The sequence below is a fragment of the Culicoides brevitarsis genome, chromosome 3, assembly GCF_036172545.1.
Source record: "Culicoides brevitarsis isolate CSIRO-B50_1 chromosome 3, AGI_CSIRO_Cbre_v1, whole genome shotgun sequence".
Lineage (NCBI taxonomy): Eukaryota > Metazoa > Arthropoda > Insecta > Diptera > Ceratopogonidae > Culicoides > Culicoides brevitarsis.
Window position 1 is genome coordinate 13,215,673 of NC_087087.1, and position 144,179 is coordinate 13,359,851.

At 26.6% G+C, this 144,179-nt stretch overlaps 4 protein-coding genes across 7 annotated transcripts in view; 2 read left to right on the plus strand and 2 right to left on the minus strand.

Annotated features, from left to right (window-relative positions):
* The first annotated feature begins 1,456 nt into the window (after nucleotides 1–1,456).
* Nucleotides 1,457–76,392, plus strand: LOC134833893 (mushroom body large-type Kenyon cell-specific protein 1). Of its 4 annotated transcripts, none has more exons than XM_063848381.1 (8): nucleotides 1,457–1,585; nucleotides 28,779–29,189; nucleotides 60,062–60,190; nucleotides 60,933–61,124; nucleotides 61,186–61,415; nucleotides 61,475–61,697; nucleotides 61,977–62,277; nucleotides 73,806–76,392. In XM_063848381.1, exons 3-8 carry the CDS (start codon nucleotides 60,088–60,090, stop codon nucleotides 76,252–76,254), a joined length of 3,498 nt encoding a protein of 1,165 aa, XP_063704451.1. In that variant the 5' UTR covers nucleotides 1,457–1,585; nucleotides 28,779–29,189; nucleotides 60,062–60,087; the 3' UTR covers nucleotides 76,255–76,392. The 4 variants fall into 4 exon arrangements, with proteins under 4 accessions (XP_063704451.1, XP_063704447.1, XP_063704448.1 ...); XM_063848378.1 differs by lacking the exons at nucleotides 1,457–1,585; nucleotides 28,779–29,189 and adding exons at nucleotides 45,312–45,633; nucleotides 48,819–49,039; XM_063848380.1 differs by lacking the exons at nucleotides 1,457–1,585; nucleotides 28,779–29,189 and adding exons at nucleotides 45,312–45,586; nucleotides 48,819–49,039.
* An 11,591-nt stretch (nucleotides 76,393–87,983) lies between these two features.
* LOC134834757 (E3 ubiquitin-protein ligase HERC2) lies at nucleotides 87,984–89,437 on the minus strand. Its single transcript, XM_063849523.1, has 2 exons — nucleotides 89,144–89,437; nucleotides 87,984–89,087 (listed from the first exon to the last, which is right to left on the minus strand). Exons 1-2 carry the CDS (start codon nucleotides 89,262–89,264, stop codon nucleotides 87,994–87,996), a joined length of 1,215 nt encoding a protein of 404 aa, XP_063705593.1. The 5' UTR covers nucleotides 89,265–89,437; the 3' UTR covers nucleotides 87,984–87,993.
* Nucleotides 89,438–109,318: 19,881 nt separating this feature from the next.
* Nucleotides 109,319–111,576, minus strand: LOC134835218 (carboxypeptidase B1-like). Its single transcript, XM_063850088.1, has 3 exons — nucleotides 110,951–111,576; nucleotides 110,820–110,893; nucleotides 109,319–109,536 (listed from the first exon to the last, which is right to left on the minus strand). The coding sequence occupies exons 1-3, from the start codon at nucleotides 111,574–111,576 to the stop codon at nucleotides 109,319–109,321; spliced, it is 918 nt and encodes a 305-aa protein (XP_063706158.1).
* An 18,546-nt stretch (nucleotides 111,577–130,122) lies between these two features.
* The window catches only part of LOC134835219 (F-actin-monooxygenase Mical), a gene marked incomplete at its 3' end in the record, with an annotated part of 29,081 nt that continues 15,024 nt past the window's right edge, over nucleotides 130,123–144,179 (plus strand). The window contains exons 1-8 of the mRNA XM_063850089.1: nucleotides 130,123–131,868; nucleotides 133,423–133,517; nucleotides 133,578–134,014; nucleotides 134,114–134,362; nucleotides 134,568–135,523; nucleotides 136,531–136,691; nucleotides 136,751–136,869; nucleotides 143,456–143,617. Coding sequence (XP_063706159.1) covers nucleotides 130,142–131,868; nucleotides 133,423–133,517; nucleotides 133,578–134,014; nucleotides 134,114–134,362; nucleotides 134,568–135,523; nucleotides 136,531–136,691; nucleotides 136,751–136,869; nucleotides 143,456–143,617 — 3,906 coding nt within the window. The remainder of the gene's footprint in view (nucleotides 131,869–133,422; nucleotides 133,518–133,577; nucleotides 134,015–134,113; nucleotides 134,363–134,567; nucleotides 135,524–136,530; nucleotides 136,692–136,750; nucleotides 136,870–143,455; nucleotides 143,618–144,179) is intronic.

The following is a 144,179-nucleotide window of genomic DNA, read 5'->3' on the forward strand; positions in this document are numbered from 1 at the left end:
TTATCATTTTTTTCATTATTTAATAAAATTATTATTATTTTTAAAAAATGATAAATAGATAAAGATAAAATTTTATTTTTTTATGATTATTTATTAATTTTAATTAATATTAATTTGTTAATTTTAAGACATATAAATAATATTAATATTTAATTTATTAATTTTTATATTTAAAAAATAAATTATAATTTATTTTAGTAACTTTTCATCAATTATAAATTTATATTAATTTAATTATAAAATATTTATTAAAAATATTATTTAATTTATTTTGAAAAAAAAAACGAAAAAATATAAATTCATTTAAATTAAAATAATTAAAAAATAAATATTATAAATAAAAATTAAAAAAAATATATAAAATTAATAATTTTTAATGAATGTTTATAATAAAAATAATTTTTGGAAAAAATGTAAAAAAAAATGATAATTATTATTATTAAATTGTTAAATTAAATTATTAACTGTTGTTAAATTGTTAAATTATTAAATTGATAATTTATATTATTATTATAGGAAGAAAACATTCGGAAAAAATATTTTTATAATTTGTAATTTTTTTTTCTAAAAAATACATTATTATTTTTTTTTTAATATTTTTGGCAATTATAAATAAAAAAAAATAATAAAAAATAGTAAACTAAAATAAAAAAAACAAAATAGCATAAGGAAACTATACAAAAAATAATAAACATACACAAGAAATAAGGAGTAAGAAAAAAAATTTGTTATGATGGAAAAATGAGGGGAGTTGTAGGGGGGAAATACAACCACACACAAGTCCATGAAATGCATCACAAACACAAACACGCACACACACACATGACATTTAACAGCGAGAATGAAAAAAAATTGCATTGGATAATGATGAAGGTTATAATACATCGCTTTATATTATATGCACTTTTCCATACAGCGTTAGTAGTAACTGAGTCGCTCTAAAATTGACAAGAACTCTATCATAAAAACATTTAAAACAACAATTTTTTTACATTATTATTATTATTATTTGTACATACACAACGGAAAAAGCGTTCGCGTATAGAACTAGCTCGTAAATTTCCTTTTAATTTTTGCATTTTTTTTATTTATTTATTATTTTATTGTAATAATACCTAATATAATAGTGCAATTGTGTATCATATATACATCATATTTATTTATCTCTCTTGATGTTATTAAACATACAATCATTTATACATTTATCTCTCTTTAGCACACACATGTGTGACGCGTAGTTGTGTGTCGTGATGTATATATTTTACACGCAAACTTTATTATGAATGATTAATCATGAAAGGAGATTAATTTCTTTTGTGATGAGTAAATATTTTTTTTTTGTATTATTATTAAAAATGCATTAAATTGTGAATTTTTTTAGATTAAAATTTTGACTCAAAAAAAAAACAAAAAATTAAAATTAAAACAAAAAAAATAATAGTGGAAAAATAAAATTTTTAATGATAATTAAAAAAAAAAAATAAAGTGAGTGAAGGAAAACGGAAAAATTAATCATCTAAATGAGATAGAATGTCAGAATAAAAAGCAAAAAAAAACCAGAGAGCTGTTATAAGCTATTGTCAAGGTAATTTTGACTCATCTCGTTGTTTGTTATATTTTTATAAATAATTATTTTTTAATTTTCATGAATCATGCGTTCGTGATTCTTTCAGTATCTTTTGTTATTCAATTTAAATAAAACGTTAGAATTTTTAACGTTGTTTTATCATGTTTGGAGGATTTTTGAGTGTTTTGTATAGAAAATTGTTTCTAAAAGTCCACCTTGTAACTTTCAAAAGCCAAGAATGTTAAATTTTTAGTTTTCGTTGAGGTTTTGATTAATAAATTTAGTAGTAAATGATCCTTTTTTGGTCTATTTGGTATAAATTTGGCGCCAAAATTATATTTTTGAGGTGTAAATTGACAAATTTATGATAAAAAATGTTATATTTTAATTAAAAAAAATATAAAAATTTCATAAATTTATCATTGAACTGGGAAAAATTATGAAAAATCGTCCAAAAAATAATAGTTTTCAGTAAAAAACGATCTAAAAATTTTAAAAATTATAATAATAAGATAAAATATAATATATCTTATAAAATTCATTAAAATTTTTTTAATAAAAAATAAAATTAGAATTTTAATAAACTGTAAATGAAGTTATACATTAATATTCATATTTCAAATCTAATTTGATGAAAAATTAATAAAAATTTTCTAATTTTCATCAAAATTTTGCAAAAAATGATCATTCTTCATCAAAAAATTAGAAAAAGTTATGTTAAAATCTACTTAAAATAATATTTTTATACTAATAAATTAATCGTTTCTCGAAATCAAACTTTTCTTTTCGAAAATTTAATATTTTTGTTATACGAATTTGAACAAAATTAAGAAATTTTTCTTAAAAAAGTAACAAGAAAAAATTAATTTAAAATATTAAAAACTAATTTTGGATAAAATATATAAAATTTTTATCAACTTTTATTTTTTAATTTAAATTTATTAATTAATTTTTTATTAATTATTATTAATTATTAATAAATTAATTTTAAATAAAAATTAATAAATTAAATAAATTTTAAATTAATTTTAATATTTTATTTTTTTTTGAAAATTTTAAAATTGAATAAAAATCACAAAAAATATTAAAAATATTTTTAAAAAATTATAAATTAATAGAAATTATTAAATTAAATAATATTAATAAATAAAAAAAATAATAAATAAAAATTAAAATCTTTTTATACAAAAAATAAAAAAAAATTTTTTTGACAAAAATTTCTCCAATAATTCCTCAAATAACGCAAAACTCAATCCAATTTCCTCATAAATGTATAAAAATTTCATCATTATATTAAACAATATTCGTAAAAAAAAATTATATGTTTTGAAATTCGCTTCCTGGTAATTTAACTCATAATACTCATGAAATATTTTTGTCGTCAAATAAATATCTAAACACTCGCAAATTGTGCACAAACGACTCTAACTGCATTATTAGTGCACTCGGTCCGTCCTCCATACGTCAAAAAATATATTTTTTTTTTGCTTTTTCTCCAAATAATGAAAGAAATATTACAAAGAAACTTGACTCAACTATTATTATTTCGTCATATTATTTGGTCACATTGCACTGCACACACATGAAAGTTTTAAAAATACAGCCGCCGTACACTTTTTGTCATTCAAATGCATTTAATATTATTGATTACTTTAAAATTAACCATCCGTACATGATATTATAGGCAAAGAAAGCATTTCCAGCCTATATTTTTCCACATATCATTGACATCCATCTACTACCTCGGTATTAGGCACATCCACAAAACTCTAGAAAAAAATTTTTTTTTCGTCGTCACAAAAGACGCAACTTTTGGACTTACCTAACGACATTTTTCGAAATTGCATGGTCCGTACACACACTCGCACAGACTTTTGTTTATATAATATTTCAAGTGGAAAAAATTAGTTTTTGCACATTTTCGTTTCGACAAACTTATCGTCATCATCATCATCATCAGTGTCGACGAAGTTTTTTTTTTGAATGCCTATCAAATATTGAATGTTCTCTTATCGTCACTTGATAAAAATGATGATAAAATTTATGGCTGAAGAAAGAACCGGATTCGGCACGGTGCGAAATAGATCAACCTCTCTGTGTGGCCAAATATATCAACAACGACACGACGACGACGACTCGATGTTTATCAACGCGACATTTGCATTAATGTTGATGATGCACGTTTAGACACACACATGGACAATGTTGCGAACATAGCGCGGCTGTCAGCACATAATAAATATGTTTGTTGCCACAAAAATTCTGATAAAACAAAATATTAGACGACAGTTTTTGCTGTGGGAAATGTGAAATTTTATTTGGCGAGTATAATTTATGGGAGTTTTTTGACTTAACGGTTTGTAGGAAATTTTTAAAAAGTATGAAAAGTAATTTTTTATTTTTTTTGTGAAAATTAATAAATTTTAGTTAGTTCATTTAAATTTAATTCAAAAAAAAAAATTTAAAAAAATATTTTAAAAAAAATATATTAAAAAAAAAATTTAAAAAAAAAATTAAAAAAAAATAATAAAAAATAATTAAATATTAAATTTTATTAAAATTGTATTAAATTTTTGTTTAGTCAAAAATTAATTTAAATTTTTTGACGCATTTTTTTTCATATAATTTTTTGATTATTTTGATTCATTTTTAACTTTTTTATAAAAAAAAATATTTTTTAAAAATTTTTGACATCTGTCAATCTTTTTCTGTCAAAATTTAAAAAAATGTCAAAATTTTTGTAGATTTTAAGCTAAATTTGTATTATTTTAATTCAAATTCTTCTCAATTCTCAAATTTATAAAATTCTCGTATTTTTTTTTCAATCTTAAAAGTTGAAATTTAACTAAAAATATTTAGAACTCTAATCTGTCAAACTTTTATTTTCATTAATGTCAAATATGTTTAAAAAAATTAATTAATAATTAATATATAATAAAAAATAATTAATTTAAAAAAATTATTTTAAATTAAATTAAAATAATTATTAATTAATTAAAAATTTAAAAGCATTTTTGAGTAGTAGTTTTGAAAATTGAGAATATAGAATTTTCATTAAAAATTCGAAATTTATCCGTATAAAATTATTTTGATTTTTTTTTTTTAATTACAAATTCAAATTTGAATGTCAAATTTTGGTTTGTCAAATTAGAAAATTTTGACAGATTAAAAATTTTGAATTTTTGATTTCAAGTACGTTAAATCATTTTAAAGAATTTTTAAACTTTCACTTAGAAAGTTAAAATTTAAAAAATTTGCAACGGAAATTTTAAAAATTAAAATTGCCAATCATTAGATTAAAATTATTTTTTTTTTTACCTTTTTTATTTTTTCGTTTAAAGTTTTATTTATGTCGAAAATTAAAAATTTTTGTACAAATCAAAATTTGTAAATTTTGTTGTCAATAAATTTCCGTCTAAATAGTTGAACAGATGTCAAAAATTTTGAAAAATTGTACCATCCTGAAGAACAGACGCAAACATCTAAGCCGATTGTTAAGATCAATTAAATAATAATTAATAATAAAAAAAAAAAAAAAAAAAAAAAAAAAACGTTAAATCATTTTAAACAGCTTTAGAGGAAGTAGAAAAGGCTTAAATTAAACTTTCACTTAGAAAGTTAGGAATATAATAAAAAGTTTGACATCTGTCAAAGTGACAGCTATCATTTTATTGATAAAAACTAACTTTTCAATATTAAGGTTGATTTAAAGTGAGCAAAGTTAAAATTTGGCCTAAAATATTTAGTTAAAAAATTAAAATTTGGCCTAAAATATTTTGTTAAAAAATTAAAAGTTGGGCTTAAAAATGATTCCATTTAACCAAAAGTTACTAAAAATTCCCTTGAAATTTTATTTTCCCAACATTTTGACTTTTACCATAATATTTACAGTTAAAACCGTTCTACAAATTAATTTAAATCTATAAGGAAGCAAAACAACTCCTGAGAAAAATTATTCAACACGATGCACTTTTGTTCAAAGATTAAGGAAAAAATTTGCATCAAAATGTAATAAAATATATTTTTAATAATAATCTGTCTATACCTCCGTCATGTACGTACGTCAGCTGCATCTATAGAAAATGCACAAAAATCAAGCGTAATTTAATTATTGCATTTAAATACACACTGCGACGTCGTCGTTTTCCTGTGTATGTCAAATACGTGTTTCATTTTACCAAACTAGACCTATATTATTTTTATCTAGTAAGTTGGCAGGCAAGTTTATTCTGTGCATTGCATTGATACACGAATGACCGAGGCACAAAATATGGCCAGGTTTTTTTTTCGCATGTATGTTCGTTGCCGCTGTATGCATGCACCGGATCACCTTGAATTTGAGCGAGGTTGAGAACGTGCATTGTAGATGCATTGTTTAAATGCATTTTTCGTGGATATTGTACATCATAGCGGTACAGAGGCAGGTAATGAAACACGAAAAAAAAAATTTAACTAGTTTTTAAGCTGCTGCTGCTGCTGTTGTTGCCATTGCATTGCTGTGTAGTTGCAAAATGCAATTTATATTATTTTTTTTATTATTATTAAAGGTCTTATAGCAATAATTTTTTGTGTTGCTTCATGTAAGCCGCGTAACGACCATTCAATACTGTTATCAACAAAAATGCATCAAAAGTTGTGTTGTTTAATCATTTGCATGTCGACTTATAACTTTATTCAATTTTTCGTGTTTAAATTTTTTATCTTAAATTTTTTACCGCATTTCAACAAAAAAAATGTGGTAATAAATTTCAATGAATAACCAACACTTTATCATTGTAAATAAGGCAGCAAGATTAATTTTCGGTTGTTTTTTTATTTAAGAAGCTGCGCGAAAACGAGAGAATATCATTGAAGAAAACAATGAACTATGATGGCCTTTTGTATAGTTTTTTGTACCGTTTCCACTTTTTTTTAAAATAATAATAATGATAGTATTAAAATAATAATCGCGCAATAACAATGCAACTTCATACTAATAAAAGGCTAAAAATGTCAATTCACAGTTAGAATTTAGAAGTAAATTTTATAGTTTTTTACTCTCGCCGGTTTTTTAGAAAAGAGAGATAGATGAATTTTAATCCCATTTTTGTTTAACAGTTTTTATTTAGTGAAAAATTGTGCAGGTGCAAGATAACTACTAAGCAAAAAATAACTATTTGCTGTTATGTAATTTGTAAAATTCTATTTCTCTGAGGAATTGCATAAATTATGCTGGTTTTTTTTCAAGTGTTTTCGGAGCTGTCTCTATATAATAATAGGATGTTAAAGGTTGAATTGCACGAGCAATTTCTTCCTGTTGCGTACGTTTTGCGCATTACGGAATATATAAAATGGGGGTTTGAAGGGATTTGAGTCTGTCCGTTTAACTTTAGCATAAAATATATTGAAATTTTTGATGCAATTTGACTCCAGCCTCGTTAATTCTCGCTAACGTTTGCACATAACAGAATTTTATAATAAAATTATTTCGAAAATGCAATGACTTAATGCATCTGCGGTTTAGACTGTTTTCGGTATTTTACATATAGCTGAAGAAGAATTATTCTTTAAGCACATGGCAGCTTCGTCACGTTACTTCGGCTTTATTCCTTTAGATTTTTCGATAACTTTCATGTGTATGGGTTTTTTGTACTCGTCAGTTGGAAAATTTCCTTCTTGATTTCTATTTGATCTATCGTAACTGAATCCAAATTATATCATATGTCTTATATTGGAGAACTTTCTTTGTTGCTTACTTTCTATCATTGTATTTAAATACGTCTGGTTCAGAAATTGATGATATTATATTCAGGAAGGCTTCTCAAGAAGCAGTTCAGAAAAATCATAAAATACCAGAATCTACGGCAAAATACGAGTTTCTCCTTAGAGGACATTTCTTATGATTTTTTGGTTACCCATCCATGAATCTAGAGATGGTTTTGTTCTAAAAATAGTTTTAATTTAATCATTAATTATTGCAAAGTAAAACTTACCTGAAAAAGTATGATATTTTTTTGCAGTATTTTGTGTCATAGTTTTTCGTTTCCAATAATTAGAATTGGTTATAAGTTGATTTCTGCAAAAAAAAAAAAATAAATTAAGAGCAAAAACTTTAACCAAAGTACAAAATATAGATACAAAAAAGTAGGTACTTACCGCTTCTTATAAAGCCAGGTTAATTATTATCCTTTAAAAACTTATCACTGAGTCAGTAAAATTTTCTTGAATTTCATGATTTGACTCTAAATTTTATTTGACTAACAATTGACTTTTAATTTAAAAACTTATAATTTAGAGATATTTATTTAAAAAATTTCAATTCTACTCAACAAGGGCTCTTAGAAACCTATGAAGGGTAGAGAGGGGGGGGCAAATCTATCATTTTTGTCAATTTTTAACACTGTTTAATAATTTTTAGTACAATTTTACTTAGAAATACGCTCACATCACCCATGTATGTTAACTCAACTCATTAACTTGAAAAATTTTCATAGGAAAAATGCGAAGGTATTCACAAAAAAAGAGTTATTTTAGACATTTTTTGTTCAATGGCAGCAACAACACTTATTACAAATGATAATAACACAAAAAAAAAAGATAATTTTATCTCTTTTTTAAAAACGTGTCGTACATTGTATGCCACTTCAAAATAGACACGTAAATTAAAAATATAATATGCACTTTTTTACACGAATTGCATTCTTCGAACACAAAAAATTCTTCACTTAACTCGAGGTACCTACAAAAAAAAATATTATTATAAAAAACCAGTTAAAAGCTGAACCATGGCATAATAATTTTTTTGTGATCATCAGATTAAAAATTTCTAAAAATTAAGATCTTACCCAAAATGAACTGCAACACTCCCTAATTCGGATAAATTTTTCATCTATTCAGTTCATGTAACTTTGACGTAATTTTTTCCTGCATCTTTTATAAAAATTTTCAAGGTACTACTCTTGACTTGCATTTCATCATGTATTTCGTGTGTGTATGTGTGTATTTGGTAGATATTTACAATGCAATGCACACAAAACTGCAATTGCACATTTTTTGCAGCCTTCTTCTTAAAAATGAATAAATATATAATTGTATTTGGCGTCGTTCGGTGTACTCGTAGCGTCGTCATCGTTGGTTCGACTCGAAAAAAAAAGTAGTTTGACTACTTCTAGCAAAATCTAGCAAAAAAAAACTGTTTTTTCGTCTTTCTGACTTTATAATATTATTTGTTGATGATAGATAAATGGAATGGATGAATAGATGACTGATGTGCGTTTCTGTGTCGATGCAAGTATAATTTTTTTTTATTCCATTAATAATATTAATCATGTGTGTTGTTGTTGCTGTTGGAAGAACTACATGCACTACATTGATACATGATATAATGATAATAAAATAATAATAGCTAATTATGGTGCACCGGAGTTGTTGTACACATTCGGATATCATTTACGCGTGGTGCTCTGTGTGCTTCTTTCGGCCATGTCTTCGATGTTGCGGTGTTGTTACACTTACAGCGCGCGTCGACAAAATAAAAAAAAAGATGAAAAATGCAATTATATCGATAGTACATCGCGTTTATAAGTATCTACAAAAAAAAAATAAAATAATAATAATAGGCAAGCGTTGCTGTTCCTGTTTCCATGCATCGCGTTGTCGACTTCCATTGGGCATAAAACGGCCATTTTGTTGTTTATTTTAAAAAATTCTATTATTTTTTATCGCATTTTAGAAGAATTTAGGAGGATTTTGGTATTGGGGTCGATTTGGCGTCGTTTGATGAATTTTTAAATTTTAAGTAGAAAAGTTATAACAGTTTTCAAGGAAGTTGGTTAAATTCTAAAAATTGATAAAAATGTAATAATTTTAAAATTTCTAAAAAATTTTAAAAAATTATTAAAATAAAAATTTTTTTCTTCAAATTTTAATTAATAAAAAAAATCTGAAATTGAGAAAATTTTTTAAAAAATTATCAAAAGAATAATTAAAAAATATATCGAAAAATTAAAAAAAAATCTAAAAATTTAAAAATTCGTAAAAAAGTTAGTTCAAAAAGTTCAAAATATTGTTACACTTACAGCGAAGAAAAACTTTTTTGAGAACATATAAAGGATTTATTTCAGAATAATTATTAGTACTTGATAATAAAGGAAAAAAAATTAAAAAATAAAAGTTATAACAGTTTTCAAGGAAGCTGATTAGGTTCTAAAAATTGATAAAAATATTAAAAAATAATTTTAAAAAATTTTAAAAAATTTTAAAAAATTCTAAAAAATTTCTAAAAAATTTTAAAAAATTATTAAAATAAAAAATTTTTTTTCTTCAAATTTTAATTAATAAAAAAATCCAAAATTGAGAAAATTTTTTAAAAATGATCAAAAGAACTTTTTTGAATTTTAAATTATTATTTTCCATTATATTTTTAATTATTATCAAAAAATTAAAAAAAAAAATGATAAAAAAAATACTAATTGAGTAATACAGAAAATTTTAAAAATGAAAAAAAAAATTTTAAATTTTAAAAATTTAATATAATTTAGGAAAGTCAAGAAAAAATAACTCAGAAACGACTCAGAAAGTTAAAAAAAATTATCGAAAGATATTGAAAAATTTTGAAATATTTTAAAAAAAATATAAATTATTTTTAAAAAAATATATAATTTTATTCCTTTTCCTTTAAAAAAAAAAATTAATTTTTTAATTTAATTTTTCTTTATTTCATAAAATATTATAAAGTTTCTTTGAAAAATTTAAAAAAATATATTCTTAACTTTAATATAAAAAATAAATGAAAAAGAATAAAAATTTTTTAAAAAAATATTTTTTATATTTTTTATTTAAATGCGATTTAATTACCTTATTTACGATAAAATCCAATATTTTGCATATTTTTTATCGATTTTTCTTCGACATGCAATCCTACACCCTCTCCAATCCATTCATCCAGCATCAGGACAACAACAAAAAAATTAAGATGTAATTCAAGTCTGTTCTGCATCACTTTCCTCACACAAAAAAAAAACAAAAAAAAAATGTGTGCAAAACAACTTTTTTTCTTCTCTCGCTCCTTCTCCGCATTAATAATATACAGAAACTGAATATTTTTCAATCATTCCCTTTTTTATGCTATTTGTCTGCGCGTATCTAGCAAGTGCAGCAACTAACAAAGAATAATAAAATTCAACATGAATATTGATGATCAATCGTGTGGATGAATCGATAGACAGATAGATGTCAGATTGAATAAAAGAAAAACCACCTGTGTAACTAAATAAATTGATAGATGCACGAATTGCATCTTTAACGGTTTTTTCTCTCGGTTTTTTTCTCTCTCTCATTTTTATGACTGGTATTGAATTTTATGGCGGTTCGTATGGCAAAAAAAAAATGATTCGCAGTTATAATTTTGATTATGCAGCCTATTTTAGCATGGTAAATAGAAAGATGTCTGTCTACCGAAAAAAAAACAAAAATGAGAGAGACGAGAATGAAAATTTATGATCAAAGTACTTTATTTCATGGTAGCTTTCACAAAATTTGAGATTCTTGTCGCTTTGATTGCATTTGTTGCGAGACACTGTCTCTGTTTGAAATATTTCCACTTGTCTCCTGAAGGACCAACAATTTTTTACATTTTTTTCGGCTGTGAAGTTTATTTGACTGAAAAAATTGTTTGGCATTTTTAGGGGATAAAAGTGCATTTTTGATTTATTTTAAAAATTATTTTAAATCAAATATGAGTAATATAATTTTGAATGAAGAAAATTATTAATTTATTTTTTTTAATTAATTATTTTATATTAATAAATTGAAAAATAATTAATTATTAATTTGAATTAATTTTTTATTTTAATTTTTTTTAATTTAATTAATTAATTTATTTTTTTTTTAATTAATTAATTTTAATTGCTTATATTTAAAATTTTTAGCATTTCTCTTTATATTTTTTTTAAATAAATTTTTAAATTAAAACATTAATTTTATTTTTAAATATTTAAATTTTTTATCAAGTGAAAATTTTTATTTTTGTTTTTTTAATTTAAATTAATTTTAATTTTTAAAAAATTATTTAATTAATTATTTATTATAAATTAATTTTTATCAATTTTATTTTATTTTTTTTATTAATTAATTTAAATTAAAAAAAATTATTTTTTTTTATCAAATAAAAAATCTTTAAATTTTAATTTAATCTAAATTGATTTTCATTTTTTTTATTTTTAAATTATTTAAATAATTAATTAAATTATTTTATTAAACAAAAAACGATCAAAAGAGCCAAATTTCGACATAATTTCCATAAAATCACATAAAAGAAAAATTTCCAGCCATTTAAATGCACTTCAAAGACACCAACAGCATAATGTACGAAATGCACAAAAAACAGTCGAGAACCAGAAGAACAAGGAGAAAAAATTATCAAAATATAAAAATGATACCCAAGTGGAAAATTATGTACGTTCCGTAAAAAAAAAATTAAAAAAATTAAAATGCATAAAAAAGTGCCTCGACACTGCATTTTATGCTTTTTCACAAAAAAAAAAACTTTTAACAACGAAACACAAAAAATGCATTTTAAATAGATCCAGGGACCACTTTAAAAAAAATGTCAAAAAAAATCTTTTGATCTCGTGTTTGATGATAATTTCATGACTTTTTACCTTTAATTAAGGAGAAAAACGCGGCGATGACTAATTGCGCCCTTATCACATCACGCCAAGGTTTTCTTGCAAAAAAAAAATTTTCCCAGAAAATATTTTTTTGCTGACTCGCAATTCTTAAAACAAAAAAAAAATCAATCATTAGCAATTTTTTTCAACTGCGCCAATAAATTATTCACAACCAAAAAATTAACAATGTGCAGTTTTTTTTTTTAATTTTTATTGCTCCGTCATCATCACTGGCTGAAAAATTTTGCACGCAAAGTGAATGGCGACAGAGGATGATGACACAAAAAAAAGTTGGTTTTTTCGCGGAATATTTTGACAGCGTATGGAAATATTTATTGCGAGAATTAAGAAGAAGCGAAAAAAATGACGTGTCACTGCACGAGATACTGCTAAAAAGTTGATTAGGCATGAGGTTTTTAGAACGGAAATCCAATAATCAAGCGCTGCTTTTTTTACGGGTAACGACAGAATCTAGCGGATATGATAAAAATTCATGCGACAGGATATTTTGAGTGAGTCAGAATTTTTTCATATTTAAAATGTTGAGAAATTGCATGACTTGAAATTGATCAATACAATTATTTTTATTAATTTTTTTTTTTAATCAAAATGAAGTTTACAATGAAGTAAATTTAGCTCCTTCGAATCATTAATTCAGTAATTATTCAAAAAAATTAATTTTTCTTAACAAAAATTTAACTTTTGACTTTCCTATAACCTGATATTCTGAAAATGTCAAAAAATATTTGATAAATTTCGAAATTTATTAAAAATTTTCCATTTATAAAATTAAAATTAAAAAGATTAAATTATTTAATTAAAATTAAATTAAAAAATTAAAATTAATAAAATCAAAAATTTTAAGTAAGATTTTTTTAAATTAAATAAAAAAAAATTTTAAAATAACTTAAATTAGGTATATTTTAATTTTAAATTTTTTAATATTTTCTTTTTAAAATTTTAATTTATTTAATTTAATTCTATTCTATTTTATCTTATTTTATTTTTATTTAAAAAAAATTTTAAAGCTTTAATTAAATTATTTAAATAAAAGTTAAAATATTTAAAATGATTAAACTAATAAATTTTTGAATAACTTAAATAAATAGGTATATTTTTTAAATTAATTTTAATATATTTTTTATTTTAATTTATTTAATTTAATTCTATTTTATTTTATTTTATTTTTATTTAAAAATAAAATTGTAAGTTTAGTTTTTATTTATTTTTTTTATTAAATTTTTTTTTCGAAATATCGAATAATCATCAAAATTTATGATTTTTCTATAATTTTATTTAAGAGATTAGTAAAAATTAAATATTTGATGAGAAACCATGATTTTCCTTTCGATTTTACTCAATTGACAAAATTACTTAAAAAATTGAAAAAAAATTGTAATTTTGGGATAACAAAACTTATTTTCCAAACAAGAATACTTTTCATACAATATTTTTTTTTAAATCGAGAAAAAATTTAAAATATAAATTTTAATTGTAAAAATTGTCTCAGAGACCAAATTAACCTCAAAAGACAATTTTAACAAAAATTTAGTAAACATAGATTTGAATTAACCCCTTTTGCAATCCATGAACCGTGTAACAGGCAGCAAAAGAGGCGAAAAACGGATTTTTTTCTATTTCACGGAATCGAAGGAAGGAGTAAAATTAAAAATATATTTACATACACAAACTCACACAACGTCTCTTTCATCGGCACTCACATGCCTGGGCAGCACATTTTTTCTGCTCTGTACTTTTTTTCCTCTGCCATGCTGTCGTAAACTACGTGTTTATAACTTTTGTACAACCTCTTTTGTATGCATTAATTGGATATTCTATCACCACCAAAGTCTCTTTTCTCTGTCCGATTTTTTTTTTATTTCGTTCACTATTTCTTCTTCATCGTGTTGACGACGACGACGACGAAGCTTCGTACAGATCGCATAACGGGGTAGAGTGTGAGTCGGATCGGAGATTTTTCCAAAGCAACCAGTCATTTTTTTTTGTTGTTGTTATTATTTGTTTGCTCCGATGCGATCCTAGAAAATAGACAAGTCTCTACGGGAGGAAAATAAGAACAAAAAAAAAATGTACATACTAAGTAAGCACGAAAAAAAAGTGGGCAATGTACAACATTATCATCGCCGTGGATACACGACGCAATGAGGATGCCGACATCGACTCAACGATACAACAAAATGTTGTTTGCTTACACTTTTGTACCATCTGACTATTCTCCAAGCTATTGTAGAGAAATTTTTTCAATTTTTTTCCACACTAGTACCTTTTACACTTCCTTCTCATACCGCCGCTCCTCAAGTCACTGCATTTTTTTTTCGCCTCTATATTTTTTTCTATATTTTGAGGAATATTCTAGAGTACTGAACGGAGTTTACGTGTGGAATGATTCTGCACCTGGCTTTAACACACACCTACAAACACTAAGGATGATGTTTTTTAATTTACTTTTTTTTTTCGTATTTCCCTTTCTCATGTACACGAGAGATATTTTTACAACAACTCCTGTTCTGCTTTTATAACGTAAATTTTTTTAAATTATCCCATGGCAATAACTATGGAGCTTGGCATCGTTGGTGCGCCCAATCTGTCGTACCTGCATGGAAAATTTGCAGACAATTTTTTGTCAGTTACGTGCTTTTTTTTACATCTTTTTAATGTAAAGTCTCGTAGATGCGAAAAAAAATGTATAGAGACATTGCAAAATGATAAGCACGTAAAAGTTTGATTTTGGGATTGATTTTTTTTCCGTTCGAATTTTATGGAATATGGTTTGAGTTTGATTTCCTCATTTATTAAATTTTGCTGCTTATGGATTGATTAATGGAGTTTTTTTTGTAAATTTATGAGATACTGATTAATATCAGAGATAATTAGTGGTCAAGTTTGGGTCAAGTAGTTTGGAAGTAGATTCATTGTTGCTTTGTAAATTATGACTAGAACGTTAAAACATATTCGTTGTTGTATACTGAGCAAAAGCGGATCCAGAGGGCTATCAGCGGACCACAAAGGGGAGTGCAAATCTATATCAAATCACTTTTTTTTAATTTTGTGTCATTTTTGTGATTTTTAGTGCTTTTTAAGCTTCATAGGGGGATGCTGAGTAGTTCTGTTTGCTCCAAAATGTCACTTATCCTGTTGTTTCTGTTTCTTTGAGTCAAAATTCGTAATGCTCTGTTCTGTATTTTTCAAAAATTTTCATTAAAAAGTCTCCATTTGGCTTGTTGATTTGCTGCCTTTTAAATCTCAAACATCGTGAAGTGATGTTTTACTTTTTTTGATATTTTTTGGCTTTATAGACTTAGTTTAATCTAATTGAATGGTTTCTTGTTATTTCGATGTTTGACTCCTTTAATGTTGACTTTTCTCAGTAAATTTTAGTTTGAGATTCTTTTTGGCCAGAATATAACAAGAATTCATCTTAGGCAGCAATTGAGGATTTTTTTTATTTAACTTTTTCGATGGATCCATCTTTTACATATGATGTCGACCATCAGCTTTCATCGTTCAGTTGCATATTTTTTTTTGTCATTCAGTGCAATGAAAAACTAAAGTTCACATAAGTTTTCAAGTCCACTAAAAATTCTTTTGTGTTAGTCGAAGGTTTTTTTTTCATAAATGGGTTGGATGTGCTCCTGCAGCCAGTGCTCCATCTCCTGCACTTCGACGTCAAATGGATCTTTTGTGCACCTACTGAAGCCTTCCTTAGTCCCTTATTCTGCTTTCAAATCATCGAGACTATCGAAGAACTCGATGACCCTTTTAGGGCTACATTCAGTGATTTGATTAGGCCTCAAGAAGCCTTCAGTCGAAAGTGTTACTTCTCGCTTCGTTTTTTTGTATTACTTTAGTTCTTTGTAAAAAAAAAACTTGTCAGATAATTTGGCAATCTAAAATCGCTTTTTCTTCGGAGTTCGTAAGGTTGTGATTCTCCCACAATTGTCAATCTTTCTGTCAAGTATTTCGGAAGATTATTTAAATCTTCTTTTGGAGTTCTCTGTAAAGAAAAAGACTTATACTTACTTTACTTAAAGCCTGGTTCAAATATTCGAGGCTATCCTAAGTTCCCAATGAGGTCCACAAATTGTCGCTATTTGGTTCGATGATATTCTAAGTCCTTCAGATCCTTCAGTTCGTTGTCCTAATTTTATTCTAATTTTAGTCTCAAAGTGTTTCATAGCAAAGTTTTTGAGTCACTTGCATCGACATAATTGATGACTTTTAGAAATCCTTAAAAAAATAGTAAAAAAAAGTTTTTAAATAAAATTTCTTACCTGATGTCTTCTCCATTCATCGCTCAAAACTTTTCCTCGTAGATCCTTCAATCCCCTATTTTTATCTCAAACAATTACCTATCATTTTTTTTCGATACATCTTCCGTATATCCTTATCATTATAATTTTGTTATTCCCTTGCCATCGAACGGGCGTTAGTTGCATATATTCTTTACATCAAAAAGTCTTTTAAAAAAATTGATTGAAATTCACTTGCATATGACGAGCAAGAGAGAGAGAGAGTGACGAGGATAAATAGAGGAAGATGATATTAAAAAGCACCTAAATACACACTCACTCACGTATTGATGATGCGGATGACGCCAACGAGTAACGATGGAGCTCATAAAAGGAGCTTTAATATTAATGTTTTGCCTCCATTCCTCCGTTATTTTTTTTTCGTAATAATCTTCTATTTTTTATTTATAAGTTTTTGCCGTCAAGCAAGGCGCTATTGATGAAAAAAAGCTCCAATTTATTTTTTTTTGCTTCTTCTTGTTGTTGTTTATGTACTTGTCCTCTAGCTGCTCTCTGTTGCGCTTCGTATGTGCGTGCATGCACTTTTTTTTTTAATAAATAATGTAAAAAGAAGCCAAAGTGCTTGCCAAGTAAATTGATGAGTAGGGTGAAGCTGTAATGAAAAAAAAAACAAAAAAATTAATTAACAATTAAAATAAAAATTTTAAAGATAAACGATTTTTTAAATTTATTAATATTAAAGAAAAAATTAAAATTTACTTTAAAAAAAATAAACTAAAAATTTTACTTACAATTATAATTTTTTTTAAATTTTATCATTTTTTAATTAAAAAATTTTTTAATAAAATTAAAATTAAATTTTTAAAATATTTAATATATTTAATAAAATAAATTAAAATTGAATAATAAATTGAAATTGAAAAAATTAAAAAAAAAGAAAAAATATTAATTAATTTATTTAAATCTTAAATATTAATATTAATTTATTTTATAAATTTAATATTAAAAAAAAAATAATTTAATAAAGTAAAAAAAAAATAAAATTTAATTTAAATTATAAATTTATAATTATTTTTAGAAATAAACACATTTCAAAATAAATTTTTTTATTTATATAAATTTTTAATTATTTTTTTCAATGTCTTATCATTTTTTCTAATCTTCCAACTTTATGATAAAATTTTAATTTTTAAATTAATTTAAAAAAATTCAAAATTGAAACTAAAAAAAACTAATTTAAAATTAATTAATTAATTTAAATTTTTTAATAAAATAATTTAAAATAATAAAATACAAAAAATATACATTAGAAAATTAAATTTTAATAATTTTTAAAAATCAATTTTTCAATATATCTAAATTTTTAACTAATTTTTTAATTTTTTAACCATATTAACTCTAAAATTAAAAAAAAATAAGGAAAATTTAGTAATAAAAAATTACTTACCAAAAAAAAATAGTCACCCTGTTAAATGCATCCAATAACCTATTTTATAATAATAATGTGAAGCACAGAAAAAAAATGTATTGAAAAAATGTCTGTATTTTAATGAAGGATGCAGGCAACTATTTTATATTTTTTTTCTCCAAACTTCGCTGTCTATATCCTCGATGTGCAGGCTGAACGGCTGAATGTTATAAGCAATCTTCAATGATGTTGTAAAGTGTTTTTTAAATTAAATTTTTTTATCGTTTAAAACACTGCCCTAGCATTTTTTGCGCCTCACACAATTTCTCAAACCATCCTCCATATTCCTTGATGATAAACTTATTTTTTTCCGCTCTTTTTTTTTTTTTTGCTCCGTGTCTTTTACTTGCCATGTGCCTTGCTAGGTTTCAACATGTAGTTAAGTCATAGAAAAAGTACTTGCCAATAGCAGTCAATAATAAATCCATGTTCTTGTTAATCGAATTTTGTATTTTTTTTAATTTACTTTTTTTTTTGTTCCAATTTTGCATCCTTTTACAATTTTTTTTGAATCGAAAAAAAAAGTTGAAAAAAATAAATCGAAGAGATTCCTCCGTTGAGTGAACTTGCATAGTGGCAATAATAATAATAATAATATGCAACAAGTATCTTGATAAGAAACATATATTCCAATGTTTATTTTCATTCCGTTTTTCATATGCATTACTGACACTATTTATATATAAATATATATCGCGACTCTCTATATTTATATGAGAAATGCCGGTGATGTGATTTTATGAATGAACAATAATATACAACAACAACAACAACTAACATGTACTACTCTTCTCTCTCTCGCTATGTGATATTCACTTTTGCTTTGACTGGCTTACTTATGTATTAGAATTGCGATGTTATATAATGAAATATCGTATAGTAAAATATTAACAATGAAAAACCTATTTACCTACAAGTCGTCGCTGCCTTTGCATGCGTTCGAGTGTAATGATGCTTTATCAGCTGTTTTAGAGAGCAAATAAGCATCCGTCTATTGTTCGAATTGCACACCAAACGCGTTGTTGTCTGTTTTATTTATTATTACTATTATTGCCGTCTTTTTTTTTTGCACAAAGTTTATGTACCTTATGGTGCAGTTTATGTTGCCTATTGTAACTAGTACCATAAAGTCAAGAGCATCGTGATTTACTTGTGTTCGAGTTATGTTTGATCAACAGATGAACTTGTGGTCTAACGTGTTTAGTTGTTGTTGTTATTAGTATCGTTGACGATTTGTTTAGCTTTGGTTGTGGCGAAAAGACTTTACATGTGTTTGCAATAAGTCAATAGTTGCTTTTTAATCTTCCTGATTTTGGAATTAAGTCAGTTTGGATCGTAGGATTTCTTTTGAATTTCTTAAAAGATTTTTCTAATTGCTATTCTAAGTAGGTTAGAGCTTAAAATGGCTCGTTCGAATTCTTTCAAGGAGTTTGTTTGTACCCTATGGGCGAAAAACGGGTCAGATTGATCCCTTAATGGATCAAAAATTCCCTTAAGGGATCAATTTGACTCCTGAGGGGTCAACCTGATCCCTTAAGAGATCAATCTGACCCGTTTTTCGCCCATATGGCAATAAACGTTAACTTTGGAACCAAATACGGAACAGACAAGCCCACGGTTGACACTTCGGGAGGTCAAATGGACCCCTTATGTGAATTTTTCTGATCTCTTAGACTTTTAGGAACAAATTGATCCATTAAGAGATCAGAAAGCTCACTTAAGGGGTCAATTTGACCTCCTGAGGGCTCAATTACCAAACGAGAAACTTGAACGATCCCTCAGGAGGTCAAACTGACCCCTTAAGTAAAATTTTCTGATCTCTTAGGTTTTAAGAAACAGGCTTATTCTTTAAGGGATCAGAAAATTCACTAAAGGGGTCAGTTGGACCTCCCGAGAAGTCAACCATTGAACTAATAAAAACGGATCAAATCGATCACTTCAATGGATTCTCTAGAGGTCAAACTGACCCTTTAAATGAATTTGCTAATCCCTTTGGCTTATAGAACTTCAGCAAATTCATTCAAGGGATCAGTTTAACCTCAGGAGAATCCATCGAAGTGATCGATTTGATCCGTTTTTTGTTTTTAAATCAAGAGTAGATCTTAGATGTAAACCTATCAAGTTAAGTAGGCGTAATAAGAATCGATTCAGTTCGTAAAAGGTTTTAAAATTTTTAAAAGCCAATTTTAAGCATGATTGAAGTCAGAAAAACTATTCATAGTTTTAGGTTTTGAACTAACAAATTTCGTAACCTTGTCTTTTAGCAAGTTAAAACTTTTTTCAACATTGATATCCGATGACCAGAACTTCCTTTTAATAAATTTTTAAGTTTGAGAAAAAAAAATATTAAAATACTTACCAAAAGTCAATTTGAACGAAGACAAATCCTGAAATGAATTTTATTGAAAAATAAATTTAAAAAATAAATAAATGAATTACTTACCTTAATTTTAAACTTTCTACACTTTAATATACTTTTTATTTTAAACTCTATTAAAAAATATTTAAACAAAAAAATCACTTAGCAACAAAGAAATCCTCCAAAGAATGATCTCGTCTTCTCAAAACCAAGAACGACATCTCATGCATTTTTCATAATGCACGAAAAATGTGTTCTGACTCACGATGACTCTTGAAAAAAAAAATTATTCAGTCAAAAAATAAACAAACTAGAACAAAACATGCATTACAAATATCCCTTTTGCACAAAAAAAAAATGCAACAGACTACGCCCCGATTCAAACGATATTTTTTTTTACTTTGCAAAACTGCAAAATAAAAATTCAGATAACACCTTTTTGTTGTTTGTCCCAAATACATTTTTGTGAGTTAAAATCGAAACAATGCAAAAAAAAATATAAATTATTCACATATATGACATGATTCAAGTACACAAAGACCTTGTCCAGTCCACGACAAAATTGAACAGAATCTTTAAATATTTGTATATTGCATTTTTTTTTCTCGCGATCTGTATTATTCGCGCAATTTTATTATTATTATTTTTTTTTGTGAGCAAGATTGACATGCACTTAAAATTTTAAATTTTTGTACGTGCTGATATCATTTTAGCTCGTATTTGTCGTGTAATTAAAGTTAATTTTTTTGTCATCGTTTCTGAACTGATTAGTTGTATTTTTACGACAAATATTTTGTTTTTTAAGTATTTATCGCTGCTGCTGCTGTTTAAATGTTTTTTCCATTGAAACAGTTCTAAGTATTATTAGAAAAATAAAAAATAACAATCTGAAAGAGTTCATGATGACACATTTAGTTGATTTTTATGGCACGAGTTACTTGTAACGTACGTGAATTTTTAATCGTTTTTGTAATTAGTTGTCGGAAATTCGTTGTAAAATATGACAAAACTTTCAAAATGGTCTCCTCCTACAAAAAAAAAAAAAAACAACAACTATTATATCTAACAACTGCTGTTCCAATAAATATGGCACACGTGAAACTTCACTTCCTTCAAAATAAATAAATAAAAAAAAACTAGATATTAATGGTGCTGTGAAATCTATAACTTTAAAAAAAGAATTAATTTAATTTATAATTGTTTATTATTAAAATTTAAAAAAAAATAAAAAAATATATTTAATTTTTTTTTCTCCTTTTTAATTTTTTATTAAAATTTTATTTATAAATTTTCTAATATTAAATAGATATTTTTAAAAATTAATCTTTAAAAAAATTAATTATTTCAAAATTAATTTTTAAAAAATAAATAGATAAAATTAAATATAAAAGACAAAAAAAATAAATATAATTATATTTTTAATTTATGTTTATATTAAATAATTAAATAAAATTAATTATTTTTTTTAAATTTATTTATTTTTATCAAAATTAAAATAAATACATGAATTTTAATTAGATTGAATAATAAAATAAAATTTAACAGAATAATTAATTTAATTTAATTTAATTGTTTTTTATTAAAATTTATTGAAAATAAAAATATATTTAAATTATTTTTTTATCTTTTTAATTTTATTTAAATTTATTTTTTTATTTAAATTTTATATACTTTTTATAATATTTAAATTATTATTTTTAAATAAATATTTTTAAAAATTAATCTTTAAAAAAAATTTTCAAAATTAATAAATTTTTTAAATAAATTTTCAAAATAAAAAAGAAATAATTTTATTTTTAAAAAATTTTTAATATTAAATTAAAATTAAATTAATTATTTTTAAATTTAATTTTTTTACTTATATTTAAATTAATTAAAATTATTTAAATTAATAATTTTAATTTAATTTAATTTAATTAATTTTAAAATTAATGAAAAAAAATGAAATTTAAATAATTTAATAATTTTAATAAAATAAAAAAAATTTATCTATATTTTTATAATATTTAAATCTTTTACAACTTTTTAATCTATTTTTTTTTTAAATTTGATAATATGAGCTTAATATTTAGTTAAAAAATTTTTAAAATTATAAAGTTTTTAAGAAATAAAAAATTTGATATAATTTTTTACTTACTGAACCTCCTCGAATTTTTGACCATAATGTTGCATTTTTTAATCAATATTAACCTTAACTTGCTAATAAATTTGTTACAAGTTTTGAATCATTCGATACTTTATATAATGCCATAAATAATAAGATACGTTTAGTTTTTTTTACTACTTCATTATACTTTTAAAAATACTTTTTTTTCGTGGCTGTTGCTAGAACACACAGAATCGATTTGCCTGCCATTCTAATAATAATATGTAGTAATAATAAAAACAATAATAATAATCGTGACCTTGATATTTTTATTTATTTATAATGCATGCACATTATTTTGCAGCAGCAGCTAAGTTTCATTGATATGCATTTTATATGTTGTTGCGCTGCTGATTTTTTGTTTTCGTACATATTTTATTTATTTATTTATAAGATTTCACTTAATAAGTGATTTCCTAGCTCAGTTTTTGCTGCTCATTATAATAATGTAATGCAAAGTAATTGAATTGTGTTTTTGTATTTTGTCTGCATTGACATTGTCCTGATTTTCATTTAAATGCTGCTTTAAAAAAAAACACTCAGTGTGCTTGAAATACTTGAGAATTTAATTTGTTTTTGATTGTTTTAGGATAAAAAAAAATCACGTCAAAATGTAGCTTGACAACACTCGTAAAACAAAAAAAAAAGTATTTCAAGGCAGCGTAGCGAGTTCAAAGATTTCTTTTTGTTTGTACTTTTGACTTTCTTTGTGATCTCACGCATTGCAACTTTTTACTCGTAATCGATCAAAGTACATTTCATGGCGTCATATTTCTATCAAGCTCAAATCGCTCGATAAACAGTTTTGTTTGAACGAACATTAAAAAAAAATTATAATTGTGGGAACATTTACTCCCATTCATGAATTTTTCCTTTCATATCAAGTTTTTTAAAATATATTTTACGAGAATTCGATGCAATTTAAATTTTTACGGGGTAATTTTTAGTTAATCAAAAGTAGTTCTTGAAACTCATGAAATTCTGACAAAACAAAGTTCAAGTGATAAAAAAAACAGTTTAAAACACGTTTAACGCAGTGTTTTGGTAGAAAACTTTCCATTCATGAGTGTTTTTTTTTTAAGTCGAAACAAAAAATACTGTTGCATGCTTTCAAAAAGTTTCCTAATAAATAAAAACCTCGTTACGCAATTTGAATCTTTCTCTGTGTTGGCATGCATGCGCCTGCAGTTGTTGAGAAGGAAAAAGAACTATGCAAATAAAATTTTATTTATTCTAATGAAACTAACGCAACAAATGTTCCTATCGAATTATTTACGTCAGATTCCAAACTTTGGTGCCCAGTGGTTGAAAAGTGTTTGAAATTTACTTGTGGATGAAATAAAACTTTAATCAAACCTTTTTATTTCAAAATTTAAACCTAAATGACTTAAACTTATACTAAAGCAAAAAAAAAAATTAAAAAGATTTACAATTTAACCGATTTCAGACCAGGGTCAGACGTATAAAAATTTTTGAATGATCTTCAACCAAAGTAAAAATAAATGAGTCAAAAAAGTCCAAAACAAACTCATAGCATTGAGGAATGGATAGATACAAAAATGAAGCTGCTTCCTAATTTCGAACTTATATTATGACATTGTATAAATTCAAGGACAAGCAAATTCAGAAGCAGAAACCATCCGTAGAATTTGAAGTTAAGTATAACGACGATAGTTTGGATTTTGTGTAAACCAGCTAAATCAAACAGAACTAGTTCAAAATTAAATCTGAGGTGCCCTACTGAAAAACATATTTTTCGCGGAAAACAAAAATTTCGTCGAATATTTTCAACTCATAAACCTCGGCGTAAAAATCAGTCTTGATTCTTTGGAGAACAATATTTAACTAACAGGATGTCGTATAACGTGAAAATTTTCATTAGAAACCATTAACATTGAGTGTCTTAATAAGACTTTTAGAATCGAACCAACATACATTGATGATATATGATTGGGTCTTTTTAATTTTTTTTAGCCTGAAAAGCGGGTAAGATTGATCATTTGAAGGAATCGTAGTAGTCCTTAAAGAGTTAGATAAACTTCTCATGAAAATTTTCTGATCACTTTATTTAACTTCTTAAAAAAATATATCAGTCAAAATGTCCGACAAAAACAAAATAATTCAATTAATGGAGTTCTTAGCCATTTTGGGAATATAAAGATTTTCTATCATACAGCGAAAGATTTGAAGGTCTTTGGTTATTATCATGGAAGTAGTTCTTTGTGAGCTCCCAGAACCGTGTAACTTCGGAGACAATTTAGATGCGTCGTTGCGTGATCGATTTATTGTCAGGTTAGCCATCAGTCTGAAGATTAAGGCACCTATTACAAAGTTAAATCAATTCCTTTACAAGGGTTCAAATTGACCTCTTACTTAGGTTAGGTTTGAGAATGCATTATCGCGGTCCGAAGACCAATAGTGATCGGAGCTCTTACTTAATGGAATAGATAGATCCCATGAGAATTTATATCATTTCCTTAAAGGTATAGAAAAATTTATTTAATAAATCAGTCTTTCGCATATTTGTGTCCTTTAGGTCCTAATGACCCTTATCTGAAAGTGATAATACCATACTGGTTGAATTTTAATACTATCTTAATTGAATTCCCATCTAAATTTCACCCCTTTTCTCACTACCATGCACCATTCAAATATTTATTTATTTATTTTTTTTCTGAAGAAAGAATCTATACTTTTCCATATCATCTCAAAAGCATGTAGAGCACACTATATGTGTGCCATTCCAGGCTCTTCTCATATTTGTCCTATATTATATACGATACTTTTATATATATTTTATATAATAAGTTTAAAAAGAGAACCAAACATTCAGTCGTCGGCATTATTATTATATAAATAGTTTTGTCTGAGTGCTGCCTGTTGCTGATGATAATCATGGAAGATGATGCCACGCAAACTTTCTACCTTTGTATGTGGCAAACGGAAGAAATAATTGGGCACCCTCATGAAAAACTATGTACTTTATATTTATAAGTAGGAGAAGAAGAAGAAAAAAAAAGTAAACTAGAGAAAGAGAAAATTTTGCAAAATATTCAACAGGTTATAAAGTGTCTGTTTATTGTTGTTGTTGTTTTTGCTCGTAGTATTATAATCGTAGAATATATTTGTTCTATGTTTATTTTATTTATGACTTTGTATCTTTCTCTCTGCTTTTGCTGCGACGTTCACCAGCATGCCGGCTTTCTGGAACTCTATGGCTTTGAATAAATATCGCATACAAATACTTTTCTCGATGATTATTTGAACAAAATACTCCATGTCGATTGTGCAAACGAGAGACTCGAAGATGTGACGACGATAAAAGTTTCTCGAGTAGTAGAAAAAGTTTTTCCTATTTGTTACAATTTATATAACAAGGTGATATGGATTTTGTGTCATATGTGGTTTCTTATGGATTTTTTTTATTTGCAGTCTGCCGATAGAGAGAGAGAAAAGGAGTTAAGTGCAGCTTATCCTATTTTCATTGTTAACCATATGTTGCATGAAAAACAGCCTGTTGCATCTCTTCTTCGCCACACGCAATCAATTATCACTCAATCTGCCCAATCTGCGAACCACAAACTTTTTTTTTTCAATCAAAATCTCCACTCATGTCGCACCGCTAAGTCCTTTAATCTCGATCATTCATGTAAAACACGTTTTTTACATCTGGTTTTACACCGAAAAAAACCGCCAAACATGCATCAACCGCGGTTTGGTCACGATACGCGATAATAAAATGATTTCCCCGAAACACAGACATGCCGCACGAAAAAAAAAGTTTGCATATCCGCTGCTGACTATCACATCCCAAAACAATTCGTTATCACATCGCACAAAAAAAACTGGCAATAAATTGGCTGAAAAACACGCACGATGATGATTTAGGGAAATGGAAAGGATGCACTTATCCTGCAGCATCAAGTAGATTGCATTTCATACATGGCGATTTTTTTCCTACCGCATTTCGAAGAAAAAATGCGGTAATGAACTCGATTGGTGGTCCGTGAGTCATTTTTTCTCCAAAATTTTAATAGTTCTTACTGATTTGAGGAAACTTAAGGATTTTAAGGCATAGAGAATTGTGAAAAACTCATGAGGAGTAAGAAAATGTGAAAAGAGGAGTAAAAATTGAGAATTATGAGAATTTCAATGGAATAAGGTGATGAGGAGTACTAAATTGAGAAATGAGGAGTTAGAAAATGTGACCTGAGGAGTAAAAAATGTGAAATTTGAGTATTTCAATGGATTAATTTGACGAGGAGTACTAAATTGTAAAATGAGGAGTACAAAAATGTGAAAAAAATACAAAAATATGAACTGAGGAGTAAGAAAATGTGAAGTGAGGAGTAAGAAAATGTGAAGTGAGGAGTACAAAATTGTGATATTTGAGCATTTTTATTGGATAAGTTGATGAGGAGTACTAAATTGAGAAAAGAGGAGTACAAAATTGTGAAATGCGGTATAGTTAGTCATTTTTTGGACGAAAACTTTTCATATTTTTTCGATTTTTAGTTGCTCACCAACATCATCATCAACATCGTGTTAAATTGCATTCACATTTCCGTTTATAGAACACGCCAAAAAAAAATTTTTCCATCATATCGCCGAAAAAACAAGAAATGAAACCGATGGACAAAAAAGTGCACAATCAACTTAAAAACAGATGCCTGTCAGTCATCCAAAAATCGGTTTATGGTTATCACAGCCAACTTTTTTTTCGGAAAGGAAACAAGCAGCGGCAAAAAACGTCGAACGAGTGGATGTCATTTGATTTTGTGGTCAAAAAATGCAATGTTGGTGCAATAAACAAATACATGCGGATTTCGAGAGGTATTTGAGAACGAAAGTGACAAGTGAGTGATAGATATTGGCGAGGCGCGAATGATAAATGATCCGCTTGTGTCGTTCGTGTGAAATGTAATATTTGGCAAACCAGTAAAAAAATCGCATGTGAATGTAATGAATGATAACAATTAAAACGTCGAGTCATAAATTTCTCGAGTGTCATTTAAATGGAAGTCTTTGTTCTATTGAGACGTGTTCTTGAGTCGAGTCAGAAAAACGTCCTTTGTTTCCAATTTTGGTTTCCTATCGACTTTTGATTCGTTTTTTTTTTTGTTTGTCACATGCAGCGGACAATGCATCGTTAAGAGAATTAGAATTAGTTTCACTTACACTCTTTGTTTATATTGCGAGTTGTGATTATTGTGTGCGCGTGTATGGGGCAGATATTGAAAACAAAGATATGAGGAAGGAGTTTTTTTATAATTTAGGCGTATTTTTAGATTTTTTTAATAACTATTTTTTAATTAGAGTTATTTATTTATTTTATTTAAAATTAATTAATTTAATTTTTTCAGGTATTCTTTAAATTTTTATTAAAAAAAAAAATAAATAAAATAAACTTTTTAATTATAAAAAAAAAATTAAATAAAATATTTTCTTTTATAAAGATTTAAAAAAAATCTTAAAGGTTTTTAAAAAATTTAATCTAATTTCTTAATTTTATTTAAGGCGAATTTAATATATTTAATAAATAATCAATTAATTATTGATATATTTAGATTTCGACACTTAAAATAAAAAAAAAAAAATAAAAAAAATTACTGACCTATTTGAGATTATCATTCACTTTAGAATTTTCTATTTTTAACATGATTATTTTAAATAAATTAAAAAATTAATTATTTAATTAATTAATTATTTAATTTTTTTTTAATTTAAAAATTTTAATAATTTTTATTTAATTTTTTTTTATTTATTTTTTAAATTTTTTTTTTAAATTTAATTAATTTAATTTATTTTTTAATTTAATTATTAAATAATCTTAAAAATTATTCAAAAAAATTAAAAAATATAAATAAATAATTAAAAATTATTAAAAATATTAAAAGCTAATTTAAAAATATAAATTTTAATATTTTCTACCAGATTTAATTTTTACAAATTTTCCAAAATTTTATTGAAAAAAATTAATTTTATCATTTTTGTACTCCTCATTTGAATTTTATACCTAAAGGACAGACAGACAGACAAACAATAATAGTATTTTTTAAATTTTCTTCAAAATGCACCAAAAATGACTCATACAAAAATTTTGTACAAATGCATTTATTTATCGTTAAATTTTTATTTGTGTATGCGATTTTTTGCATTTGTTTTTGTCGAAACGGAACTATTGAAGGTCACTGAATTTATATTTTGTTTTCTTCGCTTCATTCGAGCGTAGCTACTAAATTTATTATTTTTATTTTTCGTATTCTTCATAAATAATTAAAATTAAATTTAAATAATTTTTTTTCTTTTTATTTTCAGAAAAAAAATAATTCATCGCCAGTCGTCTCCACTTGCCTTTCAGTGACCATAAATCATCATCGTCTTATCGCCATCGCACACATATTGATGTTGCCACTAACCACAAAATTTATTGCATGATGTTCTCCGAGAAGAAAACGAAGAACGAGCAACAACAAAAACTCTTCTCCCCATAAAAAGATTCCCACAAATATATTGCATTGTTATGTCTTTCATGCGTCTTTCGAGCGAAAGAAAAAAAAACACACAAAAAATGTCGATGACAAAAATGCATCAGCAGATCACACAGTACGATAGTCCCATCTCCGCTGGTGCAGTTTAGAGAATAGGTTAGTGTTGTTCGTCGCTATCTCGTGTTGTCGTGCATGTATAAAGAAAAAAAAAATATTCGATGGAATAATGCGCTATAAGGTTATTATAACAATTTTATAAATTATTATTATAATTTTTTTCTCTCTCTTCGCCAAACAAATAACAAGCGCTGTGTATTTCTAAACGGCGACTTGGAAAAAAAAATGCACATGCGAAGAATAGCCAACTGTAGAGTCGCTGTACGTTTGGTTGAAGACACGCCGTTCGTGTACCTACCGTTAAAAAAAAGTACAAGTAGCTACTGTTGTGCACTTTATTCCAAAAAAGGCGTCTTTATGTCGCTTTTAAAATCAATGGATGCTAGAAATGTCGTGCTCGGTACGTCATAGAAAAATTTGTGTGTAAATTTTTTTGTTCTATATTTTAAAATTTTTCTCTCCAACGTTCGAGTGTGTGTGTTTATATTGTGCGGAGTGGTATGATGAGAGAGGCTAGAGAGTTGTCCAGTCAATATAAAGTCCCTTAAATATTTTCTTTTAGTTTTAAATTGTATTTTATTTTTTTAATTAATTAATTTAATTTAATATTAATAAAATTTATTTTTTTTAAATTATTTAATTATTAATTTTTTATTTCATTTAATTAAATTAATTATTTTTTTAAAATAATTTCTTAAAGAAAAAAATATTTAATTGAAAAAATAATAAAAAATTAATAAAAATAATTAAAAAAAAATAATTTCTTACTGATAATTGTTTAAGAATTAAGATAATTCTTCTAAAAAATAATTAAAAATAAAAGTTATGAAAATTTGTCATACAAAAAAAAAATTAAAAATCAAAAAAAAAAATTATTTTGAATAATTTCTTAAAGAAAATTTAGAATTTGGTTATATTAAAAAAATCTGTAGAGTTAATGATATTAATTTTAAAAAAATAAAGAAAACAATAAAATCCATTCAATTTGTATCACAATAATTGCTTTAATTTTTTTTTTAATTATTGAAATTTTGAATTTTAACAAATTTTATTTTTTTTTCAATTCTTTTTGAAAAAGGATAAAATATAAAAAAATTATAATATGAAATTAAAAAAAATATTTTGAAATTATTTAATTTAATTTAATTAAATATAAAATTAAAAAATACTTTAAAAATTTTATTTTTTTTTAATTTAAAATAACATTTTAAAAAAATAAAAAAAAAATGAAAAATTTTAAAAAACTAATAATAATTTTTTTTAAAAAAATTTTATATTTTAAATTTAATTTTAAAAAAAAATTTTTTTTTTGCATCAAATTTAAGCAATTTTTTTAAATGTTTAATTTTTATATTTAAAATTTTTTTGTTAAATTGTAAAAAAATATTTTATTTTCTATTTTGATTTATTTAACTTTTTTTTATTTCATATTTAATTTATTTAAAAAACAAAATAATTTTTATCGCAATTTTAATTAAATTTTATTAATTTAATTAAATTTTATTAATTTAAAAAAAAAATAATTAATAATATATAAAAAAAAATGAAAATTTTGAAAAAATAAAAATATAATTTTTTTAATAAAGTTTGAAAAATTATCATAAAAAATGTTATTAAAAGAAAATATTTTTTAAGTTTAAAATGGAAAGTCAAAATTAAAAATTAAACCAAAAAATTAAATTTTCAATCAAAATATTTGATTTTTAATTTTTTTTTCATGACAAATTTTCATAACTTTTATTTTTAATTATTTTTTAAAATATTTTTTGATTTATCTTAATTCTTAAACAATTATCAGTTTTCAAAGAATTTTGTAAAAATAAAAAAAAAATTTAAAACAAAATTCAAGACAAAAAAGCCCTCCGGACCCATTAAAAATTTTTTTGTCATCATCATCATCGTCGATGTCGTCGTCCGTACGTATTTTGTACACAAAAGACCTCCCGTACACTCAACACGTTAAAATAATATTAAAAAAGGCAACGAAAAAAAAAACCTACACCAATGTGTATAATATTGATAGGAGAAAATTTTTTCGGGCCCAATATATGACGACGATGCGATGGGGAGAACTTGCACTACAGAATTTTTTCGCTCTCTGTGTGTGGAGGTGGCGGCGACAACAACGATACTACAACAAGTACGACGACGACGCTACTCCGACGACATTCTGTACATCATTGAAATTTTCGTGTGTAAAATAATGTAATTCAAGTTGTTATTACTACAACTACACACACGACGACGACGACGAGCGGGCATGGAACCAAACATATGCATCGCCACTGCCGGTAGTGTCGTCTTATATTAGCCAGAAAGAGTTCGATATATTTTTGCGTTGCACATGCACCGCGCTACACTCGAAAAATGTGCTGAAAACAACTAACAAAATGTGCATTCAACAGTACTTTGCGTTAACTGCACACACAGAGACAGGGATGGTGATTTTTTTAAGTAATTTTTTTTATTATATATTTTGAAAAAAAAAAAAAATAACTAGAAAAAAACGGAAAAAAAATTTTGTACAAGTTATATACACACAAATAGAACATAGAATAGATAGATTGGAACATATAAAAAAATACATTATACACGATTATAGTCAACATATAGCTAGAAATTGCATAGAGGGCTTTATAATATGGAAAAAAAATTATATATATATTTATACATACACGACAACACGCGTTCTGTACCCAACATAGTGTGAAGATAGCGAAGAAAAATTTTGGTCTAGTGCATTCTACGTTTTAGTGAACAAGTCATTTATAGTTTTTAGAACGTACCTTCAAGTCAAGTAGTAGTGCAGTAACTAAACTAAAAAAAAATAAAAAAAATTATTGAAAGTGCAATCAAGACAGTGAAAAAAAAAATTTTTTTAAAAAAATTAAAAAATGTGATTTTCGAAAAATTCCTAAAAATAAAAAAAAAATAAATAATTAAAAAAAATTAAAAAAATGGAGACAAGAAAAAAAAATAAATAAATAGTAGTGCACAGTGTTAAAAACTATACATTCGCAAATGTTTGTTCAATTACTTGTTGCGTCACAGTCACTTGTGACGTTGTCAGTGCTTTATTATTATTATCACTATTATTATTATAATTTATTGGAAATTATTTCGAATTTTGTATTTTTGAAAAACTTCACCAACAATATCAACAATAACAACAACTCACCATCATCATCACCGAAAGCAGAAAAAGAAATATCAACAGTGAATTGCATCGACGACGACTTTACTACGAAAAAAATTAATAATAACAATAAAGATAACAATTGTAATTTGATTAGTGCAGAACTAGAAAAACAACTATTATTATTATTATTGTTACAACTGTCGGGCAACAAAAAATTCAATTTAGTGCAGTGTAATTTAAGAGAAAAATGGCCGATTGTTCATACGCTCGTTGCATACAGGAACGTCGATTTATAAAACGTGAACTACAAAAATGGACTAAAAATATGGTGTATATTGTAGGTGAGTGGCTCCTCATAATTTTTTATTATTATTTTTTTTTCTTCTTCTACGTGGAACGAGTCTACGGGTCCGAAACACGAAAATCCTTTTTATTTATTTTTTTCGCGTTTTTTTTTAAGTTTTATTATGCCTCGAACAACACACCCAAATGGATGCATCCACAAATATCACCCTGAAAGTACATAACAAACAAAGTACATAACAAGGCGCAACAGTTCGTCGTTTTCCTTGAGACGATGTACCTACCACAGCACAGCTATACAACTACATGCACACAATTTTTCGTATTACAATAATAGTGCATAATATCATAAATATATATCAGTGCCATGCCGAGTAAATACTGCACATTATCAGAGAGAAAAAGAGAGTATCACAATTGAGTTGGGACACTGTGTTCTTTTTTTTTTTTGTCATCCGTAGGAAAAAGTGCGCAATATGATCGCACATCAATTTTATGTGTCGTGCATGAAATCTTGATATATACTTTTCAGTGTGCCATACGACAAAATGTGCATCCTCAGCTGTAAAAAGAAATGTTATTACTTCGAAAAAAAACGGATCGTAAAAGGGTGAGGATGAGAAAAGTGGGATGTTTTTTAAGAGATTAGAAAAAACAACTGGAAGGAAGTTGATAAAGGGTTTTTCATAAGAAGATACGAAGTCCTTGAAGGAGTTCTGAAAAAAAATCTGTTTCATTGAAGGATTTGAGTTCACATCACCCGATATCAGCATTTCATTGAAAAATAAATGGCATGAGATATTTTGATGGTTTTGTGTTATTTAAGTCGTATTTAAGCCTAAGGTAGTCTAAAAAACCTAAATTTAAAATTCTAGAACGAACCAAAGTGTTTTCATGCATTTTTAGTGAGATTGGGTATGTCAAAGAGGTACTTAAATATACCCAAATGCACTGAAAAATGTCTAAAATCTGTTTGGTTCGTTGTAGAATTATAAATTTAGGTTTTTTGGACTACTTTAGGCCTAACTAACACAAAACCATCAAAAAATATAATGTCATTTTATTTTTCGATGAAATGCTGATATCGGGTGATAAGAGTCGTTTAAATGATTTTTGAGAATTATAACTAGATTTAAGATTTTTTTTGAAAATTATTATTGGACATAAATTCCATTAAATCTGGAAATTTTTCAAAACTTTCTGAGCGCTATGGGCAAAAAACGGATCAAATTGATCCCTTAAAGGATCAAAAAATTCCCTTAAGGATTCAATCTGACCCGTTTTTCGCTCATAGGGAGATTAATTTTAATTAAACTTAAAGTTTATTTCAGAGTAATAGCTAAAAGAAGTTGACTCATTTTAGATCTAAAAAAATAAAAATAAATGATTTCATGGAATTTTTGTTTGATAATAATTTAAAAATAAAACTTCAAGATACATTCTTGTTTGGTTCTTGAAAACCTTTCAAGCAAACTTAAACTCTTCAAAGAAAAGACTCAAGTATTTTTTTCAGAACTCAGGATTTTCAGAAAAATTACGAAAATATCCTCTTGATAATTTTACTCTTGAGAATACAAAAATCTTATTATCATCAACAGACTTTTATCAAAGTTTTCCAAATTCGTTTCCTAATTTAAATTTTATCTTCATAATTCAGACATGGAAAAAGTTTATTTTTTCTCGGGAACCAAACTCATTTCCCAAAATTATATTTACCCCAAGATAATGAAAAATAATCCTAAATTAAGTCAATTTTATACATTTTTTAAGTAATTCTACAAACTTTAGTTTTTGAAATATAAAATTTCCCCATTTTTCTCTTAAAAATTCAATATTTCTTTATGATTTTTGAAAATTTCCCGAAAACGAGGTTCCCAGGCTCTCGCACTTTTTCCAGGACCGTCACAATTCCTTCCATGCTATTTAGTTAACTCTTTCTGTTTCATCGAATCCAAAAATCGTATTTAACATCATCTTTAATCATGGAAGCCTGAATTAGCAACCTTGGGCTGAGAAGACCTTCCTTCTGAATTATCCTTGACTGGTTTCAAAACTGTAAAAAACCCTATGGGCGAAAAACGGGTCAGATTAATTCCTTAAAGGATCAGGTTGACCCCTTAGGAGTCAAATTGATCCCTTAAGGGAATTTTTTGATCCATTAAAGGCTAAATTTGTTCCCTTAAGGGTTTAATAGGACCCCTTAAGGGATTAACCTGATCCCCTTTCGAATAGGTCATCTACAGACCTAAAAAATTGGATCTTTCAAAAAATCCCCTTAAGGGATCAATCTGACCCCTATTACGCCCATAGGGAAGGTTCATAGGGAATTCTAATAAAGCTTTTATAACTATTTTAAAATTTTTCAATAAGACTTATAAAAAACTTCATAGAACTTTAAAATGTTATAAAAACAAGATTAAAAACTTTTGAAAATATTTTGAGAGTCAGTTTTTATTTTTACAATTTTTTATCAATTTTTCATGGAACTGATTTGAAGTTTTTCAAAACAATTATCCTTAAACTCAACTCTTTTATTTTTTACCGCATTTCGAAGAAAAAATGTGGTAATAAAGTCGAGGTAAAATTTTTTGAAAATTCTTTAAGACTCTTTGGAAGTGTTGAGTGAATAATGAGGTTATCTACATTGATTTAAAAAAAAAGTTAAGACCTACTATCAGAAATTACTAAGAAAGGTTAAAATTTCACAGTATGAAGTACAATAGGCCTTCCTTTAAACCTAACCCTTCCTTTAAACTGCTCATAAAGCATTTTTTACTCCCAAACTCTTTCCTACTTTACCCCCATCTTAACTTTTCCCTTTTCATCTAAATTTTTAAATGCTGAGCCATTAGCATTACTGACCACACATCTCCCAGAATTCCCTTTTAATCTATTTTTAAAACCTAAATCTTTCATAAATGCTAAAAAACTTGATTATTTATTTAATAGCAACTGACACATCACATCATACTAACAAAATTACGTGAAATACACTTCCTCATCGCATCTCGTCGTCATCATCATCTGGAAACACTTGTTGCTTCTCAGAACCAATTCAACGTTATATTTATTTCACCACAAACTAACATACATTGAAATACAGAGTAGGCGAGAGAGCAAAAGCAACAAGCAGCAGCAACAAAGTTTTTAAGCATTATAAATGTTCAAATTTTTAAAAGACAATATGGGCACACAAATAATAAACACATCACTTAACTAAAATGCAATAAAACACAAAATAAAATGAAATGCATAAATGTCGAAAAATTTTTCGTGCACAGTAGTACTTTTTAAAAGCATTTACCAAAAACATTTAAACTACAAAACTTTATTTTTCAAGTAAAACTTTTTTCGAGTACACAAGTCGAGTAGGCATCGATACCGAGTATGAGGGCGTCGTTGTCACCTCCTCATTCCCTCATTTTTCCTTTTTGCAGAAAAACTCGAACAACAAATATTTGTAAAATAAAATGAAATAATAAATACACAATTATTTGCTTAGTTTGCCGCCTTATATGAGAGAGAAAGAGACATGTTATCGTCTCCTGTTGCTGCTGCTGTTACTTTGCTGCTGTCAATGATACTCAGGGATGGATTTAAATTTTTCGGAAAATTTTTAAAAGTCGGAAATTCATAAATTTTTAGCTTGGTTTGGATTAATTGAATAAAATTCAAAGCTTAAATGTTCAGGGTTGCCAATAATTTGAAAAATTAATTTTCTATATTTGAGCGATTTATTGATTGTTTTTAATGAAAAATATTTAGTTTGTGAGTAATGATTTCTCAAATATATTATTTTGTAAGAAAAATCGTTTTTTCAAATCGCATCAATATTGGAAAATTTAAATTTTGTGAATTTTGTTGGATTTTTGGCAACCCTGTTTTGAAGCATTAACCTTAAGTTTGGAAAAGATAAAAAATTATTTTTTGAGATTAATATTCTCATAATTTTTAAAGTTAATTGCTTGGTTTGAAATTAACTAGAAAAAGGTTAAAAACTTATAAACAGAGTTGCCAAAAATCATATTTTTTCAATATCCTCCAATATTTAAGCGATTTTTTGATTGTTTTTGATTCAAAATAACATATTCGAGTATAAAATTCTCAAATAAGTTATTTTGTATCAAAAACAATCATAACATCGCTTCAATATTGGAGATATTGAAAAATTTTTACGATTTTTGGCAACCCTGATTTATTGATTTTTTTTTTAGACAAATTTTCATTTTTTGATACAAAAATTAAGATTTTAACTTGGTTTGGATAATTTTTAAATACCAAATATGTAAACAGGGTTGCTTTCGTCGTCTTCATCTTTCAATATTTAAGTAATTTTTTGATTAAAAAAATTTTTTAGAGTTAATATCTAAAAACTTTAACTTTAAATCAAAATTTATCAAGTTTTTAATAGTTTTCAACTAAATTAATATAAAAATTACAGAGTTGCCAAATATCTTAAAAATCTTTTCTATACTCACCAATATTTTTCCAATATTTTCTCTTTGATTCAAAATAAGAGGGTTAATAATTCAAAATTTTAATTTTACTTCAAAATCAATCATAACCCGCTTCAACTTTGGAAAATTGGATAAATTTTGCGATTTTTGGCAACCCTGAGTCTTAATTACTTTTTAAGACAAATTTAGATTTTTTTGAGACTTTATATCCCCAAAATATCTCAAATTAGTTAAATTTATTACTTTGTTTGGATTAATTGATTTAAGTTTTGAATCTTCAATTCAATTAACAAATACAAGATTTAAAATTTGTAAACAGGGTTGCCAAATTTGTAATTTTTTTTTCTATATCCTTCAATATTTAAGCGATTTTTTGATTAAAAAAAAATATTTTAACTTTAAATCAAAAAATCTCTTAAAAATTGAAGGATATAGAAATTAATTTTCAAATTATTGGCAACCCTGACCTGAAATTTCAACCCCGTAACTCCGCAACTGGCAATACCAAAAAATAATAACAATAAAAGGCACAAATAATATTATTATGATTGTTTGACTGTTTTAAAACATTAAATTTTGTGTGTGTTTGTGCATTCATGTTTTTGAATATTATTACTTTATATTTATACCATCATCTCATCATCGTCATCATCCTTGTTGCAGACAAAGTTTTCCATACTTTTCTCATATTATCAACTACACGCCGTCGTGCCATGTGTGTGTTCGTGTCTTTGTGCCAGCCAGAGCAAAACTTTTCGAACAGTGCACAAAAATATTTTGCTGTCTAAAGTTTTTCGTATATTTTCCTCCCACTTTCTATGCACATTTTCGGGGAGAAACTTGCTGCTGAAGAAGCAACAAGTGCCTTTATACATAAATTTTGTATGCATAAAACGCACGTTGTTGCTCCAGCTCATTGTGTTTGTTTGCAAAAATTTAGTTTCGAATGAAAATTTTCATCCTCATTTCGTTAGGATGTCTCGAGTTTTCTTCTCATTTTTTCGTACGAAATTTGGGACTCCCTTCGTGAACGCGTATCTATGACTGCAAAAACAACAAAAAAAAATTTAAGTGAGAAACAAAACTATTTTAACTGTGTTTTGTTCTCGCTCAACTCGACTCGAACGCCAGAAATGTGGCGATGTGCAGCAATTTCATATTGTTATTATTATAGTAGTTTATGGTGTAAATGATGGTGTTATAATAATAATAATACAAAACTTTTTAGTTTATATACTTAAAACTCTTTCAACTCTTTTAGTTGTAGTAATAGACGAGTGTATTTTGTGGCGTTGCAGCAAAAAAAAAAAAAAGTGCAAGAGAGAAACACTTTTGTTATAATTGGCTGGATTGAACGACGACGACGACGACAGACGAGACGCGGTTTGCAAATGATACAATCAACTTGCTGTTTTGTTTAATTGCGCTTCGGGGATCTCTAAATTGAGTGAGAATTTAACAATTTTGTGGAAAATTTGTGTAAACAATCGCGGCGGATGCACGCTTTTCAATTGTCAATAAGGGGAAGTCGATTTAGGAGTTTCTTGTTTAAAAGACTTGTTGCGCGTTGTTTCTGGGGGGAAAATTGAAATTTGTCATAGATTATTGTATTAGAGGAAAACTTAAGTCATTTAGAGGTTTTAAGTAAAAGAATTCAGTCAGATTTTGAATTGAAATTTCTTAACTTTGAAAATTTGAGAAATTTGAAATTTTTTGAACAAATTTAACATTTGACCTCATTTGAACTTCAAAATCAATTTTTGTTGTGATTTTAAAAATTAGATTTTCATTCGAGATTTAATTATTTCGAGGTTTTGAGCTTATCAGAAGACAATTTCTTGAAAACTCAATTTTGGAGTATTTTGGAATATTAAAATTTTAACGCTTTACTTAAGCTTACGTAAAAATTTGACTTAAGTCAAATGATGGACTAAAGTTACAATTTTTTTAATTAAAAAATTATTGAAAAACCAAAAATTGATTGACTTTTTTTTAAACTGAAGCTCAAGTCAAAATTTTAAGAAGTTTTTATCTTAAGTTTAAGTTTACTCTTAAGTTTAAGTCATAAATTTTTACAGTCCCAAACCATTTAAAAAATTATCAAAATATAGCAGGGCTGCAAAACTTATAAGGCTTAAACTTAAGCTTCTACAGGGTTGCCAAATTTGTAAGAAAAAAATTTTTCAATGAATTTTTGATTGATTTTGATGCAAAATAAAATTTATAAGGTTGAATAACCTAAAATCTTAATATAACTTCAAATCCACTAAAAATCTCTTAAAAATTCAAGGATATAGAAATGATTTTTATGATTATTGGCAACCCTGAGCTTTTAAAATTAATGCTTAATTTTAAAGAATATTTTGACTTAATAGGCTTTTAGTCTTTGACTTAAGCTTAAGTTTCAGAATAAGCTGGATTAAGTCAAAAATTTTTGAATTTTTAACGAAAATTAAATAATTAAATAAAATAAATAATTAAATTTAATAAAAAAAATTAAATTAATTAAAATAATTAATTTTATTAAATTAAATTTAATAAAATAATTAAATTTTTTAAAAATTAATAAAATAATTGGGCTTAAGTCAAGCTTGAAAAGACTTATACTTTAGCTTAATTTGACTTAAAAAGTTTTCAGCTGTGAAAAAGAGTTTTTGGTATAGTTTAAAAAAATTTTAAAGAATTAAGCTTAAAGATCAGATGAGTTAAGAATCGTTAATTCTTTAAGAAGCAAATTAAAGAATATTAAATAAAATTCTTTTCAGAATTAAATTAGGTCTAAATTTATAGATTTGGTTGGTTCTTGCAAATTATATACAAGATATTTTGAGTTAAATATTTAAGAACTTAGGCTTAAGTAAAAAAATTTTCAATTTGCTTGAAAAAAAATTAATTGATTAATTAAAAAAATAATAATTTTAATTTAATTTAATTTTAAATAATTTTTTGAAACCAATTTAAATAATTTTTTCTTCTAAAGTTTAATTTTAGAAACAAATAAAAAATTTTAATGAAAAAAAAATCAAATGCTTAATATATTCTTATATTAAGTAAAAATTTCTTCAATTTGACTAAAAAAAACATTAATTGATTAATTTTCAAAAAAATAATTAGGTAATTAAAAAAAAAATTTAATTTAATTTTAAATAATTTTTTTAAATTAATTTAAATAATTATTTTTCTTCTAAAATTTGATTAAAAATCTTTAAAAAAGTCAAAAGTTAATTAATTTTTTCTTAAAATTGAAGTCAAAAAATTTTTTTTTTAATTTTAATTAAAAAAAAATCAAATGCTCAATACATTTTAAATATTTTACCATCAAATCCCTTAAATAACGATCAAAATCTAAAACTCCACAAAATTTTGTAATAAAATTCTTTAAAAAATTCCTCGACTCATACACATGCATTTTCTACATCTCCTTCAACAGAAAATTTTCCTCATCCTTCAATTTTTTCCAATTTTCCATGAAAAAAAGTGCACATGCTAGACATAAACTGAACAATAAACTCAATAAACATTGTAAGACGGCATATTTCGACGTACGAACCTGTTGCCAAAAATATTTTCACATAAATTTCGTCTGTATGGTATTTCCGGATAGCTAAAATTTTGTATAGATAATCTCCATCCATGCACGTCTCTCCATTGCTTTATAAGCTTAGTTAGGTGCCGTTTCTCTTTCCACACCCGAACAAAAAAAAAGAGAAGAAAATTGGTGTGTCTGGAACCTTGCTATTTATTGTCTGCGCTGCTGCTGTTTCTGTGGTTTTAACATCGTTCAACGACGAAAAAAAAGTGTAATGAAATCCCGAAATTTTTTTTTCTTACCTTTTTTCTGTACATTTTTTTTCGGGGGGTATTAACATTTATTACATCCTACAACGCGGTACCGTCACAGAGAATTTGTTTAATTTACGCCAGACAATTTATGTTGATTTCAGTGTCAGTCACTTTATGTCCTGCTTCTCGTTTTAACTCGATTTTTTTTTGCTGCATTGTTGTCTCTCAATCAAGTCTCCCACTCCCTGTTTATTTTCTTTTTTTTATGAAAAATAATTTTTTTTGATGTCCCGTCAACTCAATTTATAATTGCCGCCTCCTCCTTGCGATATATGTTCAATCATTTTTTGGGGTAACGACATTTTATACGGAGTCGTGCGCCTACAGATGAGAATGAATGAATGAGTAATTTGGGTATCAACAGATTTTTAATAGACGACGACGTAATTGTCTACGATACACGTAAATTTTTCGGTTGTAAAAAGGGATGAAATGAAAGGTGATCGAACTCTGTGAACGTTTTTTGTCGTAATAAATATTTTTTTCGTGACAGAAGGAGATTTTTTTTAGTAAAAATTAAATAAAAATACAGATTTTTACCTCCTTCCTAAGGGAAAAATATTGCAATGGAAAAGTTTTGGGAATAAAAAATTATTTTTGAGCGTGTTTTTAGTTTTTTCTACTTTTTTTCAATAGATAAAAATATTTAAAAAAAAAAATATAAATTTGTTAAAAAATTAAAAAAAAAAATAAATTTTAATGAACTTTTTATAGAATAAAATTTCAATAAAAAAATTAAATTACATTAAAAAAATTAAATTTAATTTAAAAAAAATGTTTTCTTCTAAATTTTATATTAAATTTAATTTTTTAAAAATAAAAAATTTAAATTTTTTATTTAAATTATGAACTTGTGTTAAATAAATTAAATTTTTTTAAAATAAATTTTAATTTTAAATTTTTTTAAATTTTTTGGTTAAATTTAAAAAAATTATTATAATTATTTAGTTTTTTAACTCAAATAAATAAAAAAAATTTTTTTTAATAATTTAAAAAATTTTTAAAAATTAAAATTAATTTTTTTATCTTTTTTTAATTTAATTATTAAATTTTATTTAATTAAACTTAATTAATTTCATTTAATAAAATAAAAAATAAACGAAAAATTATTTAAAAAAAAATTAAAATTAATTTAGGTTAATAATTATTTTTTTTCAGAAGTTATGAACTTTCATTTAAAAAATAATTTATGTTAAATTATTAGAATTAAAATTTTAATTTAATACGAATTTTAATAGAATATTTAGAATTAAATTTAAATTATTTGGTTAATTTTTAAATACGAATTTTAACCCAGAAATTTAAATTATTTGGTTAATTTTATTTTTTTAAATATAATTTATTTTTTTTTAATTTAATTTTTGATAAATAATTTAAAATTATTTTTTTTAAATTACAAACTAATTCTTAAAAATTATTGAATTTTTAAAAATATTTCATATTCAATTTTTGTTAAAAAAGAAATTATTTTTAAATTTCTTTTTAAATAAATTAATAATTTTTTATTGAAATGTTTAATTTTAATTTAATTTAATTTAATTTAATAAAAATTAATTTAAATTAATTTAATTTAATTAAAAAATTTAATTAAAAATTTAATTAATTTTAATATTTAATTAAAAATTTAATTTTAATAATTAATTTATATTTTTAATTTATTTAAATAATTACTTTGATTCAATTGTTTTTTTTAATAAAAAAAAATATTTTAACAGACAGACTCATAAAAATCGAAAAATTCATTAAAACTCTCTAAAAAAATTGTAAAAAAGCCCAAAATGAACATTTCTCACACCGAAACTTTCTTGTCTGTTGAGGCATTTTTTTTTTGTTCTCCACTCATTTCATCTCCTGCTCTACACAAACACGCCGCACATATAAATTATCTTCTTGTGTGTGTCGGAAAATGTTAAAGGATATAGGAAGAGAGAGATGTTGACACACAAAAAAAAACGAAAAAAAAGAGGAAGAAATGACAGAATTTTTTTGTGTGTATGTGCCATGCCATGCCATTTTCTTGTTGTTGTTGTCCCATTTGGTACAAACACAAAATATATGACATCTCACTAAATGAACGTTTGCCATGGCTTTGCATGCAGCATGTGACGAAAAAAAATTACAACAACAAAAAAATGGAATAAAAATCAAATGAAATGGGATAAAGCATAATATAATATAAAAATAGGTGGAACGACGACTTTTGTATGGAAACTCTACGTGTCTGTACAAAATTACAACTTTTTTTTATATATAAAATTTTTTTTAGTGAAAGACAAAAAATTGCTGAAAATTCTACTATGTGCTCAGCAAATTTTAACGTAGACCGGATTAAAACTCATTCCTTGCATTTATTTTTTTTTTCGTTCGGTCTTTGTGTGGCTTTCGTGGCTTTTATATTCTCTTGAATCACACACCGGACGTTATTTGAAAAAAAATTCCTTGGTCTGGAAAAATATTTTTTTTTGTTTGAAATAAAATTCTAGATTTGATTTTTTTGCATTTAGAAAAAAATCTAGATTTGAATTGTTTTAGTTTGTTTTTGGAAAAAAAAATCTAGATTTATTTTTTAAAATTATTTTTAATTAATTTAATTTAAATTTCAAAAATAATTAAATTAATTTAAGTTTTTTATTTATGAAAAAAATTAATTTATTTAAATTTTTGAATTAATTAAAAATAATAAAAAAAATAAAATAAAAAAATATAAATAAAAAAATAAATCAAGATATTGTTTCAAAATAAAAAAATTTCATCTATTTTTAATCTATTTAGATTAATTTTTTTTGTTTTGAAACAAAATCTTGATTTATTTTATTTATTGATATTTTTTTATTTGAATTTTTTATTAATTCAAAAATTTAAATAAATTAATTTAATTTTTTTTATCCATAAAAAATCTAAGAAAATTAATTTTTCTTAAATTTTAAAACAAAATTTAGATTTAAATTTTTAAATTAAAAAAAAATAGATTAAATTTTTTATTATTTTAAAAAATCTATTTTTTTAAAATTTATTAATATAAATAAAAAGTTTATTTTTTTTAATTTAAATTTATTTAAAAAATATTTTTTTATTATTTAAATTTAATATTATACATAAATTTAATTTATTTTTTTTTTTAATTTTAATTTATTAAAAAAATTATTTTTTTATTATTTAAATTAAAAATCTAGATTTATTTTATTTAACTAGATTTATTTTTTTTTTAATTTAAAGCAAAATCCAAACTTTATAATAAATCATTTCTCATCAATTCTCAAAAATATTTGCATATCTCAATTTCTTACACGAAAAGAAAAAAAAACTAAAGTAATAAATAATAAATATACAAAAATTGCATCGTAATGCAATGAAGAAAAATGATCTATGCAGCCAAAGTATACCCCATCTGCAATATATACACGACGAATATATTCCTTGAAGAAACATTAATCAACTTCAAGAACGGCTGCATTTTTAATCATTTTTGCATAAATACTACGTACAGCCCTACAGACCTACGTGCCCTGTACGAGTGTACGAGTATTTTGTAGTAAAGCTTCTGTTCTTGCATGCAAAAATATCGGCGCGTAGTCAAAAAAAAAATATAAAAAAATTGTACGTCTTCTTCTCACAACTACAAGGAAAATTTTTTGGAGGAAATTTTTTTTTTGTCTTTGTGTACGAGGCTGTACGTGTATCTATAGACGTATGGTATGGGCTGTACGTGTATGTAGTGCATATATGCAATTTCCCCCTTTACCTCACACCACAAAAACTTTGGATCATGTGATACTTGTACAAACCCATAGACAAACAAACTTTTCGATGACTTGCCGAATATAATTTTAACCTTAGAATTTTTTTTTAAATTTTTTTTTTATTTAATTTTTAAAAATTTTAATAAATTTTAATTTTTTTTAAATGAAATTTTTTAAGATTAATTTTTAAAAATTAATTAAAAATTGTAGTTTTGGTCAAAAATCCAAAAATATGGTAAGAAGTTGCACATTTGTGCATCTACAAGTAACGCTGAAGACGATTTCAGGGGAAATTCGAAAAAGAAGGAAAATTGCATGTGTCGCTATCCTTGTCGTGTTCGTAGTAATTGCACAGTGTGTACTATTTGCATCGGCAAAAAACGAGTTGTCGCATGCGCTTCTCCTTTTCCCGCACACACAGACATGCAGAGTAATTGCAGTGGGGCGCGCGATGCAATTGTAGTTGTGCAATTTTTGTGTACGACTCGCCGTAGAAAAATTCGTACGACAAAAGAAAACTGCCTTTTTACAGAATTTTTTTTCCCAATATATATTTTTAAATATTTGCACTCACAAACACATCCACGTGTGTGTGTGTGTGCGAACAGTGGTTGTTGTTCTAAAGTAGTGTACGTGTGTGTTTGTGTGCAACAACAACAACAACTACCAGGCTAAAGACAACTCTCAGTTGAGCACCAATGTGATTTCATTTTCAGTCGCATACACGCACTGCATCGATATGCAACACGGGACAGCAATTTCGGACGTGGCCGACTCACGCCGACTAGCGCCCGAATTAGGCCGAAAAATAATAAAATCTTAAATAATATAAATATAAAATTAATTTCATCAAATATACACAAAAAAAATATATATTATATATATAAATACATATATATAAAAAAAATCTATATATAATAATAAATAAAAAGTAGACCATACTTAATAAACGTATATGACAACAAAAAAATTAGTGTGTAGAATATTAAGCCAATAAAAAAAGTATAAGCACACAGCTTGCTTAATTCGCATCATAGTAACATCACTTCCTCTACAAATTTTTTGACCGATCAACGTTCAGTGGTAATAATTAAAAAAAAATTAAATACAAAAAAAGTGAATTAAAAAAGTGACCCTTGTTTAAAAAAAAAAAAATTTTAAATAAAAAAAAAAATTTTTTTTTCATCTTCCATTTTTTTCCATATTGTTGCAATTTTACATGTAAAAAAAATGTTATCACTCCTTATTATATATATGGTAAAATTTTTATATATATAATAAAAAAAAAATAGAAAAAATGAAGCAACCCCATTTTATGTACATTTTTTCATTTATTTATTACAAAAGAAGATGAAGAGAAGCAAAAAAAAAATATAAAAAAGGAATATTTTTAAATATAGAAATAATAAAAAAAAAATTGAAGGAGAAAATTTTTTTATTCATTTATTATTCTTTAAAAAGTTTGTGTTAATGAAACAAAGTGCATCGAGAAAATTACCGTCGTTGTTCGGCATTTCTGTTAAAAATATAAAAAGAAATTAATAATTAAAAAAAATATTTAAAAATAATTATTGTGAAAAAATATATAGAATTTAAAAAAATATATATAAAAAATAAAAAAAAAAACAAAAAATAATAATAAATTATTTTTCAAGTGCATATATGATTCATTGCGGTGTTTAATAAATAAAATAAAATAATTTCGTGTTTGTGTGTGAGAGTTATTTTGCATTTTATTTAAATTATCCTTCAAAAAAATTATTTCCTATATAAATTTTATTTTTATTTTAAATAAATAAAACTAAATGTTTAAATTTTATTTAAAAATAATTTTTTAAAATTAATTTTAAAAGTAATTAAAATATAAAAGAAAAATAATTTTAAATAAAAATTAAATAATTAATACAAAAATATTTATTTTATTTAAAAAAAAAATAAAAATTAAATTTTTAATAAAAATTTAAATATTAAATAAAAAAAAAATTAAGTGATAAAAATTAAATAAAATATTCATTTACAACAAAAAAAAATATTAAATTAAAGACTTGAACAAATAATATAAAACGTACAATACAATTTATAATTAGAATCAATATTCGTTTGAAACTTCCATATGGTATCGTTTCAATTTTTCCAACAATTGTACCGTTTGTTCTTTTGTACTAAAAAAATGCATAATAATAAAATATTTTTTCCGATGAATCATTCCACTCAAAGTCATTTTTATACCTTAATTTATATTGAATTAGGTAATTTTGTGAATTTTTCGTGTTACAAGTCAAAAAGTGAATATTAAGTATTTAACGAGTTCACAAGTTATATAAAAAAATAATCAATATTCAAGAAAATTAATTCCAAGATGAAAATGATGACTTCCTGTATTATTTTACTCAAGAATATTCACCTTTAATCTTTCAATTGATTATTTTTCGTGTTTTTTCTAGTTGTGTTTTTACAAAAAAAAAAAACATAATCAAATATTAATTACACTATTATTATTTATTACTGAATAAAATGCATCGTTCTAATGAATGCACGTCATAAATCAAGGTTATTTTGTACAAAAAAATAAAATTATTCTTAAAAAAAATAAAATATTAGGCTGACCCGTCAAGTTTTGCATAGAATTTAATTTTTTTTAAAATTTATTTAAAAAATTCAATGCTAATCACTCATCCTTATCACACAAAACAAATACAAAAAAAAAACAATTTTAAATGATTGCAATAAATTTTATAATAAAATGCAATCTAAATGCACAAAATATTAAAACAAGCGAAAAAAAAACGCGGGCGGTGTATGTTCAATATTATAAATGCAACAACATGCAATTTATTTAAGCGCGGCTCAAAATGATAAAGATTAAATAAATATTCTTATCTCTTGCTCGTACGTTTCTGTATAGACACCCGTACATGTATTTATTCAGAATAATATTGCATGGATTAATTTTGTTCCGCATTCATAAAATTGTATTTTTTGTCAGCATATTTACGATTTAAATTTATTATTATTTTTTTTTTTTCATTGAGAATTGATAGATGATTAAAGGAAATTTTTTCCTCATTGCCTGAATTCATCAAAAAAATTTTTTTAAGAATTTATCGTTGTTTTGATATAAAATGTAGGTCCAGACGTCTGTGTGATAAATATTTTTAACGTCATTCATACAAAAAAAAATTACCAAAAATTTTATTTGATTAACGAATTTCTGAGTCACGAACATGTGTTTGGTTTGGGGAATCGAAAGTCGGTTATCTCTCCAAGTGTAAAGTACGCAAAATGTGACGAAACTTGAGAACAATCAAATGTAAACAGGATATATATGAGTCAATAAGGTTTATTGTAACCAGACGTAAATTATATTTTTTTTTTGATAATTTTTAATAAGAACTTAAGTTACTTGAGCGCATTTTAGAATTGTTGTTCAGATTTTTTTTAAATTTACCTAATTTTTTTTTTGAAAAATTAAAATTTTCTAAGATTTTTGAGAAAAATTAATTATAGAAATTAACTAAATTAAATTAACAATAATTACGAATTTAATTAATTATTTTAATTATTTAATTAATGTAAAAATTAATTTAATTTAATTAAATTTATAAACTAAAAATAAATTAAATAAAATCTTTACAAAAAAATTTAATAATTAATAAAAATTTTTAAAACTTAATTAAAACTAAGAGCTTTAAATTTTAATTAGTTTTTAAATTTTTATTTAAATTATGAAAAAATATTTAGATGTCAAAATTTTTGACAGTTACAAAAATGACAGATGTCAAAATTTTCACTAAAATCATATTTTTTTTATATTTAAACTTATAATGAGTCAAAAATTACATTTTGAGCCATTATGAATTTTTAAAATATTAAAAAATTTGATTTACAGTTAAAAAATTGACATCTGTCATGTTCTTGTCAAAAATTTGACATCCAAGTTTTTTTTTTGTTAAAATTTTATTTTTTTTTTTAATTATTTAATTTTTAATTAAAATTACTTATAATTATTAAAATAAACCTGAAAATATTCAAAAATTGACATTTAAAAAAATATTGACATCTGTCAATTTTTTAACTGTCAAAATTATTACATGTAATATTTTTTTTTCACAAAATTCTGAGAAACGTAAAAAAAATTACCAAGATAAAAATTAATCACGTCTCGTCGAATTTCGTCCTATGAAAACCACACCGCCAAATGAATCATAAGTGCTTGAAATTTCGTAAAGTGAACATTAAAATATTAAAAAAATTATTTGAATCAACAGCCACAACATCATCACCATTCATCGTTGGATATAACATTACCACACAATTAAAAGAGAAAAAAAATATTAAAAAAATAAATAAACAAAAAATTAATGTGATTGATAAAAAAAAATATATTTTAATAAAAATACACAAATAAAAAATAAATATTAAAAAATATCAAACAACATAAAATTGAAAACGGACACCTATGACTTCATGGATGTTTTTGATCGTGAACGTACGTATTTTATTCATTAAAAAAATTTTATATGTAGATTAAGTGCATAACACAAGGTGCATATATTAAAAAAAAAACTCGCGTTCCTTTTCTTTATTTTTTTTATATTTTTTTTTTAGAAAAATAATTTTTCCACATATGAAAACATTTTATACGCGTTTTTTTTTTGTATTACAACCTCATTATAATGATGATGATTATTTACAAAACAACATAAAAAATGTATGATTTGTTTGTGCTCCGCACTCATTTTTTGCGCTGCATCAACAAAAATAAAAAAAATATTTTTTTTAAAGTTCACAAGTGCTTTTTGCATGGAAATCCTTATTTAACATTTTTTTTTAGTTGTGCATACATGTGGATGTGATGTGATCCCAAATCATTCGTGTACTCATTACGAGTAGCAATAATTTTTTTTTAATACAAAAAAATAAAAAAAAAATATTTTATGTGAGAACGATTAATTTTTTGCGTGTTAAAGGACTTTTTTAGTGCAGAAAAAAAAAGTTTGGAGTACTTTCGATTTTTTTTAATTTTTTTTATACAAGGCGTCTCCATTAAAAATTAAATAAATAAAAAAATTAAAAAAAAATATTAAAAAAAAAATTTAAAGTTACGTAAATAAAAGTGCATCCAAAATGCGCCACTTGTTGCATCAAGTCGTTGCAAGACCAACTTTTAAGTATAACACGAAAAATAAAACTGCACAAGATCGGTCTAATTGACACTAATTTTTACTAATTGTTTTTTATCCAATTAGGATAATAATATTGTTCTATATTTATAAATTTTTTTCTCCTCCATTTTATTATTGTTATTATCATTTTTCGAAAATTTACACTAAATAAAGTACACTTGTTTCATTTGCATTTTATACATTTTTTAACACAAACGAGCGGAGCATCGTGCATACACCGGCTCGACTGTAAATTAAATTTGTTTCATTCAATTTACATTTTGAAAATATTTGTGCATGGACGCTACGCTTTTGTATGCGCAGTACGAAAAGTTTCGCCTTCATCGTTATTCAGTATCAAAATTTAACACAATATTCATAATTGTCTTACGTCAAAAATGCAAAAAAAAAAAATAAAAACTATCAAACTTATGAAAATTGTTTCACATTTTTGTTGTTGGACTCATTTAATTTTATTTCATTAATTTTTGTGCATTATGTTTAACGGATGATTGAAGTCCTTTGATTTTTTTGAGCAGGAAATTTGTTGTTAATTTTTTTGACAAGTAATTTGATGGTATTTTAATTAATTGACCTGCTTCTATAAAATTTTTAAAAAATTTTATTTTTTATTAATTTTATTAAAATATTTAAAAATTATTTTTTTATTGATTTAAAAAAAAATAATTTAAAAAGATAAAGAATTATAACTGAATAAAATTCAAATAAAGCAATAGTTTTTAAGAAATTTTGATATTTTACTTTTAGAAAAAAAAATTATTTTTAAATAAAATTAATTTAAAATATAAAAAAAATAATTAAATTAATTAATTAATTAAATAAATAAAATAATTAATTAAATTTAAATTAAATAAAAATTATTTAAATAAAATTAAAAAATATTAATAAAAATTTAAGAAATATTTTTTAATTTTATTTAATTAATTTTTTAGTAGTTTAAATTTAATTAAATAATTTTTATTTATTTTTTTTAATTTAATTTAATTATTATTTTTATTTTAAATTAATTTTATTTAAAAAGAAATTTTGTTTGTATTCTTAAAATAAAATTTTGAAATTTCGCAAAAATTATTGCTTGGTTTGAATTAATTAGAAAATAGATTTTATGCCGTCCTCAAGCTCCAAAATTGAGTCCTTGCCCAAAGCTCAACTCACAAAAATTACTTATTACTCTTTGGCTTCTTGCCAGTTACTCGCTCAATTAAAAACTTTTCCAAAAACTCAACTTTTCCCTTTGTCGAAATATATTTCCATGCCAAATATTCGTCACCTAATCCCCTAATCCACTGAAAAGTACCGAAAAATTTTCACGTACCATAAAGTTTCGTCAAACGTCACACACTCCGAACAATGCACAAATGTTAACTTTTTGTACACGATAACGATGATTGCTAACAATTAAAATCATTCAAAATCGTTTTGATGCTCCGTCTAGTGCATCTCACAACGAATTACGTGCCACAACGAATATATGCAAAAATGCAACAAGTTGTCGTTCTTTCATGCCTTTACTTCTAAACTAATAATAATAAGAGCTATATAATGTTTTGTTGCACATCGTATTGTATCATCTCTCTCGCTCGTTCTGCATTACGGACGGGACGGAGGTATAATTGTCGAGCATAAATGCGAACGAGAGTGTGTGTGCCGAGATAAAATAAGAGTGGAAAGTAACGCAGTAAGGTGCTATATGTCTACTTTATTATTAACAATTTTGCAGCAGCATCTAGCTACTTACGACAGACAATGAATGTCGAGACAAGTGTGAAGTTAGTTTTTGTTGTTGTTGTTGTTATTATTGCCATTATGAGCTTTACTTACACCGTTGCTCTTCTTCGTCGTCGTCGTCGTTTGTTATTGTAAGTAATGTATATATGTTGTAATTGACACTCTCTCCCTTTCTGTTTCTGTGTTTCTTCACAATTTATAAATTTACTTTGATGATATAATGAGTTGGTATGAATTAATAAATAATTTTTCTTGCAAATTTTTGTGCTCTGGAGTTTGATGATTCGTTAAATTTACTTCTTATTGAATTGAAATTTATTTTTTGATGCCTCAAATCAATTTGAGGAGGTCCTAAGTTCACACCTTTGAGTTCTTAGTTGATCCTTTGAAGACTTAAGTTTTGCCTTCAGGTTTCAAAAGTATCATGTGAAGTGTTCAGGTTATCCCTTGAGGTCTCAAATCTATTATTTGGGGTCTCAAAAAATTTTTAACGTCTTACTATTCTCTTTTAAACCTTTAAATTTAATCCTTGAGGCTCTTAATCTAAACCTCGAGAAATAGATTCAAAATTTCAAGAGAAAAATTTGAAATGATAGCTTTTAGACCTCAAAGTAAAGATTTCAGACCTCAAGGAATAGATTTAAGACCTCAGAGAAAGATTCTAAAGTACAAGAGATGAATTTAAGAAGTCATTCTGTGGAATGAAGAATTTCCTTAGCTGAGGTCTTAGATGCATCTCTTGAACTTTAAAACTAATTCTTAAGTTTTGATGAGGTCTTAAATCTATTCCTAGAGTTCTCAAATATTTTTCTTGAGGTCCCAAAACTTTCTTAAGTCTTAAATTTTCCTCTTGAATTCTCAAATCTATTCCTTGAGGTCCGTACTTTAGACCTCGACAAACAGATTTGAAAGTTTAAGAGAAAAACTTAGGATACCTAAAGATAGTTTTGAGACCCCAAAGTATAGCTTTGAGACCCCAAAGTATAGCTTTGAGACCCCAAAGTATAGCTTTGAGACCCCAAAGTATAGATTTCTGAGCTCAAAGAATAGATTTGACAACTCAAGATTTGAGAACTCAAGAGAAAGTTCAAGAAATAATTTAAAAACCCTCTCTTGAACTTCAAAAGCTGTAATTGAGTTCTGAATCTATTCCATGAGGTCTCAAATGTGTCCTTAGAGGTCTTAAGCCTTTCACTTAACCTTATTTAGTTACAAAAATTTTAAAGTCTAAGTTCAACCCTTTTTCAGTTCCCAAGCCATCCATATGCATTCACACCTTGAAAATTTCACCCCAAAAAAAAACTCGTCAGACAGACGTGTAAACACAAGACCAGACAACCCTGAAACCGTTTCAGCACAATAACCAGAAACAACAACAACGACACATCATTAACTGGTTCAACGTACATTGTCAAGTATTTCCTTGAATTTTTGTCTGATTACATTTTACTGCTGCTGCTGCTACTCTTACTTGCATATTATTATTACGCATCACTTCAACTACTACTACTGCAATGTACATGACCTATACCTACAATACTCGCGGCATGCACGGAAACGTATCCCAAAAATATTTTAACAAAATTTATTCGGTCATTGCTTTTTCGCTACCAACTCGTGTGGTGTGTGTTTATGTGCATATAATTCGGCAACTTTTACTTTCGTTCTACTGTCGTGCGTGTTCCTGTTCGCGTACACTACACATTTTTGTATTTCCCCGAAAAAAATAAATATAAACATTTGTGTATGCATTTTTTTTGGCTGTACGTCGAAATGTTCTTTTTTTTCGCATGAATCACATGCATGCATGAGTAAACACACACAGAAAAGAAACTTTTTTTTGTGTGTTTTCTTTCAATGTTATTTTATTTTATTTCACATTATTAACCAAATAAACACACAGAAGGAGGGCTCGGTGCATTGAACGCGATATTGGGAGAGGTCATGGTTGTTCAGCGTCTACGAAAAATTGCGTACGATGATCCAAAAATAAATGTATCATTTTTGTGTGAGTCGCATACAAACAAAAAGCCAGACGTCGTCGGGTCTGAATATAAAGCATGAACAAACGTAGAATTATTTTTTTTTTGGTCGTACGTACACTTGAGTAATCATCATCGACGGATGGATGTCTTGTCTGCTGTCGAAAATTAGGTCAACTTTGTAATTGACTGACTCATGAGCGGCGTTGTTGATGTTTCTTCCTTTGTGCAAATTGGTATCTTGGCAATTTGAGAATATCTGAAATTAAAAAAGTTAAAATTAATATTGAATTAAATTAAATAAATATTTAATAATAATTATTTTTTAAAATTAAATTTATAATAATTAAGAATTAATGATTAAGAATTTATTGATTTACATTGAATTTTATTAATAAATATAATTTGAATCAAAAGTTTAATAAATAATTTTTTTTATATACATTTCAAAATTTTAAAAAGAATTTAATTTTATAATTTTGCAAATTTATTTAATTTAAATAAAATAATAATATCATTTATTAAATTAAAATTTTAAAAAAAAAATAAATAAAAATAAAAAAAAAAAATATGAAAATTTAATAAATTAAATTAATTTAATTAAATTTAAATTATTAATTAATTTAAAAATTATTAAATTATTTAATTTATTAATAATTAAAAATAATTTTAATAAATAAAAATTTAATATAAATAATTTTTTATTTGAATGAAAAATAATTTTTAGTAGTAAATTATATCTCATTTTATTTTATTTATTTTTTTTAATAAATTTTGCAAAAATATATTAAGCTTAATTAAATATTAAATTTATAAAATAAAAAAAAAATAAATAAAATATTTATTAAAATTCCATAAAGTAAATTATTAAAATTCAATTAAATTTCAGCTCAAAAAAAATAGAATAAAATTTATTATAAATAGAAAAATTTATTTAAGGTTAAAAACTTGAAAATTCTACAATCAAACAAAATTCTTTTCAATTGTTTGAAAATGTGTTTCGTTCTAATGAACAAGAAAAAAATAAATAGAATGCGCGAGTCCTTGAATCTCTTGCACATATTTTTTTATTACTCATAAATGCTTTGTTTGAGTCTCGTCGATTGTTATACGAAATGTTTATACAAGTTTTATTTCACAAACATTTTCGTGCCTGTTCTTGCTCGCTCGCTCAGGTATCGAACATGTGAGTTATAATAATCACAATATTTATGTTATTGATTCCGTTCCAATAAAAAAAAACCGAGATATTTTTTAAACAATTACACATATTTTTTTAAGCCAATGCTTACTTTATAGACTAAAACACAAAAATATTTAAAAAATGATAAAATGCAACAACAAAAAAAAAGAAACATTTTGCACCAATGACTGACTTGATTATTGTACTTATTTTTTGTGTTCTATAACGATGCATGGCAGCTAGTCGTCCATGAGGTTCCGTACATTCATACATTTTTTATGATATTTATATTTGTTCATTAATGCACATCAACAAAACGACAATGACAGTCAATGTGGATATTTTTCGATGCATGTTTTGGACTGAAGGGAATTTATAAATAAAATTTTGTTTTTGAGTAAAATTAGGTCTATCCGAGATCTAAAGGTGACTTTTGGAATTAAAGTAATACAAAAAATCTAAATACTGAAATTTTGATGAAAGTTCAATAAATCAATGAGCTGTCTGGTATACGTTTTTTTTTCAAAAGTTAAGTTCACAAAAAAAATTTTAAAATTTTAAAGTACATTTTTTTTGAAGATTTATCTCTCATTGATTCGGTATAAATTTAAATTTTTTCAAATCAAAAAAAAAAATTTTAATTTTTCGTTTTTTTTGAATTTATTATATTTAAAGTTTCCTGTATTTAAAAAATTTTTTCGAACATCTAATCTTAAAATTATTTTTTTTTATTTTTAATTAAACTTTCATTTAAATAAATTAATTAAATAATGATTAATTGATTAATTTTTAAAATAAATTTTTAATAATTAAAAATTAAATAATTAATGAATAAATAAATAATTTTAATTTTTATTAAAAATATGATTTAACTTTTTTAAATAAAATAATACAAAAAAAAATTACTTGCGAAACTTAAATTAACAAAATCGATAATTTAATGACTTTAATTAAAATTAAAATATCAAATAAAAATCCAATAAATAAAAAATAATAAAAAAAAATTATGGAAGTTAAAAAAATTAAAAATAATTAATTATTTAAAAAAAAATAAAAGTAATTAATTATTTTTATTAAATTTATTTTTTTAAAATAATAATTAATTTATTTTTTTTAGTTTTAATTATTTTTAATTTATTTATTTATTATTAATTTATTTTTTTCATATTATTAAAATCGTAAATTCATTACGAAAAATTTTTATGCAAAAATAATTTTTCAAAATGCGCTCTTGTCAATTTATTTCTAAATCCATAAAATTTTAAATAAACATTTTTTTGTCATCAAATAAATATAACAGCAATTTGTATTCAGTTATAAAATAATGACAAAAAATGACCAAATGCATTTCATTGTGTGCGAATAAAATAGAAATGAGGCAAATAATTATTTAGAGTTCTGTCTATTTTTTTTCTGCCTATCAAAATAGAAAAAACGAGTGCATGAAAAATAAACAGACAATAATAACAGACTTGTCTACTAATACTAACAAAATAATCAAATAAAATATTTATGGTTCAACTCGAAGTTAGAGCTCGACTAGAATCATCAAAAAAAAAGGAAAAAGACAATCTCTCTTACTAATTAATAACGAAATTAATTATATTATGATGTTTCCTTTGTCGAACTCAAACAAAAAAAAAAGTACAATAAATGAGGACAAAAAGTTTTTTCAGCTCGTTGTCCATATAGACGATGACTATCGAAAGAAAAAATTTGTAGTTGAAAAAAAAATATGACAGAACCTATGTGTGTGTGTGTGTGCGAAGAAAAATAGCGAACATAAAGTAAAGTCATAGAGGAAAAAAATTGTATAAAACGTATTTAAGCCGGGTCCTGGAATGGGTGCCGTACAAATTGTTTGCATCTGTGTAGACGATGTATGTAGGTTTTCTGATGTTGGAAAAAAAATGTTGGAAAAAATTGTACCGGGCAAATGTGTTAGAGTTCTATGTGTGCGGGTACGTAAAGGAAATGGGTGAAAAATTTTTTTCGTTGCATTTTTACTACCCAATCAAACAAGGCGGTGGCGGCGATGCGAGGCGATGGTATGGTGGCAAAAAAGAGGAGACACACAGCGACGCGTTGTATTAGAAAAAAATGCATAGACACAGGGCACGAGAGAGAGAGATATTGCATTATGAAAAGAAATAATGTTTTTCTGGAGTGTGAGGAAGGACATGAAAGGGTGGCAGTTGAATTTTTTTTCCCATTTAATGGCTTATACATAAATACTCGGAGCTACGACGCTATGTCATGTCATGCGAAGAGGTTGGGTGCATTTTTAAAACGAGGAAAACCAAAAGTAAAACTATACCATTTGCAATTGGGAGAGAGTGTAATAAAATAATAATAAAAAGACGAAAAAAAATGTATTTTTTCCTCCGCACGTTGGGATAGACATACGCCGTTCCTTTGCATTATACATGATGTTATTGTGAGTAGGTGGTATGGTATGGTGTAAATGATAAGGTTAGAGGCGTTCTATCATGACGAAAAAAAATGCATTTAGTCTCTTGCCTACAGAAACTCTTATACATAAAATGCCATCATCTACAGAAAGAAAAAAAAAACGCAAAAAAAAAAGAAGATACTACTAACGAAATTGGGTTGAGGCAGGCAATGGACGTGCTTGCATGGGTGTCTGTCTGTGTGTGTGTTTGTACCTTTTCACACACACACACGAATATAATTTTTTCGCCAGGCACTTTAACATTTTGCCTACTTGGCCCACTAATCGATAATGTTGCATTTTTTACTTATTTTTTTCTTCCTACGGATGCTTGCTACAAACTTTTTTTTTCTCGCGAGATTTTTTTCTTCAATTCTTTCTTCGACGTAGTTGAAATTCGTCGTCTTCTTTTTCTTGGATGTCCGGTGTATTTCCTCACCCTATACCCGTAAATATTGCAACGCTTTATTGCTGTTATTATATTATATTTTTTATATATTTTTTTCATGTTTTATGATGATCGGTGAAAAAAATTTTGGACTTGCGTAGAGAAGAGAGGAACAGAAGGTGTTGCATTTTTGTTCATTTGATTAAAAAAAAATGTAGGAAATTAATAACTAGACGTCTCCATTGTTTCTAATCAGCATAGAAATATGTGACATCCTTTCTGAATAAAAACATGACAATTCCTGCCTGAAAATGCCGATAAGCTAAAAAGAAATTGGTTATATACGAAACATATGGAAATGCATTGGCACATGTACAACATTGTTTTAAATGTTTTGCTTACGAAATTCATTCATATTCTTGGGAAAGATATGAAAAATATTTACTGTGAGAATTGAAGTTTAAGCAATTCGTGAATTTAGGCGAAGAATTTGTTTCTTCAATAAAAATAAAAAAAAAAATTGGCTTTAAACTCGAAAGTTTTGAAATCCATGATTTTTGAGACTGACTTCCAGAATTATCAACGTAAATTCTTAGATATTTAACTTGGTTTGGATTTTTCTAAAAAAAACAATTGAGTTTGAAGGGACTTTTTCGAGGTCTATTTTGAAGAAGTTAGTTCTATACTTAGACCACATAGACAAAAAACAGGTCAAATTGATCCCTTAAGGGCAATTTTTTCCATTAAGAGTTTAATCTGATATCTTAAGGAATCAACCTGATCCCCTTTCGAGTCGGTTATCTGCCGACCCAAAAATTTGAATCATTCAAGAATTTATTTTGATTTCTTAAGAGATCAAATTGATCTCTTAGAGGGGTTAAATTGATCACTTAAAGGGATGAAAATGACCACTTGAAGGGATCAAATTGACCTCCTAAGGGTTCATATTGATCTCTTAAGGGATCAAAATAATCTCTTGAATGATTCAATTTTTTGGGTCTGCAGACCGACTCGAAAAGGGATCAGATTGAACACTTAATAGAACAAATATATCCCTTGTTGAGTTGATTTGTTACCATTGGAATATCAGACTTGAATGGGTTCTAATTGAATATTTAAAGTTCAGATTAACTGATTTCATAATTTCATCGAAAAAATGTGGCATGAGATTTTTTGATACTTTTATGTTAGTTTGGACCAAAGTAGTCGATAAAACCTAAATTCAAAATTCTTGAATAAGATTCGGTTGGCATTATTAGTATCTCAAAAGGTCTAAGAATTAAAATTTAGGTTTTTTCGAGTACTTTAGGCCTAACTAACAAAACCCAGTTCAAAAAATCTCATGCCACATATTTTTCGATGAAATCAGGTGATATGAGTTATCGGAGGCGGGTTTAAAAGCTAATGGTCTTCGTTTTGTCAATTTTTGGGTTTTGTTTTAAATTTTTTAGTACGTTTTGAGTTGAAAAATGGGCTTATGAAAACGTACTTGACTTCTCTCATCCTTTCGAGTTCATATTTTCAAAGAATTTCAAGTTAATTTTCTAAATTCTTGCTTTTTATGAAGAAATTTTTCATATTTTAGTAACTTTCAGCTCCATAAATATCCTTTTGTAATAAAATTTTGTTAAAAAAATTATCTCATAAAATTGAAACTCGAAATCTATTTAAACTTTGTAACGAAATAACTCAAATTCTGCTTTGCGAATCTCTTTAGGATTTTTTTGTAATTTTTAGGTCACAGCTAAAGTTTTCGAATAAAAATTTCGTAATAAATTAAAGAAATTTTCAAAATATAGTAAAGAACAGTAATTACTTACCTCAATACATTTGAGCAATTTGGCATTTTTTTTAATTTTTTTAATTGAAAAAATTTGTCCTTATGAAAAAAAACACTGTTGGGTAGAACGAAGTTTACGGGTAACTCAAGTTCATTTAAAAACTTACCACTTTTCGTTCCTTCCTTGTAATTTTAGTTTCTCGTGCGAAACGTACTTTCTTCAAAGTCTTCCTGTAAATGCATAATAATGATGTTGATGCTTCATTCCGATACTCCAAACAAAAAGTCATTTTCTTTCTTCATTTACGAAACCGGGACATGATCGATAGACGGCAATCTATAAATAAGTGAAAAAGAGTGACGACCATCTGACAAACAAAATTTATTTTATGACAGAATTTTAATATTCATTTCGTTCGGCATAAATTCGATATTGAGTAAAGTTGATGCATGCAATGATAAGCTTAGTAACTTATAAAATGCCAAATTCAACACAGAAACATACAAACACATCACAGGTGATAATAATAACAATAATAATATTATTATTAGAACAAGAATAGCTCCTGGAAAATCAATAAATGCATTTCATTATTATTATTACAATTTTGTGAGTGAATGTGTGTATGTGCCTTGCAAAAAGCAACAACAACAAAACGTGACGTTAACTACGGCATATCTCTTACTTTCTGTCGAAATATCAACTCGAACAATGTTGTACATAATTCGTGTTTTTGATGAATTTGTTCGATATATATATTTATTTACAAACACGTGTTAATATTTTTCTCCATTTTTCGCTTTCTTTGCAGGACTAGAACGAGTTGCTGAAGAACTAATGGGACGCAGGAAATGGAAACAATATCAAGACATTATACAACGTTCCAATTTAAACATAGATGCAACCAATTTAACGCAAAAAACGACGTCGTCACCAGTAGGTAAGTGTTTTCAAATTTTAAATTGTGTGACAACGACCTTTATTTTTTAACAAATTTAAAAAAAAATAATTTTAAAATTAAAGCAAAAAATATTATTTTTAAATATTTTAATTATTAATTATTTTTTTAATTAATTTTTTTTTAAATTTATTTAATTTAAAATTTTTTAATTAAACTTAATGAATTAATTTTAAAATTTTTATTAATTTTTAATTATTTTTTTAAACAAAAGTAATAAAATAAAATTTAACTTGATTCAATTAAATTTACCTATAATTATCACATTTTAAATTATTAATTATTTAATAATTAATTTTTAAATTTTATTAAATTTATAAAATAAATTTAATTTTATTAAAATTAATTTATTTTATTAAGTTTATTAAATTTTAAAAAAATTAATATTTTAAAATTTAATTTAAATTAAATAAATTTAATTTTTTAAATTATATAAAAATTATTTAATTAAATATTAATTATTAAATTTAATTAATTTAAGTAAAATGTTATAAACTTTTTTTTGAAAATAATAAAAAATCACTTAAATTAAATTGTTTTTATTAAAATTTAATAATTTTTATTTTAAAGAATGATTAAAAATTAAGTTATTCAATATTAATTTATTAAAAATAAAATTAAATAAAAATGATTAAAAATAAAAATAAATTAATTTATTAAAATCTTTAAAAATTTTTATTATTTATATTAATATTTTTTTAAACACGACTTTAATTTTGTGCAGTAAACAACGGACATCATCACACAAACAATCAAGACGAAGATAATTTACTATTGAAAAAGCTTGAAATTAACAACGGTGAACCACTGAACAATCACATTAAAAGCGAAAAACTCACTGAAAATAATAATCAAGAAAAGGAAAATAATTTAAGCGCGGAGGAAAGTGATACAAAGAAAGAAGCGACTGACACAGGTTAGATTTTTTTCTTCGTAATTAAAAGTGCCTGAAATTAATTAGTGAAATTTTCCGTTAGAAATAGAAAAGTCTGAGGAATCAATAATAAAGAAAGAAGACGATACAAAGCCAAGTGACACCGCACCAAAAGACATCAAAGAGGAAAGCTCCTTGCCACTCGATTGGAAACCACAAGAAAAGTGTTATTTTTGCGTAGACGGAAAACTATTAACCGTGAACGAAGCAGGCGAATTGGTGGCTGAGTCAGGCCCGGTTCAAACAACCGAGTCTGATCTCACCAATAACAGGGTAAGTTTTGAAAAATTTTGAAGTTTTTGAATTTTTCAATAAGTTAAAAAATTTTTTAGACGCACGATTCTGACAGCGACTCGAGCGATTCGGAACAGGATCACTCACGGAAGCAACTTGAACAGGCAAATAAACAACTTACCGCAGCATTCCTGAGACAAGCGCAGGGATTAGCGGCAGCATCTGGCTCGAATATGACGTCTTTTGAATCGATGGCGGCGCAACTTGCCGCTGTTGCGTCACTGCATGGCATGCAACCGGGCTTGGCACCTTTTTATCCAGGTAAAGTTTAAATTTTAATTTTTTTCTTTAATTTTTTTTAAATTTTAAATTATATTAAAAAAATTTTTTGAAAAATTTTTGAAAATAAAAATTGAATTTTAAATTAAAAAAAAATATTATAAAATATTTGATAAAAATAAAAAAAAAAATTAAAAAAAAATTAAATAAATTATTTAAAAAAAATTTAAAAATTTAAAATTTTTTTTTTAAATAGAAAAAGCCTAAAAATTAAAAAAAAAATAAAAAAAAATTGCCTAATGAAATTTTTTTAACTTTCAGGTCTTTGGTTCAACTTGCAACAACAAGCACAACAGCAGCAGCAACAGCAACAAGATTCACCTCAAAGTCAAAATTCCCGTAGTAATGCGACAACAACGCAAACATCACAACAATCACCATCACTCACGGAACCAAATGCATCGAGTAGTCCCGTTGTCAAATCCGAGCCGCCAGACTTGATTGCAGTCGGGAGCGGAAATGGCGGAGGCCCAAGCGGCAATGGCGAACAACCCTTGGACCTCAGCAAGCCATCGGGCTCATCCTCCTCCTCCTTGGGACGTGAATCAATCATGTCCATGAAGTAAGTACAACTTTACTTTCTTTTCAATTAGTCGCTAAATATTTAATGCGCACCTGAAAAATGATACCACAAATTATTACACAATTCAAAGTTTTCTTTCTCCACTCGGAAAATATTCAAGCCATTTAACCTTTTTTTTCTTTTCCTTTTTATTTGTTGTAATTCAAAGAGTTAATAGCGGCACGAAATGCGCCTCTACTTAAATTGTCGTGTAATAGTTTGTTTGCCGTCGTACTGCCTTGAATGGTACTGGCATTAAATTGGTTCAAAATGCATTTTGTGTCGAATAATGTTCCAAAGTGTATGCACACGCTAAAAATAAACTTTGAAAAGTGCGTTCAATTATTGATTTTTGTGTGTTGCTGTGCCATGCGATGCACCTTTAAAAAGTAGTTTAAAATATTTATTTATATTGGATTGTACACGTAAGCTCATTTCTTTGAGAGCCTTTTTTCTAGAAATTCATTAAAGATATTTGGTTTTCTTAAATTTCTTATTTAGAAAATAATTCATAAGCATTTTTTTATAAAAATTAAGAGAAAATTTTCAAACTAAATCAATTGGATATTAGTATTCGAATGAACCTTACTTTTGTTGAATAATTTTAAATACTGAAAAATTTCGATTTAAAGGATCAACATAGATTTACGACTTCAATGGAGCGAAAACTCTTATAAAAAAATATTATCAGTGAAATCAGTGAGTGAGTATCAGTGAAATTTTGGTAGTGAAAAGGTAGATTAGCAAATTGCCTCTAATTAATTAATTGAAAATTAAAATAAGCCATTTTAATTCAACAAAAAATATTTTAAATTTATTCCAAAAGAGAGTTAAAAGGACAAATCGCATATATGCATATTATAACAAAATTTAAAAAAAAAAATAAGAGTTCTTCCTATTTTTGAGTTAAAAAACAATATTTGAGTATTTTCTAAATTTTCAAAATCATTAAAACATATAAGTTGATAAATTTTTCAAAATAATGATCATTAAAATACATCGCCGAAATTAACAAACGCACTTTGGTCAATTCATTGTCAATAAAAAGATAAGTCGGATGTTAAGTAATTATTGTTTTGATAATTTTTGTTTGAAACATGATCTCTAAACTCTTCTTAATTTCTGATGTGTTATGTCGGAAAATCGCCGGAGAAATAAAACACGTCTTTTATAGCCGCCGCTCTCTAGCGGAAGATACTTTGACAGAAGGAAGATATTTGTGGGTAAGGCTAGTTCAAGACGTTACATCCTCCCCGACTTATTTTTCAAAGACTATTTTTTTTTTTAACTAAGTTTTACATTTAAGGGGAGAAGGCAAAGTCACATATTTGTCTAATAGACTTGTTCGGTTCTTCTAAATTATTTTAAGTTTATGTTCCTAATAGCTTTTCCTTCGTTCAGAAACCTCTGAATTTTTCGACAAATATTAGAACTTCGAATTCGTTCTTAGAGCCATTCTAACAAAAGACATATTTGACTCTTTCTGTTAGTCCTAAGAAATCGATACTTTTTTGAATTGCAGTATAATGGCTCAGTTCCTCAGTTTTTGTTTTAAAGTCTTTGTAGCAATTTTGAAAAAAAAAACCTTTTTGGACATTTATAGTTCAATCGTAGTGTGATATAAAATTCAACCATAGCTCTTTTGTCTTTTCTTTATGTTATGTTTTTGCCGGTTGAACGATGACTCCTAGGTTTTGCGGGCACAACACTTTATCTTTATTGTATCCATCCGAAATCTGAAACATTGTTCCATGTTTTTTAGCATCTAGCAAGACATATGATAAACATAAATTATAAAAGAAAACTTGAAAAAAAAATTGGAGAATAAGTTTCTTATAATAAAAAATATTTTTTTATAATCTTTAAATAATGAACTTGAAAAAATGTAAGAAAATAGCAAGAAAACATCACAAACAACCTTTCTTCACATTTAATTTAAAATTGTGGTTACCTTTTATAAAGTCTTAATATTCTTCAATCTTCATTATATCAACATTTTGAAAGCTTCACAAAAAAATTCAAACATTTTCTTACAATTTCTTATTTAAACTTGATTATCCCAAAAATTGCATTTATGTGACTTACCTTATTAACTCTTCAAATAAATTCCTATTTGTTAAAAAAATATAATGTCTTAATATTAAAAGACAACAAAAAATTCAAGTATTAAAAAACTTACCACTCGAAACGTTCTCCCTTGACTCTCTTAACACGCCACAATGTCCTTTTTTTCCATTTCGTCACCAGTTTAGTCAACCATTTAAATATTTTACTAAATCACATAATAGTGAAAAAAAATAATAAAAATAAGTAGGAAATAAAAATAATGTAAGAACTTACTTTGTGTACATTTTAAGAAACCAGAATCCACACACAAACGAGTAAAGCACATTATTTGCACAAGGTTGTCTTATGTCTGGTTTCAGTATGAGACGAGGTATTGTCTGAAGTGCAATAATGGTGAATGAATATTCCTCTCTGCCTTATATACTACTCACTTATGTGAAATCCATAAATACAGAATGTCAACTTTTTTTTCCCTGGCTTCTGGTGCATTGCCTTGCATTTTTTTTTCGAACGTACGTATGATGATAAAATACTTGTATTTTTTTTATTATTATTTTATAATAACTATAAGTGGTACTTTAAATGTAGCCGTAGACGACGACGAAAATGTAAGACGACTTAAACATGAATATCCACTCCCTTCTTACGCGACATGTTATGTAGAGTATGAAAATGTAACAACAACAATTTTTTTTTCTTTCTTTAGAATGTTGCACACAATGTTTGATATGATAGCACACATGCACCAAATTGCATTTGACCCAATTTTGTATCGTCATCGGCATGCTTAACGTTGCGAAATATTTTTTTTCGAGTATTTTTCGAGCGAAGCGCTTAAAAAAAACTTGAAAAAAAAAAAATGTAAAATGCATCGAGGAGACATGTGTGAATATTTAAGTGCTCGAAAAAAAAAGAGGACACAAGACAATTACAAGTATGCTCTAATGATTTTGATGATGATAAGATTCGTACGTTGCTGTCTGAACTGCATTGCGGTGTGAGGTTATATGCACAAAAATAAACCCTTTTTTATTTTTTGATGCGTTCGTCTTCTTTTTTTACACTTTTTTTTTGATTATCGCAAACGTGTCGTTTTCAGAAATTTCCTTTTCATGAATATGTCGAGTACGATTCTTTTGTTTTGCATATTTTTTTTTATTTTCGTCAGAATATGCAGATTTTTGCACATAGAGAGACAAATTAATGCAAATGATGCAAAAATAAAATCCAAGATGCATCTCTTTCTCTCTCATTTGGGTTTCGTTCAAAAAAAAAACACAAAAGAGATGCATTTTTGGTCTGTTTTTGCTTTGTAAAAAAAATGCATTCAAACACACAGACACTTACATCACGCGTCTTACATGTCTCGCGCGTTTTCGGTTAAAGAGGGTACTTTTGTTTGAAATTTTTTTTAATTTTTTTTCGTGAATGTGTGAGTGAAATGTTACATATATGCAAATTATGGTGTCAACCCTCGAGACAAATAAATGCGTAAAAAATGTTTTTTTGATGATGATGATGATGTTGATGAATTTTTTGTGATGGTGTGAGTTTCACTTGAATTTCAAAAGGACTTTGAACTTTTCTACGAAAACAAAAAATTTTTAAACGAAAAATCGTTTAATCTTCTCAAATCACTAATAAAATTGTTCTGGCTATAAAAAATTTTTAACGCGACATGAAACCAATTTTTACCTCAATAAAATTGCATTTTTGGCATCCGTTTACGACGACCATGAACGGTTTAATAACAAAAACCAACATGATCCAGCTTGGCAAAAAATTTCGTGTAAAAATTGGCAGACGGTGCATTTCATCATAATCGGCAGTTGTTGGTGTGCTTGTGTTGTTTTTATGCATTTTTTTGTCGATTTTGGCGAGTTTTTTTTATTGTTTATCATGATAATTTTTCTATCCATGTTACAAACTGTAAACAGAAAAAATTTGTATGGTACACTGTTAATTTTTTTTTTGAAAATAAATTTTTAGGATTTAAAAAAGTTTTAAAGTTAAAATTTTTTTTAAATTTTTAGTTAAAAATTTTAATTAATTAAAAAAATAAATAATTTTAAAAAATATAAAAATTTTATTAAAAAATAAAATTTTTAAAGATATTTTCTTCATAAATTAAAAAAAAAAATTTTTAATTTCCATAATATTTATTTCATAAAAAAAGAAAAAAACTCAGAATTTATACAAAAATTATTTCAAATTTTACTTACTTTTAATTCTTTTTTTTTAATTAATTTTACTTAAAAAAAAATTATAAAAAATAATTAAAATTAATAAATAAAATAAAAAATTAAAATTAAATAAAATTAATTTAAAAAAAAAATTGTTTTTTACCATTTTTTATTGTCATAATTTTTCTTAATAAATTTTTATTTTATTTTATTTTTTATTGAATATTTTTTATTAGGTTTTTTTTTAAATTTTTTTATTTTTGAAAAATATTTTTTATAATTTTTTTAAAAATTTATTAAAATTTAAAAAAAAAATCAAAATTAAATTTTTACTTTTTTTCATTAGCATTTGACAAAATATTTTTTAAAATTAATTTTTTTAACTATATTGAAATTTTTTTTTAAATTAATTTTTTTTTAAGTTTCGCCTTAAGAAACTTAAGCTTCCATAAAAAATCAATTATTTTTAATTAAAAAAAATAAAAAAAATATTTTTAAATAATTGCAAAATCTAAAAAAAAAAATAAAAAAATTGGTAAAAAATTAAACTCACCAAAAAAAATTATTAACAGTGTTCTACATCAGTTAAGCGATACTAACAACAACGCTGATGATGATGCTCCTCCTGATGTTGTTGTTGATGACGACAGAGCATAAAAACAGCTATCGAAACATTTACAGTCTGTGCGTCGTCGACGTCGTCGCTGTCTCTGTCGCCGCTATTGTTAGAATTGAATAGAGGTGAAGAGAGAAAAGTAGCTGACAACAGCAATATTTCACATGTGAATGATCAAAATGGATATTTTTGTTTACCAAAAAAAAAAGCAGCTTGCATCATGCGAACGAGAAGAGTTTTTAAGTCCAATGAATTTTTGAGTGCATTTTTTATCCCTTGTGCAATTTTTTTTTGCTCTCTCTCTCTCTTTAGCTGGTTTTGAATTTGTAACACGAATCTCGTTACCACACGCGTGACGTGACAAAAAATACAATTTTAGCGATTACTCGGAACGCACAAAAAAAGAGCTAAACAAAAACCGTTGTAAATAATAATTATATTAGAAAGAATACGATGCACATATTTTTGTATCGAGGTCATCAAAAGTGACGATTAATTTTTTTTTTTTTTACAACATCTGTAATTTTGCGAATTGCGCATTGCATGAGGCAAATTTATAACAGACGATTTTGTCGCTTTTTTTTTGGTCGCAGTTGAAAAATGGATTTCACTCAAAATTGACAGAATAAATATTGACCAATTGTAATGAAAAATGTAAATTTTTTGTTCGTAGACGATTGAACAACAACAACAACAACGAAAAAAAAAGTTAAAAGTTGGGTGGCAAAAAGACGCAGATGGGGTATAAATTGAATGCATCGAGTCGCTAGACAAGAGATGATAAATGAGCTTACATTGCATTTTTGTGAAAAAACTTTGCAATGTGTAATTTTTTGAAAGGATATAAATTTTGATAAATTGATGGTGAATGATGAGGCAAGAAAAGAAATTGCAAGGAAATTAAGGAGTTTTTTGAGGAACCAAACGAGAAATTTTGTGTTTTTAAAAATTTTGAATTAAATTTATGCAAATTTTCCAAAAATTAAGAGCTATTTAAATATTGATTTTTTTATTCAGAAAGTTACGGTATACGGTTACGGTATTAAATATTTGACAAAGTCTTGAATTTCGAACCCTTGTTCAATACATTTTAGTTCATTTAACAAGTAAGAATTAAAAATTTGAAGCTCTTGAGCTTTTGAACGTGATTCGTTCCATTAAAAGTTAAAAATATTTAAAAATATCAGTTTTGCAAATTTTTATACCGTAACCATAGAAACGGTACATCATTAAAATATTTCCTTATAGTCTTATTTATCTAACTTTACTTGAAATTTAATCTTATTTTTAAACGAAAATCTAAAATCCAAAAATTTTCAAGAACAGTTTAAAAATTTTAAAAAATCCAAAAATTTGAAGTTCAAGCAAAGACTTCATAAAATTCAATAAAATTTTCACGGTACGGTTTTAAAATTCGTTCTTATAGTCTTACGTCTAACCTTAAAATATTCGAAAATCTTAAATTTTGATTTTTTGAACTTTTTAAAGTTACGGTAGAAAAATTCGTATTTTAGAAAAATTTTATTTTTTTAAGCTTGTTAGAACTAAAATTTAAGTTTTTAAGATCTTAGTTAAGAATTTATAAAAATTCAAAAGATAAAACTCAATAAAATATCAACTTTACAAATTTTCATACCGTAACCTTAGATACCTTTTATACCGTTAAAAATTTTCCTTGAAAATTTAAAACTTACTAATTTATAACGGATTTAATTTTTTTAAAATTAAATTTTGAAAATGTATTTCTAAGTTACGGTACTGTACGGTATATGAAGAAAAATTCATAATTTTAATCCCTTATTTCACACATTTTAGTGCGTAAATTTTTATTATCAGAACAAAACTTGAAATGTAAAACCTTTTTATTATTACCATTTTTATATTTTAAATATAATTTGATCTAACTAAAATATCACAAAAATCAATAAAATTTTTAACTTTCGTACCGTAACCGTAGAAACCGTAACTGTTCAAAAGTCTTCTTTATTTCTAAAAAAAATCATTTGAATTTTGAGAACATGAAAAAGTAAAAAAATATAATAATTTTCCGTTGAATGACCAAATTTAAATGAAAATTTCAGTCGAAAAAAATTTTAAAAGTACAAAAATGCAAGTTTGAACCCTTAAACCAACAAAAACCTGCATAAGAAGAAAACTTCCTTTTTACAAAAGTAACAACATCCAGCCAAAACGAAAATGAAAGTCATTGTCGGCACATCGGCAAAAGAAGTGAAATCTTGTAAAAGAGTTTGCTCCACATTTACAACCCGTATACACATTTATCACGAACAATTTGAATCAACGCCAAAATGCATTATAATCCGAAAAACTTTGTCTTCTTGCATTTTCTTTGTTTTTTCCAAGCATTTTAACACATCTCGTCGTACAGAAAACTCGCTCACTTTCACAAAAATCGCTCTTGATACGAAATTTTATTGATTTCCCATATCACGTTGTGTGCACCCTCCGCACATAAAATTGATGTAAAAATTTTTCTTACATTTGGAAAGCCACACACATTGCATCGCACACACATGTCTGTTTCCTTAAAATGCATTTTTCTCCTTATTTTTACTTGTTTGTTTATACCCTAAAGACACCCTTCCTCCAAAAATGTTACACGTACCGACATGTTGTTGTTGTTGCCGAATGCACTCTTATTACATTACACACGATTCATTGCACATCCAAGAACGTTCGGAGTAAACAAGCCCAAAGGAAAACTTCTAACGTACACTAAAGAAATACGATTCCTCGTTTTTTTTTCGTTGTTTTGCTCAAATAAGCTCAATATATGTGAATTTCATAAATAAATAGAAAAAAGGAAGAAAAAAAAAAGACTTTGGCGCATGGCATGTTCAATACATATAATATGCTGTTGATGATGATGATGATAATATTTTATATATAAAAGAGCTTTTTAAAAGAAGTAAATGGAAGACGGAGAAGCAACAGGCAGTTGCCGCAAATATTATACATAGAATAAGCATAATACTCGGAAAAACTTCTTTATTTGAAACTACTGCACTTTTGAAGTAGTTCAAACGGGAGTCAATTATATAAATAAAAAAAAGTCTTTTGTTACACACTTTTGCTGTTATTGCACGCGAAATGTTTACTTTTGTCTTCTTCTGTTTTATTTTATTTTTTTTTTTTTTTTCAATATAAAAAAATTATCTTCTTTGATATTTTTTTAATAAATAAAAAAAAATATAAACAAATATGTTTATAAAAAATAAATTACTGAAAAAGGAGACAAAACATAATTTTTTGTCAAATATTTTTTTCTGTTAGAAATGCAAAAATTTTTATGGAATTAAAAACAAATAATGATGATGAGCATTAAATAAGTTATTGACCTCTGCTCTGTCGTATATTGTCTGTTTAGGTAGTAGTAGCTCTTGCATGAAATTTCAGCATGAAGAGGCACTTTATTGATAAATATTTATTCAGGGACAAGTTGATGAATTTTTGTTTGGCTAAATAAATAATTAAATAGCATTGCAGTCGGATTGAAGTCAAGTTTGACAAATTTTTGTATTTTTTTTATAATTAAATTTGTAATTAATTAATTAAAATTGAAATATTTTTTAAATTTTTTCAATAATTTTAAAGGTTTTTTTATTTATATAATTTTATTCATTATTTTAATTATATATTTTTGACATTTTTATTTTTTAGTTTATTGTTTTAAAAAAATATTTTTCTTAAAATAAAAAAAAATAATTAAAAAAAATTAAATGATTAATTAATTTTAAAAAAATAATAACATTTTTAATTTATTTATTTATTTTTTTTTTTAATATCGAATTTAAATAATTTTAATTCAACAAAAATAAATCGAATATCTTAAATTTTTTTTATTTGAAAATTTTTCCTTTTAAAATTTGCTTAAATATTATTGGTCAAAAAATTTTAAATTAATTTAATTAATATTAAATTGAATAAATTTTTAATAAATTAAATTAAATTTAATGTATATTAAATTATAAATAGTTTAAAATTTTTAGACTAATAATATTTTTTGACATAAAAATAAGTGATTTAAAAAAAGCAAATTTTAAAAAGAAAAATTTTCAAATAAAAAGAAAATTAAAAGGTAATCGGTTTATTTTTGTTGAGTTAAAATTATTTAAAATTCGATATTTAAGTAAAAAAATATATAAATAATTTTTAAATTAAATATTTAACAAAAAATAAATAAATAAATAATTTTTAAATAAAATAATTATAATAAAAATAATAATAATAATTATAATAAAATAAAAATAATTATATTCAATAACTTTAAACTAAATATTTTTCAATAAAAAAAAATTAAAAATTTTCTTATTTTTTTAAATTAATTTTTTAATTTTTTTTATTTTCGGAAAAAGATTTTTTCAAAACAATTTAATTTAATTTATCTAATATTGAACATTTTTGATATTTAATGTAAAATATTAATTAAATGAAAATTTCTTCAATACAAATAATTTTTCTTATTTTAGTAAGAATCCTTATTTTTTTTTACGACGAATCACAAAATATTTCAATTAGCTGAACTAAATAAAAAAACAAAAATTCATCAATTCCCTAAAAAATATCGTTCAAATTTCCAACCAATAAATATTTGGGTTTCCTCAAAAGTTTCTTCGAACAAAAGAAATTAATTAATAAAATTCAAAACAGTTTTACTTCACAAAAACACACAAAACCTGAAAACTGGTATGTTTGATTTGCCTTAACATGATACTTTAATAACAATAACAATAAATTGGCATTATTTGACAAACATACACACACACAGAAGCACAAATGCAAATATAAAATTCTTAATTAAATTAATTACATTGACTTGTACCGAGAGTCGTCGTAGCTGTACGTTATTTATGCTTTCCTCGTGAAATTCTGACGTTTTTTTCACAAATAAAAACAAATTGCATGTTACGAAGGAAGAAAAAGTGCGTGTTGCGTTTTTTGTGTTATTTCTTTAATGTGATGGATTAGTGCCTGCACTTGTCATCATCTCGTGGATGTGTGTCACTTGGTGGCAGCAGGAAAAGATTAAAAGAATGCAAACGCCTCTAATGAGATTAACCTCGTCTTAGCAAATAAAAATACAAAATTATTATTACACCTTGGCATCGCAACATTTTTGCATCGCTAAACACGACCTTAACGAACATAATGTTAATGTTGATACCTTTTGTTGTTTGAACTCCCGTCAAAAGGTACTTAGCGCGTTGTTTACACACCCCAGAAAACTCGGTAGAAGAAATTTTCCGCACTCGCAGAACAAAATGCAAAAAAATATACAAAGTAACATGCAAAAAGTTTTTTTTTTAGTTGTTTAGAATTGTTTTGAATCGTGACTCCCGTACCCTCACAATGTTTTATTATAATTTTATGTATTTGGTAATTAAAACTATGCCCGCGTTGCATTTATCGATTTTTTTCCCTTGCACACGGTAATTAATGTTACGGCGTTGTTTGCGCAAAAATAGGTCTCGAAAGTGCGTTTGAAGACCGTTATGGATGAATTTGTTGGAAATTTTGTTGTTTAGGAAAGTAAAATTAAGAAAAATGTTTCAAGTCTTAAGTTTGAAAATTTTTGATTGAATTAGCAATGAGGCGATTTTCAAATTTCAAACGTAAATATTTTGACTTAATTCTTGGGTTTCTTAATTAAATGTCGAAAAATATAAAAAATCTGAAAAAAAATCCAGTTCATTTGAATTTTTTTAATTTTATGACCTAACACGTAATTTTTGGTACATATGTTTAGATTGATCTTCTGTAATTTGTTGCTTTAGTAAATTACTCCATTGGGTGTTCATGATATTCTCAATAATCATTATAGAAATTTTTTGGTTTGGATGATGAATTCTTCTCTTATTTTAGAACAAGCTATTATAAATTCATTACTCATTGTTTGATCTGAATTAAATTTGGATATTTTAGTTGACCAATCCAATCTGATATATTTTGATCATGTTGCCTCAAGTTTTGTTGATTTTACTGGTAGACTATCGACTACAATTGTAACTTTTGATTAATTGAAAGACTGTGACTCAGGTTTTTCATTGTTCTCTTTTTTCATAATCTGTAAGTTTTTTGAAAAAAAAAAACTATTTTAGACGTGGAAGTTATGGGATTTGAACCTGTTATAAATAATTGTTTAATTATCAGGTTTTTCAGGAAGATAAGGTTTTTCTCAGTCAACTTATTGTTCTTTGATAGATGAAACTCGAGGTTTTAATTTAGCTGAAATTGAAATGAAAAGAAAAAAATATTTTATGTATTGAAATTTTGAGTGATAAAAATTACAATATACTTAACTTAGTTCCAGTTTTTAAGGCTCTGTTTTCAAAATTTTCAAAAATAATTTTTTCGTCTTCTGAAAATAAAAAATAATATTAGATCAATTAATTTAAAAAATTAAAGAAATATGAAAAATATTTGATAATTGGACTACCCTTTGCAAAAATAATAAGAATATTTTTTCAAAAAAGAAAACTTTGAAAATTAGGTCAACCAAATGTTTTTAATTAATGCAGTGATATCTTTTTTTCTTATTTCTCTCAAATAATCCACGCGTAATTAATTCGTTTGATGCACATCTGGAAATTTTCTTGCAAATTTTCTTACTAAAAAAAAACATTTCTTTTTATCTTTCGCAGAGCAAAGCCACGCACTGTCACAATTCCGGGACGCCGTTCGTACACAGAGGAGGAACTCCAAAGTGCATTGCGTGACATTCTTAGTGGCAAATTGGGCACACGACGTGCCGCTGTGATCTATGGCATTCCCCGTTCAACGTTGCGGAACAAAGTGTACAAATTCACGATGGAAAATCGACAGCAACTCCCAAGGCCCGAAGTTGTCTTGCCCCAACTGTTAGGCGACGATGACGACGACAAAGACGAAGATGGCGACGACGACTTGGATCCTCCGGTAATTCGAACGCCATCCGCTTCAGGGGGACTTTCCGAGGAAATTCTCCGACTTTCGGCAAATCCGGCATTAGCTTTGCAACGCTTGTTCATGGAAAAATCGGGCGACGCGTCGCAAGCAACACAATTGCAGCCTCAAGGACAAAAATCACAAACGCCACAACCTCCTGAGCCACCAAAAATTCCGACACCTCAAACGCCGCCAGTGATGCCCTCGTTACTCGATCCGAGTCTCATGTTGCAACTGCAGGGACTCTTGTTGGCTGGCGGAGGTATTGGAGGATTACTTTCGTCAAAACCTGAAGAAATTGCCGCCATACAGAAACTAATTTTGTCACAACAGGAATTATTCAAGGAACAATTGAAGCAAATTCAGCAACAGCCACAGCAGCAAAAGCCCGAACCCCCGAGTTTGAGTAACGGACAAGATTTGAGTCTCTTGCAGAACATGGCATTTATTCAGCAACAGCAACAACAACTGCTCCAAAGCCAATTGCGTAAATCCAGTGGAACGCCGCCATCCGGTAGCGAAATGAACGATAACGACATGCTGTTGCGCATTCCGTCCTACAAGTCTGTCGTTGCCGGTAGCAGTTCAAAGAATGGCGAAGCATCGACACCGCCCGCATTGAGACCCGTCGTACCCGGAAGTCCTCATAATCATCACATGCCAGTTACTTCGCCGCCCATCGGCGGGGTAGGACAACGTGTTCGCATGAAAAGCGAAAGTCAATCGCCTCCTACGCTGTTAGGCGGGCATCATAAGGGCATGCTATCCATAAGTGAGGTTATCGCGAAAAGTATTAACAAAAATTTCCAACAAATGGATCAACATCCAAAAATGCATCAATTGCATCATCATCACCCGGGAGCTCTGGGACTTGACTTGATGGATCCTCGCATGGATCAGTATAAGCGCCCGAGCATTTCGGTGATCAAAAATTTGGGATCTGTCGAGAGATTTGGACAAAGCAGTAGTTTGTCGCCGGGCAGTAATACAGGAACGGGCGGCAAAGGAACGAGACCAAAGCGTGGCAAATATCGTAACTACGATCGTGATAGTTTAGTGGAAGCTGTGAAAGCAGTGCAACGTGGCGAAATGTCAGTTCATCGGGCAGGCAGTTATTATGGCGTGCCGCATTCGACGCTCGAGTACAAAGTCAAGGAACGTCATTTGATGCGCCCCCGTAAACGCGAACCAAAGCCACAGCCGCTAGATGGCACAAGCACGACATCCGCTTCGTCGTCATCCAAACAATCGCAAGATCTCTCTGTGATGCGTGCCCAATTGGAAAGCAAAAAACCCTCGTTACTCGGAAAAACGCCTCCGTTTCCCGCGACATCGCCAAACGGCCTCAAAATGAATCACCCCGGATCGATGTTTGATTCCGCGATGGCGAGTCAACTTCAGTATTCGGCTCCGTTCATGTGGCCCCATCACGCGGGTTTCCCGGGCGGCGCTGCATCCCAATCAGGTCAACAAAGCGCCGGATCTGCTCCTACATTCCCACCGAATGCCGAACACTTATTCGCTCAACACATGATGCAACGGTTCCAGCAGCAGGAAGATAACGCCGCGAGTAACCGAAATGGCGGCGGCTCAAACAGCAGCGGCTCAAAAACTCCCAACAACGGGAGTACAAGTGGCGCAAGTACCCCAGCTTCGGGCAAATCGGCACGAGAACTCGCCGAAAGTATCTACGACGCCAACACAAACGGGTCCTTCCTCGATGGCATTATTCGACACAGTCTCGATAAGAAGCCCGCGGAAATGAATCACGGCGCGTTATTTGATCAACTTGTCAAAAATAGCAATCGCGATGATCATGGTTCGACATTGAATGCTGCGATGGTTGCCGCTACAGCGCTTTTGGGCGGAGGACCGCAATCCGCAACGGCAATGGGCAGAAAACGATCCGGAAGTCCGCTGAGTTTTGCTCAAACGGAAATTAAGCGGGAACGAGCTAGTAGTCCAAATTCCGCGGCATCCGATGACAGCGATAGACCGAGTTCGCGCGAAGCTACGGACTTTACGAAAGACACTGTCGAACAGCTGATCAAGCTGAGACAAGGAATGACGTTGCATGGCGCGAAAGATGACATGAATGGCGGGGGCAATGGTGGCGCCATCTCGAATGATGATGACAACATGCAAAATTCCGATGACATTTCATAGGAAATCCAGTTGCTACAATTACGTGTGCTTATCAGTGTACAAAACAAGAAGAGAAAACATTGAAGAAAGGTGAAAATGTGCAAAATTTCGAATTAAAGTCGCGCGAAAATGAATAAAAAAAGACAAATGACACGCAAGAGACATTCAGAAAAAAATTAAAAAAATATATTTAACTTAGGAAAAATAATAAGAAGAAATGTTTATTCGTACGTTTATTAAGGAATAATAATTAAAAATATCTATAATATAATTATTAATTATTATCATCATTCAACATTGATAGTGATATCACATATATATTATTATATTATACATTTATTAGGTTTATAGACTATTTTTTATTATTACATCGTCATTTTTTTAACAAAATCCATGAAAACTTGTGGATTTTTATATTTTTAAAAAATATCATAATTATTATAATTAATTAATAATTATTAATGAAGAACGTTAATAATATTATATTTTTTGACAATCGACCAATAGGCTCTTTTTGTACCGTAACTACTACTAGGACAAAGAAAAAGGATTATTGTTATACAATTCAACAAAAAAAAATAATACATAATGAATCAAACATCAAACAGAAATCAAGAGGCTTTATAACGTGGATAATTATCAAAAAAAAAAATAAATTTAAAATAATAAAAAAATTGAAACCAGTCACACCTCAAAAACAACACATTCAACAATAGTCATTCACCATCCATCATTACCACCAATAAAATAAAAAAAATATAACTCCCCAACTCCAATAGTCAAACTTTATAAAAACAAACAAAAAAGACATTCAACACACGTCCAGATTATAATAACATATTCTTTTACTATTTTTTATACGAACAAAAAAGTATAACTTTAACTTTAAATATATATCAAAAAAAAAACTAAAACTTTAATCAAAACAAAAAAAAATGTGTATAAAGGAACAACAAGTGAAAATGTGCATTTTCTGAAATAATATCAAAATTATCGTCGTGGCTATATATTTAAAATATATAATAAAAAATAATAATCAAAATTTGTAAAAACATTTAAAAAAATTTAATTAAAAAAAAACGAAAATCAGTGTTTATTAAAATAATATTATTATTAATTAACATAAATAAAAAAGGAAGAACATTAATAATGTGTGTATTCAAAATTAAACTTAAAAAAAAATAACGTAAAAGACCAACATTCCGAAAAAAATACATGAAACTGTCCTTGCTTTTAATTTTACAAAAAATATTAATTTTTATAAAAACAAAAATATTAATCATAAAATATGTGTTTAACGTTTAAAACAAAAAAAATATATTCAGGAGTAGAAACGTAAATTTAAAAAAAAAATATTTAAAAAATCCCAAAAAATAATAAAAAAAAATCTACACGTTCGATGTTCAAAATTAAAAACTTTAGGTAAAAAAAAAGTTATGATATTTAACCTAAATGTTCATAATTATATTAAATATTATATAAAAAAAAAACATTTTTGATCTTTTTGTGCCCAAAAAAACAAAAAAAAAAATATTCCGAAATAAATTTTGGGTCACAAGTAAACCGGGACAGTCTCATGCCCTTTATCTTTAAAAGTATAACAAAAAAAACTTATAAATATATATTATATTAAATATATGTGTGTGTCTTCACGTCGAGTATACCTCATTATATAACAAACAAAAAAAATATAAAAAAATATTTTTAATTTTAAAAAATATTAATTTCAACATTTCAGGACCTCTTTTGGATTATTTTTACAAAAACTAACTTTACATTCCAATAAATGGCATTCAATAAAAAAATATTAGTTTGAAACCTCCACCGGAAAATATATAAACAATACACACATAAAATGCGCATCTGGACATTCTGAACAATAAACTAAAAAAATAATCAAAAGAAATGCTGAAAAAGACTTTATACACAGGAAAAATTTTTTCATTACATTTCGAAGTTATATACTTAATTAAATATATTATATTTTTAGTAGTTGGCGTTGTAGATGAAAAAGAAACATGTTAAAAAAATGTACACTATCTGTGATTCTTATTCCAAAATTTTTGATGTATATTTTCATCACTATTATACTATAAAATATCTTCTTCTTTAATTTTTTTAATTAAAAAAAAATATTTTTCTTGAATTTTACAATCAAAAACGAAAATTTGAAAGTAAAAAATTAAAACATGTTGATGTTTAACATTCTACACATTTTTATATAATTATGATTATTATTGTAAAAAAAAAACTTATAATGTGATGACTATTGATGAACATTTATTAACATATATCTATTATATATATTAACATATATAAAATATATCAAAGGTACTGTTTCTTTAATTCCTTCCTCCTTAACAAAAAACAATTAAACACTTTTCATGCAATCAATTTTTTGTTATAAACTTAAACTAATTAAATTAATTTTATTATTTTTCCTTAAAATTATATTTTTAATAACAAAGAATAATTTTCAAAGAAAATCAATTGAATTATTGTGGTAATGTGCCCCCAATTTTTATTATTTTTTTTTTAATTATAATAATTTTTTTATTAATTTTTTATTAACGTCAAAAAGAAATAATAATCAAATTTATTATATATACACAACATTTCTATACACTAACACACAACATATACATCAACACAACTACAATTTACGTCCATATCCTTGTTCCTTAAATTTCCTTTAAAAATAAAAAAAAACATTATGCGATTAAATAATTTTAATTTTTTTATTAATTATTTTAAAAAAATAATTATTATTAATAATTAATTAATAATTAATAATTAATTAATAATTAATATTATTAATAATTATTATATTATTAATATTATTATATTAATTATTATAATTTAAAATAAATAATAAAAAAAAAATTAAAATTATTTTTTTTCGCAATAATGTTACAACTTCCTTCTCCCCTTTTTTGATAAATGTACCAATCAAATAAGTGGTAAAAAAAATATTCATTATAAAAAATGAAACATAAAGTGCAATTAGAACGATAAAAAACATGATAATATTATCGTCGTATTTCAATATATTTAAAAAAAGAAATTAAAAGAATGAAAAAAAAAACATAGGGAAATATTATTCTATTTACAATATTTTATTGATTGAAAAAAAAATATATAGCAGTTGTAATAAGAAATGTATTTAAACTAAAATAAAATTAAAAAAGTAACATAAAAGAAACCAACACGCAAGAATTGTATAGAAAACATTATAAGGAATGAAACCTTTTTTTCATATAAAATCATCATACTAAACTCTTCGGGGTAAAAAAAAAATATCGTGAAAATAGTTTAAAATTGAATTGGAGAGAAATAAGATTGATTAATAAACAAAAATAAATCCACGAAACATTTTATACACTTTTTTTATTTCTTTGTGAAAAACCTTTATTATTTAAAATATTTTGTCAAAAAAAAAAATAAATATATAAAATTTGTATATTGATATGTAAGTTTAACATTAGAACTCGAATAATGTAAAAAAAAATAATTTTTTTATATATATTATTACAATATTATATAAAACATTAAAAAAATACATTTTTGGCACATTTTTGTTAAATTTATATAAAATAAAAATTAATCAATCAAAATAAAATAAAATGAGAGACGATCCGATGAATGATAGTAATAATAAGGAAAAAAACATAAAAAAGAGAATGATGCTTATTAAACATGATGCCCCTTATAAAAAACATAAAATCAGAAGAAAAACGGGAAATAAACAATATTATCAAATACTTTCTTTCAATATAACTGCTAAATAAACAAAAATACACGAAAATATAAAAAATTTGGCAAAAAATATTGGACACACAAAATTCAACCTGCACTATAAACAAAAAAAAATCATACATCACAAAAAACATACATCACACAATAACAACAACAATTACAACAACAACAACCACAACCACCCTTACAACCAATCAAAGCCTACAGTCGATTGTTACAACAATAGAAACCAACCATAATTACTACAATAGTTACAACATGCAGTTTTCTTATTTTTTTTTTATTATATTTTCGTTGATTTTTATGCCTTTTTATACTTATTATTATTAAAAATAATTAATTAACTATTAAAAAATCATTTTTTAACCTTTTTTCAAGGTTCTTGTTTCAAATTTGCTCAGTTTAAATTTTTTATACATTATTAAAGTATATTGTTTATTGCGCGAAGCATACAATTAAATATCGTTCATTATACATTTATTATATTAATTACATTAAACATACATAAAAAAGTAAAAAAAAATAGTTAAAGCATTTCACAAACACATAAACATTTACAAAACAATAGTATTTAAGAAAGACAAATATTCAGAGTACAATAACCAGGATTTATGGTGAAAGTATTTGAAAACTTACATTAAACACCTTTTTTCTTATAAAAAAAAAACAAAATATATAAAATAAACAATAGGATAAAAATAAGTAACATTCTATGTTTTTTTGCTTCAAGTGAGAGTAATTCAACCAAAAAACAAAATACAAATTCAAATATTACAGTAAAACACACATAGATCTTATAAAATGAAAAAAAAAATAATAATACAAAAAAAACAAAGTAATAGAAATAGAAACAGATTAAAAATAAAAACTTAAAACAATAGAATTTAGTTAATATTATTATATATTAATTAATTAATTAATTATTACAATTGATCATCATTCTCTTTTTTTTTATTAAAAATAAATAAAATATTATGTTTTAAAAAAATTAATTTTAATTTAGTTTTATGATTGGTTCTTTTATGAAAACAAATTTTATTTGTATAGTTATATGTTTTACTTATTTTAAAATAATTAATAAAAATCATACATATTTAATATAAATTAAATATTTTTTTTTATTTATTTAATTTTTTATTGTATGTATATTTTTTTAACTTAATTAATAATTATTTTATTATTATTATTATTATTTATTACTATAAACAATAAAATTGTAATAATTGGTCATGGGTCGTCAGTTAAAAAAAAAATGATAAAAACTACTAAAACACACAAATAGCTGCCTGAAACATTAAACATACATATATAATTATATATAACATCATTTTCAATAAAATAATAAAAAAAAACAATAGTTGTAGTGCATTTATTATTATTTTATCATTTATTTATCATTTTATCATCATAAATGTGATAAAATATAATTTCGTATTAATTTTTAAAACAAAAAAAAAATCAAACATTTAAAAGTGAAGAAAAATAGTAAACTTGATTATACCACCATAAATGTGCCAGACAATTATTATTCATATATATGATTAAAATTATACAAAAAAATGATAAAAATTTGTAAAATGTTCTTTATTTAGAAAGAATGTGTGTTGTATAGTTAAATGTAATTTAAACAAAGAGTATTTTGATCTATACTGCCTTCGTTTTGCTTTATTTTTTTATTTTTCGCAACATTTTTTTTTATTTTTTGAATTAAATTAGATTATCAAGTATTATAATAACATATTTATAATAAAAATAAAAAATAAATATTTTTGGATGCATCAAATTCTTTTAAAATACATAAAAATATGAAAAAATGTATAAACATCTATCAAAAAAAAATCTCAAGGATTATGTTTGTTTCGTAAATATTTTACGCCAAATTCATGCATGAAGAAAAAAAAATCGAGAAAAGGAAATCTTATTATATATAACATACATATATAAAACATAAATGGCCCACTAAAACATGTATTTTGCCTTATCTATTTAAAATTAATGAATATTAATAATAAAAATATTTATTAATAATAAATATTAATTAAAAAATTAAATGTTTATTATTAATAAATAAATTTATTACGACTAAAAAACAACATAAAGGATTGAATAAAAATTTGTAGATAGATGAAAATATTTAAAAAAATAAATAATAATGATAAAAATTGTTGTTTGGCTTTAAAAAATTGTGCTTATTATTGTAATCATAATAATTAAAAAAAAATAATAAAAAAATTAATTAAAATTTATTTGTTACAAAAAAAATTTATTTCAGTAAAATTCAATATACAATCAAAAAACTTAATTTTTTGACTAAAAATAACATACATGTGCACATAAAAAAAAACTAATAATTTAGTAATCAAAATCTTGATCCTATATGAATATAAACATGAAAAAAAAAATACTTAAAGGTTTCAACATTAACTTAAAAAAAACTATAAATGTTTTGTACATACGACACATTAAACCTATATGAATTAGTGTCTAAATTAAAATAAAAATAAATTTCGATGTTCTAAATGTTTGCTGTGTATAAAAAAAAACTTGTAAAACATCTCCAGCGATTGTATATTGAATTTACTAAAAAATCAAAAAATAATTGAAAAGTAAATCAAAATTAATTATTAAAAAAAAATTGGCATGTGATAATTTTTTATTAAAAAAATAATAAAAATTAGGAAAAAATTGTTAATCAAAAATATTATTAATTAATTAATTAATTAAAAAAATAAAATTTTGGTACTATTTTGCGAAAAAAAAAACAATTTTAGTGAAAAAATTTTTATATTACGTAGAAAATATCTAAATGTGATACAGTAATAATTTAAGGATATTGAATATAGTCCGTTTTTTGTAAATCATTTCTTAAAATCTTTGAAGAAACCTATACATAAATTTACTCTTTGATGAAAAAAAAACTAAAACTTTCTAAAAAAAAATATAAAATATAGTGTTTGTGGTCCAACAAATATTAATTATTACTTTTTTTTCTCATTTAATTCCTTAAACTTAATACATCTATATCATATAACATACATACAACAATAAAAACAGGCGATTAACTGACAAAAAAGGAAAAACAACAGGCAAAGCAATAGACCAAAAAAACGTGAAAAACTCACGTTTTATCTTTTAGTTAAAAGATTTATTACAATTAAATAAAAAAATCAAACAACAACATTAACAATAGTAAAAAATAATAATAATAACAATAAATAATAATTAAATAATTTAGTTAAAAAAAAATTTAATTAAATAAAAAATTACATACAATAGAATTTTAAAATAATTTAAAAAAAAGTAATATTAATATGTATAAAAAATGTATGATTTTTAAAATAATTTTTAAATTAATAATATTATATAAAAAAAAACAAAAAAATTGAGTTTACACATAAATGTACAATAGTTAAGCAAATAGTATTTCATGTAATTAAATGTATTGTAAGAGAATGATAAGAAAAAAAATTTAAAAAAATAATCAATCACCAAAATGTTTGTTGTTGTATTCTCTCTTCTGTTTACTACAAACTCTACAAATAAACAATAATAAACATATATTATTAAAGAAAAATACACAAATTGCACACTTTGTTAATTTTTTTTTATAATATTTTCTTGTTTCATTTTTATATATCATATAATTATATATATATATTATAATATATTATATAATTATATAATAATATATATAATATATTTTATATCGTTTATTATATTAATGTTACAACTTTTTTTAATTTTTTATAAAAAAAATATATATGATGTATTTTTTTACTAAGATTTTTTCTCACATTTTAAAAAAATAATAAAAAAAATGTATTGATGTACACGTACTTAGTTTACAACACACACACACACACAGTTGAAAAAAAAATAAAACTTACAATAGCCATAAACAATATATTCAATAATAATCAGTAATTTAAATTATTACATACTTATTACAATTATAACAAAAAAAAAAAAAAAAAAACAAAATATATAATCTTTAAAGTTTTAAAATAAAAAGCTTCAATTAAACAAACAATAGCCCGGTAAATTAAATATTTAATTATTAATAAACATAATAAGTAAACAAACAATATATGATAAACATTATTAAAATTTATGATAAATATTAAATTAAACATAATACAAAACAATAGACAAAACTTAAAAACAACAACAAACATAAAAAAATATGAAGAAATGAAAAAAAACATCTTAATTATCATCTTACAACATATATATTATATTACAATAAAGGCAACAAATGAAATACTGTTTTGTATTTAAAAAACATATATAATTGGAAAAACAACCAAATTATCACAAAATCAACATATATCGTAATTTTTTTTTTATTAGTTTATTATGTTTTATAACTTGCACAACAATTTTGTATGAAATTATCGTGAAACACCAGAAGTATTATTATTAAATAAAATTATAAATATTAAAGTATTTTTTAAATTTAAAATATAAAATTTAAGGCATTAATTATTTTTTTTATAAGAAATTAAAACAAATACGTACTTAGATCATGACACTTTCAGGCCAGAATCGTTTGATATATATTAAATATTTTTTTTAAAAAAAAGGTCATTTCCTAAATAATAAATAAACTTATATTAATTATAATGTTATAAATATTTTATAATTAATTATTAAAAAAAAATATTTTTAATTAAAACAAAAAATGAAACAGAGACAGACCTCCGCTATTTCGCTTACTAAGTTATAAAATTAAATATAAATTAGTGAGTAATTTTTTTTTTGTATATTTAAATGCTTCGCTTACGAGTCTTTGGTGTACGAATAGCTTTAAATAATTATTTAGTAATAAAAAAAATATTTTTTTGCGACGTTTCCTATTTTTTAATTAAATAAAAAAAAATAAATATTATTTAAAATTAATTTCTAACATATATTATTAATAATTAAATCTACTAACACCTTAAATTAGATGACAAAATTCAATCCTTGATTAAAAAAAAATATTAAATTAACGAAATTGATTGAATGTAACAATTGGACGAACTTTACACCATTTTTTTTTACTTAAACCAAATTTAATTAGAATAAATTTAATAAATTAAATGCTCATCATCACACTTTTTTTTTATATTTTTGTTATAATTCTTTTTTTATTATTTTAATTTTAAATTAAATGAATTTACTTGGTTTTAGTATTGATTAAAAATAAAATATAGTTTTTTGATTCCTTTTAGTTATTAATAATAATAATTATAATAAAATAAAATTATTTTATAAAAAAAGGTGAAGGATGGATACAAATGTATAATGAATATTAAATAATTAAAAAAAAACTCAAATTTTACAAAAAAAAAAAATTCATTCCAAAATGACCAAAAACTTTGTTATATTTTAGTTGTAACTTAAAATTAAGTTATATATATTATATGATATTTGTTTAATAATAACTTCTGGTGCAAACATAATTTCCGCAAAATTTGTTGCAAAACTATCTACTTCAAAAAAACATTCATATTTGGGACCAAAAATACGACATACATTTCCAAAAAAACTAACAACAGAACGTCATATCGGAAAAAAATATTAAAAATATATAAAAAATTTATTCGGAAAATAAAACAGGAGAAACATCTATCTTTAAAAAAAAACTACATATACTAAAAAAAACACAAATTTGTAAATATTTCGGGTTTCTAAAACTTTATAATGTTTAAAATTAATAAAAATAAATGTTTTTATCGAAAAAAAAAAGAAAAAATAAAAATGACTCATCAGTAAATGTATGTTTGTTTCAAATAAAACAATAACCATCATCATCAAAAAAAGGTATAAAAAAATAAATAATAAAAAAAAATATTGTCCCCATTCTCTTTCTATTATATATATTTCAATCCAAATAAAAAAAATCAAAAATAACACTTTTGGGATTATAAATGTCATACTCTGGATTAAATATGATTATTATTATTATTATATTATATTAGAAGAAAAAAAAACATGAGAAAATATGTCTAGGATAATAAACTATAAATTATACAAAAAAAAAAATACTTTTTATAAATGTTACTATTATTATTATTCTTATACACATTGAAAAAAAAAATAAACAAAAAAGATTAAATAAAAAAATTGATTGTAAAATAAAAAATGCCTTTTGTAAGAATCTAATAATATTATAAACAAAAAAAAAACTAAATTATATTATTATATATTATACACAGACACGATGATGAAAATATAACAATATGTATTTTTGGCAGAGAAAAACATTAAAGAAACATTAAGGAAAAATGTTTCATATTATTATAAAAAAATATATATATTGATAAAATATAAACTTGACCTATTATTATGTATACGAAAAATAAATTAAAATTCAAAAACAAAAAATTATTATAATTTATAAAAAAAATAAACATCATAAAACATAACATTCTACAAGAAAAAAAAATCACGATAAATGATGATGATTGCGATAATCAAAATTCCAAAATTTGGAAGTTCAACATGAAAAATTACACGTTTTTCATTTAAATATTTTATAAACAACAACAAAAAATGAGCCAATCACACAGATTTATTCAGATGATCAATATTTACGAAGAAAAAAAAATAAAATACAAAAATTGCGTGAAAAAAAGGAGAAATGAATACTAAATGTATAAGATATATATATTTAAATAAGGAAAGAAGATCACAAAAAAATGATGATTTAAATGAAAATAAAAAAACACATTTAAGATGAATGGATAAAAAAAACAAAACAAAGTAAACATAAATTTAAACAAATAGGACATACAAAAAAAAATATTGTAATATATTTATAATGTGAATTTGGAATAACCCAGTATTTATTATACTGTAATATTAAATAAAAATATGATTAAAAATAATTTTTTGAAGTTTTTTTTATTTTTTTGTGGAAAATATGCAAGTAAGTATACAACAATAAAACAATTATTTTTTTTTTAATTTTACTATTTATTATTTGTTAATAAAAATTTAAACTATTTTTATTTAAAAAAAAAATAATTTAATTTTTAATAAAAAAAAAATAATATAATTTAATTCAAATTACACATTTTTAAAAATAATTAACTATTGAATTAAAAAAAATAACTAAAATTAATTTTGAAAAAATTTAAATAAATTTAATTTAATTATTTTAAAATTTTTAATTAAATCAATTAATCAAAAAAATAATTTTTAAATTTAATTAAAAAATTTTAAAACAATTAATATTTCATTAAATTTATTAAAATAAAAAAAAAATAATAATTTTTCTCTTTTATTTATTTTATTTTATTATTTTTTTTATTTTTGTTTAAAAATTAATTTTAAAATATTTTTTTTAAATTTATTTAATTTTAATAAATTTTTTTTTTAATAAAATATTAATTGTTTTAATTTTTTTTTTTAATTTTAATATTTAATTTTTTTTTTTTTTAAATTAAATTTTAGTAATTTATTTATTTGAAAATTTAAAAAAATTAATTTAATTTTAATAAAAAAATCATTTAATTTAAATTAAAAATTTAAAAAATAATAAATTATTGAATTATTTTTTAAAATTTTTAATTTTTTTAATTAAATTTATTATTTTTTTTTTAATTTTTATTTAATTATTTATTTAAATATAATAATTATTAATAAATTATCTGCAGCTTATAAATTTTGAATTAATTAAATTAAATTTATTTTTTTAAATTTAAATTTTTTTTTTTAAATTTTCGAATAAAAAAATTTTAATTTACAAAAAATAGTAAAATTTAAAAAAAATCATTTTAATTGTAATTTACTACATAATTAAATTACTTTTTTAATTGACCTTGAATTTTTTGTTGCGGAACTTGCCGAAAATTTATCTCTTTTGCCCTTTTTTAGTTTTTTTTTACACAAAAAATGATCTTAATCGTTCTCAAGGATGTCAAGTTTTACGCATTTCTTCACTTTTTGCATACTTGTACTTGATATTTCGTGACAATGGAAGTACTTAAACACGTTTTCTTGCATCATAAATCATTTTTATTTGTTTTCAATGAACAAAGTGCACGAATATGCACAAGAAATTTTATAATTTTTGACGTTTTTCGGTAATTTTGGTTGTAATTCTGTAAAATTGTCTAAAAATTGATCCTTTTTCAATGAATTTGGTTTAAAATTTTCCTCTAGTCCTAATTGTTTGTACACATTTGAGCCGGTAACGAATAATTTTCCATCTTCGGTAAGGACTAAGGTGTGTTTTGACCCGCAAAAGACCTTTTTACAAGAGATTTCGAGAGAAGGTTCGTCACTTTCTTCGTCGTCGAGACTTACTAAGGTTGGAATTGTGTAAACAGTTTGATTTTTCGACGGATTTTGGGTTGAAGGACTCGAAACATCAAAAACTCGGAAGCCTAATTGCCCGTGGGAGTTCCATCCCCACATATACAAGTCACCAAAAGACGTGATTGCAGCTGAAGACCATCCTCCGGCACTGATATCGACGACTTTTAACCCTGCCAAGCCTTCTACCAGCTTTGGAACTTCTTCATTTTGTATCTCGCCGTGTCCAAGTTGCCCTCTTAAGCCGGTTCCCCAAGTAAAAACATCGCCATTTGCTGTTAAAATCATCGAATGTTCATTTCCGCAACAGATTTTACGAATTTTTGTGTGTTTTGGGAAGTTAAAAGTCAAATTCGGGATGTTATAAACTGCATTGAGGTTTGTCACAGCAACGCAAACGGTTTCGCCACACGCGATATCAACAATTTTCTCTAAATTTCGAACGGAATTTCGATTTTCAACAAAAATTGACTTTTTTTCTGGCGTAACTTCAACATTCAAGCAAGAAATTTGCCTTTTTTCGAAAGTTCCAATCATAATTTGGAATAAATCTCCATTTTCCAGTAAAATTAAACAATAACTCGTATTAGCAGAGACTTTGGAGATTAAAGAATCAAAGGAAAAAGTCTTCGTAAGAAGCGGTTTCTCATCGGAAATGACATTTTCCTTCAAATCAATCGTTGAAATGAAAAGTTTAGAATCTACGGCAATGGCAGAGTAGTTGACAGTAACAGCAATATCAAAATTTAGGATGTTTGAGAACGGATTTTCACTGAATTGGCTCCAATCGATCTCTAAAAGTAAGGAAAAAAATAAGATTTGAGGTTGAATTTGAGAAAAAATTAATTACTTTCGTAAAATTTTTCATCCTTGATACTTTTCTTGAACTGCCCGAAGTGATTTTGACCCAAAAAGTAGACATCTGGAAGCTCCGGGATCATTTCCCGTGTTTTGGTGAATTCGAAAGTCATTTTTCAGCCGGTTTTTTGTTTTTTGATTGATTTTGATGATATTTACAAGTAATTTTGATGAATTTTATAAATTTTGAATTTTTTGTTTTGTTAATTTTTCATTTTATCACAAAATTTATTCTATCACAGATTTTTAATACGAGAATTTTGATCAAAATTTGAGAAATTTATGTCTAAAAAGTCGTTTTGTTTTGAAAATTTTTAATAGCCTAAGGCATAATTTGAAATTCAGATTGGGCGGGTAATATATTTTAAATTGTTTGTTGGGCTTTGCTTTGAATTAATCTGGCGATTTTTATCATTTTCATTCGTCTCAAACAGTAATAGTTGAGGCTCGTGACTGGATGTACTCAATTTTGCCAGCTGTCACTTTGTTTTGTACAAGTTTTTGATACAAGTTACAGGGTGTTTCATTTAGTTTTAAGACAAATTTTAGTTTATTTTAGTTTAAATAAAATCAAGAACAATGCTTGATTTAGTTTTTTCTTCAAAACTGTGTCACAACCATTTTTGTCAAATCTTGCTCTAAATGCATAGAGGGCTCTAATTTATCATTTTTAATCATTTTATAACTCAAAACTGCCAAAAAATTGAAACTGAAAAAATTTTTTTCTTTGACACAGTTTTGATTTGAAAACTAAATCAAGAGCAAAACTGTGTCAAAAACTATGTCAAAAACTGTGTCAAAGCAATTTTTGTCAAATCTTGCTCCAAATGGATAAAAATTTGTCAGAGGGCTCTAATTTATCATTTTTAATTATTTTATAACTCAAAACTGCCAAAAAATTGAAACTGAAAAAAAATTTTTTCTTTGACACAGTTTTGATTTGAAAACTAAATCAAGAGCAAAACTGTGTCAAAAACTATGTCAAAAACTGTGTCAAAGCAATTTTTGTCAAATCTTGCTCCAAATGGATAAAAATTTGTCAGAGGGCTCTAATTTATCATTTTTAATTATTTTATAACTCAAAACTGCCAAAAAATAGAAACTGAAAAAAAAACTGAAAAAAAATTTTTTATTTGACACAGTTTTGATTTGAAAACTAAATCAAGAGCAAAACTGTGTCAAAAACTATGTCAAAAACTGTGTCAAAGCAATTTTTGTCAAATCTTGCTCCAAATGGATAAAAATTTGTCAGAGGGCTCTAATTTATCATTTTTAATTATTTTATAACTCAAAACTGCCAAAAAATTGAAACTGAAAAAAAAATTTTCTTTGACACAGTTTTGATTTGAAAACTAAATCAAGAGCAAAACTGTGTCAAAAACTATGTCAAAAACTGTGTCAAAGCAATTTTTGTCAAATCTTGCTCCAAATGGATAAAAATTTGTCAGAGGGCTCTAATTTATCATTTTTAATTATTTTATAACTCAAAACTGCCAAAAAATTGAAACTGAAAAAAAATTTTTTCTTTGACACAGTTTTGATTTGAAAACTAAATCAAGAGCAAAACTGTGTCAAAAACTATGTCAAAAACTGTGTCAAAGCAATTTTTGTCAAATCTTGCTCCAAATGGATAAAAATTTGTCAGAGGGCTCTAATTTATCATTTTTAATTATTTTATAACTCAAAACTGCCAAAAAATTGAAACTGAAAAAAAAATTTTTCTTTGACACAGTTTTGATTTGAAAACTAAATCAAGAGCAAAACTGTGTCAAAAACTATGTCAAAAACTGTGTCAAAGCAATTTTTGTCAAATCTTGCTCCAAATGGATAAAAATTTGTCAGAGGGCTCTAATTTATCATTTTTAATGCCAAAAAATTGATAAAAAAAAATTTTGTCAAGAGCAAAACTGTGTCAAAAACTATGTCAAAAACTGTGTCAAAGCAATTTTTGTCAAATCTTGCTCCAAATGGATAAAAATTTGTCAGAGGGCTCTAATTTATCATTTTTAATTATTTTATAACTCAAAACTCAAAACTGCCAAAAAATTGAAACTGAAAAAAAAACTTTTTTTCTTTGACACAGTTTTGATTTGAAAACTAAATCAAGAGCAAAACTGTGTCAAAAACTATGTCAAAAACTGTGTCAAAGCAATTTTTGTCAAATCTTGCTCCAAATGGATAAAAATTTGTCAGAGGGCTCTAATTTATCATTTTTAATTATTTTATAACTCAAAACTGCCAAAAAATTGAAACTGAAAAAAAAATTTTTCTTTGACACAGTTTTGATTTGAAAACTAAATCAAGAGCAAAACTGTGTCAAAAACTATGTCAAAAACTGTGTCAAAGCAATTTTTGTCAAATCTTGCTCCAAATGGATAAAAATTTGTCAGAGGGCTCTAATTTATCATTTTTAATTATTTTATAACTCAAAAAAAAAAATTGAAACTTTCCGTTTGAAAAACTGTGTCAAAGCAAAAAAAATGGATAAAAATTTGTCAGAGGGCTCTAATTGACATTTTTTGATTTGAAAAAACTAAATCAAGAGCAAAACTGTGTCAAAAACTATGTCAAAAACTGTGTCAAAGCAATTTTTGTCAAATCTTGCTCCAAATGGATAAAAATTTGTCAGAGGGCTCTAATTTATCATTTTTAATTATTTTATAACTCAAAACTGCCAAAAAATTGAAACTGAAAAAAAAATTTTTCTTTGACACAGTTTTGATTTGAAAACTAAATCAAGAGCAAAACTGTGTCAAAAACTATGTCAAAAACTGTGTCAAAGCAATTTTTGTCAAATCTTGCTCCAAATGGATAAAAATTTGTCAGAGGGCTCTAATTTATCATTTTTAATTATTTTATAACTCAAAACTGCCAAAAAATTGAAACTGAAAAAAAATTTTTTCTTTGACACAGTTTTGATTTGAAAACTAAATCAAGAGCAAAACTGTGTCAAAAACTATGTCAAAAACTGTGTCAAAGCAATTTTTGTCAAATCTTGCTCCAAATGGATAAAAATTTGTCAGAGGGCTCTAATTTATCATTTTTAATTATTTTATAACTCAAAACTGCCAAAAAAATTGAAACTGAAAAAAAATTTTTTCTTTGACACAGTTTTGATTTGAAAACTAAATCAAGAGCAAAACTGTGTCAAAAACTATGTCAAAAACTGTGTCAAAGCAATTTTTGTCAAATCTTGCTCCAAATGGATAAAAATTTGTCAGAGGGCTCTAATTTATCATTTTTAATTATTTTATAACTCAAAACTGCCAAAAAATTGAAACTGATAAAAAAATTTCCTTTGACATAGTTTTGTTTTGAAAAATAAATAATTTTCAAAAAAAAATATTATTCAAAACAATTGAAACACCCTGTAAAACCCGCCTTCCAATCAAACCTCACAAGTTTTCCATGCAACTTTTTTGTACAAGCCGCCATCTGTCAAATCGCCAAATTCTCTGTTGTTATTGAAAATTGCTGCTCAGTCTGTATCGAATAGCAGTAAGAAACGACACTCGAGAAATAATCAGTGAACGAAAAAAATAAAATAAACTCACAATTCCGTGCAATTTTCGTCCATTTTCACTCGTTATTCACTCCGGACTCTCATCTCGGAACCGCAATCCGTGCGAGAACAGCAAAATCCCGTCTTATCCACCGATGGGAGTCGCTGGAATTATCATCGTTCCGTAATGGCCATTTGGATACAAAACGACGGCAAATATGTGCCAGCAGCGTATTTGGCCGTAGTTTAACTACCAAAAAAACCCGAAAATCAAGGAAAAAACGAAGCTTTGAAGTCTTCAAGTCCATTTTTGGGCCTAAAACGAGAAAAATAAGAAAAATTTCGCCATCATCAATTTTTTTTTCACTTTACTTTTTTTTTTGGAATCAAAACTCTTTCGTGATGAATTATCCACAGACATGATATTACAAGTGTATCAAAAATTGGAGTGCAACTTACACCATAAAATTACAACACACATCATTCATCGAAGAAAAAAATAAGAAAAAAAATATAAATAAATTTATATTACAACAACAACTTCATTACAATTCAAATTATTCGTCAAAACAAAAAAAAAATAATATTATAGAGAAAAAAAAGTGAATATAATAGAAGAGAAAGAAAGAAAATCATTTATTTGTTGGTATATTTTATTTAATAATTCATATCTCACTATATTTAGTGCATATAACACACATACCTACACACAACAGAAAAAACATCGCACCAGCACAAGCAACGCCAGCAAGCAAATAATAAACAAATAATAATCATAATTACGTTCATGTTAAAAAATAAGAGAAAAAAAATTAAATAAAATTATTTTATTAATATCGAAGAAAAGTGAATACTAATTAAATCTCCTACGAAGAAGCTGAACAAAAATACAAAAAAAAATAATAAAAAATACGCAGCAACTACCAGGCAAGTGAATAATAATTTTGAATATTTTAAAATTAATAAATACGATAAAAAAAAGTCAGTCAGACGAAGTCGAATCAGACAAGTGCAAAAAATTATAACAGAACTTGATTTTTTTTGTACGTGTGAATATGTGAATAATTTTTTTTTTTTTTTTTTTTGAGAGAATGGAGACATATGTATTATAATGACTCGTTGATGATGATGATTTTTTATTTTATTCAAAAAAAAAAAATATATTGAGGAGTGGATCAGGGATGTGAGATCATGTTTCGTTATTTTTTTTTGAGAAATTATGAGGTTTCATAGTTTTTCTGCAGAATTAGAGTGGATTTCGAAATTAGCGAAATTTATTTAGATCAATAAAAGGCGACTATAGTGTTAAAGCTATTTCGTGTCAACTAAATGTTTAAGCCGCTTAGCGGACAATAAATCTGTTGTAATCTTTTTAAAAAATTATTTCTTGAAAAATTGATCGGGGTTTTTGGGTTGACATGGTCAGGCATGCTATTAAGAGCTCAGATTTATTTTTGGTGATTTATTTTTGCAGTGATGCATTTTTTTGAAGGATTTTCAGGTTCTTAAATTTTTTAATTGGAATTTAGTTTTAATTATTTATTAAATTTTGAAATATTTTTTACGAAGGTTTTCATAAAAAAACTTAAATTAATTAAATTAAATCAAATTTAAAAAAATAAATAATTAAAAAATTCAATTAATTTTTAAAAAAATATTTTTTAATAAATAAATTTTATTTAAATTATTTTTTAAATTTAAAAATATTATTTATGAAAGTTATCTTGAAAATTTTTATTAAATTTTTAACTTAGAAAGTTTTATAAATTTAAAAAAAAATTAAATTTAATTTTCCTCGAAATTTCTTGGAAATTTCCCTTTATTTGTAATTTTTTTAATATTTTTTTTTTTTCAATTAAAAAATTAAATCTTTTTATTAAGAAAATTTTTTTTTAGAACTACATTTTTAATTTAAATTAATAAATATTTTATTTTATCAAGGCTTAATTTATAAATTTAATTAATTTTAATAACTTCAATTATTTTGTTAAATATTTGACATTTTTTTTTAATTTTTAATAAATAATTTAAAATAATTGAAATTTAATCAAAAAAGTTCACTTTTGTAAAATCTCAAAATTTCACTTTTGTAAAATCTCAAAATTTCTTTATTTAATTTTCAAAATTTTTTATAATTTAGGTATATTTTATTTAATTTAACAAATAAAAATTAATTAAAAACGACTCTTTTCATTTTCTAACTTTTTTGATTTTTTGTATTTAAATTATTTTTGAAAAATAGTTTAAATTATTTTTGAAAAATAATTTTTATTATTTTTTAATTATTATTTATTTAATTTTAAATTTTAGAATTTTTATAATTTTTTATTTCATAATAAAAATTAAATTTTTCAATATAAAAATTTTTTTCTCCACAAAATCATAAAATTAACTTTAATATTGCATCAAAAAATTCTCTCCCATCAAATCCCTCATCTCGCAATTGAATTAAATTCCGTCACAATTACTCTTTGTCATCCAACAACATCCGAAAAATAATTCATTTCCCCCATATTCTTCTTCCCTCTTTCTCTCTCGAGTCTCGAAAAATTTTAATGGGCCAATAAATTCATTCATTGAGTCAAAAAATCTTATTTTGGCTTTCATTTGCATTAACACGAGAAATGGAAATCTGTATTTTTTTCATATATATTTTCGGAAAACAACAACTTTGATTAATTATATTTATTTTTGGTGCATGATGTGCCAAATAATTCCCTCCTTTCTCGCGATTTATTTATTTATTCATTCAATTTTTTTCTGCGCTGTGTGGGTTTCTTCAGGCATGCTTTAGTCATCAGTTTTCGTAATTTTATTGAACTCACATCGACTCGAATCGAAGGAACAACAATAGTTTACTTGTCTCATGGCACAATAAAAAAATAATAACAACACAAAGACAGCAGAAAAAAAAATTGAGCAGAGAATGCAAAATGTAAATAAATTCAAGGACAAAGCTAAATCTTTCAAAATTCGTGAATGAAATACGAACACAAAGTAAAAAAAAAGTGAGTGAAGTGAACACGAGTAAAAAAAAAGTACAACGGAACAAATTAAAAAGCAATAACAATGTGAAAAATGTGTGAATTTTCGGGGCTTTTTATTGTTTAATTTTGGTCGTGTGTGTGCGATAAATGAAATAAAGGTGTTGTCAGAACGCGACGTTCACGCCCTTTCGCGATTATTAATCACTTCACTTTTTTTTCGAAAAAACTTTGAGGCGACGTCATATTTCCAGCCCTTCATAAGCTGCTGCTGCCATTGCTACAAGTGTATGCCATTTATTTATAATTATTATTGTAAAATCGATGTTACATACACAGTTTTATTGCCGGTTGTGAAACTTAACAATGATCATGAAGATTTGTAAGAAAAAAAATTGTTTTTACACGAAGTTAAACGGATGAGAATAAAATGGATTTTTTTTTTGTGTGCGGCTTATTGAGGAGTGGAATGTTATTATTGCAAGATATCAGAAAATAAAGTACAATGCAATTAAAATGATGCTTTTTACAAATATTTTGCTCGATTAGGTAATAAAAAGTTTTAGGTAACGACGGTGTGTGGTAAATATGGGATTTTTTCGATTAATGGCATGTTTAAAGTGGAGTATTTAATGGTAAATGTTGAAAGTGAAAAATTACCTAAACTGTGATTATTTCATATTTTTTAATAGTTATTTTAGTGAAAAGTGACTCAAAAACACATGACCCGATATCAGCATTTCATCGAAAAATAAATGGCATGAGATTTTTTGATAGTTTTGTATTAGTTAGGCCTAAAGTAGTCCAAAAAACCTAAATTTAAAATTCTAGAACGAACTTTTGAGATTTTAGACATTTTTTAGTGCATTTGAGTATATTCAAGTACCTCTTTGACATACCCGATCTCACTAAAAATGCATAGAAACACTTTGGTTCGTTCTAGAATTTTAAATTTAGGTTTTTTGGACTACTTTAGGCCTAACTAATACAAAACAATCAAAAAATCTCATGCCATTTATTTTTCGATGAAATGCTGATACCTGGTGATGTGAAAACTAATATAGATGAAAGGATTTCATTCAAGAAAACTGATCGGCGGATTCTCCAATGGCTTTTTCGCCCCAAATGAAAATTAGTTTTTATGTAGCCAAGAGTTTTAAACCTGTTGTTGCAATAAATAAAAAAAAGGAAGTCAGATGAATTAAGGAAAACAATTTAATGAACTAAAATAATCGCAAAGGAACAGGATTGTAGACATTTTCTCTGTTTTGGATACCTACATTGCTTTTCATGACGGAAAATTTGCTTCTTTCTGAAATACTGTTTGAGATATACTAAAAATAGATTTTGCTTTTCCCCATGAGAAGACTGAAAATGTGCAAATGAAATTTTTTGAAGTTTTAATCAGATCACTTTACGAGATCTTACTTTACTTCTCCAAGCTTACAGACAGTACTTAGCCTTGGACTGTTGAAGAATGAGGTTCCATTTGGATCGATTTTGGGCTACAACTGTCCAATTTCTCACATTAAACGCCCTCAGATCGGCTTGGAAGCAGATGGATCGATATCTTCACCTCGACGGCCTTCTAGATCGTTTCAGAACAGCTAAGCATGGGCGCGGTCGGGATTCATTCTTGCCATATGACTAGGCTAATCTCAGTCGATTGACCTTAACGATCGCAACGAGGTTTGCTTCCCCATATTTGCGCTCAATTTCAAAGTTGTATCTACGTTTTCATCTATCTATAACATCCAATGAAATAATGATATTTTTTATGTTTCTTAAATCTATTTATTTAGATGTTATTTAATTGAAGTTAGGACGAAGACTAAATTAAATGTTCCCATATCGAAGACAATTAAGTAATAACAAGATTCATTCAGGTTTCTTAGATTAGTTATTGAAAGTGTATAATAAAGTATGTGACCTCAGTCACTACATATCGTTTTCTTGCTTGAGATCATTCCTCAAAAAATTATGATTTCTAAGAAGAAAACTTCAAAAGTTCAAAACCATTGAAAATTTTAATCTTTTAGAAAAATTAAACTATTTGCCTCTCAATCAAAACCTGAGTTGGATTTGATTTAAAATTTCCATCAACTTTCTTCGGGAGTATCAATGACAAGTCATTTCACGGAAATTATGCCATATTTTTAATCTTACACTAAATTAAGAAATCTGCCTTGAAAAGACTGCAATTTTTCGAAAATTTTGGATCAAAATGGTCTGAGAGAGTGAATTTTGAATTTTGAAGGCACCTGCTTGGGATGACAGGTTCAAGTTAAGACCCATTCCCTGAGAAAGCTTACGATTCAACAGTATGAAGTACAATAGGGCTCCTCGAGAAACTCCAATTTGAACTCTGGCTTGGATTCCAAAAGCTTCAACATAATTTTTCGATATTTTGTTTGTCAAATTTTAAACTTGGTTTGGATTAACAGGAATATTTGACTTTCTGAAATTAAATATGTTAAAAAAAATTGTTGACTCACAATTAGAAAATGTTACATTTTTCAATTTGCAGTAAACATCATGTTGTTATAGAAAAATTATTCTCAACAGAAAAACATCCGTTCGTCAAAGATTTCTTCCTGTTTCTCTTCACATTGCAACTCAGTAGTTTTCGTTTCAACTTGACACAATAAAATAAACTTCATGACATAATTTTAAGCGGAAATTCAAAATCCTCTTCATTATTCTTGACTTTCCTTTCTTTTTCCATCACAATAATTGCTTTTCTTTGCCTTCTTTCTCTCTATAAATAACCCCATTTTTTCCCAGAAAAAGGAAACAATTATTGTTCATTACATCAACACAAAGTGCACCTTAGAAGCGCTCTGTGTGTGGCAATTCCATCGGTTCAGGTTACTGAGTAGCATTCGCAATAACTTAAATATCGTGCTTCCATTTTTCGCGATTTCAAGCTACCTAACGCGAATACAAATTGCAATAGAATAGAAACACTCGGAGCCATAAAAAAGGAACATCATAACATTAAAATAATTATTTAATCAATTTATGGAGAAGGTCAGTACTGTTCGTTTTGCGTTGTTTTGTTTACGACACGGTAGTTGATGCTTCTTGATGGATAAACGCAAAAACCGCACGTAACTAAGCAAGCTCACAGCACCCATAAAAGCGTATAGAGAATAAAAGTAATATCGATAATTATTTATATTAAAATTCTGTTGGAGGCATCATGCGATAAGAATAACAGCTGGTGTCATCATTACTTGCACCGCAAACTTTTTTGTATCGAGTGTCTCTGCGTAGCGAGCGAGTTATTAATGGGAAATTATCGCAGCGGTTTGGTGCATTTATTGACAACGACTAGAAAAACTGTGAAATCAGAAGATGGAAGCGATAGAAATTGGTTATAACGCGACATGAAATTATAGCGAAGCGATGAAGATGTTAGGCGATCGTTGAAGCGATTGAATTGAGAGATAATGATGAGATGAGGTTGGAATTTTTGAAACGTGTTTGAGGCGCGCTGGGAATAGTGATCAAAATTTTGTGATTTAAATAAATGATTTGATCAAAAATCGATATGAATTTTATGAAATTTTAATTTTTTTCAGAAAGAATTAATTTTTCATGAAATTCATATCGATTTTTGATCAATAAAAAAATCCCAGTACACAAAATTAAGATCACTCTTCCCAGCGCACATCATAAACCAACTAAACACGTTTCAAAATTCCAACATTATCTCATCATTATTTCTCAATTCAAAGTCTTTGATGAAATCAATGTGAACAATTGTATCATATTTTAAAGTCTTAAGATATTTCATTTGAGATATGTGCGCTGTGGGAATTCAAATTTCCCGCGCAATTCAAATATTTTACTAAAAATAACTTTTAATTAGTTTTTTTCTAATAAATTTAAATTAATTGCAATTATAATTAAAGCTTTGAATTTGATTTTAAGTAAAATAATTTTAAAATTTAAATATTGAAGATCTTTCTTCCCAGCTAACATCAACATTTAAATATTTTACTAAAAAATACTTTTCATTAGTTTTTCTACTTTAAGGTAATTTTAATAAAAAATATTTATTAATTAAAGCTTTAAATAAGATTTAGCTCTGAAGGTTTTAAGATAAAATTTTTGATCTTCTGGTTAAAAAAATTTAAAATTTATTCCCAGCTAACATTAATATTCAAAAATTTTACTAAAAAATACTTTTCATTAGTTTTTCTACTTTAAAGTAATTTTAATAAAAAATATTCATTAATTAAAGCTTTAAATAAGATTTAGCTCTGAAGGTTTTAAGATAAAATTTTTGATCTTCTAGTTAAAAAAAAATTAAAATTTATTCCCAGCTAACATTAATATTCAAAAATTTTACTAAAAATTACTTTTCATTAGTTTTGTCTACTCAAAAGTCATTTTAATAAAAAAAATCATTAATTAAAGCTTTAAAGTAGATTTTACTCTGAAGCTTTTTAGATCAGATTCTTAAGCTTTTATATTAAAAAATTAAAATATTTTTCCCAGCTAACATCAATATTCAAATATTTTACTAAAAATGATTTTTCATTAGTTTTTTCTACATCAAATTATTTTTAATAAAAAAAAAATATAAAAAAGAGCTTTAAATTAGATTTAGCTTCCATAAACCTGCTCCATCAAACAAAGCACATTAAAATCGCTCACACCCGTTATCTCGATGAAATTTAACTACAATCAAACTCATTTATTCTTTCCCGTTCGATGCGCACTGGTCTATTTATTGTTATTATAAAACATTATTTTTTTTTGTTTTGTGATATCACATTTTACTCACTACACCAAACACAAATTGTTCCGATCATCATTGTCTTGACGTATCTATTCATATCTATCAATACCAGTTATCGTTCGTCCATAAAACACGATGACCTTATAAGGCCATGCGAATGCGACGAGAACGAATATGACTTGTTTCAAAAAGAGAAAAACTTCTGCTACTCCAGGGATTGACAAAACTAGTTTTTTTTTAAAATGATTCACTTTTTTTTTCATTGTCCGAGAACTGTCACTTTTTACTGCCTTGAAGCGAGTTGACGCCCGTCCTAGCGGCGCGGCTATACTAGAGTATACTCAAAATCAGCACAAAAATCTATTTTTAAGATGTTCTGTGAACGAGTTGGTTACATAAACGACTTGTCCCAATTTTGCGCATCGATAGAAAAAAAAGTCGACACGAGATGCCAGCCAAGTCCTTGACGATGCAGCAGCGCTAAACAACTCTTATGTAAATTTTGAGTTCATTAAACTCTTGAACGAACGCTCGCATGAATATATTTTTAAATAATAGTGTAATAAAAAAAAAGTAGCAGAGTAGCAGTACAAAAAGTATTACACGCTCAACATGACATGACATCAAATGAGTTTAGGCAGCTCTTGTGTGTATTTATTATTATCATCATCGAATCGTAGTCGATCGGTCGTCGTCGTCTATTCAAATGCAAAATTGGAATAACTTAAATTCTAGGTCACATATGCACAACATTTCAAATTTGTTCTCTCTTTGATTTGACGAAAAGCGACCAGAATTTTAATCAACTTTTATTGTTTCAACATTTTTTTTTATTAATAATTTTTATGCGGTTTTGTTATTTGTTCTAACCACTGATTTCAATTTCACTCGCGCGATTTTCTATTCATTTCTGCGCGTTATTACTGGCAGCTGACTTGCATGCGGAAAAAACATGACATTTAATTCTCTCTTTCTAAACATTTAAATTAAGTGAATTTAAATAAATATGATATTTGTTTGTTTATTTTGTGTGACAGAGTCATTCATTGTTGATTTTACTCAACTATCGTAGATAGAAAACGGGGAATTAGAGAGAATATAATTCATTGTTATCTTTTTTATTTCGTATAACTTCAATTAAGAGACTTACGAAGGTTGATTCGTTTCTTTTTTTATGATTTAATTTATTAAGATGTCTAATCGTAGTAGAGAAAGAAGAGAAAAAATGATGAAAAGAGAGTTTATCGATTGCTTCCTTGTCATTGAGATGATTAATGTGTCTTCTGTCTGCCAAAGCCGGCATTTTTTTGTGATTTAATCAAGAGTTAGAGAATGAGTAAAGTGGATGCAATGAAATGAAGCTTCCTGAACTTTTGTTATGGAGTTTTTAATTTTATAACTAGATACTTTCTTTGAAGGGTAAAAAGCAATAGTTTCGAATAGGATAAAGTTAATTATAAATTTTAGTCTGAAAGGAATTGATAAAATCTACAACTTGTAGAAGAAACTTTTTTGAAAGAACTGAAACTTTCTTAGATAAACGAAAAAGTTATTTTTAACAAACCACGTGGTTCAAAGATCTTCCAATATCCTCTGAGATCGACTTTTGTACTAAAAGTTGTACCTTTAGACTTTTTCATGCTAATGTTTCATAACAATATTTCATTTTGACTAAAATTTCGCTAAAACTATAAAAATTTACCTAGAACCACAATTATAGGTCACGTGGTTTTTGGTTGAAATTTGAAAGAAAAGTATCTTTAAGATTTTTATTGAATTATATTGATTTTTTTCTACCTAAATTTTTTTTTTCAAGCAAAAAATTAATGTTTTAATTTTTTATAATCTAAAAATTTTTACAAACCACGTGGTTTAATATTCTTCTAATATCTCTAAGAATCGACTTCTATACCAAAAATTTTACCTTGTTGTCTTTTTAATGCATATAATTCAATATAAAATTTCATTAATGACAAAAATTTCGTCAAAACTGCAAAAATTTACCTAGAACTACAATTATAGGTCACGTGGTTTGGTTTGAAATTTAAAAGAGAGTATTTTTACGATTTTTTATTGAATTAAATTGATTTTTTTAACTAAAAAATTTTTGTCAACCAAAAAATTAATGTTTTGAGAATGAAATCATGAAAACTTTAACAAACCACGTGGTTCAAAATTCTTCTAATATCCCTTAAAATCGGCTTTTTTTTACCAAAAATTTCTACTTTAAGTCTTTTTCATGCAAAAATTATATAAAAATACTTCATCATAACGAAAATTCCTTTAAAACTTCAAAGATTGACTTTAAATCACAATTATAGGTCACGTGGTTTAGCTCAAAATTCAAATGAAAAGCATCTTTAATAGCTTTTATTGAATTCAATTAATTATTTTTAAATAATTTTTTTTTCAAGTGAAAAAATAATTTTTTTTAGAATAAAAAACTGAAAATTTCTCGTAATTGCCTCTAATAATCGATTTAAATTTCTCCGTAAATTTACTCATTTAACTACCTACTCATTAAAATGTCTCAAAATCAAACAAAAAATCAGCAATCAAAAATCATGAAACCACGCATTTCCAATTTTTTATCATGACTCGCTAAAATTTTAAATTGCTTGACATCGATATATCGATGATAAACAATTTAAAACGACACGTTGAAAGTTTCATAAACCGTTAAGATTTGTCAACTTTAATCCCTCAATATTCGACTAGAATTAAAAATACCGCAAGAAATTTTTTAAATCAGTTTTATCAATAATAACAAAATTTCACTTTTAACTGAAAACCACAAGAAAACTATTTCCCGTACTTTCACTGCAACTTTTCATTCTTACCATAAATTTTTCTGCATAATTCAAAAACTCATTCAGTATGACTTCGAAAGCCATCGTCTGTGACAAAATTTATGCGTTCGCCCAAAAACAAAAAAAAAATACGATTTCCATTCATTCATAAAAATAAAAAAAAATATAATCAGTTACTACCTGCATAAATTTTAAAGTATATCAATGAAGTCGATCCGAATGATTGACTCGATCGCATTTAAACGACACCACACCGATATTTTTGTTGATAAATATTGGATTTTTTACGACTATTTTTTTCGGTTAGTTATGCATGAAAATGTACAAGCGGCGATTTTTTGATGTCATCGTCGCGATGAAATTGAGCTTGGCTTGTAAAATAACAGGTAGAAGCAGCGAAAAAACGTACACAGGTTGTTATTATTGATAACACTTCAAGTATTTACTGTTTTGAAAGAGAAAAAAAAATAACGAAACTTGTTCCTGCAGCTATTGACGACGGCTGCTGCCGATACAAAACGTGAGACATCGTCGCTTTTTACAAGAATCAATGAAAGCGAATGCGAAATTGTTATGTACAGCTCGTACCAAATGATTGAAGTTCATGCACCTCGCATCGCCGCTCGATCTCACTTCATTCATGTTCGTTGTTTTGTCTGTGAAACATCGCATATGGGTCTGTACATCTAGCTTCTTGCGTATATTGGAAAGAAATACATCAAACACAAATTTGATCGGCTCAATATGATTAGATCGAGTTTCAATTTCAAACAAAAAAAAAGTTGTGCGGGTTTCTCTCTCTTTACATATTTTTTTATTTTTTGTTTTGGTGTAACATTGAACTCTTCGAGTCATTGTGGGTTGTTGAGCTGTGTTGGTGTAGTTTAGACAAATTTCTTCTTGCACGGGCGAGAAATATATTGCATAAGAATAAATAAATAATATCTTTTGAGAATTTGTTTATTTTACGAAGATTTGCACTTGATTCGTTCAGCAGCTTTTTCAGACCTTCGTTTATTTATAATAATTGTATATTTACTTTAATAAAGTAACAGAAAACATATGGATGAGGAGAAGAGAGAAAAAGGTAATAATAATAATCAAAGAAAGTTTAGTACATACGATGGTTAAACGGTTAAGCCACGTAGTACTTAGAGCCGTCGATTGAGGTATCAATTATGAATTTAACTTAGCTTCGTATTTTTAGTTAGTTTCAAGCTAACTCTTCATTTGAAGGGCTGAAAGGATAAATCGCACATACGTATCAGTTTTGAATTTAACTTAGCTTCGTATTTTTAGTTAGTTTCAAGCTAACTCTTCATTTAAGCTCGTTATTTAGTGACCCTTGCTTAAATCTTTAAATCATAGAAGAAACTTTTTCAAAAGATTTAAAGCTTTTTGAAAAAACTCGTAGTAAAGTTTTTAACAAACCACGTGGTCTTCAATTTCAACATTGTAGTTAAAAATCCTTAATTGTTTTAAAAAGTTTTAAGTTTAGGTCTTTATTGGTTATTTTATGAACGTGAAATAATCAACAATGACAAAAATGCTATTTAACAAACTTGAAATTGAACTTTAAACCACATAAGAGGTCACGTGGTTTGTCTTTAAAATTAGAGTTAGAATCAAGTTAATTTAAAAATTATTTATTCATTTAAAAGCTCTTGATAAAATCTTTAATTTATGAAAGAAAATTAAATCATTAAAGCTTATTTTGAAAAGCTCGAAATAAAGTTTTAAACAAACCACGTGGTCTAAAGTTTTAACATCGTACTCAAAAATCATTTTTTGTCTCAATAGTTTTAATTTTTTGTCTTTCTTTGTTAATTTATGAAACAAAAATAATCTACAATGACAAAAAAATCTTTAACAAACTTGAAATTGAACTTTATATCACATTATAGGTCACGTGGTTTGTCTAAAAATTTGTGAATTATTTTTAAGTCGACTAAAAAAAATATATTTCTTTAAAAGCTCTTGATAAAATCTTTAATTTATGAAAGAAACTCTTCAAAAAGTATTAACAGTTTGTTCATAAAACTCGAAGTAAAATTTTTTACAAACCACGTGGTCTACAATTAGAACATACAGTCTAAATTCGTTTATTTTATCAAAAGTTATAACTGTTCATCTTTTTTGTTTAATTTATGAATGAAAAATAATCTTGAACTACAAAAATACTCTTTGACAAACTTCAAAATTAACTTTGAATCTCATAATAGGTCACGTGGTTTTTCTTAAATTTCAAATTTCTTTGAATTTTTCAATTGAATATAAATCAATTCGTTGCTTTGACTTTTCGTAAATCTCATTTCCTCCCCAATGGTCGGTAAAATGCACACTATGTCTCATATATGTGTACAAATAAAACCGCTAGATTACTTTAACTCACTGCAAAAACATCCCATACACCGCGATCATACACTTCCATATAAAGAAAGTGAACATAATTTCTTTTGCATACCTTTATAATAATAATAATAAAATAACGATTTATAAAAATAAGATTGTTGTTGTTGTTGTACAGATGACAAACAAGAAATTTCATACATTTGCGGTTACACCCATATGGTGTCTAATATGGTTTGTTACATCTCTCTCGCTCTGTCTATACGTGCGATTCAAACATGTGCAAAATATAATTTTCATCGGAATTATTGACATAAACGTTTGAAGGAGAGAAAAATTTCGAAACAGAGATTTCTCGGATTGCTTTTTTTTGTTTGTTTTTACAAACTTTGTGAAATTTCTTTGAATGAAATGCAATTCGAGTGATTATAGAGTCTCGAATGAAAACTATTCCAAGACTTCAATCAAAGTAACAATCAATAAAAATGCGGTAGTTATCTGCACGAGTACGTTATCGGTTGACCGGTCGTTCGTAGTTCGTTCTATGTAATTTTGATAAGTGCCGTTTTCTGTTCATAATAATAAATTGATAGTTTTGAAAGTCTTTATCTTCGTTGTAGATAAAAGCAATTCAATTTTACAACAAAACCTGACGCTTCCATTTTTTTTTGTATGAGCGCCGACTTTCTCGTCATCGATGTCAATCCATTCATCACTTTCAATTATTATTGCTTCACGTTGCGACTAACATGTGTAAAATCGACTCACGTAGCTGAAAAGTTTTCTTTGCACATCCCAATTTATCATGCGGAGGCCCTTTTTTCCCACAAACATCAAACAAATTTGACGTCTTTCCGTCTTCGTTGTTCGTAAAGGTTGTTTCTTGACTTACAACTGAGTTTTTTTCTTACAACATTGTTGATTTACTGACTTTAATCTCATTGTCTCTCCTATCTCTTATTTGCTGTAACGAACGATGGTCGGTGTAATGCCACTACTTTTTTTTTCGCCATATAAAGCTAGCAGATAAATGATGATGGATTAGGTTGTATATTGCGCGCAAGTTGGTAGAGAATATCCATTTAACCACGTATTTATTTTTATTATTTGTTTTATTTGTAAATGAAGCAACGGGAAAATGTTTGGGTGTCATTTGTTGAGCGCTAATTGGAAATCGATGTGAGCGCTTTTTTATTTAAACTTTCATCTTTTCTCATTTGTACTTAAGTCTAACAATGCTTTTCAATTCGTTCTTAATTTCAATTCTTTTCTGAAGTCCATTGAAGTCGACAAGGTTGGTGAAATCATTGTAGATTCTGATGCAGCGAGGCTAAATTAAAATTGAAATGAGCTATAAAAGTTTCGGTTGATGTTTTTGACCTTGAGAAGACCTTTAGACTTTGAAGCCTCATCTTAAGCTCGAATTTTCTAAAACTATCAATGTCTTATAAAAAATTATCTGTTTTGAAAATTTGATAATTGATAATCCAATCTATTCACATCACTCGATTTCAGCATTTCATCGAAAAAAATGGTAAGAGATTTTTTATGGTTTTAACTTATTTAGGCCTAAACTAATCGAAAAAACCTAAATTCAAAATTCTGGAAGGAGCTTTTGAGATATTAGATATTTTTTAGTGCATTTGGGTATATTCAAGTACCTCCTTGGCATACCCAACCGAACTAAAATTGGTTAAAAACACTGAAGCTCCTTCCAGAATTTTGAATTAAGATTTTTTCGATTAGTTTAGGCCTAAACAACTCAAAACCATTGAAAAAACTCATTCCAATTTTTTTTGATGAAAAGCTGATATCGAGTGATATGTATTGCTTCAATATTTGCCTCGTTGATATCATCCTATGGATAAAAAATGTTCAGATTAACCCTTCGAGGAGTTAATTTAACCCCTTAAGTAAGTTTCATCCCAGAGAGATAAATTGAACCTCTTAAAGAACCCTATGGGCGAAAAAAGAGGTCAATTAAGAGGCCAATTTGATACCTCCAGGAGGTCAATTTAATCTCTTAAGGGATCAGATTAAACCCTTAAGGGAACAAATTGACTCCTGAGGGGTCAACCTGATCTCTTAAGGGGTCAATCTGACCCGTTTTTCGCCCATAGGAAATTAAATTGACCCCTTAAGAGGTTAATTTGAACCAAAAGAAGTCAAATTAATCTCTTAAGCCTTGAGACTTATGGGTCAAAGTAATTTCTTTAAGGGGTTAAATATTAATCCCGTAAGGAGTAAGAAAATTCACTCAAGGGGTTAAATTTACAACTTCAGGGTTCCCTTAAAGTGTTAATGTAACCCCTTATTGGACATCGATTAGTCCATTATATTGTGTTAAAGGGAAATTTAGAAATAATGGGCAAAAACCTGTGGGCAAAAATGGGCAAAATTAACCCCTTAAGTAAATTTAGTAACCCTTTACTTAAAGGGATTAATTTAACTCCTTAAGGGATTATTTTAACTCTTAAATTAAAGAGGTTAATTTGATCTCCTTATAGGAGTTAGATTCATTCCTCAACTGGGATTAAATTAACTCCTCAAGGGATCAAATTAATTTTTCTTGAAGAGTCAAATTAATACCTTAGGGTTTAGAAAATTTACTATAGGGGTTAAATTAACTTCCAATGTGCTAATTTTTGCCCAAGATAAAATAATTTCTAGATCCATTTAATTTTTATTCCTGAAAAAAAATTAATATAATTTAAAAATTTACTTACCTCTTAAAATTTTCCAAACCATCTTCTCCAACAGACCGACATCCTCCAACACAAAATTTTCTCCAACTGAAACGCCGCGACCGAAAGTGGTAATATCAAAGCAATTGACTCGAAGAGCAAGCAAAAAGCAGCTTACCTGACTACCATACACAGATTTTAATGTGAAAGTAAAAGTTTTTTTTTGTTGTAATACTATTATTTTGTTTTGTGTGTTCAATTCAAATGGAAAATAATGCGCGAAAAAAAGATAAAAACTTGTGTACATGTGAAAACCTTTAAATGCCTCGAATAAAATAAAAATATAAATTTTAAATGCAATGTTCAACTGTTATTACACACAGGTGTAATAAAAAAAATTGATTACCATATGTTTCGTTTTACGATTGTTTTTGTTTTTGCGGAATTCCTGCGATCACAAAACGCGATGATTAACTTACTTGAATTGATTTAAAAAAAAAAATAGAAAATCGTAGAGAGAAACTGTCCCTTTAATAAGTTGCAACGCAATAAAATATTCATTTCCGATGACTTTGAACGCAATGACCATCTCATTACGATATTTAGCTAAGCAATAAAGGTTCTCCAGTTTGATGCATTTCACGGTTTTTACAGGAAATTGTCTATCAAGGTATCGCTATTCATAGATGCCAGCCAAAGTAATCTTTGACATTTTCGAAAAAAATTTAAAAAAAATTTCTTATTTGTGCAACGAAATGGAAAATGTGGTGACATTTCTCTTTCTCGTATTTTCTTCGTCATTCGAATGACTCACAATTTCTAAAATTAACACGGAAAATTCATCATATCCACAAAATATTTATAATTCACGGGAAAAATAAACATTTTGTATTCACATTGTTTTCTTCAAATCAAACAAAAAACTTACACTGGAAATATTTTCTCAATGCAATTACTAGAATTTACTTACAGAAAATGTAACAATGATCGGAATTTCGACAAATTTAGACGTCTAATGAGGTCGTTTTGCTATTTTGAATGCAAAAAAGTCGTTGCTTTATTTCAGGACAAAGTAAAAAAGCGTCGCCTTAAATATTTTTCGCGACATACAAAGCCATTTCCTTAACGGCGATCCATCCTTCAGCGACAAGTTCTCGTATCTTGTTCTTCGGCGGATGAAAACTCTTGCCAGACATTTCAATCGTTATCACGTAGGGGATTTGCAGGGAAAAAGCGTAATCAGGAGAACTTCCGCCAACGTTTCGACGAACAATGGACGAGGTGCTTCCGTAAATGTAGCGTTTGCCTGAAAACGAAAAAAAAAAATTATTTGATAAGAAAAATGAATGGAAACATTGAATGGTTCAAGGTCGCAATATTTTTTTTATTATTTTTATTTTTCTTTATTTACACGTGAAATAAATAGATCAACGTACCAATAAAAAATATTTATTTTTATTTTTTGTACGTTTTCTATAACGGTATGACGTCATAAATGTAATAATAATAAATGTTAGTTTAATATTTTGAATGGGGGTTGAAATACGAACGATTGGTGTTGTTGCATGTCTTCGTGTCGACGAAATTTATTTTAGTGCGATTTCCAATCAATATGTAGTTTAGTGTAGCTTTTAAATTTAGGTTTGAAGGGTTACAAGGATTTTTTGTGGGTTTTCAGCAATTTTTTAAATATTATTATTATAAAAATTTAAAATAAAATTTTTTTAAAATTTATTTAAATAAATTTTTTTTTAATGATTTATAATTTTTAATTTAATTTCATTTAATAAAAAAATAAATTTTAAATTAAATAAAATTTAAATAAATTATTTTAAGTAATTAAATAATTGAATTAAGTTTTTTTAAAATTTTTAATAATTTTTTATTTTTTTTAATTAATTTAAGTTTAATTTAATTAATAAAAAATTAATTAAAATAATTTTAATTTAATTAAATTTTTAGTCATTAATTAAAAAAAATTTAAATAAATTAAAGTTTAATTTTAAATTATTTTAAATATTTTTATTAAATAAAATTAAAATTTAAAATTTAATTTAAAAATAATAATTTTATTAAAAAAAATTAATTAATTTTTTAATTTAATTTATTTTAAATTATTTAATGGCCTCAACTCGCGTCAAACTTTTAAAAATAAAAAAAAAATTAAATTAATTTTTTTAATTTTAAATATTTTAATAAATATTTTTATAAATTAATTTAATTTAATTTAATTAATAAATATTTAAATTAATTTTTATTAAATTAATTAATTTAAAAATAAATTTAAATTTAAATTAATTTATTTAAAATTTAATTTTAAATAATTTTAAAATTATTTTTAAATTAAATTAAAAATTAAAATTTAATTTAAAAAATTTTAAATTTTTAATTAAAATTATTTTTCAATTTTTTAAATTTAATTTTTTTTCGAAAAATAATAATTTAACATAATTAAAATTAAATAAATTAAACAATTTGGTTGAAATTTTATTAAAAAATATTTAAAATTAAAATTAAAGATTTTGTAAGAATTTTTTTTCGGTTCATTAATTGAGACTTAGACACCCTAATGGAAGATTATTGACATACCTGTTGCTTTTATGATAGCATCATGTCCTACTTTTGCCAGCGAATGCAACTTTTTCCAGGTGTCAGGCAATTTTCTACAATAATTTTGAAAAATTATTCGTTAAACAAAAAAAAACTTCCAAGGTCCTCACTTTTTACAAGCCCACGGATAAAGCAAAGCCTTTGCATACGAATGAATCGCCAAATAGAATTTACATGTTGATTTCAGGAGTTGCAACACGTCTCTCAATGCGCAAGTTTCACTTTCCGAAAAGGGTTTCGGTCCTCTAAAATTCGACAAACTCGGTCGACGCCCGGCACTTTTCCATCCAACGTCGAAATTCCTGTTGATATCTGTACCCTTGTGACTTGAACCCTCATTCGGTCTGCGTGTCTTTCGCCATTGCTTATTTTTCTCGTGCGAATACTCGTAGCCATCGGGATTGAGGAGTGGCACAATGTAGAAATCCATTTTCTTCAGGCATCGTTGATTGTCCGCGAATTTTTCGACAAGTTGATGAATGACATTGAGGGCAGTGGCAACACTGATCCATTCCCGGGCATGGCAACCCGCTTCGATGAAAACGCAGGGTCTGGAAAGTTTGAAGTTTTCTGAAATTCGAACCATTTTGATGTCGCGCCCCTCGTACGATTGACCGATAACTTCCATCCGGATCCTTAGGGGATATTTTTGGCACAGAAATTCCAAATATTTGCAAATTGCATCGTAACGTTGGTACTTTTGGAATATGTCGTAATTATTATTGTTCTCGTCCATTCTCCTGCTTCACTTTCCTTTTTTTTTTTATTCCATTTTATTGATATTTTTATCGCTTTTTTTTCGTGAAAATCACTCGATAACAACCAAACACCGCCGAATTTCCGAACAAACTAATTTTGATTTCAATTTTTGATAAATAAATAGTCCTCCTAAAAATAAATAAAAACCACCATCGTTGCTGCTGCCACCCCTTTTTGTGTGCTGTACCTCAGAATGGGCGAAAAAAAATTTTTTTTCGTACTCATATACAGGAAGGAACTAAACGCATGCAAGACATGGACTACTTTGGTAAACTTTTTCACTATCTACCTATCTCCATAATAATAATTTGTTTAGTTACAGTGACAAACTGCTGCTTAAACAAACAAAAAAGTGACATAAAAAGAATTTCTTTTTGATTAAATTCTTGACATTTTTTAAAATTAAATTTTTGAAGAATTTAAAAAAAATTCTTTAGACACTGAAGAATGTCTTTTGATGGAAAAATCGTATGATCACCGTATTTTTTTTTATTTTTCTGCATTAAATATTTTTCATTCGTTTATGTGGAGCACAACATAAAAATAAACAACTAGAACTCTTTTAATAACAACATAATGGGTTTCTATGTACATAAATGATACTTTTAATGCACGCTAATAAAAATATGTGTTTAACAAATAACTCGTTTTCCCCTAAAAAATATTAAAATAAATAAAGGAAACTATTTTTTGTCTATTTATTAAATATACTAAATGGAAGACTAATGGAAAGTTTCGAGTATTCGGATCGTGAGTAGGGATGTCAAAAATTAAAAGATCCAAGAGATCGGATTTTGAGGTTATCAAAGGATCAGATAACCTTTAAATAATTTTTGAGGATGTCTCGAGGTCAATTTATCAAGAGTCTATACAAATTTAACAAAAAATTCTAAATTCTAAGCGAAACATAATAATTGAAGTAGCTAATTAAAATGCAATTAAGTATTCTTATAAGTTGCAAAAAGTATCTGAAGTTGTATAAAGTATCGATTTGCGTCATCGTTTCGTCAAAGATAGAGTTTCAAGAGGAAATGTCAAAATTCAAAACGTTAAAAAATAATTAGCAGTTGGTTTGACAAAGTCATTTAAGGTTATAAGGCTCAAGAAAAAATTACTTCAAAACACTTTTTTACCAACCATCTAAAAAAAAGAATAATTTTATATTTCAATAAAAAAAAATTCAATGATTTTTCTAAAACTCCCTTCAGAGGTGGGAAAAGTTTATTTTTTCCCGGGATATGAACTTATTTCCCTAAATTAGATTTATGATTTTTTACCCCAAAGAATGAAAAAAAAAATCCTAAATTAAGTTAATTTTTTACATTTAAAAAAAAAAAATTTTTAACTTGAAAATTTTTCAAATCTTAAAAATTTGAAATTTTTCTATGATTTTTGTATATTTCCCGAAAACGAGGAAGAAAAAATCTCCGGGGAAATTAACATCCTTTGTCCAAAATAATTTTTGAAATGTTTTTTAATTGAAAATTATATTTAATTTTATGTAATTTAATTAATTCAATTTAATGTTAATAAATTAATTTTAATTAATATTTAATTTTAATTAAAATTAATAGTTTAATTTAATTAATTTTAAATTTAATTAAATTAAATAATTTAAACTAAAATAAATAATTTAAATTTAATTAAAATTAATTCATAATTAATAATAATTTTTGACTGATTAAAAATAATCCTTTTTTAAAATTATTTTATTTTGAACCAACTTTATTATTGAATTTTAATAATATTTTTTTAATTTTTTTTTTGTAATAGTTTTATTTTAAGCTAAACTTTAGCTTAATTAATTTTTGATTATAAAAAATTTATAGTTTTAATTTATTTATTAATTAATTTTATAAAAATAAAATAAAATAAAAATTAAATTTAATAAAATTAATTAGGTAATTAAGCTATTTTCAATAATTTTTTATAATTAAAAAAAATTTAAATTAATTAATTTACTTTAATTATTAAATTTAAATTAAATTTAAAATTTTTAAATTTTTTTAAAATTCTTATGAAGCTTTTGTCATTTTCGTCTTGAATTTTTTATAACAAATTTTTCAAAAATTATTTGAATAAATATCTAATATTTATTCTAATATGAAAAATTAACCTATTCAAGAAAAAATTACCAACTAAATGAATCACCATCTAAAAATTCGACAGTCCCATAACTTAGCAACTCACATCATCTCTGCTACTTGACATTCATCTCATTCATCAAAAGCACATTTAAACGAAGTAAAAAAAAACTTAACAATAACGCTTGTACTACAACATTAACAAACAATATATTTTACATGAGAATTACTCAACTAACTTATTGATGACTACGATGTGCTAGATTATTTCTCAACCAAATAGAGTTTATGAAAAAAAAATCATCAAATGTCCATTTATGGCTCAAAATCATGTCACACACGTACTCAATTTTATAACTTTTTTTTTGTTGTATTTTTTTTTTCGAGAGAGTAAATAAACTCATGGCAATTTAATTTCCAAGTCGAGAAAATCCAAAATTAATACTACTCCAAATAAAATATATAATTTTGTGTTCCAAAAAGATTTACCTAATCTTATCGCAATAAAGCGTGACTCAAATTATGTATCACTCGTCCGTACAAAGAGCCGGAGACAAGGTTTGAATTAAATAATAATAAGAGTGATATCTAGTCGTCAAAGATAATTCCATAAAGAAAAAAAAATAATTTTATTACCGGTGACAGTTTTATTTTATTTTTATTCTATCGACGTGCTGAGTAATTTTTTTAAGTTAAGAAAGAGGAAGGAAACTAGCTTTTGAGCTATTTCTCACAATTCGATCACAATAAGTTAATGTATGGATAAAAAGAGCATTAAACCGTAAATTTAACATCTTGTTATGGAATTGTAAAAAAAAAGTAATTTTATGCACACCTTTCTGATATACTTGTTGTTATTGTTACTATTTTTTATGCTGCTCTCTCTCTCTCGTTATACAATATTTTTACAATGTAACTCGGATGGAAATGAGTTAAATAGACATCTATAACGCTCGCACAACAAATTTATTTAATGAAATGACAATGATTAGATTTGAACATGGTGTTGTTTGTAATTGAACATATTTTTTGTGTAAATTGTTGTTGTTATTGCGGCTCGTCATGACATTTTATGTAATTGAAACGGAAAGGTTCGAAGATAAAAAAGAGTTGGAGACGAGTGTCGAGAGAAATGTTTTGCGGTTGAATATCAAGAATGTTTTTTAGAACATATCTTGTCATATATCTAAAGGTCGTTTAACGGAAATGAAGATGAAATGAATGAAGTTGAGCTTATGAAATTGATTTTTGACCTAAAAATCATATATGAGTTAAGAGTTTGGTTTTTCAAAGCTAGAATTCAGATTTAAAAGCTAAAAAACTAATTTAGTTTTTACAAAGCTAAATTTCTCTTATTTTTCTTGAAAAAAGTTAAAATTTAGGTCAAAAATTAGTTTTTAGGACTTAAATTTACCTTTATAGAGCTAAAATTTGAATTTTATTCAAAAAATTAGCTCTTAGAGCTAACTTAAGTTCTTTAGAGCTGAAAGTAGTTTTTCAGTAATAAATTTAGTTTTTAAAAGCTGAAATTAAATGTCTAAAACAAATTTTGATTCTTAGAGCTGAATTAAGTTTTTAAAAGCTGAAATCAGTTTTTCCTAATATCATTCTGTGTTTAGAACTGAATTTAAATTTTAAGGCCTAAAATAAGTTTAAAAGAACTTTAAAAAGCTAAAAATTAATTAAAAATTATAAATTTTACTTTAACTCTTAAAAAACTTAAATCTGAACTGTTTTTTCAATATTACTGTCTTTACAGCTGAATTAATTTTTCAGACCTAAAATTACTTTTAAAAAACTTTAAAGACATAAAAATCAATTCAAACTTAGAAATGTTACTTTAACTCTCGAAAAAACCAAAACCTAACTTTTTTCTTTAAATATCTTGCTTAATTCGAGAAATATTATTCACCAAGCATAAACGATTTCTAATAAGTAATCTCAATACTTACAATAACAATATAATAAAAAGGCTTGAGTTGTTTCCATTTATTTTTGTTGTTTTTTTGTACAAAATTTGAATAATAATGCGATCGAATGGGAAAGAAAAAGTTTCTCAAACGTAAAAAATATAAATATTGCCATTTAACGTAAAAAAACAATAATTGAACTAAACTAAAGGAACATTCAAATTATTATTCAAATTCACCTGTTTACCTGACAATTATAGAGAGACAAAAAAAATATCGAATAAAGTTACAATAAAAACACGTTACAAACGAGAGACAGTTTGGTGCAATTTTTACGATCACACAACTGAACTCCAATTACGCCGGTCAGCAACACTTTTAATGGTATCGAATGCTTTTCCGTTTGTTTCTATTTCTACCTAACAATTTACTGGCTAGAGCGAACAAACGAGCTTCTGATGCTAGATTAAAGTTTATTTTTTATTGTTATTATCTACTGGGGTAATACACATGTGGTAATGCGAGACTAACTAAGAATTTATTCGTACGAATCAGGTCAAGTGCATATAAAACGTATGCATGCGGCGGTGCATTAGAGAGCAGCAACTTCGCGGTGAAACCGATGAAGAACAAGTTAATTATTGTGACAAAAAGAAACCTTCAAATCATGCGTGAAATTGATAATAAATTCGTCACTGAAATTACGTTGTTGACGCCTTTTAAACGCTCTAAATTAGCATTTGATTAACATAACCTACAAATAAAAAAAACACAGAAAACAAATCGTACAAGAGTCAGAAACCCACATTTTGAGTAATTTGCACCCAACTATACCTCCTTCATGTAGTTGTTCGGCGAAGTGTGTGCGAGCTCATGACGACGAAGAAAAGTTAAACATACGGTAATTATTACTTTTCATGTGCATACGTGCATATCTTTCGAGTGAAGTAAATAAGTTCGTAAAATAATAAGGAAAGAGATAATATGTAACGAATTGGCTATAAAAAGTACAGTAAGGGCTTGATTAGTTGGAGACTTGAAGTTAAGTTAACTTAACTGATTTTTCTTATTTTTTGATAAAATTGAAAGAAAAGTAGAGACATATTTTGTTTTTAGTTTATATGATTAATTTACCTTAACTTCCATAAATTTATAAGAACTTTGTTATTAACATTTCACTTTCAATATCTACTTCCACAAGGTTTTTTATTGTATAAGGAATTGCAAATTTCCCATTATCCCATTTTTTTCTTAAATATCAATTTTCTGTCAAATACTATATGTAAGTCTGGAATTATTTGGAACCGTATCTAAGTTAAAGCACTTGATTATTGCTTTTTAAGTATTAAAACTTGTATGTATTGGGTCAAATAGTCTTAACTTTGTTCTTCAATGTTTCATTAAAGAACCTTTTTTTGTCGAGGAAATTTGGTATATTTAGCGGAACTGTTGGCAAAGGTGCTTTTCGTTTAAAGTTCAATTTTGGCTAGAATCATATGCTGGATTCATATAAATCTACTGTTTCTATTTGTAAATGATTCGAGAATCCATTAAATTAATATTGGTTTGAGTCTGTCTTCAGCTACCGGCTGTTATTTGGTCAAATCCCGGTGCCTTGTTGGAGTTCATATGCCTTTTGATAAATTGAAAATCATGGACTGCTGCTAAATATTCAATATCTGTTACCATAAAGGTTGTTGGCGTCCATGTATCAGTAGATGTTTAAAATACATGACTTTAGATGAGATCGAATGGTATACTTTAAATTAAACCAGGACTGAAACAAAACAATATGTTCAATGAAATTCAATTGCTTAGATTGATAGAAATTCGCAGCATGACTTTGACATTATAAGTCTCCATGAAAAAGACCTGAAAATAATTTTTTTTCAGAACTCACCTCTGGATACCTGTAACTAAAAATAATTTAAATAATAAAAAAAAATTAAAATAAAATTAATTTGAAGAAATACTTCTTACCTTTAGTGATGTTAAAAATGAGTTCCATATATCGAAACCTTCCTGCCTGCCACATGACTCTCTATATGATGTGATGTGTAATAAAAGCGCATTTGCAACGTATAATAAGAATAATTGTTTGTTGTAAGTAGCAATATAATAAAGTAAAGAAACAAGATACAACTACTTGACACAAAACGAGCAAAGCAAGTGCCTAACTCGCTTCTAATAGACACACAGAAACACACACTCGATGGACAAGTTAAGTCTAGCGATCTAGCATTGGCATTGTTGGACTTATTACATGTGTGGGGTTTTAAATAACTATTTTTTTTTTGTTGTTGTTGTTGCTGCAGAAGAAAAAGCAATAACAATAATTGAAACTTGAAACCAGTTCAGTTCAGAAATGCATGAAAAATACGCAAATAGGCAAGGTGTTTCTTTTTTTCTCTCCGATGTATTTTTAGAACGACTTCGGACACTTGACTTTGGACAGTAGCGCAACGAAGAAACCTTTGAAAAACTTTCTTGGTGTTGGATGACAAAAGACTTTCATTTACGACAATGCAGATTACCAGAGGATTAGATGTCTGTCAAAAACTGCAAAAAAAAAAAAAAATCAATTTCCGTCGATTCTTATACAACTTTTTTTTCGCTAATTATTTTCGTGTGCACATTTTTAGCACTAACAATGCAAGTAATTAAAAATTACGCAACAAGTGCAATTAACTCTTGCTTCAGACAAGGCACACGAAAAAAATTAGCAAGAGTTTAGTATCCCACAAACCTTATTAAAAAAATTATTTTGCTAACTGACTGATTAATTGTACGTGAGTTGGACGCACTTATAAAACATTAACAGCATGCCAGTAACAATAATTGCAAGTTACACCTAGTTTGAGAGTGCGATTAATTCAATTAAATCCGTCTAAAGTACATCGGAGTTGCAATGGAGCGACAATGAAACAACAATGCAGAAAAAAGTAATACCGGTAAAAACAAAAACTAATGAACAAGTAACAATGTTATGAGTGTTCTTTGTTGTTGTTGTCGTCGTTTAAAACAAATAAATAATCATAAGTTTAATTGTTGTTAGCTTCGTGAATTATTTTGCAAGTTGCAACTGAATGATTTTAAGATTCTCTGTTGTTGTTTTTTTGTTATTTGTTTTGTGTCTGTTTAGAAAAAACATTAAATTTGTAGTAATTACAGAGTGTCGTTGTTGATGTTATGAAATGTTTTGTCAATTAAAGTTAAACAAGTTTAATTGAGGTGGTCTTTTGCTCTCTTGTTAAAGTATTTGAGTAGAGTTTTCTTGAAAAATTAAAGGGATTAATTTGAAGTTTTATTAAAAAAAGATTTCCTGGATGATTTGGCAACCCTGGATTCTCGATTTTAATGCAGTTTTTTACTCAAAAAGTTAAAAATTTAAGATTTTTCATTATAAAAAGGTTAATATGATCGAATATTTTAATAAAAAATTTTGACACCTGTCAAATTTGACAATTCTATATTTTGAGGGTTGCCAATTTGACACGTGTCAAAAATATTTTATTCAAATATTGGTTTATGTTTAACTTTTTTGCGAATAATATAAAAGACATTTATTCATAAAATTAAATTTTCTAGATTTTTTTCACAAAATTGAGAATTCAGAGTTGCCAAAATTATGAGAAATTCTAAAAAGATGTCCATATTTTTGATTAGTTTGATTTTTTTTTCATCAAATTTTTATCAAGCCAAAGATATTCCTGATTTTGAATGAAAATGTAAAAAAATATTACAAAATATTATTTTTTTTTGTTATTATTGGCAACCCTGGATTCTTGATTTTAATGCAGTTTTGTATTCAAAAAGTTAAAAATTTTAAGATTTTTTATTATAAAAAGTTTAACATGAACGAATATTTTTATAAAAATTTTGACACCTGTCAAATTTGACAATTCTATATTTTGAGGGTTGCCAATTTGACAGGTGTCAAAAGCCTTTTATTCAAATATTGGTTTATGTTTAACTTTTTTGTGAATAACGTAAGAGATATTTCATTAAAAAATTAAAACTTCTAGAATTTTTTCACAAAATTCAGAATTCAGGGTTGCCAAAATTATGAGAAAGTCCATTAAGAAGTCCATATTTTTTAATATTTTAGATTTTTTTATGAAATATCAAATTAAGCCAAAAAATATTGCTTATTTTGAATGAAAATCTACTTAATATTTTAATATCTTTAGATTTTTTGTTATTATTGGCAACCCTGAATGTCAAAAACTCTCAATTTTGATAGCTAAAAATCAATTTTCTTAATCAAATAAAATTTTGAATCATTTTTTGCCTCATAGCTTAAACTTTTAGCTTTAAATTAAACAAAAACTAAATCAATAATTTTGTTTGTTGGCAACCCGGAATTGTTTTTAGCTGTCATTTTAAATTTTTACAGTTAAACTAATGCTTTTAAATGAAGAATTTGCTTTCATCGTGTGACTTTTTCTTATCAAATTTGAATTTCTTTCACAAATTTTGTTTTAAAATTACTTAAAAAATAATTCTCTTACCAAATTAATAGTTATCAGTCATCTTTTTGAGTACATTGACTCCCAAACATCATTCCAGGTGTTCATTGCCTTTCCTTTTAATTTAAAACTTTCCCGGTCAAGTGCATTTTATTTTTTCGAGATAAGCTTCTATTGTCTTCCTGTCTGCTGTTCCTGCTGCTGTTGACCAAACCAAACAAAAAACTTTCTTTATCGTCTGCTGACCGATGAACGAAAAACGAGAAGATGAATGACCACAGTACATTAAAAAAAACAACAAAAACTCGAGAAGAGAAAGAAACGTTTTTGTGATTGATAGACTGCTCAAACAAAACAAAAATGTGTGAGTAACAAATTTTTATTCACTTTAATGGAACATGTGTTCTATTGTTGAGTAAAATACTTTTTGTTGTTCTGTAATGAAGTTTTTTTAGACACACATACACACGCAGAAAATGAGCAACAACTGAAATGAAATGAAACGCAATACAAACAAAAAATAAACAATCGAATAATGTACCTAAGAGAAAAAATTGAATACGTAAAGTTTAATAGCCTTAAGGGCACACAAAAATCTTTTGTTCGTCTAATTAACACCGTATTTTAAAGGTTAACATGTCTCTTTATTTGGTGAGATCACTTTAAATGCCTTTAGGAGGCTTGTGTTTATCTTCGGGCTAAGGTTTATTTTTCTCACAAAGATGTTTAATAGTTAATCACGTAATTTTTAACTGTTGAAAGATTCAATATTTTATAGGGAATTTCAAAAATGTGCACTGGGATTAATTTAATTATTAAAGAAATATTGAATTTTGCATTGGGATTTGGAAATTTTTTGTATTATCTCTTAATTTTAATTTTTTTTTTCATTAATTTAGGCAAATTTTTAAATTGATTAAAATTTTTTGAATAAATTATACAAAAATTTTATTAATAATTTCTTCGTTTAGAGAAAATATCAAACAATTTGAAGAAAATTTCAATTTTTGTCAAAAAATAAAAAAAAATCCCAGTGCAAAATTCTGAAGTTTCTTAAACAATTTTTTTCCTAATGCGAATTTTAATAATCTTTTTAAAATTTTAAAAAGTTTTATTTATAAAATTTATTAAATCCCAGTACATATTTTTAGAATGCTTCATAGAAAAATTTTTTCCCAATGCAAATTTCTAAAATTTTCTATTAGTAATTCTTTTTTGAATTGAATTTTAAAAACTTTTGACTACAAATTTTTTTCCAGAGCAAATTTTGTTAATTTTTTTTACAAATTTTAAGCTTTAAAAGGATAAAATAAGAAAATTTAGTAAATCCCAGTGCGAAATTCTGAAGATTCTTAAATAAAAATTTTTCTATAAGTTATTCTTCAATAATTTTGAATTTCAAAAACTTTTAACTACAAATTTTTTTCCCAAAGCAATTTTCGTTCATTTTCTTACAATTTTTAAGCCTTATAAAGATAAAAAAAATAAAATTTAGCAAATCCCAGTGCGAAATTCTGAAGTTTCTTAAACAAAAATTTTCCCAATTCAAATTTTTACAATTATCTTACAATTTTTGAGCTTCAAAAACCTTAAACTATAAATTTAATTAAATCCCAATGCAAAATTCAAGATATCGTAAACAAATTTTTTATTTCCCAGTGCACATTTGAAAAATTCCCAATACATTTTTGATGTTTAAAAAAGTAAAAAACCGCACGTTCGTATTCCAATCAAGCAAAATTTCCACTTGTTGACACAAATTTGGACGTGAGTGGAATCTGTCGCTCAAAACAAATTTTTTTCCGGCATGTATTTCATTCGCTAAAGGCCACAAACACAATCAACTGTGGTCAAATCCAATTTATTCGAGAGTTGTTATTGTTTTAGAGAACGGACTTTTTGATTGATATTTGAGTGGGTGCTGTTCGTTCGTTCGCTTGATTGAATAAGTAGACGTTTGCTGTGACATGAACAAAAGACCGAAACTCAAAAAACACCAAGAAAAAAAATAGAAACAGCAAAAATCGTTGCAAGTAGTGCAGAATTGACACAGAAATGTCAGCAAGTTAAATATAGAAAAAAAGGCACGAAACGAAGTGTTACATTAAAAACTTACAAACATTTTGTCGTCGTCGCTGCGAAGAAAAAGCATCTCGCGTTGATAAATGTACGGCAATTTAATTGATTAATTGACGATAGTTTGGCAAACGTTTAATTTCGATGTTTCAAGCGTTTAACATCTCACTTCGCTCTTCGTCGTGTCTTTTCCGTGTTGTTGTAGTTGTCGTCTCGTTGTTCTTCTCAAGGCGCTGACCCGATAAATTTTCCACTTGTTGTGACCGAACTTAAAATTTCTTGTAAATCATTCAATTACGCACCAGAAGCGAAAAACACGATTAAATCACTTTTGAGACCCACACATTTTCTGGTTCGCGCAGTATTTATTTACAAATTCGCGGCCTTTTGTCTCACGTCGTCAGCATTTTTCGCCTCCTTCGACAATTAAGTGATGGAATAAATCTGCGGGTGAAACTTTCAAAATATAAAGAACATCAACCTTTTTGTTAGATGATTTTTATTAAAATTTGCTTCGTTTTTGTTTTTTTTTTATTCAAGCCTTTATTTAAAAATTTTAAGAAAAAAAATTGAAAAAAATTAAAAACGAAAATTTTTTTAAAAATGACTCAAATTTTGGTAATTTTTATGCTTCTAATTTTTTTTTATTTTTTATTTTTTAATAATTTTTTTTTATTTTTTAAATATTTTTTTTAGTTCTTAAATATTTTTTTTTTAAATATCTTTTTTTTTATTTTTTAAATAATTTTTTTTTATTTTCTAAATATTTTTTTTTATTTTTTAAATAATTTTTTTAGTTTTGGAAATTTTTTCAAGCAATTTATTTTTTTTTAATTTTTAAATTCAATTAAAAAACGATTAAAATGTTGATAAATTCGGATAAATTTTAAAAAAATTAAGTTTTTTATTTCTCGAGTCTGAAAATTATTTTTTGAAATTCAAAATTGAATTAAAACAAATTAATTAATTAATTAAATTAATATTAAAAATTAATTAAATTTAAAAATTTTTTGTACCTAAATCTTTTCTAAATTTGAGAGAAATTGTATAAAATATTTTTGATTAAAAAAAAATTTGAATTAAGAATTTATTTAATTTATATTAATTTGATTAATTATTTATTAATATAATATAATAATTTAATTAAAATTTTATTATTTAAATTTTAAATAAAAAAAAAAAATATAATAAAAAATTTAAGAAAAATTAAAAAAGTCGTTTTTTCAAAAAATTTTAAATTGTTTTATTTTATTTGATTAAATTTTTTAATAATATAAATATAATATATATTTTTAATAATATAATTTTAATATTTATAAATTTTCATTAAAAGTAAAAAAAATAAAGTAAATAAAAAATAATAAATAGTAAAAAATAGTAAAATAATTATAATTAATTAATTAATTAAATAAATAAATTAAATTAAATTAAATTAAAAATTTAATTAAAATTATTAATTTTTTATTATTTTATACTTTTTAGTGCATTTTTGAACCACGCACATTTTTTAAATAATTTTTTTTTTCAAATAAAAATTTTTATTTTGATTCAAAACCAAAATAAAAATGCATCGAACACTCGTTCTTTCAAATTTTCTCAACATCACGAGAGAACGAGAGCAAAAAAATAAAAAAGAGAGCGATTCGAGTGATTTATTTTTAATTTTTCTTGTAATCATCATCAACATCATCATCATCATCATGAACGGGCGCACACAACATAACGATTCGCATGTCGGTCGCCGCTACCGTGCCATCAATCGCGAGTGCATGTGTGAGCGAGTTCGAGATATTTTTATAGCAAACCGGCCAGCAAAAGTTTTTTTCGTTCACCGATTTAGTCGTCGCGCAACATCGGTCTCTTCAACTAATCTAAAATCTAAAAAAGAAAAAATTCTCAAAAAAAAGTTGAGACACAATATTGACGACGATGATAAAAAAAATGACTCAACTTCTTGAGCAGCGCATAAAAATTACGTTAATTGCAATTTAATGACAAAGTAACGGCAGCATCAACACCGGAATACGCCATTAATTTTATTTTATCATCAGAAAAAATAGAAAAAAAAATAATAAAGAAAAACAGAAACAAGTGTCGTCGGTCGAATCACAAGCGAAAAATATTAGGAAGTAAATATTTCGAGAGAAAAATAAATTAAATGCAAGAATTTCGTTTGTCACGATTCACGACGACCGCTTTTGAAACGACGACAAAAGACAAGTCGCAACAATTATAAATTAATTCAGTGAAAAAATTAAATTTGTAACAAAGTAAGTTGAAGTTATTCAATGAATTTCTGTAAAGTTTTGAATTCAAATGAAAACGACTCAAAAAAAAAATTAAGAGAAGAAAGTAATAAAAATTAAAAAAAAAAATCTGGGAAAAAGAATAATTTTTCCCCAAATGAGTGCGAGAGTGTTTATAAAAATAAAAACAAATTACGGCTGTAAAATATGTGAAAAAAAAAAATTAAAATTAAACAATCAAGTTGAAAATTATAAACGCACGTGTCTTTATCGTTTAACACGTCAAAATAATTTTTTTTTATAAAATTCGAAAATGAAAAGAAAATTTATTTAAAAAAAAATTTAAAAATAAGAAAAAAATTATTTAAAAAATAATTTTAAAAAAATATGGAAAATAATAATTATTCAAAAAAAAAAAAATAAATTCCATTATTCACAAAAATTTAGCTGGAATTAATTAAAAAAAATTAATTAAATTAATTAAAAGTGACTCAATTTTTACTCATATTCCAACGAAAAAAATTACGGATGATTAAAAAATTTAATAAATTCTGAAAAATCTATTAAAAAATTGATAAATTATGTGAAAAAATTAATATTGAAGTGGTAATAAAATTACGAGAAACAGATAAAAATCAATAAAAAATAAATAAAATAAAAATTATGCAAAAATTAATAAAAATTGACAAATAATGCCAATTTATGTAGCTGCTTTTAATGAAAATTTAATTGATAAATAATTTGAAAACATGTGAATTGAGTTATTATTAAAAAAATATATATGTGTGAAAAAACTTGTTGAACGAGAAAATTTTTGAGTACAAAATGTGATTTTTTTTTAATTTAAAAAAAAAATCTTAGTAAGCTTTAAAATTTTAAAAGTGTCAAAATTTGAAAAATAATTTTTTAAATAAAAAATTTATTTATTTAAATTAAATTAAATCTTTGTGAAAAAATAAAAAAAAATTATTTGAAAAGCAAAAAAATATGAAATTACATAAAAGCGGAAAAATTCTTGAATTTCTGTTTTAAAAATTATTTTTGAGTGTTAATTTGAGAAAACTTTAATTTGATGTGAATAAATTTAAATTTTAAAATTAAAATTTTTTAAATAAATAATTTAAAAAAAAATTTAAAAAAAATTTAAATAAATAAAATTGATAAAAATTAAAGTTTTTGGGCTGAAAGACTGATGAAGTTTATAAAAAATAAAATTTGAAGCTAAAGCTAAATGTAAAAATTTTCTAAAATTTCTTAAAAAATAATTTTGAGTGAAAATTAATGAAAAAAAAATTAATAAAAGCTTTAAAAATAGCTTTTAAAAAACAAAGGACTTTAAACCTAAAATATTCTATTGAAACTGAAACAAAAAAAAAATCAACGAACATTCTACGTAAATATTTCAACCTCACAACAGCATCACTTCACTACTGAAACAATGCAAAAAATGAAGGAAAATAGAGAGAAAAAAAGCATTCAGTTAAAAAATTCCTCTTTTGACACACAATTGCAATAAAATGTGCTACAAAATTTCTGTAATAAAAGCAAGTTAAATAGTTCTAAGGCGTCTGTCTGCCGAATAAGCAAATAATATTTATTCCTTTATAAAAAAAATTCTTCTCATGTCAGATAAAATCCGCCGCAAATTCCCAAAATTAAATCAAAAACACAGAAAATTAAATAAATCAATCACTACATGTCCAAAATTCAACCAAAAATTAAATTCATTCATCATTAAATTAAATTTGCCAGCAATTTTGGACGACGACAGTGCGGTACCGACGACTCGTTAACCACTCAAAATAAATCATCATCTTTTCATTAATAATAATTAAATAAATAATTTTTCGTGATTTTCAATAACAAACAAAATTTTGTCTAGCTTCCGTTTCTCTTGATGAAATTCTTCGCTCTGAGATTTTTTCTGTGAGAAAAAATTAAACAAAAATTCGAAAAAAAAAATACGTCATCATTTTTTTTGTATTATTTTTGTTTTTTTTTTATGTTTTTACAGTCTCTTACGATAGACAAAAATTTACGCCGGAGATTATCTAACAAGTTTTATTTAGAATCTTACGAGATTCTGTTTTAATGAATTTTTATGATTTGTTTTTAAAAGATTTTCATCATTCAGATTGGAATCAGATCGAAACTCAAATATTTATTATTTTATTATTATTGTTATAGTGGTTTGTTATTTATAAATAGATGCGACGATTGCATTTTTTTTCGTTGATAGAATTATGGCTCAAGGAAAAATTTATTTACGTGGCGCTCGAGAAATAAAAAAGACACGAAACAAATGAGGCGCCGTGGCGTTTATTAATCACTTTCTCTTTAAAATTTGTTTTGATACAAATTTAAAAAAAAAATAATATAATGCAATTATTTTGACAGTTGTTGAAATTTTGACAGGTGTCAATTATTTTTTGATGAAAATTTTAATATTTAGCCTTTTTTAATTATATTTTATTAAAAAAAAATCATTAATTTTCATTATTTGTTTTTGATTCTATACTTCAGAAAATATTTCGACTTTTTTTTCAGAAATGTCAAAAATGACAGGTGTCATAATTTTTGTTAAAACATCAAGTTTTACGGAATTTTAATTTTCAATATTTTGTAACATTAATTTTTTTCATATTTTAACTGAATTTTGATAAAAATTAAAATTTCAAAAAAATATTGACATCTATCATTTTTGACATTTCTAAGAAAAAGTTGAAACATTCTCTAAAATATAAAATAAAAAAATCAAGTTTTAGCTCTTAATGAAAATTTTTCAATAAAAATACTTTTAAAAAATGCTAAAATATCAAAATTTTATCAATAAATTATTTATAATCTGTCAAAATTTTGACAGGGGTGAAAATAATTGTCAAAATAATAAAAAATAAATAATTTTAAAATTAAAGCTTCAATTAGGCTTCAATTTAAATTAATTTAAAAAATAGATTTTTTTTGAAAATTTAATAAAATAATTAAATTCAATAGTTTTTATTGTCAAATTTAATATTTTTTTTAGAAAAAAAAAAATTAAATTTTTATTTTTTTTTAATAAATATTTCACTTATTCAATTATTTTCAAATAAATTTATTTATTTTCATCTCAATTTTTTAATTTATCCATTTTTAAATTTCAAAAGTTTTGTCGAAAAAATTCCAATTAAAAAATTAAAAGTTTAAAATTTCATCAAAATATTTTTGACATAATTTTTTCAAGGAAAAATTAAAAAAATTTTTAAAAAAGCATTTTTAATTTTTTAATAGAATTTTTATTGAAAAATGTAAAATGAATTTTTTTTTCAATTTTTTTTCTAAAAATTAATAATTTTTCAAAATTTTTTATTTTTAAAATTTTGTTTGAATTTTTCAATTTAAAAATTTGAAAATTATATAAACTAAAATTAAATAAATGTTAAGAATCAACGTTTAACGTCTAAAAACGTTAAAAAATTACAAAGAAAAAAATCAAAAATATTTATTTTTTTATTTCACTTTCATTTTTCATGGGAAAAAAATAAAATATTAAATTTATTTTTTATTTTTTTATTTATTTATTTTTATTTATTTATTTAAATTTTATTTATTTTTTTTTTTTTTTTTTTTTTTTGAAAATATCAATATTTGTACAAAAAATGGTTAAAATTGACTAATTCGAAAAAAAAAAATCAAAAATATGAAAAAATAAATTTAATTTTTCTCACAAAAAAAAAATATTTAATAAATTTGGACTTTACTACTTTAAATATTCCGTCAAAACTGCGTCACAAGATAAAATATTAACATCTTTTGTACAGAAAAACTTGTTGTTATTTTTTTGTGTTTCATAGAAACAACGACTCACATTTTAATCTCGCATCGACAAGTGCAATTACAACTGAACTACTCGTTGTTAACTGTTTCTCGCCGCACAAAATGATAAATAGGTTGAAAGTTCATTGTGAATGCTCAAAAAGTTTTTTGTCGCATGTATCTTGGCTCGGTTAAATTTAACATGAAACCGTTGCATTTTTTGTCTGTTCTTCGTTGTGTGTGTTCTCAGAAAAAGAAGAAAAAAAAAACAAGCAGTAAGTAATTGACATTCAAGAGTGCTAAAAAAGATTTGAAGACAAGTGCTACAACTTTTGTCGATATGAATTAATCTGTCGCTTTAAAATTTTTTTTTTTTTGAACAAGCGATAAATGTTGTCGTTCGATGAATTTGTCGAGTTCGTGCATTCGAGCTGCAACAATGTTGTTTGTAATTGAGTATCGCGTTCGGATTGTGTAATCGAAATTGATTTTTGTGCTGCTTTGTGAATTAGTGTCGCCTCTAATTTTGGTGCGCTTTGTAATTTGTCACATCTGATTAGCTTGAATAACGTGCAGGATGAGGTGAAAGGCGTTTGCTCGCCTGCTAAACGATTTTTGTCGAAACGAAACGATTCGAAATGAAATGAAGAGTAATTTTTTGTGGTTGAATTCTTTGCGGTTTTGTCGCGTGTCTTGATATTAATTTCATTTATCACGATTTTAATTTTGTTTTTTTTTTAATTAATTTTGTTTGAATTTGCTTCGTGATATGGTATGAGGAACTTTTTGATGTTGTCACAAAATTTGCTTCAATTTTCGAAAATTCCTAAAGTTTCATAAATTTTCGAAAATAATTTCTGAAGCTTCTCAAATTTTCGAAAATCAATCAAGAAGCTTCTCAAATATTCAAAAATTATTTCTGAAGCTCCACAAATTTTCGAAAATCGATCAAAAAATTTCTCAAATTTTCGAAAATTTTTTCTGAGGCGAAAATCAATCAAGAAGCTTCTCAATTATTCAAAAATTATTTCTGAAGCTCCACAAATTTTCGAAAATCGATCAAAAGGCTTTACAAATTTTCGAAAATTATTTCTGAGGTTTCACAAATTTTCGAAAATCAATCAAGAAGCTTCTCAATTATTCAAAAATTATTTCTGAAGCTCCACAATTTTTCGAAAATCGATCAAAAGGCTTTACAAATTTTCGAAAATAAATTCTGAATCTTCAATTATTTTTGGAAAATCGATTAAAAAGCTTCTTAAATTTTTGAAAATTATTTCTGAAGCTTCACTAATTTTCGAAAATCGATCAAAAAGCTTCTCAAATTTTCGAAAATTATTTCTGAAGCTTCACAAATTTTCGAAAATCGATCAAAAAGCTTCTCAAATTTTCGAAAATTATTTCTGAAGCTTCACAAATTTTCGAAAATCAATCAAGAAGCTTCTCAATTATTCAAAAATTATTTCTGAAGCTCCACAAATTTTCGAAAATCGATCAAAAGGCTTTACAAATTTTCGAAAATAATTTCTGAATCTTCACTAATTTTCGAAAATCGATCAAAAAGCTTCTTAAATTTTTGAAAATTATTTCTGAAGCTTCACTAATTTTCGAAAATCAATCAAGAAGCTTCTCAAATATTCAAAAATTATTTGTGAAGCTCCACAAATTTTCGAAAATCGATCAAAAGGCTTTACAAATTTTCGAAAATAATTTCTGAATCTTCACAAATTTTCGAAAATCAATCAAGAAGCTTCTCAATTATTCAAAAATTATTTCTGAAGCTCCACAAATTTTCGAAAATCGATCAAAAGGCTTTACAAATTTTCGAAAATAATTTCTGAATCTTCACAAATTTTCGAAAATCGTTGACTGACTTTAATTCATGTTCTAAAAACAAATTTTAATAACTTTTCCTCTCTTTTTCATTACAGCTCAAACAACCAACCCCAAAAATAACTCAAAATGAATCGCGGTGAGCAACTTACAAAAGAGCAGCGCGAACAGCTGATGATGGAGAACGATGCCGCAGCCCTGGCTGCGGAGATGTTCGATCATTTCTGCTCAGCCACAACAATGCGTCAAATTCTCGGCCTGTACCGCAACATGCTCGACACAATCAACCTTCGTCCCGCACCGCTCAACGAATTCTACCCCAAGCTCAAAGCCAAGGTGAAAAGTTGGAAAGCCCAAGCCTTGTGGAAAAAATTCGACTTGCGCGCCAGTCATCGCGTTTACAACAAAGGCACTGCCTGTTCCGGCACAAAAGTCCTCGTAATCGGTGCAGGTCCTTGTGGCTTACGGACCGCCATCGAAGCCCAATTACTCGGCGCCAAAGTCGTCGTTGTCGAAAAACGAGACCGCATTTCGCGCAATAACGTTCTGCATTTGTGGCCATTTCTGATAACAGATTTGCGACAATTGGGCGCGAAAAAGTTTTACGGCAAATTTTGCGCTGGGTCAATAGATCACATTTCGATTCGACAGCTGCAGTGTATTTTGTTGAAAGTTGCTTTGCTACTTGGGGTCGAAGTGCACGAAGGCGTGTCTTTTATCAAGACAATTGAGCCAAAAGACGGGTTTGGATGGCGGGCCCAACTTTCGCCGGAAGATCATGCCGTTTCGCATTACGAATTTGATGTTTTAGTGGGAGCCGATGGCAAACGCAACACCTTAGAAGGGTTTAAGCGAAAGGAATTTCGAGGAAAACTCGCGATCGCCATTACGGCAAATTTCATCAACAAAAAGACAGAAGCCGAAGCCAAAGTAGAGGAAATTAGCGGGGTAGCGTTCATTTTTAATCAGCGTTTTTTCAAAGAGCTTTACCAAACGACAGGCATCGATCTCGAGAATATCGTTTACTACAAAGATGACACCCATTATTTCGTAATGACCGCCAAAAAACACTCGCTCATCGACAAAGGTGTCATAATTCAAGATTACGCTGACCCAGCGGAGCTTTTATCTCCCGGCAACGTCGATACGAGCAAATTACTCGATTACGCCCGCGAAGCTGCCGACTTTTCCACACAATACCAAATGCCCAATTTAGAATTCGCCGTGAATCATTATGGCAAACCCGATGTCGCCATGTTTGATTTCACCTCGATGTTTGCCGCCGAAAATTCGTGTCGCGTTCAAGTTCAAAAGAATCATCGCCTCTTCTCGTGTCTCGTGGGCGATAGTTTACTTGAGCCTTTTTGGCCGACGGGCTCTGGATGTGCTCGCGGATTTTTATCCAGTATGGATGCCGCGTATGCCATTAAGCTCTTCGCCAATCCGAGAAATAGTATTTTGGCGGTATTAGCACAACGTGAAAGCATCTATCGATTGCTGGGACAAACGACGCCTGAGAATCTCAATCGAGACATTGGCGCCTATACGCTGGATCCGATAACGAGGTATCCGAATTTGAACAAAGCTGCTGTCACAATTGTGCAAGTTAAGCATTTGTTGACGACGGATGATCCGAGTTTGTTGGAGCAAACGCATTTGGATACGAATGTGTTGGCGGAGAGAGTTGCCGAAGTGCCAGCGAAGAGAAAGAGAAGAACGTTGGAGACGATTTCGTTGAGTAGTGTCTTGTTGCGATGGGTAAAGTCGCATTTGAAGGGGTATGAATTTGTGCATGGGATTACGGAGCCGGCGCAAGTTTTCACACAGGGACAAGTTTTGCTTCATTTGATTCACAGGTGAGTTGGTTTTTTGATGAAAAATTGCCTTAAAAGTTTAAAAATGTCGTATTTTAAACAAAAAATTTGCATTGGGTTCAAAAATTTGAGGGATTTTAAATGTTGAATGTGCATTGGGACAGAAATTAACAAAAATATGAAAAAAATTTAGAATGTAAACTGGGCTAAAAATAAAATGAGATTTTGTAAAGGAATTTTCTAATGTGCAATAGGACAAAAAATAAAATTTATGTGCATTGGGAATAAATTTAGATAGATTTAGTGGGTAAAAAGTTCATAACTTTCAATAGAAAAAATATAAAAATTTGAATTGAGTTAAAAAAAAAATTAAAATTTTTAAAGGAATTTAATAGAGAAATTTTAGAATAAAAACACGGGTACGATAAGCAATTAAATATGCATTGGGAAGAAATTTTAGATTAAATATGGGGTTGCAAATTTAATAATTTACTGAGGAATAAAAATTGATATTAAATGAAACCAATTGAAATTAGAAAAAGATTTTCAATGTACAAATTTTTAAACATATATGGCAGAATTTGCATCGGGATAAAAAATAAAAATTAATTTTTTTCAAATGTGAAAAGTTAAAATGGGTCTTGGGATGAAATTTTACAATTTTTCATAGAAACATAGAGAAATGTGCATTGGGACAAAAAGTAACAAAAATGTGAAAAAAAATTTGAATGTAAACTGGGCAAAAACTAAAATGAGAAATTTTCTAAAATTAAATAAATGTACATTGGGAATACATTTTATAATGTAAAGTGGGATAAAAATTTAATAATTTATAGTATGAAAAATATAAGAATTTGCACAGGGGCAAAAAATTAAGTTGAAATAAGGGAATGAATTTAATGAAGAAATTATAGAATGGGAACAAGTTAAAAAGTAAAATTTAAATGGGAAAAATTGGGTAGAAAGTAAATTAAATGTGCATTGGGAAGAAATTTTAAATTGAAATTTGAGTTTCTAATTTAAAATTTTTCTTTTGAAATGACAAGTTGAGCTCAAGCAAAAATTCAAATAAAAATTAGAAAAAGATTTTAGACTTACAAAATTTTGAACACGTTTTACAGAATTCGCATTGGACTGAAAACTAAGAATAAAAAGTGAATTAAAAATTTTTTTTTCAAATGTGCATTGGGATTAATGCAAAATTTGACCTGGGCTGAAATTTCACAATCTCCATGGAAAAAATATTTAATGTGCATTGGGTCAAAAATTAAGAATAAAAATTGAGTATAATGGGTTAAAATAATGTAAAAGTTAAGATTATTAATTAGGAACAAAATTAAGAATGTGGATTGGGATAAAATTTGAAATTTTTTGGCTCAGCAAATTGCATTGGGGCAAAAATTGTTTTTGCAAAAAGGGCAAATATTGCGAATAAAATGCATTTTAAAGTTTTAAACATATTTTAGAGAAAAAATATTAAAAAATTGCAATGGGAAAAAATTTTAAATGTGCACTGGGCTTTGTCAAGTTTCTTAATATCGAATTTTAATTCCTTTTGTTGATTTTTTCTTTAATTTTTTCCCTTTTTCATTCCAGATTTCGCCCTGAATTAATCGATTTGAGCCTAATCTCCGAATGGAGTCCCGAACAATGTAACGAACGAGCCTTCTACCTCCTTGAAAAGGAATTTGGTAAGTAACTTTTCATTCAAAAACTTAAAAAATCCTAAATTTCAATTATTTTCTTTTTAGGCATTCCCCAAATAATGACTGGCAAAGACTCAATTCACATCGACAACATCGACTCAAAAATCTGGATCACCTATCTCGAGCAAATCTGCGAAGTGTTCCGCGGCGAAGTGCCTCACGTCAAACACCCCAAACTGGATTACTCCGAATTCAAGCAGAAAACCAACGCTCCCGGCGGCTTATCCATGGCTGACTTCTCCCGTATGCGACGCGGTGACTTTGCAGCAGCTCAAAATGCGAAAAAACTCCCCGACGCGGCGGGCACTTCACGAAAATCCGCTGCAGCGCCCGAAGAAGAAAAGTACAACGTGCAGCGAAAGCAACGGAGACTCGCGCAGGAACAAACGAACCAAATTCAGGGACATCATGTGCGCTCGCCGCCGCCCGAACCCACGAGAAAGTCACGCAAACGTCGCAGTTACGAGAAATTCGGAAATATTGTGAGTATTTTTTTTTAATTTTTTTTATAAAAAAACTTTTTTAGAGGAAATTTGTCATGAAATCGTCCTTTTTTTACGAAAAAAATAAATAAAAAATAGGACGAACGCACAAAACGCCTGCAGGAAATCGAGGAAAATCGTGCGGATCGACAGGCGAAACGCCGGGCACAGAGAGCCGCCCAAACGGAAAACTTCCTCAAAAGTCTCCACATGTTACAGGCGAACACGTATTTGCGCGAGAGCGACAGCTCCGGCAATTTCGAGGACTACTCGATTTACATGTATCGCCAGGGGGCGCCCGAATTCAATAGTCGCGTCAAAGATCTCGAGCGAAAGTTGTTGTACCCAGTAAGCAAAACAAAAATTCCGAGTGACGCATTCAAAAAAAAAAAAAAATTAACTTGTGTGATTTCTGGCACTAACCTCGATAAACTTCGTTGTTGTAAATAATTTAACGCTCGCTTCTTCGATTTTTTTAACTTTTTTTGTCGCATGGAACGAATTTTTATCAATTTTTGGTACTAATTATTTTTTTTCTCAAAAATTTTTTTAGGATCGTGAACGAGGAATTCTCTCCGCGATGCCGGGAAGCATCGATCCGCAGTTCAACGACCGGATCAAAGACATGGAACAACGAATTACCTCCAAGGGGGTCATGAATACCGAGAAGAAACCCAAAGACTTGTTACGTGCAATCGGCAAAATTGACCAAAATGACTGGCAGGTCAAGGAAATCGAGAAAAAGATGGAATTGTCGAAGAAAACGACCGACATTGGGAAAAGTCGTGAACGTGTGCCTAAATGGAATCGCGAACAATTTCTCGCGCGCCAAAACAAACTCACCGCCGAAAAAGTCGAAGACGGAAAATACAAAGATCTCGACAACGCCATGAAACTTATCGACAAACAACTGAAAGAAGGCTCGATTCTCGAGGGAGCCAAGAACAAAGTTGCCTCCATTGCCGGGCAATTTAAGCGCAAAGAAGAATCCGAAAGCGAAAATGAAAAAGTCAAAAAATCCCCGAAAACGAGCAAACCAACGGGATTCGCGCTGGCGACAAGCAACAAAACGGAAACTTGCAACTTTTGCAAGCAACGCGTTTATTTGATGGAAAAAGTTACCGCGGAAAATCTAGTCTTGCATCGATCGTGTCTCAAGTGTTATCACTGTCACACGAGTTTGCGTCTTGGGGGTTATGCGTTTGATCGTGATGATCCCCAAGGCAAATTTTATTGCACGCAGCATTATCGGTTGCCGCCAAAAGAGATCAAATTGCCGCAAAGACGTCCGTTGCCGAGATTACCACAAGCGGCGAAAGTGACACCTGCCAAAGTTGGGGCGGGAACAGATTTGATCGATCGCGGACAAACGCCGGAAAGGATTGAGTTTGAAAATGTCGATGCAATGTCCGATGGAGAGCCGTCGTTGGAACAAGTAATTGATGAGAATGAATGGACGGATAAGAATTTTGGTACGGGATCGGAGGAGTCTGAGGATGATCTCTCGAGGTAAGTTTTTGAAATTTTTTGGTTAAAAAATGATTAATTTTTCCTTGAAACGTTTAAAAAGTTATGTTTTGATACAAATTTAAAATTTTTTGACGTTTTAACGAAAAATTTCGTAAATGTCAATTCAAAAATTTACCGTTATAAAATTTGAAGATTGCCATTTTGCTAATTCAAATTCAAAAAATTTAAATGAAATTTAAAAAATTATTTTTTAATAATTCTGTTGATTTTTATAATTTAAGATTTTTTAACAGATTTATGAATTAAAAATTTTTTAATATAACTTTAATACAAAATGTATTCAATTCAATTTAATTTTGAAAGAATTATTACAAAAATTTGAAAATCGCCAATTTGCTAATTCAAGTTCAAAAATACTACATTAAATTAGAAATTTTTTTATTTTAAATAATTTTGTGAGAAAAAATGTTCATCATTTTGAATATTTTTTACACATTTATAAATAAAATTTAATATTTAAATTTTTATATGTTTTTTTTTAAATTTAATACAATTTCAACTCAATTTTAATTCAATTTGATAAATTTTTTCGAAAGAAATATTATTACAAATTTAAAAAAAAAATAAAATCGCTTTTTTGCTAAATAATTTAAGCAAAAAATTTTCGAAAAAAAATTTTTTTTTTGACTCAAATATAAGAAAAAATTTTGAAAAAATTATGAAAAAAAAACTAAAACTATTTGTTTAACGATTTTTTTCTCTTTTTTAAAAATTCTTAAAAAAAATTAGTTTTGGAAATTGAGTTCAAATTTTTAATAATCTCTTGATTGTTCAATAAAAATTCATTAAAAATTTTAAAGAATAACTCAAAATACTTAAAATTTCTTTTAAAACCTTAAATATTTTTAAAATTTAAAAAAAAATTTCGCAAATGTCAATTCAAAAAATATCCGTTAAAAATTTGAAAATCGCCATTTCACTAATTCAAAAATACAAAAACAAAAATTACACAAAAAAATCATTAAAAATTTAAATTTTCTTTACAGCTCTGACGAATCCGACGAAGATTCCGACTCCGATATATTCGAAGACCCAGTTGGCAGTCCTCTTGGAGCACAAACTCTTCAACTGGCAAACGACTGGATCGATCGTCGTTACTCTAACATGCAAGATAGCGACGACGACTTTTATGAATACTCGAGCGAAGGTAATTTTTTTTCCTAAATTTTCAACTTTTTAGCTCTAAAATTTTATTTTTCATTTTAGACGATGACGCAAACGATTCACAAACTGAGGGAGAGGAGTTAGCACGAGCACGCGAAATGCGCAAGCAGGAGGTTCAGCTCAAGCCACTCCCAATTTTACCTACCGACACTGAAACTGACGTAAGTACCTCCTCGCAAATTCATGAAAAAAAATTATTCAAAAAAATTGGAGGGAAAAATTTATTCAGAAAAGCTTCAAGGCTTCTCAGTTTATTTTTTTATGTGATTTGTTCAACTTTGTAGCGATTTTTAATATTTATTTCTTATTTTTTTTCTTTTGCGCGCCATTCATCTTCATTTTTGCATCTTTTTCATCACAAATTTCTTAAAAAATTGAAAAAAAAACAGGTTGTGTCGAAAAATACGGCTTTGAGTAGTGTAAATGACGGTTTCGAAGACTTAAAAATCTCAAATGGGCATGAAATCGAAGAATTCGAGTTGGCGCCCGAATTGAGTGCGGAAGAGATAAAATTGGCGGAAAAACAGTTGAAAAAGGAAAAATTCCTCAATAAAATGTCGCAAGAGTCAAAAAGTCCCCCGAAGAGTTCCTTCTTCGGCGGCATCAAAAATATCATTAATTCGACGTTTAAAGGCGGAAAAAAGGAAAAAGAAGAAAAAAGTAAGAAACAAAAAGCAGAAGATGATCCCGCAAAACGTTACGAATACAACGAAGAAGAAGAATTTACGTTCAAATCGATCAAAGAGATACAAAGACAGCTTTCCAAAGAGCAGTGCGAAGACAAAATCGACGAGGAAAAGGCAAATTTAGACAGCAAAATGAAAGAAATCGAGCACAAATCCTTCGCCGAAAAAATGGCATCCGTGAAATCGCAAATCCCAGTCTCTCGGGTGAACGTAAATGCCGGCGAAGATGAAAAAATCTCAAAATTCTTCGGAAAAAAGCAAGAAACAGCTCAAACGAGACGTGCTTCCAACCGAAATATCGAAGCGATGAAAGAAACAAATGGCGGAACTAAAAGCCCCAACACTAGTTCACGCGATTCGTCGCCTTCGCTTGTCGCAAAGAACAAAGTTACGAACGAAGACATCGTAAAATATTTCCCGCCAAGTCCGGCGCAGATTAAACGCACTTTTGGCTCAACTCCAAGCACGGGGGCGAACAGCGGAGAGCAATCCCCCATCGTAGGTCGCAAAAATTACAATCAAAATGCCGCTGCAGATGCTCTAAAATCGCCTCATTTGGTCGCCGCGGTGCAAAATAAAGACAAACCTGCGCCAAATTTGCCGCCAGCGAAGAAAAATATTCTCGCGACGCAACCTTTGGCCAAACAACCGCCCAAACCGAACGTTTTAGCGCAACAACCGCTCGCTAAATCGAAGATTCCGGTGCCTGCGACGCCTCCCCCCGTGAGAAAAAATATCTTAGCGTATCAACACACGGCGAAGGATATCGTAAATGCCCTCGCGGAGTCACAAAAAAAGCAGATGGACATGTTCGATCAGTGTCTCGATGGAGCTAATGATGATCTACCAGCTGCTTCTCGCGGAAAAAGGAAATCTGAATGCGATGAGGATGAAATTATCGACGCTTTGGTGCAAGATGCGCGCTTGGAAAGGTCCCCAAGTACGGATTACCGCGAATTATTGGAGGAAAATCTGCCGGTTGATCGATTTTTGGACAATTTCGAGCAACTGGTCGAACCAATAAAGCACGAAAAGCAGAAAAAGAAGCCGAAAGACCTCGTTGTCATGCGTCGCCCATCCCCAAAAAAGAAAAAAACGGAACAGGAAAAGGCGAAACGTCATTCTGACTTGACCTTGGACGAGTTGATGTTATTAGAGATGGATTACTTAGCGGATCATTCGCATACCCCGCCCGAAAATACCCCAAAAAAATACGAGTTTGCCCATAAAAACGTTGAAATGTCACAAAAAACCGAACATCAGCCTATGGATGAACAAGGTTTAGCCCGTTTACAGGAAATTATGGCGATTCGACGTTGCTCCCGGGAGAATTTCGAAGCTCTTAACACGACTGAGGGGCAGAAAATATCGCAAAACGGCTCAAATGGGGGCTCAAAACCCGTTTCACGGCAAAATTCGAAGAAAGGAAGGAAGGAAAATGGCAATGAAGCTGCTCTCAAGTCTGATTTGCGGTCAGATTTGATGAGACAAAACGTGGAGAACGAAGTAAATGGCGGAAATAACGGAAGTAGGAACGGATCTCGTCGGAACTCGTTGAAGAGTCCCGCATCTCCGAGCTCCCCGAAGGAAAAGCAAAAGAAATTCTTCACCGAAAACGGTAATTTGAACGAGATTTCGCATCAAAATGGAGAAAAAATGCATAAACAAACCCCTCCGAGTTCACCAAAAGTTTTAAATTCACCGAAAAAACACAAAGAAAACCAATTTACCTTCGACGAAATCCCAAAATCCCCGAAATCTCCCAAGAAAATTGACGAATTCAAGTTTGAACAAGCCCTTCCTTCGCCGAAATCGGGTCCAATGTCACCCAAAAGTCCAAAAGTTGCGGAAAAATTTACTTTTGATGAAGCCCCTGTTCCCTCAAATGACGAGCCGCGACGAAATTCGGGCACAACAATCGCTAATATCCTCTCGATGATCGAGACAAACTCTCAGGTGCTCGAAAAAGAGTTTGATGAGTTGATCGAGGCGCAAAATACGAAGAAGAAAACGATGGAAAATGTCGAAGATGAGTTCAAGGCAGCTGTTGATGTGTTGGAAAATCAATCCCCAAAGGTTGGAAGACGCAAATCGCTTGAAGAAACGCGAAAAGCAACGAAAGAATTTCTCGCAAAGCAGAGACAAGCCCAAGTTTTGGAAAATGTCCCGGATGAAAATGCTCCGAATGTGGAAAAACAATCAGAAACTGAGTCCCCGAAGACTCCAAAGCGCAGTTTTGACGAAACGCGCCGTGCTGCCAGAGAATTTTTGATGTATCGTAGGCAAGAGAGCTTGAATGAGAGTCAAGGTTCGACTCCAACGTCGCCAATTGTTGAAAAAACGCAAGAAATGATTAAAAATGAAGCAAAATTGATACAAGAAACGGAAAAAATTGTCGAAGAACCGAAAGTTTTAGAGAAAAAAGTAGAAAAAGTTGAACCAATAGTTCAAAAACCGTTAAAAGGCATAACCTCAAAGGAAGATTTCTTACAAAAAATGATGTCTCCGCAAGAGTCAAAGCAAAAAATTGATAAAATGTTCGAAGAAACGAAACGTGAAATGGCCAAAAGTCAAGAAATCGCTCAAAAATCTCAAGAAATCCGAAAAACCTCAAGAAATCCGAGGAAAATAAGCCACAAATAGTGAAAGTTGAAGAAAAAGTAATTGCTGAAATGGGTCCTCCAGTAAAAGTTTTAGAGAAAAAAGTTGAAAAAACTCAAAAAGTTGAAGAAACTTTGACTCCTGTGGTCAAACCTGAATTGAAAAAGATTGAAAAACCACAAAAAATTGAAGAAACTGTACCTTCAATGGGTAAAACTGAACCAAAAAAGGAAGAAAAACCTTTGGAAATGCCAAAACTTGTTCAAGAACCTCCTCAAGAGAAGCCAAAGAAGAAAAAGTCCTCAAAACAAAAGAGTTCATCATCAGAAGAAGAAAAGTTAAAGCCCCAAAAACCTCCGAGAATGACACGTCAAGACAGCAAAGAAGGAAAAAAGAGTCCCGAAGAACCAAAAATTGCGGAAAATGTTCCAAAAACTCCTGAAAGTAAACCAAAAATTATTGAAAATGTTCAAAAAGTAGCAGAAAACGGTCCAAAAGTGATCGAAAACGGCAACAAATCTGAAATTTCAAAAGTAACTGTCAAAGAAAGTGACATCGCTGTCGTTGAAACGTCAAAATTGAAGAAAATCTCGCCTGAAAAGGAAATTCCTAAAGAAACCAAGGCTCCTTCGACTAAACAAGCTCCTATGATGTCTCAAGATTATCGTGACATCCTGAAGGAAATTCAAGGAACCATCGTCGATTTGGAATATTACTCCGACGAAGATTCTGACACCTTTTTACTTCGCGCCAAATCTCCTGAAAAGCCACAAAAATTCACAGATTCACAAATTTCTCTCCAAAAACCTCAAGAAATTTCATCTCAAGGAGGTCCTCACATGCCCAGCAAAGCTCAAATGATCCACACAAAATCAAATGTCATCTCGGAGCATCATCCAGTTGTCAGTGAACGTGCCCAACTTCTTCCTGAACGAGCCCAATTGACAATTTCTGACTTGCGAAACGACGCTCACGAGTTGCCAACTACCGACTCTCCGATAAATTTCAAGAAAGGTCATTTGGATAACGCGGTTTTGCGTTCTACGGAGTTCCTTGAGAAGCGATTCGATGACGACGATGTCGGGGAATTGGTTGATTTGAATCCTGCTAGACCCGCGAGACGTCATAAAAGCACCACAAAAACTCCCGAGGACAGTTTGTCACCCGATGAACAAGATTCTCGCAAGAAACCGCTCGAGAAGAGTCGTGAAGAAATTCATTTCGATGTTTACAAGAAAATTTTGGAGAAATATGATCGACTTCCGTTGACCTATAAGAGTATCTATGAGAATGAACAACGCCCACAAATTGTTGTCTCTGCTCCAACGGATAATTTTTACCGTTTTGAAGATGGGCATCACAAATTGCATCAGTTCAATAGTAACTTCTTGTCGCCCGGAGGTCATAGAAATGCTTCGCCGCGTCCCGAATCGCCTGTAGATCGACCAAAATCCGATGCTTTGGAGAAATTTTACGAAACCCATGAGAAAAAGAAGAAATTTTTCATGGACGAAGCTTCGGATGACATTTCTCCCGCACGAAAGGCTGCTAGAGAAGCTTTAAAGAAGCAACAATCGACTTCTTTTGACCAATCTGACGACGAAGAAGTCCCCTATCGCTCGGAATATATGAAAAAACGCATGGCTGAGAAGAAACTCCTTCAGTCTCCGAACGAATTGCCTCTTCGACCTCCACGCGAAGATCCAACTATGAAAAAGTTGTTGAACAAAACGCAACGATTGCACGACAAAAAGCAAAATTTCCTCCAAGAAAAGATGGGAAATCGTAATCCTTACATAAAAACCATGCTCGATGTCGAACGCAATCACGATCCCGATCTCGACAGCGACATTCGAGATACCGCCATGCATTCTCGTTACACGTACACGCCAAAGTTCACGAGTTCCTACACTCCAACGACGTCGTACGTGCCAACGAGTGCTTACTCCTCAGCGAGTTCCCGTATTGCCACAAGCGCCCATTTGCATCCATTGAGCTCAAAACCCTCAACTTCCGGCATCGGAATCACAAATCGCACGCAATGGCGCACATCTGACTACTCCTCACCCCACACGACATCGACGCACTTGAATATGCAACCGCGAATCCAAACAGCCGCCATCTTGGGAAGCGCCCGTAGACCACATCTCGATACAAGTTCAAGCTCAAGAAATCCAACTTCTTCTTACACTTCAAGGCATAACAAAGATAATTGCGTGATTTGTTAAAAAAATTCGACACAAAAACCTGTTTTCCAAAAAAAAATTGATAAAAAAAACATAAAACCCAATTTCCCGCCAAAAAAAAAAGATGCATCCATCACAAAAAAATGAATTTATAAATCTAGGCACCAATCCAAAAATTATTAAAAAGAAGAAAATCGCGAAATTATTTAGAAGGTAATCGTCGTGTGTCGTGTTGATGTTTTTTGCTGAACCTGTCGTCTGTTTTTTTATTGATTGTTAACCAATTTTAACGCCTTCTAATTACTCAGAGCGCTAAACAGACACAAACACACACAGAAAAAAAATACACGGAACAGACAAATTCGTTAAAGACAGTTTTAAATAACTAAAAATGACAAAAAATTTTAAAAAAAGATTTGCTTTGTCCTCTTTTCTAATAAATTAGAATCAATCATCGCTTTTTACTTGGCTTTAGTGAGTTTTTTCGTTGATTTATTTAAAAATTTATAGCTGAAATTTTAACAAATAAAAAGCAGCGTTGTTCATGAAATATTTTATTGACAGATATCAAACATGATACATGATTATTTTTGGTTGAATTTGAGGTTATTTAACAAATTTTGAGGTTATGTTAAAAGATCTTGGTGAAACATAACCTCAAAATTGTTGAAAAGTTGAAATTTTATCAAAAAATATAATTTTTGTACGTTGACAGCTAGAAAATTCAAAATTTTTAATAAAAATATCAATTTTTAACATTTTTTGAGGTTATGTTAGGAGATCTTGGTAAAACATAACCTCAAATCTGTTGAAAAATTTTAAATTCTATCGAACATTGTAATTTTTATATAGAATTTCGAATATTAAGACATATTTTGAGGTTATATTAGACCATCTTAGTTAAACATAACCTCAAAACTCTTGAAAAAGTTAAAATTTTATCGAAAATTGTAAATTTTGTTTAAAATTTCAAAGTTTTAACAGCTTTTGAGGTTATTTATATCTAAAAATAATAAAACATAACCTCAAAACTGTTTAAAACCTAAGATTTTTATCAAAAATATCTTGTATCAAATTTGATATCCGTCAAAATTTTTTATGGACTTATTCGTCAACAGCTTTGAAGTGTAAATATATTTCGAGTTTTCTTAGATTTTATCATGCAACTAACTGCACTCATAAAAAATCATCCTAACGTTGTTTTTTTATATTTGAAATTTTGTTTCCAAAATAAATTTTTGGCGGGATTTTAATAAAGTTTTTTCTTTTTTCAGGGACAATCTGACAGCGACTCTCCTGATGTCGAACTGAACTCAGCGACAGAAATTTCAACAGATTCGGAATTCGATCATGATCCAGTGCAACGAGATCCACCGCCAAAGATTCTAATTGATAACTCGTATTTGAGGAATTCTTTCAAGCCATCACGGTTTCAAGTGAGTATTTTTATAGGATTCAAATTTTTTAGGCAGGTTCAATTTGGAAAAGTGTTTCATGTTTAATGATTTTATTAAAATTTCAAAAAAAAATTAATTAAAAGAAGTTTAATTGAAATTTCAGTAAAAAATCGAAAAAAAATTTAAATTAAAATTTATTTTCATAAGATTTTTTTTAAAGAAAATTTAATAATCTTTAATTAAAAATTTTTGATAAAAATTTTAATTGATTTTTTTAAAGTCTTTAATGTAAAATTTTACTAAAAATATAAATTTTATATAAAATAAGAATAAAAAAAATATTTTTTTGGCACATTTTTCAAATTTTTAAAGTTTAAATTAACAAATTTTAATTAAAATGACGTTTAAAAAATTTGAAAGTTGATATTTGCTAATTCAAGATAATTTTAAAAGTGTATGAATTTTTAAATTTTAATGATATTTTATGAAAATTCTTTTAAAAATTATTTTTTTTATTCAAATTGGTAATTTTTTAATTATTTAAAATATTTTTTTATAAATATCAAAACTGAAAATTTGTAATTCGCCATTTTGCTAATTC

Bases quoted from the DNA above. Each gene is read 5' to 3' on its own strand.
- LOC134834757 (XM_063849523.1), bottom strand. From the start codon at position 89,264: ATGACTTTCGAATTCACCAAAACACGGGAAATGATCCCGGAGCTTCCA. The intron at 89,088-89,143 runs GTAATTAATTTT...CCTTACTTTTAG, and splicing joins GGATGAAAAATTTTACGAAA to AGATCGATTGGAGCCAATTC.
- LOC134833893 (XM_063848377.1), top strand. From the start codon at position 32,455: ATGGCCGATTGTTCATACGCTCGTTGCATACAGGAACGTCGATTTATA. The intron at 61,698-61,976 runs GTAAAGTTTAAA...TTTAACTTTCAG, and splicing joins CTTGGCACCTTTTTATCCAG to GTCTTTGGTTCAACTTGCAA. The intron at 62,278-73,805 runs GTAAGTACAACT...TATCTTTCGCAG, and splicing joins GAATCAATCATGTCCATGAA to AGCAAAGCCACGCACTGTCA.
- LOC134835218 (XM_063850088.1), bottom strand. From the start codon at position 111,576: ATGGACGAGAACAATAATAATTACGACATATTCCAAAAGTACCAACGT. The intron at 110,894-110,950 runs GTGAGGACCTTG...AAATTATTGTAG, and splicing joins TATCCGTGGGCTTGTAAAAA to AAAATTGCCTGACACCTGGA. The intron at 109,537-110,819 runs GTATGTCAATAA...TTTCGTTTTCAG, and splicing joins TGCTATCATAAAAGCAACAG to GCAAACGCTACATTTACGGA.